General features: G+C 36.6%; 19 protein-coding genes across 20 annotated transcripts in view; 10 read left to right on the plus strand and 9 right to left on the minus strand.

Annotated features, from left to right (window-relative positions):
* The window catches only part of LOC148657812 (olfactory receptor 2G3-like), a 942-nt gene extending 589 nt beyond the window's left edge, over nt 1-353 (minus strand). The window contains exon 1 of the mRNA XM_088638268.1: nt 1-353. This exon is cut by the window's left edge and continues 589 nt beyond it. Within this exon, the coding sequence (XP_088494394.1) occupies nt 1-344 (344 nt within the window). The 5' untranslated portion in view covers nt 345-353.
* A 3,563-nt stretch (nt 354-3,916) lies between these two features.
* Nucleotides 3,917-4,849, minus strand: LOC148657813 (olfactory receptor 13D1-like). The gene has a single exon (XM_088638270.1). It carries the CDS (start codon nt 4,847-4,849, stop codon nt 3,917-3,919), a length of 933 nt encoding a protein of 310 aa, XP_088494396.1.
* Nucleotides 4,850-7,460: 2,611 nt separating this feature from the next.
* Nucleotides 7,461-8,414, minus strand: LOC148657814 (olfactory receptor 52E8-like). The gene has a single exon (XM_088641874.1). The coding sequence runs from the start codon at nt 8,412-8,414 to the stop codon at nt 7,503-7,505; it is 912 nt and encodes a 303-aa protein (XP_088498000.1). The 3' UTR covers nt 7,461-7,502.
* A 3,704-nt stretch (nt 8,415-12,118) lies between these two features.
* On the minus strand, nt 12,119-13,150 carry LOC148657815 (olfactory receptor 52E4-like). The gene has a single exon (XM_088638271.1). The coding sequence runs from the start codon at nt 13,148-13,150 to the stop codon at nt 12,119-12,121; it is 1,032 nt and encodes a 343-aa protein (XP_088494397.1).
* Nucleotides 13,151-17,392: 4,242 nt separating this feature from the next.
* On the minus strand, nt 17,393-18,334 carry LOC148657816 (olfactory receptor 52E4-like). Its single transcript, XM_088641875.1, has one exon. The coding sequence runs from the start codon at nt 18,332-18,334 to the stop codon at nt 17,402-17,404; it is 933 nt and encodes a 310-aa protein (XP_088498001.1). The 3' UTR covers nt 17,393-17,401.
* A 4,278-nt stretch (nt 18,335-22,612) lies between these two features.
* LOC148657817 (olfactory receptor 52D1-like) lies at nt 22,613-23,599 on the minus strand. The gene has a single exon (XM_088638272.1). The coding sequence runs from the start codon at nt 23,588-23,590 to the stop codon at nt 22,613-22,615; it is 978 nt and encodes a 325-aa protein (XP_088494398.1). The 5' UTR covers nt 23,591-23,599.
* A 3,808-nt stretch (nt 23,600-27,407) lies between these two features.
* LOC148657818 (olfactory receptor 6N2-like) lies at nt 27,408-28,346 on the minus strand. Its single transcript, XM_088638273.1, has one exon. It carries the CDS (start codon nt 28,344-28,346, stop codon nt 27,408-27,410), a length of 939 nt encoding a protein of 312 aa, XP_088494399.1.
* Nucleotides 28,347-32,323: 3,977 nt separating this feature from the next.
* Nucleotides 32,324-33,256, minus strand: LOC148657819 (olfactory receptor 10H1-like). Its single transcript, XM_088638274.1, has one exon. It carries the CDS (start codon nt 33,254-33,256, stop codon nt 32,324-32,326), a length of 933 nt encoding a protein of 310 aa, XP_088494400.1.
* Nucleotides 33,257-35,894: 2,638 nt separating this feature from the next.
* On the minus strand, nt 35,895-36,833 carry LOC148657820 (olfactory receptor 6N1-like). The gene has a single exon (XM_088638275.1). It carries the CDS (start codon nt 36,831-36,833, stop codon nt 35,895-35,897), a length of 939 nt encoding a protein of 312 aa, XP_088494401.1.
* Nucleotides 36,834-56,831: 19,998 nt separating this feature from the next.
* On the plus strand, nt 56,832-58,776 carry LOC148657821 (olfactory receptor-like protein OLF3). The gene is made up of 2 exons (XM_088638276.1): nt 56,832-57,722; nt 58,672-58,776. The coding sequence occupies exons 1-2, from the start codon at nt 56,832-56,834 to the stop codon at nt 58,774-58,776; spliced, it is 996 nt and encodes a 331-aa protein (XP_088494402.1).
* A 3,224-nt stretch (nt 58,777-62,000) lies between these two features.
* On the plus strand, nt 62,001-62,981 carry LOC148657822 (olfactory receptor 51E1-like). Its single transcript, XM_088638278.1, has one exon. The coding sequence runs from the start codon at nt 62,004-62,006 to the stop codon at nt 62,979-62,981; it is 978 nt and encodes a 325-aa protein (XP_088494404.1). The 5' UTR covers nt 62,001-62,003.
* A 3,770-nt stretch (nt 62,982-66,751) lies between these two features.
* Nucleotides 66,752-67,693, plus strand: LOC148657823 (olfactory receptor 4B13-like). Its single transcript, XM_088638279.1, has one exon. It carries the CDS (start codon nt 66,755-66,757, stop codon nt 67,691-67,693), a length of 939 nt encoding a protein of 312 aa, XP_088494405.1. The 5' UTR covers nt 66,752-66,754.
* Nucleotides 67,694-70,254: 2,561 nt separating this feature from the next.
* LOC148657824 (olfactory receptor 4B13-like) lies at nt 70,255-71,239 on the plus strand. Its single transcript, XM_088641876.1, has one exon. It carries the CDS (start codon nt 70,261-70,263, stop codon nt 71,215-71,217), a length of 957 nt encoding a protein of 318 aa, XP_088498002.1. The 5' UTR covers nt 70,255-70,260; the 3' UTR covers nt 71,218-71,239.
* Nucleotides 71,240-75,130: 3,891 nt separating this feature from the next.
* On the plus strand, nt 75,131-76,230 carry LOC148657825 (olfactory receptor 52D1-like). Its single transcript, XM_088638488.1, has one exon. The coding sequence runs from the start codon at nt 75,131-75,133 to the stop codon at nt 76,085-76,087; it is 957 nt and encodes a 318-aa protein (XP_088494614.1). The 3' UTR covers nt 76,088-76,230.
* A 1,132-nt stretch (nt 76,231-77,362) lies between these two features.
* On the plus strand, nt 77,363-81,800 carry LOC148657826 (olfactory receptor 52D1-like). Of its 2 annotated transcripts, none has more exons than XM_088638490.1 (3): nt 77,363-77,731; nt 78,306-78,384; nt 80,457-81,800. In XM_088638490.1, exon 3 carries the CDS (start codon nt 80,480-80,482, stop codon nt 81,401-81,403), a length of 924 nt encoding a protein of 307 aa, XP_088494616.1. In that variant the 5' UTR covers nt 77,363-77,731; nt 78,306-78,384; nt 80,457-80,479; the 3' UTR covers nt 81,404-81,800. The 2 variants fall into 2 exon arrangements, with proteins under 2 accessions (XP_088494616.1, XP_088494615.1); XM_088638489.1 differs by having other exon boundaries at nt 78,309-78,384.
* Nucleotides 81,801-85,834: 4,034 nt separating this feature from the next.
* LOC148657827 (olfactory receptor 4B13-like) lies at nt 85,835-87,018 on the plus strand. The gene has a single exon (XM_088641877.1). The coding sequence runs from the start codon at nt 85,932-85,934 to the stop codon at nt 86,877-86,879; it is 948 nt and encodes a 315-aa protein (XP_088498003.1). The 5' UTR covers nt 85,835-85,931; the 3' UTR covers nt 86,880-87,018.
* A 3,813-nt stretch (nt 87,019-90,831) lies between these two features.
* On the plus strand, nt 90,832-91,758 carry LOC148657828 (olfactory receptor 52D1-like). Its single transcript, XM_088641878.1, has one exon. The coding sequence runs from the start codon at nt 90,835-90,837 to the stop codon at nt 91,756-91,758; it is 924 nt and encodes a 307-aa protein (XP_088498004.1). The 5' UTR covers nt 90,832-90,834.
* Nucleotides 91,759-96,652: 4,894 nt separating this feature from the next.
* LOC148657829 (olfactory receptor 4B13-like) lies at nt 96,653-97,612 on the plus strand. The gene has a single exon (XM_088638280.1). It carries the CDS (start codon nt 96,656-96,658, stop codon nt 97,610-97,612), a length of 957 nt encoding a protein of 318 aa, XP_088494406.1. The 5' UTR covers nt 96,653-96,655.
* A 5,440-nt stretch (nt 97,613-103,052) lies between these two features.
* On the plus strand, nt 103,053-104,272 carry LOC148657830 (olfactory receptor 52E8-like). Its single transcript, XM_088641879.1, has one exon. It carries the CDS (start codon nt 103,075-103,077, stop codon nt 104,062-104,064), a length of 990 nt encoding a protein of 329 aa, XP_088498005.1. The 5' UTR covers nt 103,053-103,074; the 3' UTR covers nt 104,065-104,272.
* The last annotated feature ends 1,876 nt before the right edge of the window (nt 104,273-106,148 follow it).

Consider the following 106,148-nt stretch of genomic DNA (forward strand, 5'->3'; position numbering starts at 1 on the left):
ACTGTTAAGTTGGTGAGCTCACAGTAAACGTAAGAGTAAATCACAAAGATTTGAATGATACATGCAGTATAGGAGATCATATGAGTATCAGAAAGAAAGTCAACCAGTAGTTTAGGGTACAATCCAGCAGTTCCATAGAGTGCGTTAACACTCAAGTTACAGATGAAGATGTACATGGGCTCATGGAGGGATTTCTCCAGAAGGACTGCAGCAATCAGTGTCAGATTTAAGAAAGTAATCAACAGGTAAAAGAGAAGAGTAAAGGCAAAAAATATATATTTATTTGATCGTGTCTCATTTAATCCATGGAGTGTAAATATAATAACATCAGATGAGTTCTCCATTGCAGTTGGTGATTTAGATTGGACTTACCAATAGCGATGTGGCAGAAATTGAACCTTGTTCTCCGCTTTAAATAGAGTTGTTAGTAATCTTCCAGAACATAACATGCCAACAGTAATGGGATACTAAAGGAAACCTAGACAACAGACAAAAATCAGACAAAGATCACAATGTTGAAGAAATCAAATAGCGATTTCATCATTTTGTGTGATCTAGATGTATCTTCAAATGTTGTCTGTAGGTGGCGTTGTACTAACTCCAGCTCCCTGAAAGACTTATTAAAAAATAAGATATAAGCTTTACCTAGTGCTTTTCACAATACATTATCTCAAAGTGTTTGTCAGAAAATAACAAAACAACAGATTTACAGTACATGTCAATGTACTGTAACATTTTGTCAACAAAATAATTCAATAAATGAAACAGAGTTTAAGACAGGGTCCAAACATGCTAGCTGGATTGCAAGACCAAATACAGAGTATGCTGGGAAATAATTCCACAGCCTTCCACAGGAAGAATTCTGGAGATCCTTATAATACACCAAGACACTGTTTTAAAGGATTTTTGTTTCTTTCAACCATCTGGCTTTCTGTAATTAGTTTCAGTCTCACTAAACATGTATTATAGTGTGATGAGTCCCCAAGGAGAGTTCTCAGACAGCAATCTTCTAACATGGAAAATAAAATAATAATCAAGCATCTGAAACACGGAAATAGAAAAGAGTACAACTAAAATTCTCAATTGTTTTGCTCTGTTCAACTAATCATTATTTTAAAAACAGTGTGTGTCTTGTCTCTTTATTATTTTTCCACCATTTCAACAAGTATTTATTAAAATTCTATATACTAATTACCTCTCATACTGTATGGTGCTGCAGGAAGAGCACGAAGTGTTGTTTCCTAAGATGAGCTATTTTACTCAGCTTTATACATTATGTCTCCTGCATGAGGGAGGCTTTAGAGAATTGCAGTCTTTGGAGACTCATCACTCTGAAATACTTGTTTAATGAGACTGAGGCTAATTACAGAAAGTCAGAAATTTTAAAGAAGTCATAACCCTTTTAAAAACAAGTCATATTTTTTCATCTATGTAAAAAAAAACGTGGAAATATTCATACAAAGGCAGTGGGAGTCATGAAGATTAGAAGGGACTCTGGAACCATCCATTTCTAACCTCTTTATGCAAGAATTGTTGTGGGTGAGTCCATACCAGCAAGCAACGAGTGTGGGGCAGGGTATACCCTGGATGGAATGCCAGTCTGTTCCAGGGCACACATAGACAAAGACATGCACACAGTCACACCAGGTCTAGTTGTCCTAGAAGCCAGTTAACCTGCCGATATGTTGATGGACTGCAGGAGAAAACCAAAGCACTGACGCGAACACTAGGAGAACAAGCAAAGTCCACACAGATAGCACCCCAGAAATTGAACCGATGAAATATTTTAAAGCAATTTTAAAGATCCTGATTAGCAATACAGCCAGACTTGCTTACCTTGTTTAACACGAGCGAATGCTTGCATTTGTACAGTTTGTAGGTGCATTAAAAAAATAAAAAGTAAAACACTTGTAAGTGTAGTAAAGAAACACTGGTATGTGTAAACTTTCTATCATTGCTTTCTCACTTTCTCAACATTAAAAAAAAATCCGTATCTAAAATTATTTTGGTTTAAAAAACAAAATTAATAATTTATCCCATTGCATTCTTTACAATTTACAGTCAAAAGTAAGGGACACTCAAAACATTTTTACCTTTGGAATGGCCAGCAGGTTAGGGTGTCATGGTCGTCATCCTACTCTAGAGGGCGCTCCAACCCTTTTGTATTTTAGTTTCGTTATTATGTGCACCTGTCACTTGTTACATAGGATACCTGTCAAACATTCCTTCTGTAAGTCTTAAGGAAGCTAAGCTGACTGAGGTACACATATATATGGTAGAATAGGGCCTGCTACATTCAGATACGGCAAAATTAATGTACTGACTGCAAAACCAAGGTGAGAAACATTATAGTTTCTGATGTGGCGATATGAATATTGAAAGCACTCGTGAGAATAAAGTAGACCTGTCACAAATAATAGATACATTAATCTGTTGTTTTAAAACTAAAATTTCTCCTAAGGGGAAAGTTTTTAGAAATTCAGATGCTTTTCGAGATTTACTATTTTGTCATGATTTGTTAATACACCGCAGCTTGTCATTTAATTAGTGCTACGTCCATAATTCATATTGATCATAATCTTCTGAAGCCTTATAAAAGCAATACCATCTTAAATATACGCGTAGCCAATATGAAGCATTGTAGTAGCTAATTTGTCACATTTACCAACCAAATGAATTGGCTCTCAAGCAATTTTATATAAATAAAACAAAACATGTGCCCAGCATTAGACTACTGTTTCTGGTGATAGGACCAGTACAAATGTCACTTTACAGACAAAGAGTAAAGTCAGTATTTAACACCAGTGTGTGGGCTGAGTATCAGACAAGCTTAAGGAATTACAATGGTTTAGCAATTAGACCCCTAATCCAGTGAGCACCATGTGCCAGAAGGCATGAAACAGATCCTTTACAATTTTCAAAATAAGGATTTCTTTAAGGGAGCAACACACATAGAAAAATTCTTCACCATTAAATCATAATTGTTCTTATCCTTTCCAGATGAGGATCATGTACTGTATTATGAAAGCACAGCACATAATTTCCAAATTACATATTTGCCTGGGAATTACGGAGGTTTTTCTTTAATCATTACAGGCATGGCTTCCATTTATCATAATTTAAAGGACAACCACTGTAACTTTTGTTTTTGCTGGGAATAATGGCACCATTTTGCATAATTCTTTGAATGTTACGGTCAGATAAAATAATACTCTAAAACTCATATAAAAGTGGAAACTACATTTCCACTGAATATTTTTATTATGAGTTAATGCCTTTATATCCCTGAAAAATGTAAGAATAATTCTTCACAAATACAGCACTAATATATAAACACAGATGTAAGCAATGCAGAAGAAATCACACCATTAGATACCATGAATATCTTTATAAAACTGGTTGGTACAAGTCTATACCATTTTCCAGTATTAAGTGAAATTTTATGACCACAGCTGCAATGACACATTTAATGTCTCTGAAAAGGAAATCCTTCTTCTCTTTATTTTTTTACAAGGCACTGTACAGTATATATATATATCCCCTCAAAGGAACAGCCCATACAACAGACAGAGGAAGTATTGTACTAAATAAGTCCAAAGAGAAATCAGTCCTTGTACTCTTTTTGTCAACGTACATTCAAAAAGTGAAGAATCCAGTGAAAGTACCTTCAGTTACACAAAAATCTGTAGAAAGAGATTCATTCTTGAAATACATTGTGCACATATTAAAGCTATGGAAAAGCGTATCATCTTGTACATATTAAATCTTCAATTATAACGATATTACTACTAATGGTAATTTGTTATTACTAATAAAATATATATGCAAATTAAAAGTTGTCTTTTCTTGAAGACCAAATGCAGAGAGCAAAAGGATCTGAAACAAGAAAAAAGAAAATAATTATTTTTGTCTTTGTTTAGATTTGAGCAATCTTATGATTACACAGCATTCTCAGCACCTTTTTCCTGATCTGATTCAGCTTTAAACCATATATGATGGGATTGAAAAGAGGGGGAACAATCAGATATTCCACAGACATTAAATTTCTCAAACTCTGGGACATTTCCTGATCCCCAAATCGTGTGTTTAGTGTATCAAAAAGTGTGGCAATTATAAAGTTCAAGAAAGTTATCAAGTGTGGTAAACAAGTATGCATAAATTTACTTCGGTCTTCTTGAGATCGTCTGCATGCAGCAATTAATTTTATGTATGAATAAAAAATAAATAACACAAGAGCTATAAAGCAAGCCATTTGTATAAGCCCAAATACAATGCTCACTGTTGAGAATTTACACAATAGTCTCTCAAGGGACCAGTTGTCACAGTAGAGCTTTTCAATGTGATTTCCACAAAATGGCTGCCCAATAGTCAATAAAATAGTAAATGTCACAGAAAAGCAGGGAAAAATCCAAGAAAAAAGCAATAACTTGCCTACAGTTAGAGGTGTCATGATAGAATTGTAGTGCAAGGGTTTGCATATTGCCACATACCTGTCATAGGCCATCACTGTTAAATTGGTAAATTCACACAAAGAGTAAGAGAAGATAACAAATGTTTGGAGGAGACATCCAGTGTATGAGATGACATGAGTGTCAGAGAGAAAATCAGCCAGGAGTTTAGGGCAGAAGCCAGCAGTTCCATACAGTCCGTTAACACACAGATTACAGAGGAAGATGTACATTGGTTCATGCAGAGTTTTCTCCAGAAGAATTAATGCAATTAATGTCAAATTAACAATAATGATCACAAGGTACCAAAGAAGTGTTAGGGCAAAATAGATATATTTATTTGTGACTGATTCATTCAGTCCTGAAAGAGTGAAAGTGGTAAAATGGGATATGTTGTCCATAAGTATTAGAAATGTTTTCAATTTCCTTGGTGATAAATCCTATAAATAAAAAAGTAGTTTAAATTGATTAGCATATTGAATACAATTATCATGCAAATCAACAATTGCACATGTATTCTAAATATAACATTGTAGAACATCTCTCAGTATTTAATATTAAATATTATATAGTAAATTTATTTTAAGTTACATTAAATTAAAATACATAATGGTTGGAAAAAGTGCCATTCAAGATTAAGTATCTTATGGACACACAAACTTTACAAATCCCTTACTAAAGCCCTTCGGAATAAAAAAAAAAATCTAAACACACAAAATGGGAAGTAAGATATATGAACAAAAATAAAAATGCAAATTTAAGAAGTTAACAGGTAAACAAGTTAAAAATTGACATTTAACAGTTAAAAGTTAAAAGGTAAGAAAAATGCCAGCCTTGATTAAAGTATTTCTATAACTGTAAAGTATTTAAAAAATAAAAATGATTTTTTTTACCGTTTTCTATGCATAAATAATTATTCCTGCTCTCTTTTCTTTGTGGTACAAGCTGAATGCAGACTTGAATTGCTTGATTTAAAGAAAGATGCTCACCTTTATAATCATTCTCTAAGGAGAAGCTACATGGTTTTAATGGTGGTTCATCAGCTGACTAAAATTTCAAGAGACTTTATGGGCATCTGATTCATAACAAGATTATAAAAATAAACCATGATCAATTCTCCATGGAATTATTGAATACATTTCTTACAATCATAAGGCACTAATTACATTTGTTTTTCATTTTATATACCATGCATCAAAAGAGACATATCACTTAATTTATTAATATACTGCATTCTCTTAGGAAAAAAAGTATATTAAGTGTTTGTGTTATTTTGGATATGAAATATTTTTGTTATCATTTTATCATTTGAATGACTCACAGTGATATACTCAAGTAATTATGACTGTTGCTAACACATTAAACCACCTCATTAGTGAAAGCTTTGCTTTGGCACAGGCTAGAAGATTATTTAACTTGTTAAATATGGTGAATCTCCGGTGTTTCATAGCCAAACTTGTCACAACTACTTTGTCCATTTTCCTTCTGGGATCCCGGCTTTTGTGCCAACCACTTCTGGGGCTGACTGAGTGAAAGGCTTCCTTTTTCTAATCTCTCTCTCTCTATTTCTTATCTTTCTCTCACATGCACACATAACTTGGACTCTGTGTTGTGTTGTGCTGTGCTGTGTGTTGTGTAGTCTTCTGTTCTCCTTTCTGTGGTCAGAAGATATGATGTAATCAGACAATGCCCCACTCCTGCAGGTGTTAATACCACCTATCAGTCCGGGTCTAGAAAGCCATTCTTTGCTCTTTGACAGTGTACGGTAATGCTATTGGGCCTGGGAAATAGCCATCCCATCCAATCTGCCTATCAAGATCATCTGATCCAGCTCTCACGGCATGTGCTGCATCTTGTTCAAGTCATACCACCTAGCTGAACCCCACAGGCCTGTTAGCCAGCCCAGCCAACTTGTAGCAGGAATTCCAAACTGAGTTCATTTACCTTCCTGGCTGACGTCTGAGCACAGTCTTCACTTCTTTCTCTCTTGGCTGCGCCTTTAAACCACCCGATCACTCAGATGTGTAACAAATTGGCCGCTTAACTCAGTTGGTTAGCGTGTGGTGCTACTAATAATGCCAAGGTCGTGGGTTCAATCCCCATATGGGCCAGTGTTTCCTCTTTGGGGTGGTCGTCAGACATTTCTACAGCCCTTGCAGACCTTGCAGGAAGCATCAGCACTTTCATTGGCAGGATGACTGTAACTTGCCATCCACATGAAAATGATCAGCCTGCACCATCCAGGGGTAATGTTTATAGCTGACAAATGAAATCCACATTAAATAATGTAATGACGGAGAATGTGGTAGCATTTTGCCCTTCACAGACCTGACAGGAGAACATTTGTGTGGATACATCAGGGGAAATATTATGCTGATTTCTGTATTACTAAAATCAGTGGAAGGAGCCCTGGAAGTATGAAGAAAGAGCCATGTTTAATGTGAAACATAAACTCTGTGTGAACCCAAGCTCTATCGAAAGATGCTCTTTTTGGGATTTCTAAGCTTTTTATATTGTTGAAAATGATTAAGACAATGGATGTGAAATATAAAAAGTCAAAAACTTGACTAATGCCAGCCAAACATATCTCAGCCATATCATAGCCAGTATTTATCACAAAACAACAGATAACAAAGCAGTCAGAAGTCAGTGAGAGAGGATATAGAAATAATAAGGACTTTAATAATGACAAATCAAGAAACTGAGGACTACAATCTGTCTGAGGACTATGAAAGCAAACATCTAAGAAGAGGACTTAGAAAGTCTTTACTTGCCCATGGTTCTGTAATAAATATTAATGGTGAGATGGTTGGGAAATACCAATTCAGGGTTTAAAGAGAAACCTGTTCAATTGTACTTTTTAAAATGAATTGCTTATGGACCTGACATTCTGTAACAGAAGCATTCTATCAAAGAAAGGTTATATTTGTTTTTTATAAAAATGAAAGAATAATTATTAGTATTTCAGTTTCATACATTCATAAAATGATGACATGTCTCATAACGCCCGGAGTTTTTCATCTTTGGTGTGGTCTAGTTGAAAGAAACATCATGTCAGTAAAATATTCTAAAGAGTCTTCTCCTGATCTGGTGTAATTTTAAACCATATATGATGGGATTGAAAAGAGGAGGGATGATTAGGAATTCCAGTGACATTACATTGCGAAGAGCCTGGGACATGGCTTTTGAACCATATCTACTGTACAGTCCATCAAAGAGCATGGCTATGAGGAAGTTGGTAAAGGTTAATAAGTGTGGCAAACAGGTGTTCATAAATTTAACCTGGTCTGTTTGAGATGTTCTGCAGACAGCAATTATCCGGATGTAGGAATAGAAGACATAAAACACAGGGATCAAAAACAAAGCAATAATAATATATCCATACACAAGATTATAAGTGGTTGGTATGCAAGACAGTTTCACAATTGACCAGTGTTCACAGTATAGTTTTTCAACATACAATCCACATAAAGGGAGCCTAACAGTCAATATAATTGTGATAATCATAGAAAAAGAAGGACAAATCCATGTAAAAAGAATTAATTTACCAATTAGAAGAGATGTCATAATCGAATTGTACTGTAAAGGTCTACATATTGCTACATATCTGTCATAAGCCATCACTGTTAAATTAGTAAATTCACACAGAACAGAAGAGTAGATCACAAAGATTTGAAACAAGCATCCACTGTATGAGATGACATGAGAGTCAGAGAGAAAGTCAGCCAGGAGTTTAGGATACAAACCAGCAGTTCCATACAGTCCATTAAAACACAAGTTACAAACAAAGATATACATGGGTTCATGGAGGGATTTCTCCAGAAGGATGGTCACAATCAGTGTCAAATTAACAAAAATGATGGAAATATACCCCAAAAAAGTGAAGCCAAAGTAAATATATTTATTAATCCTTGAATCATTTAGTCCTGAAAGAGTTAATGTTGTGTAAAAGGATAAGTTGTCCATTAATGATGTTTGAAATGTCTTGCTGATAGAGCCTATACAAAAAAGAAATAATGTGCTGTAAATTATTTATTATTATTATTCAGTTAACTCAATATATAGTGTGCATGTAATTTTATAGTTGTTCTATTTTTATATGATTCTGTGCCCCAGTGAAATAGCTTTACCAAGACTGTGTAAAAACAGCCTGTAGAATCTGAAGGACTTAAGCAATGTGAAAGTAAATTGAAACTAGCAACAGGAGTGTTTAATTTTTTTTCGTTATTATTTCTTTTGTTTCCGTGTTAGGATTATTCTTCTTGGTATAGAGAGAAAACACAGACATCAAAATGAATAATGTCAACAATTTTCATACTGCAGTATAAAATGTGTACTGCAGATCACAAAATGTGTCTAACATAAGTTGAAAAGGATAAAACAGTATTACCTTGGTTAACAGTTGTTAACTCCTGTTGCAGCAACACTTTCTGTACAAATATTATTATACCTGGTTATACACTGTGACAACAGCAAATCCAGGCACTGACCTCCTTTTCATCTGATGAACAGCTGTGAAACTTTCACTCTGTCTGTCAGCTTTATCTTTTTTCTTCTCCCTTTCAGATGAGAGGCATTGGCTGTTGGCTGATGATCTTAGGAATGTCCCAAGAGATTTCAGACACTACAGAATGCCCCATAATGATGTAAGACAAGAACAGTTCTCAATTACGTCTCTGAGGTATGCATGAAGGCTCACCCTGAGCACCGACAGCAGCCAGGCAACAGCAGAGAAACTTTTATATTGACTCATGAAATAACTCTAATCCTAATGACGGGAGAAAATTTGTATGCACTCATAAAATATTCTTGCACGTAATTTCTAAAGTCACACATCAGGGGGTCATAGATGGAAATGCAGTCATGATTACTATGGAACTGTATAAAAAATAATATACTGTAGTTCAAACATTTTTTTAAGATCTAACTAAAAATGAACTTACCATTTCTTTGAAAATTGATTAATCGCTTAGTTAGAAATACATAATACATGTTCTATAAAAATGTGCTTGACTGTGATTTTTATTAGTACAGTTGTTTTCTACAACGATTTCAAATATCTATACAATCAAGAGCTCTGCATGAAAATGCATGCCACAATGCCACAAGTTAATCTACTTTTAAAAACCATAACATATCTTAAAAGAACAGGAGGATAATGTATTTAATCTATTTGAACTTGTTATAATACTGGAAGGCATCAAGTAATTTTGCAAAATAAAACACCTTTATATCAACATGGCTAAACTTTTGCAGCCACATTTAGTTTTGATTTTGATTTTCTGCTGTACACTAACTTTTCAGCTTGAAATGAAGTGAGATGAAGGTAACAGAAAATGTGCATAAAGGCATTATTCCTTAGCAGATTAAACAGTGCCCCAATGAAGAAGGTCAAAGGAGCACTAAATGTCTTCTAAGATTGGTTTTTATAGTGAAAGTGGAGATCCATAGTTAGAGGACAAGTTGCTTTCTATAGGTGTGACTTTAGTTCTGATCACAGGGATTATTCAAGTGTTGGCACACAAGTGCAAGTGTTGACAAGTTCGCTGGGGCTGGGAGGTATTGTTATCATTCCTGCCCTGCGGTGCAGTATCTTCCTTCTGTATCTGTGCAGATGCCTATGACCTTGTAGAGCTGCAAATAAGAAAAGCTTCTATTCCAGCTGAAAAAGACAGCACTGTGGACACCGACACATGGTGTCAGAGAGGCCAGGCGCTGCAGGTTTTTGTGTGACAGCATGCAGTGTCCTAATCCCTTTTGTTCTGCTATCAAAGATGACCTTGTAACTTTTGTAACTGCAGATTATAGTCTAGAAATGAATTACAAAATAGCACGTTTGTTATTTCAACTAAAGATATATTTGAGGAATTGTAGTCCGGTTGTCAAAATATTCAGATTTTTGTTAAGGGCCCCTGAGCTTGAATAAATAAACAATTTATTTTGTTGAGATTTGTATTTGTATGATCTTAGATCTTAGAAACATCTCAAATGAATTCAGGCTTTATGGAAATCAAATCCTGTAGTGATGCAAAATAAGAATAATTTTGATAATTTCTCTTCGGTACAAATGAAGGTTCTCCCTGAGCACTAACAGCCCCCAGGCAACAGCAACGGTATCAAGAAAATGCCGTGATACATGTCTGAAGTATTAAATGAAAGAAAAGAGCAGGACTAAATAATATTAGAGTACAAGTGAAAACAAAAAGCACCAACTCTATGTTTCTGAATTCTAAACTTAATCATGATTGTACAAAATGCTTGAACAACTGATTGATGAATAATTTCATAAATAATGTCTTGAATTGTTACAGTATTTTATTCTTATTTTTTTGGATTTCACATACAAAGATAGTATTTGTTATGTTTTAAAATTGTATTGTAATTGGCTGCTGGGGAACATATTGGCAGCTGGGGTAAAGATTTTTAGTAGTCTGCCTTTCAGGGCTCACATTTAAAGGGATCTTATTAATGGTTAATGATATACATTTTCTATTGCAATATCTGAGATGGTTGCAGATTAGTAAAGGACTTTATTCACAGAATACATTTGCTGTGAAAATTCATTTTCAATTTGAACACTGTCAGATAAAGATCTGAGGTTGATATCACAGAGGAAGAGGTTTGGGAGGCTGTTGACTGCCTGCTGAGGAGCAAATCACTAGGGTTAGATGGGTTTCCAATTGATTTTTTTAAAACATTTTTACCTTTGTTGATTGCCCCCCCACAGTGGACATGTATAGTAAGGCAAATTATAATGGTAAATTACTGGAAACATTAGAAGCAGAACTAATTAGTTTTATTAAAACCAGGAAATAACGACAAACCTTATGGACTCTATAGGCCAATATCATTATTAAACTCGGATTATAAAATTTTAACTAAAGTGATTGCTAGAGAGGGACTTTTGCTGCCTTATCTAGTACCTATGGATGAAACTGACTTTGCTGCAAACAATTCCTCTTGTGATAATATTCAGAGATTTTATACAGTAATCTTACATTGCGCCAAGCAGGTCTATGAAGAAGTACTGGCATCATTACATGTTAAGACGGCCTTCGAGTGTGTTGCTCCCAAACAGATAGATGAATTCCCAAACAAATACAACATCACTTATTTATTAATGGAAAATGTTTATACAGTGGTACTAAAACTATTTTCAAAGTACATGTTTATTAATGTCAGTGTTTCAATTTCACATAAAATGTGATGGGAAAATTACATACATTTTGCTTAGCTGGACCAAATGGCTTCCTCTTGTTTATAACCTTTCTAGTCCCAGCTGCAGATTTCACACTGGGAGTGTGTGAAAAAAATATTAATTCAATTAAATTCAACTTTATTTGTCATTATACTTACACAGGTGCATAGTATAGTGAAAAGTGTTTCTCAGTAGTCACTCAGGTGCAGTGTATAAATTGAACAGAAGACAAGACAATAGACAGTAACACAATAACAATAACACTATAATCAGAACTGTGCAAATACACAAACAGAGAAAAGAATACAATAGGACAAAAACAGTGCAAAAGAAATTGGGGAACAGTGCAAAAATAATACAGTGATTAATAAATATTACAACTAAAATCAAGTCCATTTTTTTTAAAAGATAATATTATTAAAACATTCTTACTTTTTATAGAGGTCTCTAATCTCTAAAAAATCATTTAATCTTATCCAGATAATATCATATCAGGATAGATCTTGTTCAGTGTTTTATGATGAAATACTGTTGACTCTTGAAGTTTCTTTTGGCAGCAGTTTACTGTGCACTCGTTTTGAGTAATGTTGTGACAACTAAATATGCTGTAAACTCTTCTCCTGATCTGGTGTAATTTTAAACCATATATGATGGGATTGAAAAGAGGAGGGATGATTAGAAATTCTAGTGACATAATGTTACGAAGAGACTGGGGTATGTCACTTGTCCCATATCTAGTGTACATTCCATCAAAAAACAAGGCAATCATGAAGTTGGTAAAGGTTAGAAGGTGTGGCAGACAAGTGTTCATAAATTTAATTTTGTTATTCTGAGATCTTCTGCAGGCAGCAATTATTTGAACGTAGGAATAGAAGACATAAAATACAGGTATAGAAAGTACAGCAATATTAATATATCCATATATATGATCATAGGTTGTTGGTATGCAGGACAGTTTCACAATCGACCAGTTTTCACAGTAAAGTTTTTCAATGTGATATCCACACAAAGGTAGCCTTATAGTCAATAAAAGTGCTAATATCAAAGAGCAAGAAGGACAAATCCAAGCAAAAGGAATTAATTTACCTATTAAAAGAGGAGTCATAACTGAATTATACTGTAAAGGCCTACATATTGCTACATAACGGTCATAAGCCATTACAGTTAAGTTAGCTATTTCACATAAACGAGAGGAGTAAATCACAAAGACTTGAATCAAGCATCCACTGTATGAGATCACATGAGAGTCCGAGAGAAAGTCAGCCAACAGTTTTGGATAGAAACCAGCAGTTCCATACAGTCCATTAACACATAAATTGCAAACAAAGATATACAATGGTTGATGTAGAGATTTCTCCAGAAGGATGGTCACAATCAGTGTCAAATTAAAAAAAATGATAGAAAAATAGCCCATCAAAGTTAAAGCAAAGTAAATATATTTATGTGTCCTTGAAACATTTAGTCCTGAAAGAGTAAATATGGTATGATGGGATAGGTTGTCCATTAATAGTGTTTTTAAAATTCTTTCTGAAGAGCCTAGAAATAAAAGAGAATATATACAATGCTGTAAATTTCTTTGTTTAATTCATTCATCACTCAACATTAATCATGAACATTATATATAGTCTTATATCAAAATCAGATTTTTATAGTGTTTTAAAGCACGGTATTTAATTTAATTAAAATAAATTGTGTACAATATCCATACTGTATTCATTGCTAGGAAAGCAAAGATGTTATCACTATTTAGTGAAATGTTGTTTTCCAACAGTTGCATTTAAATATTTTTTGTGCTGCTTCAATTGTATTTCTGGGTTTGTCACAAACAAATCATCCAGCAGAAAACGTTTGTACCTAAACAGTTATTTGATATGTAAGACAGTTATTGAGTGTAATAAATTTAAAAGCTCTTTATCATTTTTGGACTAAACATTTGCCCAAACACAGTAAGAAAAACAGTTCACACACAGGAATTGCATGTACAAATGGCTGTGCTAGAGAAAACAAAGTGAACTATTAAAAGTTGTGTATACAAAGTCAACAGTATTTCTAATATAATATAAGGCATCCTTTCTCTTAGTCTTTGATCTCTTCTGTCTGTGTAGTCTAAACACTAAAGCATAGAATATATCATAACATTTACATGAAATAAAAATAATAAATCTCTGCCTTTTTTAATAAATAGAATGTAACTTCTATTTCTGCATCCATAATGCAATATGTTCTGTAAGCATGTGATTTACCTGATTGTAGGCAGTGACTATATTGAATCCAGTATTGATCACCTTTTCATTTGCTGTTGGCTTTCAGAATTGCACAGCATCACAGCTTTATCTTCTCCCTTTGAGGTGAGGGTTTTGGTTGATGATCTTAGAAACATCCCGACTGAATTCAGGCTCTGTGGGAATCCTGTAATGATGCAAAATAAGAATAATTCTTGATTATTTCTCTGAGGCACGAGCACCAATAGCAACTGGGCAACAGCAGTGGGATCATGAAACTGCTGTGATACATGTCTGAAGTATGAAACAAAAGAAAAGAGAAGAGAAAAAAAACATGAAGGTTTGAATAAAAAGAAAAAAAAGATAAAAAACACAAACCCTATGTTTCTAAGACTTAAATTTATTCACAGCAAAATAATGACATTTTATGAATGTACAAAATACCTGAACAAATGATTGATGAATAAATACTATCTTGAATTAAAATATTCTATTTTTGTCTTTCACATACTGTGCAAAAATAGTATTTGTCATATCTTAAAATGTTATTGTACTTGGGAAACCCACTGAGATTAGCAGGATGGTAGGGAATATATTGACAGCTATGGTAAAATATTTTAAGTAGTCTGCCTGATTTGGATCCAAGACCTTTATCCAGTGAGTAGAAACAAAAGTCATGCATCTATAGTATGTACTGTACCTTATCAGGTGGATACTTTTTTCTCTACTGACACAAGAATGTCCAGGATGAGAAAAAAAATCATCCACAGATTGAATGTAATTCACTATCAGCATGAAAAATATGCACACACTGTTCAGGGTTCACATTTAGAGGTCTCTTAATGATAGTAGAGGAAATATGAATTCTCTTTTAAAAACATCTGAGATGGTTGCAGACTAGCAAAGCATTAAATTCATTTATTCACAGAATAAATTCATTTTCAGTTCGAACACTGTCAGATGAAGATCTGGGTGGTCTGAACGTAGATATCGCAGAGGAAGAGGTTTGGAGAGGCTGCTGCTTGCCTGCTGGGAAGCAAATCACCAGGGTTAGATGGGTTTCCAACTGATATTTATGAGAGATTTTTGTCTGGATTGATTGCCCCCCCCAGTGGACATGTATGGTAAGGCAAATTATAATGGTAAATTACTGGAAACATTAGAAGCAGAACTAATTACTGTTTTATTAAAACCAGGAAATAACGACTAACCTTATGGACCCTATAGGCCAATATCATTATTAAACTCGGATGATAAAATTTTAACCAAAGTGATTGCTAGAGAGGGACTTTTGCTGCCCTAATCTAGTACCTCAAACTGACTTTGTTGCAAACAATTCCTCTTGTGATAATATTCAGAGATTTTATACAGTAATCTTACATTGCGCCAAGCATGTCTATGGAGAAGTACTGGCATCATTACATGCTAAGACGGCCTTCGGGTGTGTTGCTCCCAAACAGATAGATGAATTCCCAAACAAATACAACATCACGTATTTATTAATGGAAAATGTTTATACAGTGGTACTAAAACTATTTTTAAAGTACGTGTTTATTAGTCAGTATTTCAATTTCACATAAAATGTGATGGGAAAATTACATACATTTTGCTTAGCTGGACCAAATGGCTTCCTCTTGTTTATAACCTTTCTTAAGTCCCAGCTGCAGATTTCACACTGGGAGTGTGTGAAAAAAATTATGAATTCAATTCAATTCAACTTTATTTGTCATTATACTTACACAGGTGCATAGTATAGTGAAAAGTGTTTCTCATTAGTCACTCAGGTGCAGTATATAAATAGGACAGAAGATAAGACAATAGACAGTAACACAATAACAATAACAGTAACATGTAAAACATAACATAAAAAACATGTAATCAAGTAATCAAAACTGTGCAAAATTCCACAAACAGAGAAAATATAACAGGACAAAAACAGTGCAAGGTAATTCTTGGAACAGTGCAATATGGGGAGATATCAGGTTACAGTGTGAATGGAACAAATGATAGAAATAAAATGTAATTACACCACTTAATATGGCTGTGAAGATTATGCCTCGCATGAATATAGAAACCTATTTGGGGAGTGAATTGATGCTGACCAGTATAAGAGTTACTAAAATGGCATCAATTGCTCTTAATAATGGTACACTGTAGCTGTAAAAGTAGTATATTGCAACCTGTGGTTTAATGTAGTATAATGCATAATGTGGTTGAGAGAAATCACCTTTCAACTGGAAAAAAGGAACTTGACAAAAAAAATCAAATCTAATCATTTAATATCCAGCAGCCATATCACTCTGCAACTGGCAACTGGCAACCCACTGAAGCTAAGCAAGTGTGACCCTGGTCAGTACCTCCTGGGAAAAACTAAGGTTGCTGCTGGGAGAAGTGTTAGTGGGGCCAGCAGGGGGCACTCACCCTGCGGTTTATGTAGGTCCTAATGCCCCAGTATAATGATGGGGACACTATACTGTAAACAGGCATCGTCCTTCAGATGAGATGTAAAACCGAGGTCCTGACTCTCAGGGCATTTCTCAAAAAGAGTAGGGATATAACCCCAGCGTCCTGGCCACATTTCCCATTGGCCCTTACCAGTCATGGCCTCCTAATAATCCCCATCTATGAATTGGATTCATTACTCTGCTCTCCTCCCCACTGAGAACTGATGTGTGGGGAGCGTTCTGGTGCACTATGGCTGCTGTTGCATCATCCAGGTGAATGCTGCACATTGGTGGTGGCAAAGGGGAGTCTCCATTACCTGTAAAGCACTTTAAGTGGAGTGTCCAGGACAATCTGTTACATTTGTGTCAACCTCTACTCCCATGACTAATATGAGTAGCTTAGTTAAACACATGTTGATTTTCTTGGCTATGCTATTTTATGCTAAGATTACAAGCTCAAATACAGTATGCTCAAAATCATTCTATCTCACCTTTTGGCCTTTTAATGTTTCTTTATCTTGTTGTATATTTTATATATACTTGTTTATAATTGTTGTGTATATGTTATAAGTGTAATTCAATAAAGTAATAAAGACAATGTTAACAAATTAAATAAAACAATGCATGTAAATGGGGAAAGGGGTAATTTAATCCAGTTCTGCTCCCAAACAGACAGATGAAGTCCCAAATAAATGCAACAACACATTTTTATTAATGGAAAATGTTTAAGCTACATCTCTGTTAATGTCAATGTTTCAATTTCATATAAAATATGATGGGAAACTTACATACATTGGGTTAAGTGGACCAAATAGCCTCAGTTAATTTGTAACATTTTTTACATTCCAGCAGCAGATTTCACACTGGGGGTGTGTGAAAAAATATCAAGTCCATTTTTTAAAGAAAGTAATGTTATGAAAAACATTCTTATCTTTTGTATTGGTCTCTCACGTCTAATAATTGAAAAATAATTTTATCTTGCCCAGATATATGTTGTTCAAGCAATATTCAGTGTTTTATAATGAAAACATCAATGTCCAATACTCTTGACTCTTGAATTGTCTTTTGGCAGCTACTGTATTTAATAAACTAACTCTGAGCAATTTTGTGACACCTAAATATGTTGTAAACTCTTCTCCTGATCTGGTGTAATTTTAAACCATAAATGATGGGATTGAAAAGAGGAGGGATGATTAGAAATTCTAGTGACATAACGTTACGGAGAGACAGGGGCATGTCACTTGTCCCATATCTACTGTACAGTCCATCAAAGAGCAAGGCAATGATGAAGTTGGTAAAGGTTAGAAGGTGTGGCAGACAGGTGTTCAAAAATTTAATTTGGTTTTTCTGAGATCTTCTGCAGGCAGCAATTATATGCACGTAGGAATAAAAGACATAAATCACAGGTGCAAAAAACATTAAAATATGAATATATCCATACACAAGATTATATGTAGTTGGTATGCAGGACAGTTTCACCACTGACCAATTGTCACAATAAAGTTTTTCAATGTGATATCCACACAAAGGTAACCTGATAGTCAATACAATTGAAATTATCATAGAGCAAAGAGGACAAATCCAAGCAAAAGGAATTAATTTACCAATTAGAAGAGGAGTCATAACTGAATTATACTGTAAAGGCCTACATATTGCTACATAACGGTCATAAGCCATTACAGTTAAGTTAGCTATTTCACATAAACGAGAGGAGTAAATCACAAAGACTTGAATCAAGCATCCACTGTATGAGATCACATGAGAGTCCGAGAGAAAGTCAGCCAACAGTTTCGGATAGAAACCAGCAGTTCCATACAGTCCATTAACACATAAATTGCAAACAAAGATATACAATGGTTGATGTAGAGATTTCTCCAGAAGGATGGTCACAATAAGTGTCAAATTAACAAAAGTGATAGAAAGATAGACCAACAAAGTGAAAGAAAAAAATATATATTTATTTGTTCTTGTAGTGTTCAGTCCTGAGAGTCTTAACATTGGATAATAAGATAGGTTGTCCATTAATGGCAATTGAAATTTCTTCCTGATTAAGCCTAGAAATAAAAAGAACAAATAAAATACCACAAATATCTCATTGCATTTTATTCAAAAGCAACATTAATATTAAATGTAAACATTATATAATATAAACATTTTATAAAAGTTTGATATTGTTGTATGCATAATGTTATAGTTTTCATTAAATTAATTTGTGTTTAGTTCCCCTGTACACCTTCTCCTTATTTAGTGTGAAAGTGGTTTTCAGGTAGTTTTATTTTTATATTTCTCTGTGCCCCAAACACAATAGCTTTTATACATGCCGTACAGTACATATTACTTTAGGATCTGGTTTTTATACAAAACTTTTCCCAAATATATTAAGAAAAATATTTCACACACTGGAATTACATGTAAAATCTGACATACTTGTGAGCAAAATGAACCATCAAAAGTGCTATTCAAAAACTCCACAACATCTTTAATATGACTATTTTCTCATTGTTTTCAATCTTAGTGTCTATAGTTAAAAGCTATATACTGTACATCAAATAATGTTAAAAAGAATAAAACGTTGCTGTATTGATTCGGTTCAGAGCTATTAATGTCTTGCTGTAATATACAGTAAATGCAATACTTTCTGTATATATAATCGTTTTACCTGATTATAGGCAGTGACTACAGTGACTCCTGTCTCGATCACCCTTTCATTTGCTGTCAGCTGTCAGGATGGCACAGCATCTCAGCCTTATCTTCTGCTTTTAAAATGAGGCTTATCGTTCATGATTTTAGAAACATCCCAAAAGATTTCAGGCTCATGCTCTGTTATAATGATGTGAGATAAGAATAATTCTTAAATCATTCCTGATCACCAATAGCAACAAGGCAACAGCAGTGGGATCTGTTGTGAAGCTGTTGTGATACCTGCCTGAAGTAACAAAAGAAAAGAGAAAAAACTCCTGAAGGACTAAATAAATCAAGAAAACAAGAGACAAAAAAAATGTGTCTAAGATATTAACTTATTCGTACCAAAGTAATGAAAACCATTTTATGAATGTACATAACACTTGAATAAATGATTGATGAATAAATGGATAAGTACAACCTTGAATCATTAAAGATTTCTAATTTTTTGTCTTTTACATACACCGTATTTCTCATGTCTTAAAAGAATAATATTGTATTCGGACATCCTCCTGAGATCAGCAGTCTATGGTGAAAGAGTTTTAGTGAACTACCTTTTTTTTCTGGTGACTGGACTTATGGTGTTCTTCAGTCTAATAAGTGTTGAAGGTAATCAGGCCTCTTCTTCTGAGTCACTTCTCTTATTTCTCAGACTTGGCCAAACTTATTCGATTGAAATTCTCTATAGACTGACTCTCTCTTCAAAACAATCTTTATACATGAAAAACATGAAACACACTTGGCAGGTGTGACTGAATTCCACATGCAATAGCTCTGGTTTGCAATCTCACCTGGACCTCTTAGACCTGAGTCTGAACCTGAACCCTTCCTTCTGTCTGTAGAGCTTGTCTGGGATCCTGTTCTTCAGATGGTTTTTATTCCATCTTGTGGCCAAAATGTGGGTTCTTTACGTCAGTGGTGACTTTAAAGCTCTCTAGGATCCTAGAGACTGAAAGATATTATAGATATATAAGGAACTATAGTTTCTTATTCTATTTTTTATTAATAAAAGTGAGCTGAGTGAGTTTATGGTTTTTAGAGAAACCAGCTTTGTAAACTGTTGGCTACATTTTGGAAGGCAAAGGGTAGTGAGACAGGCCCAGGACTATCTTTGTAATTAAACTTAAACTGAGGTGGTTACAGAATGAGGACTTTCAGGTTAATTTTCAGGCAATTTCTTTTAAGCCCTCCACATGAGGTGCACTTTCACCCAACGAGGTCCAGGTGGAACAATGCCTGATCAGGTCACCTTTAAAAAGGCCTTAATTCAAAGCTTAGGTCACTGCAAGAAAAAGGCCACATTCCATTCTATAATGACTCGAATGTCACCTGAAGCAATGGAAAGGGCCATTGGCATGCTTCAGGCAGGCATGTCATGTGCCAGCGTTGCCAGATATTATGGAGTGAGCTGCTTCACAGTGTCCCGACTGCAGAGAAGATTCCAGCAGACCGTCAGGACAGATGACCGTCCAAGATCCGGTCGCCCTCGAGTGACCACACCAGAGCAGGACATACACATCAGACTAGTCCATCTGAGAGATCTATCTGCCACCCATACTGCTGCTGAAACTGCCTGCAGACACAATGCCCGCATCAGCGACAGGACAGTGAGGCTCCATGCTGCTGGCCTTAGAGCAAGGCGACCTGTCAGAGGCCCTCTGCTCACACCTCCTAGACGTCACACCCGACTGGCTTGGGCCAGACAGAGGCTGCGATGGATTCGTCAGCAGTGGCATCAGGCCCTCTTCATGGATGAGTCACTCTTCAGCCTGTTCCACGCAGAAGGGAGGGCCAGAGTGTGGAGGAGGAGGTGTTGCGTTTCTTTTCTCCATCAGTATACTGTATATATGCTTTGAAAATTGGATTGTCTGTGACTTACGATTTTGTAAAGTTTTCACTTATACATAAATAGAGGAGCGCTGTATGAAAACTAATGGAATAGCACAGATGATTGAGATCTATCTAAGAAATGATCAGTTACTGAATTTTCTGCAGATTTATGTGAAATGTGAAAAATAAGCATTCTAAGACTAAAATCTAATCAGATTTCACTGATCATAAAATTCAAATACAGGTACGGTAGATCTTGATTAACATATTCCTGAAATGTTATGTATCTTAAAAACACATACATTAAAAATGAATTTTACCTAAGAATACAGTACATATAAATGGGTTCCCAAATAAAACAATTACACATATTTATTTATGTTTATATTTATATATAATATATATAGTACTGTTTATATTGTTGTGTTAAATGTAATTTTAAATACATGAATGTTCAGATATTTAAATAAAATATCAAATATGACAGGAGAAACACACACACATTGCAGGCAGATTTTGATTACTTTCTACTTTCTTTTGTAGACTAACCTCCAAGGTTTCTGTGAAATTATGATTATAGCTTACGAGGTATAAGAAACAGAGTGGGTCCAATATCTGAACACCAAGGCATTGTTTTTTCAGATTTATCAGATCGTAATAAAGAATGTTTAGGGAGCTCCAAATTGCATAGGTCAGAAGAGGACAAGTTGCTTGCAAAGTGATGCCTTCAGCTGCCAGAGACAGGAATTAGTCAACTATTGGTACACAAAACGATGAGCACCACTGTGTTTGTTTGATATGTATTTTTTTGGATTCATTTTAATGGAGTTTTGTAGGAATACAGAAGCTAGGATATGCCTTACACTTTCAGATAAGCCAGGCAGATATTCAGATAGACACCAGGAGAAGGCTCCACGGCCAAAACGTGGTGTTTTCTTTCTTCTTTTTTTCATCATGGAATAAACCTATTACTTGATACTTTCAGATATATCTATAGTTCACAACCAGTAACAACACCCAGGAATTAAATATATTGATAAAAAAACATCTGAGTGTTTAATTAGTAAACACTCAACCTGACAGGCCAAAGGAGATGGAGGCCTGGACCCACCTGCAAACAGAGGACTGACCAAGGGACAACTGCAAAGGTGGGGCTGGGGGGCAGGGGAGATGCCAGGATGAGCATGAAGGAGAAGAGGGGGTTACATAAAGCATTTATAGTTTAGATAGATAGATAAGACTTTATTGATCCTGAAGGGAAATTGATGTGTTACAGCAGTGCAGCCCAAGACAAACAAAAACAGACATCAGAATAGATGAAAAACTATACAAAATAAATATAAAATAAATACATAAATACATAGGTGTTTGCAAAATATGATGATCATAGTCACTGTAAGAACAATAAAATACGTGCAAAATGTGCATAGGTTTATACAGATTGATTGTCCAAAAAGTACAATGGAGCAACATGCTGTCCATAGACGAGCAGATGAAGGGCTGACAGTCCTAGCCTAGGGCAGCATAATACACCCTGACAGCCGCCGGGAGGAGAGACCTGCGGAAACGTTCCCTTGAACACCGTAGCTGGAGCAGTCTGTTGCCTAAAGTGCTCCGCTGCCCAGTAACTGATCTAACTGACGTCAAGAATGATTGTGATTTATGGCAGCTGAGGCTGATTAATCTTGGCTGCAGTAATGCCTCCTGAAAGTTCATTGTAAACTCCCTAAAAAAGGTAAAAAAATAAAACATAAACTACCTACCCACAGTACCTATTTGAAAGCACATTTATAATCCCGAAAGGGCTATAACATGTTTTCCCCCGCTTCCTTCGTGCACAGCGTCTCTGTGTTTCTTGCACAATGTCCTCATCATCCGTGTGCGGATGTGAGTCAATTTTAAACCGTAAACCAAGGGGTTGAAAAGTGGAGGGATGAGGAGAAATTCCAGGGCCAGGAAATTGCGGAGGCTCTGCGGGAAATCCTTTGATCCGTATCGACTGTACATGGTATCGAACAGTAAAGCAATGGTGAAGTTGATCAGGGTGAACAAATGTGGAACACAAGTTTGCATAAATTTACCTCGGTCTTTGCTGGATGTTCTGCATGTAATAATAAGTTTCATATAAGAATAAAGAATAAAAAACACATGTCCCATAAACACTAATATTACAAAATACCCGTACACGTTATTTAATGTGGTGGGTCCGCAAGAAAGCCTCACAATGGACCAGTTCTCACAGTACAGTTTTTCAATGTGGGATCCACATAAAGGCAGCCTTGCTGACAATGAGATCAAACCCGAAATACAAGACAAAGGAAGAAGCCAGGACAACAAGATCAATTTACCCACATTCTTATTTGTCATGATGGAGTGATAATCTAACGGCCTGCATATGGCTACATACCTGTCATAAGCCATCACTGTCAAAGTCGAAAAATCACAGAGAACTGAAGAGTAGATTACAAACACCTGACTAAAGCACCCAGCATATGAGATCACATGAGTGTCAGAGAGAATGTCAGCCAGGAATTTCGGATAAAAACCAGCTGTGCCGTACAGTCCATTAAAACTCAGATTACAGAGGAAGATATACATTGGTTCATGTAGGGTTCTCTCTAGTAGGATTGTCACCATTAACGTCACATTGACAAAAATAATTGAAAAATAACCTAAAAGTGTCAAGGAAAAGTATACATATTTATTTTCTTTTGTTTCATTTAACCCCGAAAGAGTAAACATTACGATAAGAGATGAATTTTCCATTCTTATTGTGGGTAGAAAATGTAAATAAATAATTTATTCTGTGTACAGTTTCAAAAAACCTTTGTCTTTGGAATCTTTTACAGGACAGACTAAGTCAAAACCCTCCCATTCCTCTTACAGCACAAAGTGCAGGATCTGAGGACACAAACAGAGAAGAAGCAGACATCAACACAGACATGACAATCTTATGCAGCTCTTTATACTGTAGAAGGACCGTGGTACAGGTATCTTGCTAATTCATTTAAAAGCTAAGCTCCAGAACACAAAGTACAGTATATATAACATCTGGAAAATTAAAGAAGCAGCAGAATTAGATTATATTTACGTTTTATGGGTTACAAACTGGATCTGTAGATATCAAAATAAATATGATCATGGTTTTCACACAATGAAATAAAAGTCATATTTTAATCTGTTTGACTGTTCACCTTAGGGAAGAGATGATTACTGTACATTGTTTTGGAATCAAAGAATTTTACAACTCCAGACAACAGGTTTTGAAAAGGGCAAACCCTGATTTGGAACCCTGACCCTGACTTAATACATAAACTCTCTTATCCTGTAATATGGTTACAAAACTCCTCAGTATTTAATTGAAATGTCATTTAATATTTCGGAAATATAATTCTGATTCTCTTTATGCTAAAGAGCTCATGTCATATTTAATCTAACATCATGAATATCAGTCACCTATTTCACAATTTTTCTCACTAAGATGAAAACTATATTAATTGTTTTGCTCACTAAGCACACAGTTTCATACACTACTGTATATATGATGCTTACAAGTAATTGGCATTATTTCAACACAGTCAGAGCCATCTTTAAAAATCTTTCCTGTTGTACTTGTTTTGTCTCCTACTATTAAAATATTAACTGATTGCATGAATTAAGACTGAAACAACACCGATTATACAAAGTGTGAGAGTATTAAAATGCAAAGTCCACCCTCCAGAGAAACACTGAGAAATTATAACCCTTTGTAATTCTGAATATTTTGTGTATGCAAAGTGTGTGCAGTGTATGGCATTAACAAGAATGTTTATATCATATAAAAAATCTAACATACTGTACTGTAGTTTACATTAAACATATTGCATGAGATTATTTGATGTGCACAATATTCAACATGCTGCACATCATTCTTCTACCTTAAAAATGTCCACTATTGTTTTACTGTACATTAAAATAATTGACACTTTTCTAAAGATACAGGACTCCTGATACAGGTTTAACTCATCTACCCTGTAGTAAGCTACAAGATATCATCTCTAGTTTTAAGTTCTCAATGCTGTATTGTCAATAGAACTCATTTAGTTCTCTAGTGTCCTCTAACAAAGCAATTTCTTTCTAAATTACCTTTTTTCCATGTTGCTCAGCAGAAAACTCTTTTGGAATCCCGTACCTCTGTTTGGAAGAAAGTATTCTTATATGTCTCTTCACTGGGGGTGACTTGTTTTTTCTGTAGGAAATATCCAGGGAGATTGCTTTGGTCTCTTAGATCTTAACTCACGAGTTATAAATGGGAAGAGTTATCCATAGGGAACATTCTGATATGATTTTCTGTGCAGTATACAGTGGTGTGAAAAAGTATTTGCCCCTGATTTCTTATTTTTTTTGCATGTTTGTCACACTGAAATGTTTCAGATCATCAAACAAATTGAAATATTAGACAAAGATAACACAAGTAAACACAAAATGCAGTTTTTAAATGAAGGTTTTTTTTATTAAGGGAAAAAAAAATCCAAACCTACATGGCCCTGTGTGAAAAAGTAATTGCTCCCTAAACCTAATAACTGGTCGGGCCACCCTTAGCAGTAACAGCTGCAATCAAGCATTTGCGATAACTGGCAATGAGTCTTTTACAGCGCTGTGGAGGAATTTTGGCCCACTAATCTTTGCAGAATTGTTGTAATTCAGCCACATTGGAGGGTTTTCGAGCCTTAACCGTTTTTTTAAGGTCATAACCCTTTACTGTTGGTATGATGTTCCTTTTCTGAAATGCTGTGTTACTTTTACGCCAGATGTAATGGGACACACACCTTCCAAAAAGTTCAACTTTTGTCTCGTCAGTCCACAGAGTATTTTACCAAAAGGCTTGGGGATCATCAAGATGTTTTCTGGCAAAGCTGAGACGAGCCTTTATGTTCTTTTTGCTCAGCAGTGGTTTTCGTCTTTGAACTCTGCCATACAGGCCATTTTTGCAGTCTCTTTCTTATTGTGGAGTCATGAACACTGACCTTAACTGAGGCAAGTGAAGCCTGCAGTTCTTTGGATGTTGTTGTGGGTTTTTTTGTGACCTCTTGGATGAGTCGTCGCTGCGCTCTTGGGGTAATTTTGGTAGGCCGGCCACTCCTGGGAAGGTTCACCACTGTTCCATGTTTTCGCCATTTGTGGATAATGGCTCTCACTGTGGTTTGCTGGAGTCCCAAAGCTTTAAAAATGGCTGTATAATCTTTTCCAGACTGATAAATCTCAATTACTCTGTTTCTCATTTGTTCCTGAATTTCTTTGGATCGCAGCATGATGTCTAGCTTTTGAGGATCTTTTGGTCTACTTCACTTTGTCAGGCAGGTCCTATTTAAGTGATTTCTTGATTGAGAACAGGTGTGGCAGTAATCAGGCCTGGGTGTGGCTAGAGAAACTGAACTCAGCTTTCCAAAGATGTGATAAACCACAATTGATTTATGTTTTAAGGGGGAGGCAATCACTTTTTCACAGAGGGCCATGTAGGTTTGGATTTTTTTTCCCTTAATAATAAAAACCTTAATTTAAAAACTGCATTTTGTGTTTACTTGTGTTATCTTTGTCTCATATTTCAATTTGTTTGATGATCTGAAACATTTCAGTGTGACAAACATGCAAAAAAAAAAGAAATCATTTCAAAATCACACTTTTTCACACCACTGTATGTGTACAGTAAATACACACTATATCCCAAGACATGACATAGGTCAATTAAAACAAAAGAATTAAATTGTGAGACCTTGCATCTTAGATTTTTTTTCATAACTAAATAGCTTCTCCTGCAACTAAGCCCAATGTATATCTTTTGAACGTAGCAATTAATGTTGGATTTTCTATTGTGAAAACGCTAGAAGATCCATTTGGACTTTTATTTTCTACTCTCAATAACAGGACCATTTCCCTTAAAATGGGCCAAATCCCTTCAAATCAATTCCTCTGGCTGTGAGGTTCTCACCCTTTCACTTACTCGCCCATGTCTACAAGAAGTGTTTAAACTCTTGGTGATGACTCTGATGACATTTGTCTGCACATGTTTCGGGATCTGAAGAAGACTTAATTTCTCCCTTGGCTTACATATTTAATGGATTCTATATTCTCACCCCAATCCCATACCCAGCACTAGAATTACCAAGATCAGTAATTCTTTCTTAGATCTTCAGACTTTCTGCATTCATTCATCTTTATCGCTGAATGGCAATCAAGGTGACATCTAAAAGCATCTATAAAAGTTTTAAGGAATTGTGAAATTACCAGATCACTGAAAACATTACTGGAATAAAATTAGAGAATTTATTTTCAACATGTTAACAGGGCATTAATATATTTGAACACTGGATTGTATAATTAAAATTACAGTCTGAAGAGAATTTACAGTTAAGCTGTTAATGCACAAAGTATTTCTTTAAAAAAATCAGCAAATTCTCTTTCACAATGAAAATCAGATGGACATTTGCTGGAGCAATTTCAATAAAGTACCTTACTCAAGTGTACAACTGTCATTCCTGTGTGGATCACTTTAGGCAGTGATTTTCAAGTTGCAAATTTTTGCCGAACATATACTGTAAGTTTGCTATTGAATAAAGATTTTTTTATTTCCAAGCAAATGCATGATTCTTTTTCGAATCTCTGGCAAGTTAAGGCCATAAATGAGGGGATTTAGAAATGGGGGAATTATGATAAACTCCAGTGACAACATGACAGCCACTGTCGTGAGCATATCTTTAGTCTCAAATCGATTTAAAGTTACCTCAGATAAGATGGTTATTGAATAGTTCACCAGTGTTACTAAATGTGGGAGGCAAGTTTGCCAAGATTTCTTTTTGAATTCCTTGGAGCTTTTTTGACAAACAATAAGAATTTTCGTGTACGAATACAAAATGAAACACAGGGTTAGAAATAAACCTGTGGATGAAATGAAAAAACCTACAGCATTGTTTAGAGTTGTGTTGACACAGGACAGCTTCACTATAGACCAGTTAGAGCAATATAATCTTTCTATCTGATTTCCACACAAAGGCAGCCTGGCTGACAACATAATAAGCAGACCCATGCAAAACACTGAACAGAGCCAGGCAACGGCCATCAGAACAGAAATGTGCCTGGGGGTCATTATGATGTTGTACTGCAGAGGTTCTGTTATTGCAACATACCTGTCATAGGCCATCACTGTTAAAAAGGATAATTCTGAAATTGCATAGCTGTAGATGATGAATGCCTGAGTGAAGCAGGCAGCACGAGTGATGGTGTGAGTGTCTGACAGAAGATCTGCTAAGAATCTTGGGAAGAAGCCAGCAGTTCCGTACAGTGAATTAACAGATAGTCCACACAAAAATATGTACATGGGCTCATGCAGGTGCTTCTCTAGGAATATTATGAGCACAAGAATTAAATTCAATAATATTATGATGCAGTACCCTAAAAGTGCCAAGAAAAAAAAGAAATATCTAGAATGACCCATGTCTCCAAAAAAGGAAAGACAGAAGGCTGTTGCGACAGTTTCATTTCCCATTCTTCCTCTGGGTAGTGGCTTTGCAACGTTTTAGTATACCTGAAAGTGAAGAAAAGTTATTTTGTGCAAACGTAACAATCTAACTTGACAATGACTCTATACACATGTTCAACAAAAGGCATTGCAGCTTTACACAATGCGATCAATTTTATTCAATGTCATTGCATTACAATTCTGTATTTTTGTTATACTGTATACAGTATATTAACAATCCTTATATCAGTTATCCAAGTGCTTATTATGAAGTGCTTGACAAAAAATCTTTAACTCTATTTACTCCTTTACATAACAATAAGATACAGACTAACCAACGTATTTAGTGAAGAGCAAAATAAAAATAGCACTAGATATTGTTCAATGGTTGATACAGTAGGTGTTTTTTGACCACGTGGGTCAAAACTATAAATCTGAGGTCTTGCTGTCACTAGGGTTCTCCTGACTGGAGCCCAGAAGAGTGTCTGTGGAATCAACTCACCAAACTCATCAATGTGATCAGCAGCAGAGATGGAGCAGGAACAGCCTCTATCCAGAGGCTGATTAGATCTCTGTGTCAACTCTGCCAGGATTGTGTTAACAGTTAGGGAGGTCAACCTCTAAGATACCCATGTTTTCATTTTGAATGTGTGTTTTCAGTGTTTCTGCATATTGTTCACTTTCTGTGATTTTGATATCTAGATTTTAAAAGACTTGATTAAAGCTACAACAACTGAGGTTCCATCATGCCTTGGTATAATCATGCCCAAGGATATCAGAGAGTCACCTTCTCTAAACTCCTTCAAATCCAGACTCAAAACCATCTTCTTTAGAAAAGCCTTTACTTAACTGGTTCCATTCTTCATCCCTCTGCTTTTCTTAGTACCACCATCCATGGTCTCCTCTGTATATTGTAATTGTGTTTTATCTTGTGTATTCTTTTTATTTATTGTTGTTGTCATTCTGTAAAGCATTTTAAGAAGCCACCTTTAAAAGTGCTATATAAAATAAAGTTTATTATTATTATAATTGCTATCCTGAGTCAGAACACCAAAGCTGTGCTGACTTCAAATTTGGATTCCTGCAGTAGGTTCAGATGCTACAATTCTCTCTCTTTCCAGACCAGCCCGGTGTGGCAGAGTCTTTATGGCTCAATAACATGACTGTCTTCATGAAAAGAAACCTGCAGCACTGCAGCGTTCCGTGTTTCATGAATGAATGGGTAAATTCATACATATCGTTGGAAGAAATAAACTTTCCCCAAATACCTCTGGTACAAGGTTTAAACATACAAATCTTCCAAGGTCTTTAAAAAAATGTGCATTAGCAACATCAACTGAGTTGACAGAAAGTAAATATGCATGCACAATTACAGTATTTGTTTTACAACAGGCACATTAGAAACCATATATCTTTTCTTATTAATAAAATACCGTTTTATCATTTTACAGTAGAATTTGTTTTAATTTGTGCTGTAAACTGCTAATAATGTGTAAGTTACAAAAAACAAAAAAATCTATAGTTAAGGCAGGTTTTCTTTTAATTCTCCAGGCACAGACACAATTCAAATTAAAATGACCTGTTCTTCAGTGACTTTCGTTAGTACGTACCTTCACGACACTTGCTGTAGGGTCACAAAGAATGTTTATTCCTCTGTATAATGACAGGTTATTTTATAGATACAGAATGGTCTCAGGTGAGATTTCTATTCAAGGGATAATCTACCTTTACTAATTAATCATTGAAAAACACAACAGTGTCTGAATGTCACAAGATGGTGTTGTTTTAAACAGACTGCAATAATACAATTATTTCTGAAAAGGATTAGCCAGCAGAGCAGAGCTGACTTGCCTCTCCAAATTAATCAATAGTAATTAATATGATACAATACCCCAAAAGTGTAAAGGAAAAAATGGCCTTTGTGGATTTATATTTTAGACCAGGTTATAGGTTTGCATTTTGTTCACAGTGTGAAAGGGAAGGGAAGCTTTTGTTTTACATAAATACAGTATGAAACAATTTAAAGGAAAGTTTGCTAAAATTGTTATGAAAGTTTCATTTTACTCAAGGTAGTATATATTTTTTGTTTTGTAATTAGCTGTGTTTATTTTATAATATTTAACAAAATACACAAGAAACTAGTGTTGAAAAACATTTCTTTACTCTACCAAGTGTGAAGTGGAAATTCATTTTTACAGACACTGTACCTATGGATACCACACATTTATAATGAAATTGATTGCAGTACAAGACCTCAGCTGATGGTGCCTATATCAATAGCTGTATTGTTAATTAGGGAATCTGTTCCATTTACCCTGAAACTGGATCAATACTAATGCAATCAGTTGTTGTTTTATATTCATAATTCATTTAGGAGAATCCATAGCGTTTTGTTTTCAATATTAAATATAATATTAAAGAGTGTTTGTGTCAATCAATTGCAAAAAATAGGAGTGAAATACTGAAAATTATCATTCAATATTACAGTATAACATTTCAAAAACATTTCAAGGAGGGGGGGTGTATACTTTTCATTACCACTGTAACCTTTCTTGGAGTCTTATGTATCTCATCTGATTCTGAAACCAAACATGAAAATAATAATGTACAAGTTGAGCAATTTTCATATTTGTTTATTCTGAATTCATCTGAAGCACACTTGCATATCAAAGTAACACAATTTACTAAACCGTCTTAAGATGTCTCTGCGAGGAGGAAAAGAGTAAAGAATAGTAACACAAAACCCAAAGAAAGACACAGCAGAACAGGATGAAGATGTCTGTCTGCAATGAGCATGGAATGGAACTCCTCATCCTGATCCATTGTGTCTCATGTTTTCATTTCAGTTCCGTTCCTAATGACCTCATCCAGTTTGTGATTGACTTCATTGGACGAATTGAAGAATTTTTCCAAACGTGTCAAATGCTGCTGCTTTGAAGAGACTATCCTTGCCTATCCCTAGTGTGTGGAGAACACATTTTTTTATTTATTGTTTTTCTTGATTGATGGCAAAAACGTAAAGTCTATATGATGTGTGTACAGTACATACAGTATAGCAAGGAAAACTCATTAAGAACAAGCGGTCAAATTTCTATGAGCTTTCACTGCAAGGAAAAAAGGTTTTTAATATTTCCTCTTGAAAATAATTACCTCCTTTCATCCTGCCACACAAATTGTATAGAATCAAACCTACAGTTTTATGTGGCATTTAATACTTAATGGAGTACAGTATGTAAAAATATTATTTTAACGTTTATTTGTGTTTCATGGAGATAAATTCAAGATAATATTGATTTTAGTATTACAAATGTACAGTTTTGCGTTCTCTTTCAAGGGATCCAATTTTTAATGAGGAAAAATCATGTTACATTGACCCAAAGAAAATATTTATAAAAGGTAAATGTGCTTCTAGTCCCAAATTTTGTTTTCAGATAATGTTCATGAGGGGTCATGTACTGATTAAATATTGCTTCAAGCAAATCAGCTTTAGTCAGCAGTTATATCACCCTGCAACCCAAATAACCTGGCAGCCCACTGAAGCTCAGTAGGTGGGAGCCTGGTCAGTACTGTACCTGGATGCGAGACCTCCTGGGAAAAACTAAGGTTGCTGCTGGAAGAGGTGTTAGTGGGACCAGTAGGGGGTGCTCACCCTGTGGTCTGTGGGGCCCTATACCCCAGTATAGTGACGGGGACACTATACTGTAAAAAAGGCACCATCTTTCAGATAAGACTTTAAATCGAGGTCCTCTCTGTCAGTGGTCATTAAAAGTCATTTATTGGCTAAACGTTTTGCAATATACTAATATTTTAAAGATATTTTATACAAGAGTTCCTGTTATAGAGTAACATCTTAGTCCGTGTTATACTACAAATGGATGCCAAGAGTATACAGTATTTTGACACTGATATTGTAAGTAGCACAAAAAGTTAGCTTGTTTATACCACTTATAATGAATGCATAAAGTTGTTTACTTACTCTGCATCTCACAGGAATGCCACACTAACTAATACCTTACAGAGTATGGTAAAGTCACATTCATCCTCATTTTACTTTTTCTAATAAAGATTATTCTTCTCCTTATCTCTGGAAGATTCAGTCCATACATGAGGGGATTCAAGATAGGTGGTATGATTAAAAACTCTAAAGACAAGATAACAGCCACGGCACGAGGCACAGAGTCTAAGCGGATCAGAATTATCTCAGAAATGATAGTTATTGAATAGTTGACAAATGTAAGTAAGTGAGGGAGGCAAGTCTTCAGAGCTTTGCTCTTAAATTCGCTAGAACGTTTTTGACAGATCAGGAGTATTCTTATGTAGGAATACAGAATAAAACAGCAGGGCAGAAACACTGTGAAGGCTGTGAAGCAAATCCCAAACACATCCTTCAGGGCATTTGCATCACAGGACAGCCGTATGAGTGACCAGTTAGCACAATACAGTCTGTTGATTTCATGCCCACAAAAAGCCTTCCTGGCAGAGCAGGAGACAGCTACAACCATGTAGCTGAGGGGATAAAGCAACGCAGCTATTACAAGGATCAATACAGTCCGAGGCCCCATGATGCTGTTGTACTGCAAAGGTTTGCATATAGCTACATACCTGTCGTAAGCCATTACGGTTATAAAGGTAAATTCGGCGCCTGCATAGCTGTAGATGATGAATGCTTGAGTGAAGCATGCAGCTCGGGTGATGGTGTGAGTGTCTGACAGGAGATCAGCCAAAAATCTTGGGAAGAAGCCAGCAGTTCCGTACAGGGAATTAACAGATAGTCCACACAGAAACACGTACATGGGCTCGTGCAAGTTTCTTTCCAGCAATATAACTAAAATAAGTGTTAAATTAATAGAAATTATGGACAGGTAGATAAGGAGTACCAAGACAAAATAAGCATATTTAACATTTTCCATTTCTCCAAACAAAGTAAGTAGAAACATTTCTGTGAAAGCTGGGTCTCCCATTGATTTTATGCTGTATTTCTGAAAGATATGAACAAAAAATAACATTATTAGTTCAACATGATACTGTATATTGGTATGGTCCTGTATATTTAATTTCACATACCTAAAAAATAAAGAAATCAGTAAAAGAAATACATCTGTGAATTGTTTTAAGATTTCATGTTTTTAGAAATAATTTCACATTTCTAACATACAGCAACTAAAGAAGCACTAGCTGTACGTAAGAATTTATAGCAAAATTTAAAGAAAAGAAAAAAGTAACAAAGCAGTGGTTATACCTTTGTTTTTCCTCTGTGTTATTCTTTTTCCTGTAGTCCTTTATAAAGAATCACCTGATTTTAAATAAACGTCAGAAAGCACCTGCAAAGAAGTCTTTGAAGATGCACAATCTTGTGTGATACTGTTTTATCTAGGTTTATATTCTACCTGCTCTGGGCTGCTCTGTTCTCAGCTGGGAGCTTGGCACTGACTAGGGAGTTTTCAAGTTACCTATGATTAAATGTAAACATTTCAGGAATTACAGTATACAGAGTTTAATTTATGTCAATCTGCCTGCTTAATCAACATATATATAAAAAAAAATATACTTGAGTGAAGTATCTTTTGCAAGTAAGACTTAAAACAGATTTAAAACACTCCTCCACTTAAGTCTGTAAATGTTTACATAACTTTGTCATCTGTTAAATATTAAGTAATAATTGTCAATATTGCTTAATATATAACTATAAATAATGAGGAAAATGTAGTAAGATAGCATAAGATTTTACAGTACACTAACATTCATTTTACACTAATTCTGTCAAGATGTTTATACACTAATAAAATGAATGTCATATTGTACAGTAAATGTTTTGGGAGTGGGGGTGCTTAAATAAACGAAGGTACAGTAAAATGTGCGATAGCCACTTTTCTTGGGAAACAAAGTATTAAATAATAATATTGCTGTTTAAGGAAAAATGTAGTGTTCTTTGTTTAAGAACAAAAAAACAAAAAAAATAGGAGTTAGTTAAAAGACATATTGCTAATTACAGCAATAGTTTAAAAACCAATTAACTATAATTTACAAATCTGTACAACAGGTGTAAGAACTTGGGCCCAGCCTTGTACAGGACCACACCATTACAGTACAAGACACTCTGGTTTGACAGTGACTTACAGGAAACTTCCTAATTCCTCAGGCTTTTCTTTTCTTTCTCTAGATCCCTGACCTCACAATCTTGCCTTCTTACAGTATATAAGCATGCCAGAGGTCAACAGCAGATGGTGATAAGGACTCCAGCAAATATCAAGCAAATACCAAGGATAGAGAAAGACAGGCAAGATAATACCAGCAGAGAGGGGTAAACGCTGACCTCAACATTACACCATGAAGTCTTGTGAGATTAATAGCCCAATAATCTTACTTCTCCACTAACTGAACAAATAGGTAGGAAGTTGTCAGGATACTGGTCTCCCCATTACCCCAGAAGGTTTCTAGATGTCACGAACAGTTCTTTCCGGGCCCTATGCAGACAACACGATCCGGAATTGTGAAGAAACACTGGGGAAAAAGTCATGCAGGAGAGGGTATGGAGACAGGGGGCGTGTCCAAGGGGTGTAGGTGTCCAGGGGGAGTGAATCCGGGGCGAACAATCCATGAGAAAATCCAAGCGGGTATCCAAGACAGAAGGTAGAGTCCAAGGCCAGGGGATCCATCCAGGGAATAAAACCATGAACCGGGTCGGGACCAGCCGGGCGGGGAATCAGGAACAGAAGGTTAAAACCATAATGGAGCCAGACGCAGCAGGACCCCGGGCTCTCACGATGCGGAATTCAATGAGGAACCTCGAGTGACGTCTGCGTCTGGCTTTTAAGGGGGAACGGAAATGGAGAACAGGTGCAGGTAATGGGAGAAAACGAGGAAGGGCTGGAGCGCCCTTAAGAGGAGGGGTTTGCGATCGTGACACTAGAGACCTGGAACAGGTTCAGATGATTTCACAAAATGTCTGGTCCCTTCACTGTCAATCAATGTCTTACAATGATTCCCCGTGCTGTTATTTTTATTTCTCCCTTTCCTCATCATAAACTCGACCACATGCTGCACAGTAAAGGAATTGATTTTAATAGGTTTAGAATCAATATGGAACTACCAGATGACTATAAACATTAATAGATTTAATATGCAGCACTTATTATCAACTGTTACATAGCATTTATAAATATAAATATTGTGCTTTTAGAAATATAGAATATTCTGTAATATATACTGTTGATGTACTCAGAACTTCTATTAAAAAAACTGTATGACATTTGATTCCTTTATTTTACTAGCTAAAACAACTGAGAACAAATCCATAGTGAAAACCTGGAGACCAATTTCAACAGCTGGGTGTTTACAGGAACAATAGAAGTGAAGTATCGTCCTTAAGTGAAAAACTCCAGCATCCCATCTGAGACTTGTACACCTGCATTCTCTGTTCTTACTCATCTTACAATTCAAGTAGTGAATAAATTAATTTACAGTAGATGTTGTTGTGTTATATTAGTGCATGTTAACCTGCTTACTGCATTACAATGTAGATTCTACTTAGTGATACTTAAATCTGTTGCACAAATTCCAAAACAAATAAGTTTGCTATTGAATCAAGATTTTTTTATTTCTAAACAAAAGTATAATTCTTTTTCGAATCTCTGGCAATTTAAGACCATAAATGAGGGGATTTAGAAGTGGGGGTATTATGAGAAACTCCAGTGATAAGATGACAGGCACTATTTTGAGCATTTCTTTAGTCTCAAATCGATTTAGAATCACCTCAGATAAGACGGTTATTGAGTAGTTCACCAGTGATATTAAATGTGGGAGGCAAGTTTGCAAAGCTTTGTTTTTGAATTCCTTGGAGCTTTTTTGACAAACAATAAGAATTTTTATGTACGAATACAAAATAAAACACAGGGGTAGAACGGAACTGATACATGAAATGACAAAACCTACAGCATTGTTAAGAGTTGTGTTGACGCAGGACAGCTTCACTAGAGACCAGTTGGAGCAATATAATCTTTCTATCTGATTTCCACACAAAGGCAACCTGGCTGACAACATAATAATCAATCCCATGCAAAACACTGGATAGAGCCAGGCAACGGCCATCAGAACAGAAATGTGCCTGGGGGTCATTATGATGTTGTACTGCAGAGGTTCTGTTATTGCAACGTACCTGTCATAGGCCATCACTGTTAACATTGAAAATTCCGAAATTGCATAGCTGTAGATGATGAATGCCTGAGTGAAGCAGGCAGCACGAGTGATAGTTTGAGTGTCTGATAGAAGATCAGCTAAGAATCTTGGGAAGAAGCCAGCAGTTCCGTACAGTGAATTAACAGATAGTCCACACAAAAATATGTACATGGGCTCATGCAGGTGCTTCTCTAGGAATATTAATAAAGTAAGTGTTAAATTAATGACAATTATTGACAAGTAAACAAAGAGTGCCAAGGCGAAATATGCAAATCTAACATTTTCAATTTCTCCAAACAAAGTGAGTAGAAACGTTCCTGTGAGAGACGAATCCTCCATTGATTTTTCTGTTGCATTTCTGAAAGATATATATTTAAAAAAAACACTTGATTAATTCAACATTTTTTTTTCCATAGCAAAAGCAAATAGAAAAATACAAAGAAGAGAGAAAGTAAATAAAATAATCCCTGGGTTTCGGTGAATGGTCAGATAGGTGTCTGTTATAATAATTATTATCATTATGTCATTATTTTAGCAGTTGTTCTTTTGTAAAAGTTTAAATAATTACCTCATTTTAAGAAGACAGCAGTAAGCTCCTTGTAAAAGGTCTTTGAAGACGCTCAATTATGTGACATACTGTTTTATCCAAGTTTATATCCAAACTGCTCTGGACTGCTGTTCGCACCAGGGAGCTTGGCACTGACTAGGGAAAGCCTTCAAGTATCATAATATTCCTCCATTTACTTTATATCAATCTGCCTGTTGAATCAAGTGAAAACCCCATGCCTGAGGGAATCATCTTTCTCAGGAAAGACTAGCATCGTTAAAAACACTCCTGCCATTAAGTCTGTGAACTTTTGCAAAATGTTGTCATTAATGAAAAATAAACATTTAAATAAAAATATTTCTCCCCTCGCTTTAACAATTTTAAAGCAGCACAAACAATTTGTGGTAGCACAAACTTAATGTATATTTAAACATGTAATCAGCAGCCATATCACCCTGCAAGTCACAACTGACAAACCATTGAAACTAAACAGGTGTGAGCCTGGTCAGTACCTGGATGGGAGACCTCCTGGAAAAAAGTAAGGTATCTGCTGGAAGTGGTGCTAGTGAGGCCAGTAGGGGGTGCTCACCCTGCAGTCTGTGAGGGTCCTAATGACCCAGTATAGTGACGGGGTAACTACACAGTAAAAAGGTGCCGTTTTTTAAACTGAAATGTAAAACCAAGGTCCTGACTTTCTGTGGTCATAAAAAAAGCCCTTTGGCATACACCAATCATGGCCTCCTAATAACCCCATCTATGAATCGGCTTCATCACTCTGTTCTCCTCCCCACTGATGTGTGGTGAGCATACTAATGCACTATGGCTGCTGTCACATCACTGATAGCTGGTGTGTGGTGGGTGTACTAGTGCACTATGGCTGCTGTCACATCATCCACTGATGGTGGTGGAGGGGAGTCCCCATTACCTGTAAAGCAGTTTGTGGGGTGTCCAGAAAAGCACTATATAAGTGTAAGGAGTTATTAATCATTATTATTAACCTTCTTTTCATGCAAAACAAAATTGGGGTCATTTCAATGATGTCTTCTAGTGGTCATTCCATAGGTACTACAGTCACCCCAAGCCTGTCAATCACAGAGCCTGTGCTTTATTCACTTGACAGTTGTTTTGGGACAAGTGGATTCTATTCTAAACTCTAGATTGATTTTATGTGAGAGATTGAAGTGATCTTTCAATATGGGTTAGTTATTCAAGATTTTTTTGCCTCTGCATTTCCACTTTTGCTTTTATTGACTGTTACATCAGGCTTAAAGATTCAGATGTATTCAGTAACAAGTTTGTGATCTGTGTAGTCTGCTGAGTTTTTTAGAACAATTAAAGTGGAACCATTAATCACTTCCCTCCATCCATTTCCGGGTCACAAAACATCTGGAGCCAGCAATGTGGCCATCGAAGGGCGCACACAAACACAGACACACACGTACTGATACAAGGCAAATGTTCCCATAAGCCAATTACCCCACCAGTATGTCTTTGGACTGTTGGGGGAAACTGGAGCACCCCGAGGAAACCCAGAAGAGCAGCGGGGGAACATGCTGGGATGAAACTGCAAGGGTCATACATCCATGGAAAAATAATAATTCCAACAACAGAACAATTCAAACCTCCAACACACAAGACTAATCATAGATAGATAGATAATACTTTATTAACCCTGTAGGGAAATTGATGATTAGGATTATCATCAATTACAATCATAATATTGATTATTATGATTATCAACATAACTGATCATTATGTTGTGGCACTCAAAAGTATTCTGGGTTTACCAGACATGGACATTTTGCTCAGTAGAAATGACACCACTCAGGAGGTGGGGTAAATGCCCCCTGCTTTAATAGATCAGGAACAAATGCCCCATCCCCAGCTTTCCTAATCACATATCTACTAACCGCCACATAGACCTCTGCAGTAGAATCTATGGAAAGGCAGTTGCTCCACTGTTGACCAGTTTACAAACAGCAACCAGATGAGCAGTCTAAATAGGGAGATCTACTGTAGGGAACAGATAACCACAAAAAGGCAACATATGTGCATACAGCAATACATAATTGTTCCCAGAAGCTCATCTTGGGGACAGGCTGCTAAATTATTGTCCTATCAATACCTGCAATAGCACCAGTGGTTGTCTTGATATGATATAACAGTGAATTGATACAGTAGCTATCGATCCATAAAAACATTTTCATTTCTTTAGCCTTTATAGAGAAATAGAGATGTAGTTTGCCACAAGGAAATGACAAAAGTATTATTATTATTAAAATGTATTAATAAAATCAGAAACATTTCTTATTCAGGTTATTCTCTTAACTCGCAATATCTCTGCACCATCACATCATGATGTTTGACATTTGTCATTCATGTGACACTATTGAAAATAGAAAATATATTTATAGAAAATATATAAAAAAGAACTCAGGTTATAAATAGAAAGTGGCAAAATGTAATAATTAATTAATAACTGCTTACACTTATATAGCACTTTTCTGGACACTCCACTCAAAGCGCTTTACAAGTACTGGGGACTCCCCTCCACCACCACCAATGAGCAACAAATCTACTGTACTTCCTGCACTTTTGATTTGTGACATGTTTAATATCAACCAACTTTATAATGGAACAAGCAAAGGTTTATTCCATGCAGAAAATAAAATAAAAGAAACAACGTTTCAGCGGTGGAGCCTTCTCTGGGTGTGACATATTACCTTCCATGCTACATTCCATCACGGTTTTATTTTATTGTTCTCTCAAGTAATCTCATACACAGGCCGTTTAGTTCATTTTCTGCAATCTTTGATTGGTGCATTTGAATTTACAGCACTAAAAACATAAGATGAGAAAATTCGACTGTAGAACTCACATACTGTAGGACAAACTGACTCATCATTTTAAAAACAAACAGTTATTTTTATCACTGAGAATTACTTTTCTATCAAATTTCTATCAAATGAAGCATTTCAATGAAACTCACTCTATATTTATACATAATGTTTTCCTTGCCTATTCAATGTGACTTTCCAGTTATACAATGTTTTTTGGTGCAGGATCAAATGCATTAATAAAAAATGCAAAAGAAAACTTCAATTGATGTTCAGTTCAGTGGATATTGCATTTTTTTTTCTATGTTATCAAGCACTGCTTGTGTTAACCTTTCATCGAATTACTTAATTGCTGCCATATGAGTCATGAAAGATGACTGCAGGTACTGTATTTAACTCTCTGTAACCAACAGCTGAAGGGCTACTTTACTAGAAAAACATGTTTTCAAAGCCTGTCCAGGATAAATCCCCACTGCTTTCTTCTTACCAGCAGCATGGTACAGTAGGTCAGACAGGTACTGTATATAATTGGTCTTTAGGGAGTGATGCATTTGAGTGTTTAATTGGCATTTGACAGCTTCTGCACAAATGCTCAATTAACAACTATAATGGATCTCTCAGATATAGCTGTTAAATGCGACTTGCCTGCCATAATATCCAATTTATTCATTTGATTCTGCACTGCCAATGACAAGTTCATGTGGAATAATGACACCCCAGAATTAGATGTTTATTGAGTATTTAAGTATAGTGAACATTGACTTAACCCTCTGCTTAAATATAGTAGTTTCTGTGGTTCAGTCAAAATCTAAATTTGAAACAAGCTGTCAAATATAAAAGGATAGCATGCTTAATACTTTGGCCTTCGCTTGTCTGGCTGAGGAAATGACAACAGTGGTCAGAGGGTCAGGGCTGTCACACCCTCCCAGAAGGAAGTCCAAGGTACCAAACAGTGAGCTAAAAGAGAACTGGTTCAGAGGCAGTTCCGTAGGAACTGAGTGGACTGTCTGCTCAACATAGAATTAATGAGAAGGGCAAATGATGAAGGGCTGTTGGAATACCCAGTGAATGATCAAGCTTGAGCTTACTTAAATGAGTAGATGTGGATGTGCCATGAGGAATGCTGATGAGAAGTGAATGAGAAGCACATATAATGTGGGTGACTGGACATGAGTTAGCAAACTAGTGGCAGCACTACCACTTTCTGTAACTGCTAGATGGAAATACGGCTGGCGTACAGTATGTGGGAGGAGGAAGAGTTGAGGGCCAACACTACACCAGGTGGACACCAACCAAGGGAGGGGGTATGGGGGGCCCATTGCTGTACCAATCTGGGCTGCCAGTTCCAGGGACAATGTGGGATGTGAACCAGAAGGCCAAGATCTGGAGCAGACTAATGCTATGCGTTTGCACCCATCTCTTGCTTACTCTGTGAAAAATACAGCCCATGACATATAATACCATGGAGGACCTTTAATACAATATGTAGGCCAGTTTGTTGCTGTACTTTATTTGATATAACACTTCTTCTAGATTTTATTTTTCTTTAATTACTTTCATTTGTTTTTATCCATTGCTTTGTCACATATTGTGTTGCTTTTTAATTGCACTGTACTGTATATCGGACTGGTTATTTACATACGGCATACAATTTTAATATACTATACAGTACCTTCCTCCCTGTGCCTGATATGGTAAAGCATTACACAAATCCCATTATTTTTTTTAAATAAGCAAGCCGGCAAAAAATTTAAGTTGTTTGTGTCAAGTATTAGCCTCCGTTGGGTCGGGGTCGACCATGGGTGTTGCACCCTAGTTATAGGTCACTCTGCAACTGGAACACATCAGGAGTGGCTGATGAGGCCAATGTGGGAGTGACAGTCTCTGCTGCAGTGGCTGATTCTGTGGGCAGTGTCTGTGTACCTGGTGGTACGGCGCTCCTTTTGATAACCTCTTCTTTCTTCAGCCTGCCTTAGGATCTCATTTTCTCCTATCTTGAGCTGATGCTTAAGAACGCCACACGGTCACCTGCAATGTCCTTGAAGCGCAGTTGTGGGCGCCCAACAGTCCTCTTACTGGATGCAATTTCACCATAAAGGATAATTTTGGGCATTTGCCCATCCTCCATCCGGTGTACATGGCCGATCCAGTGTAGTTTGTCTTTGTCTTAGCAGTGTGTACATTGTGAGGAGGTCAGAATGCGAAAGTACCTCACTGTTCAGAACTTTGTCCCTCCAAGAGATCCTGAGGATGTGACGAAGGCAATGCAGGTGGAAGCTCTTCAGTTTCTTCTCTTGCATGGCGTATGTTGTCCACGTCTTGCTGCCATAGAGAAGTGTGTTGATGACGCACGCATTGTACACTGCTGTCTTGGTCTTGACAGTCAAGTACTAACACACTAAACACAATAACATAGTGATTAAATGTTGACTCATACAAAACAACAAAAAACCTGCTTTTCAAAGCCTATTTCTAATTTGTGGTTTTCATTGAGTTCTGTGTGCCAACCTACTGCATTTAAAGGAGGGGGACTGTGCTTTTTATTCCTTTTTTATGCTGCACCTTACTTTTTCCCCAAACAGCTGATCTTTCCATGTAGTATTTCTGATCATGGAATAGATTAAAGGTAAATAGGGGCATAGTGCTCTGTTTTTTTTTACATTTAAGGAAGGATTTGTTTCCATGCATACAGGCTGAGTATGTATCTGTTTTTGTATGTAGTTTGTTTTTTAAGGTCTTCAACAATGTAATTCACAAGCTCATTCATCTGCTCATTTTCTTAACAAATATGATGCTTTGTTATTTTAAAACAAATTACAATTGGTGTTAATGGAAAATGAAACTACTCTAAAGACATCATTTAAATTGAATGTTTAAATTTGGGGGAACAGGTGTGTATAAGATTTGACATAGACGTTATCTGACATTATCACAATATTATGATACTGTATTATCTGGGAATATCATAAGAAAAGGTGATTAGAATAAAGCAAGCACAGAGCCCAAATGATATATAAACTGACACCGATTTGAAAGCAAGAGGAGGAGATTGGAATATGTACTGTAGTCTAACACAGATATACTTGTTTTTTCATTATGGTATAATGGCTTATCAACATGGTTATAATGATGATGATGCGCACAGCATATCTTAATAAGATTTGTCTGCCTTGCAGAATCAGAATGCCTTAGTAGGCCAGGGCCCTCTGACTGCAGGCCTATCACATTCACTACACTAGCGTCTCATGGCTTGATTACACTTGACACCGGCTTTAATTCGGGGCTGTGACTGGGGTCGCATTTTCATAGCAATGCTATCTTTCACAACACAGATGGCTCTCAGCAGGTCTAGGTGGATGAGATTCACATATGAAGACTTTCTGCAGTTTAGCCCTCTGATTAACTTCACACTTAAGAGTCGTACTACTAATGAAATATATTCTACTCAATTTCTTTTGATGATATCAATACTCACATCAATGATTAAAAGCAAAATTTTCACAATTAACTTCCAACTCTTTTGTTAGCCCCATACACACCAATAATCAAGAATTATTGGAGTAGTGTGGAAAATCTGGGCATTTGGAATTTTGAATGGCTCAGCCTACCTCCCTGTTTCCTTCTCTACAGCTGTTTCTGTCAGACTGCAGCTACAAGGGCTGTAATTAGGAGCCCAGGGCTTTGTGTGCAGGTGTACATGTTAGATTGTGAAAAAAAACTAAACCATTTGCAGAAAACACCAAAAAAAATAGACTTTCAGAATATTAAGATAGAGGTGATAAGGTGAATTGTAAATACATTAATGAAGCTTTAGTTAACCTGAAACTAACACAGTCTACACTTACATTAATTACTTACAGGTATCCTAAATATATACATTAATATTTACAGGTATCCTTATACAGGTATTTATATATACAGGTATTTACAGGAGTCTGTTCCCTTCACAGGGGAGGAAAAAGGCCTAAAGTAAACATTCTTGAAACCCTTTGAAGTAAAAATACTTTGAAAACCTAATATCAAACTGAAATACAGTACATAATGATTATAAATAACAATACTGTTAGAACATCACAATTACATTATTACTATTTATTATTGTTTATATTGGTATATCACCACTCATCTGCTTTGAATATGCACTTTTAAATGTTCTAAAAGAACAAACATCTCACAGTCAAATAACTATAAAACCTGTAAGCAAAACAAACTGTGGGAGTAGTTATAATGAAGGGAATGCTTATACTTTTCAGGTATTGATGAAAGACAATTCTGTTGATCACACAGAAAGAAGTTAATATCATATACTGTGACAATTTATCATTCTGAACTAAAAAATACAATTTCTATGCTTGAAAACAGTGGGGTTTTTCTTGAACATGTGAGAAAGAGGAAAAAAAAAGAGATGCGAGCCTTCTGCTACTGCATTGTATCTTGAGACTTCAACGAGCAGGTCCTTTACAGGCCATGCTGATTTTTTCCTAGGCTCCTCTAATTGTCCGATGTAGGTCTTTTGAGAGGTTTACTTCATTGCTTGCAATCCAAATGGGTTTGCCTTAGCCAGGTGTTTTAATTTTGTCCCCAGGCTAGGTCATTTTGAAGTGATAAACATGTTTATCACAGGTCATTAGTCCACTGTATATTACAAATCCCAGGCTATTTCTCAATACCAGCTCATAACAACACCCTGGAGAGATGAAGCAGAAGTGACTCAATCAAGGAAAAGCTCCAGGGGGGGTGGAGAGATCATTAGGACTTAACTAATATGAGATGAGTTAAGCAAAGTAATTATGTCCCTTTTGCCAGTGGTCAGGTATTACCTATGTGGTTTGGCTGAAACAAGGGTGATGGCATTGTCTTTTGTCATGGTGCTTGTTTTAAATTTTCTGTTTCTCTGTCCCATTTCGATGAAAATTCACAATCAGGAACATGGATTTCAATTTTTCTAGGTCAAAAGCATCAAGGCCATGAATAAATGACATGTACTGTAGCTGGAATTGAGATTCCATGAGATGATTGTCATTTTATGGATTACAGATGTGAATTGTCACCATGTTCAGAGAAAGTTAGTAGAATTAAATGGACCACAATGCTGTAAATAACACCCATTTGTCACGCAACAATACATAGTAGCACCGGTAAATTATACTATGGCCTATATTCAGTGGTTCCATAGCTGGATTTATTAAATAGCTAAATAGAAGAAAGTGATATGCCTGCCTCAGTTATAGTTTTGTTGTTTCTTTTTGCCTACATACTGTATGAATGGCTTTGATGACTAATTATTGGAAGGTGGAATTATTAGTGAATGGTGGTCTGCTTTTTTTCTCTTCTGTGGAAAAAAAATTCAAGGTATTGCATTTAAAATTCTTATTCTATACAAGTTTGAATGCTCTAAAACTCAGGTGGTTGTTTTTTTAAAAGAAAAGTGAATTGTGTGTTCATTTAAAATACAAGGCTGTTTGTTCATGTTGTGTGATAAATGCACCTGTTTTGGGCCTTACAATCTAAACATTACTACTGCCAGTATTAGCCAACTGTGATTCAAATTCACAGTCAGCAGAGAAAACCTCGCTGAGTATGGCCACCTTTAAGAAAACAACTTGGCAATATAATTTTTTTAAAGAGCAAAATGTATAAAGTCAATCCATATAAAGTAATATTGTTTTAAGATTATCCCTGGTAGGAAATAAAATCTCTGGTGGCACAGCAATACTTTGACAAAACAGATGGATTTCTTTTGTCACTTTTTTGGGGGGCTTGACAAATAATGCACATGGCTGGTTCTCAATATGGCATTACAAATCATTTGATTCAGCATTTACTGTATGTGGAGTTCTTTGATCATATTCTAGTTTTAATTTTTGTGAAAAAAATGGTGCTTCTCTCTGTGCCTTTGTGCACACACTCATGCAGGCATTGTTATTTTCAGTGCTTACAAGAGTACAGGGAGAGAGATGATACTGTAACTGCACCAGGCCCCCGAATCAGGAAAAAAAAGGCCTGATCTTGAGCTGTTGTGATAAGACTCTCTGTCTGACCTTTTAGCCCAGAGCTTTGTAGCCATTTAAAGCTCGGTTTCCTATCAACATAATTGTTAAAAGTCTTATTGCTGATTTTCTCTACGATGAGGGAAGCCTTAATCCTACTCTACAACTTCAAGTCGTCCATGTAAAGCAGGTGGCTGGACGAAGCACCCTGTTCTCTTTATACATGATGTATCTTAGTTTGTCGCTTTTAAGCATATTAGTCAGTGGAATCAGCGGCATACAAAATAGCAGTGGTGACAAGGAGTCGCCTTGGAATATTCCCTGTTTGATGGCAATTCTACCAGTCTTGATGCAACCTCCTGCAACTGTAAAGTTGCATCTCTGTTTTCCACTCTCTCATTGCAGCCACGAGGAACCTTACAATTGTTGAACTGGCTCTGTAGATCTTAGATAGAAGGCCTTCTTATAATCAATCCAGGCCATACTAAGTTTGTTATTACCTTTTGTAGCGTCCTCTATTACCGCTTATTATTATTATTATTATTATTATTATTATTATTATTATTATTATTATTAGTTTGCTGCCTCATAGAGTTGGGGCCTGGGGTTCAGTTCTGGACCTGGGGTACTGTCTGCATGGAGTTTGTGGAGTTTGCATGTGTCCCCTGCATTTGCCTGGGTTTTCTCTGCTTGGGAGTTTGTGTTTGTGTCTGTGTGTCCCATTAAGGGTGTATCCTGCCTGCTTGTCGGAGGGGCTCCTGCTTCTCCATGACCCAGAATTGGATGAAGCACTTAGAATATGGACGAATATAATATTATATTGATGTTGATGTATATGTACTATTATTCATAATAATTATGAACAGAACATGTTAGAAAAAGAATAGTGATATTAAAACAACTTGCCAAGGCTTCACATCTGACACACTTTTCCTTTTCATTATTTTTTCTTCTGCTTGTTCCATTACATGCTGAGCAGCTCCTTGCTCTTACTTGTGGTGATGCTATGGCAATGATGTAGTGACAAGCACATAGAACTGAGTTCTGATAGAATATTTCCACAGCCTAGCTGATACAAACATGCTGTAAACTTCTCCAGATAGGCCTAACATATTTTCAAACACTGAAAGAGGAAAATCTTCACAGCACTAAAGATTTCAGCTACAGTACTGTATGTAATTCTGCTCAAACTATGAAATAATACAAATATACAGTGATAAACTGTAAAATAATAAAAAGAAAAAGAAAACAAAACAGTACAAAAATCATGGTTTTCTCTGGGATCCCAATTCATGATGAATTAACAATGAATGAATTAAACTGCATGTCACAGGGCTCCAAAGTCTAGTAACTGCTATCTGCCAGCTATTAAAAATGCACTCATGTAACTCTTAGGAATGTATGGATGCAAAGGATTCAGGACACATTGTAGGACTGACTTAAGGATGGGAAAATGTATTGAAAGATGACGGAAAAGAGAAGCAGCAAAAGAGGCACAGGAAACCAAACACATACTGTATGAGGAGATACAAAGGGCTGACTCTGAACCAAGACAGAATGACAGTATCTTATTTACTTGGACACAGAGGCCACATCTATACTTCTAGTGCAAACTTCACTGTTTTCCTGATACAAATATATACAGTGTAGTCTGTCTTGCTTTTATGCCATTATGAACACCCTGTGTACAATTATATGGATGTGCACCCTGTGTACAATAAAATATGAACACAGTCTGTAGTAAAGATATTCAGATAAAGATAGCTGTAGACATACTGTAAAAATACTGTATAGACATCCTTTGGTTAAAAAAAAAAGGCCACAAGGATGAAACATTTGAGAAAAGAATATAACCTGCTTTGGCATTCTAAGTTAAGCAAAACTGAACAAAAATATTCTGTAACGACGTCTCCTCTGTGCTGTAGGTGCAACAGGTGGTCACTTGATTCTCTGGGAGTGTGTTGACAATGACAATTCCCTGCTGGGTCTGCTGTCAAACAGCTTTACAACAACACTGAGTCAATAGCTGGCTTTCTTGTTTAGCAGTGTCTGGGCAATCCACTTCATATTTTGCAATACAGCTAGTGACCTGGAAAGCATGTATGTCAATAACAACCACTAAACAGAAACAAGACTGTCAAGTGCCATATCACCAGTTATATGTGTACCATGAAATCATGGTACGAACAAAAAGGCTCTTATCTGATTACTTTAAATATGTAGATTTTTTTCGGTCTTAATCAGGAATGTGGTCTTTACATAAATCATTTAAAAACAATCTTGAAATGGAAATATAAGGAATACTATATTAAGGAATATAAGGAATATAAGATTAATTATTAATTATAACAGGGGAAAAAGTGTACTAACATACAAACCAAATAAAAGTAGATACCAAATAAAATAAGACCTGCATTATTAGATGGAGGAAAAGTGCAATTAGTACAGCAATTGATAGACTGAATGATACCATCTGAAAAATAATCTTTAAAACCTGACAAAAAGCTTACACAAGCACTCTGCAATACTTCTGCAGAGCCTCTGAGAAATGTCCTTAGCTCAATTCCCAGATTGCTGACAATCCCCACTAGTGTGCTGTTCTTAATTAGGTCACTCTGAGCTGATAAACATGTTTATGACAGGTCATTAGTCCACTGTAGCTTTTCATCTAAGCTATATTCCCTCAGCAATAATTTAAATGCCACATGTTGCAGTGGGATAAATCAACAAAGGCACAACTCTGAGGACAGAGGCTATCACCAGGTGATACAACGGATCTACAATAATTAGCCCCACATGGACAGTGCTGCCAATGTATTTCAAATGTAATCAAAAAAGAGCCAAAACATACAATTGCTGTGTAAAACTATGGAAATCTAAATGACAAAACTGGGAGAGATCTTATTTTCTTAAAAAGGCATGTCGTATTACTGTTTAAGTCAATGCAGAAATCTCAGAAATCGTAAAAGACATCAATGTAGGTTTGTCCATCCATCCATTTCTGACCACTTTATCCAATACAGGGTCTCAGAGGAGCCCAAGCCTGCCCAGCAAGCAACAGGTGCAAGTCAGGGCACACCCTGGACAGGACCCCAGTCCATCGCAGGACACACACAGTGACAAGCATGCACACACTCACACCAAGCCAGATAATCACACATAACATGTCTTTGCACCGTGTGCAGAAACTGGAGGAAACCCAAATAAACACAGAGAGAACTGCATCACTGTTTCACTATCGCTAGAACTTCACACAGATACAGGTGCTGTTGCCCCCCAGGTTGAAAACTGAACCCTGGGCCCTGGCAGCAAAGCTAACCACTGCGCCACTGTGCTGCCCACTGTAGTTTTGTTAAAAAAGGCAAAACCCAAACTTCTTTTGAATCTAAAATTAAGAGCTAGAAATGACTAGAATTCCTTTGCACAATGCATTTACAATACAAACACTACTGCAATAATCCAATTATATTCACTAGCTGTATTATTCTTAGGGGGTCATAGTGAGGTACAGTACAGGGCAGACGGTGGGATCACACTTAAACAGAAGCCTAGTCTATTGCTGGACTCCTACATACTGTACATGTGGGGGAGGGAGAAGGGGGCATCTAACTCTGGATCGTACCAGCAAGGCTATTCTTCACAGTAGTATTTTTTTGGAGTTGTGTTTTTAAAAAACAATTTTGTCAATAGTTGTATGTATGAGCATTGACAGAAAAAGTGAGGTTAGAGTCCTTGTTCTGATAAAACCCCGGAGCTCTGAGATAAGACAGGGTAATATTCATATAAGCAAAGAAAGTCTAGGATATCCTGGAAGTACTTTGAGTTTCATTGGAGGTATGACTGAGAGGCTCATCACACCTGCCTTTCTTCAACCTCCTTACAGTAATCCACAAGACAGCAGCTCTGCTTTTGTCTATATACTGTATGCTGAATTGTTAACATATGTTACTGTATGTTGCAAGGCATAACTGCAATATGTTCCTGACAGAGTTGCAAAAACAATGAGGAACTTGCTTGACTGCTCTTCACGTGCACAGCCAATGTCAAATCCCTTTAATGGACAGGTTTTACAGATCTTACTGTATAAAAAGACCACTCTTTGTAATACTTCTTTGAGTCTGGCCTGCAAGAGCTAGGCTCCCGTATGCATATGTAATAAAGAAGACTTCTGCTACACAGACACCTGAATTGCTGTCATTTCTTTGACATAAAAACAGTAAAATATAATATAAAATATAATCTTATTAGAACTGCTGTTCTGTCTCCTTGAATTTCAGTCCAAACGTATGTAATACTTGAAGCCAATGTAGATGTTATCATTTGTAACGTAGAGGTACTGTACTGTACTCTCACGGTGTAGTTGTAGGATTAAACAACACTCTTGAAACTGGAGAGATGAGCAGAAAACATTAATCTTGCCACTGTGAGCTAAAGAGAAATTCCCAAAACTGTCAGTTTGAAGGCTAAACCAACCCAAGTTATCCTTTATCTCAGTGATTCAGACTCAGTGGAAAGTTCCCCTCCAAATGCAGAACACATTAATTTTTTAAACATTATTTCAATACAAGAATAAAAGAATATGGATGAGAAGTAAACCCAGTGCAAGGAGTTAGGAAGGGATAAAACATGCCAGATTATGGCTAGTTATGCTGATAACAATTGCAGGTGTCTGCAGGTCCCTGGTCTCATGATTCTAATATACAAGATTTGACTGCAGTAAGACATACTGTAGAAAGAAAGATGTTACAGTTCAAACAAACTAAAAAAAAACACTAAAAAAAGTCTTTTTTCTTGCCAAGTACTTTACAATGTCATATGCATCTTTGCGTGTTCCACACACATGAAAACAAGAGAAACGATCAGCAACAGAATTAAAAAATAAATAACAGTCATAGAGGTTTGTGAGAAAGAAAAGAAAACCACTTTTAGTGGTTTACTGGAAGTGAAATACCTATCTGGACAACTGTTTGTCACAGCAGACTAACGCAAGTCTAAGTGGTAGCACGTGGACACTTAATCAATACTGTACTTACCGGAAAGAGTTTGCAGTGCTTGCAGTTTGCGACTACTGCTACTACTAGACATTGTGTCCTAAAATGAAAGCAGCTTATTCTCGTTCCTTATTTTTCAAAAACCCTGAAGCCCTTTGTGCCTTTAAATAGTAAAATACAAAGAGGATATGTTGTGTAACCTAAAGCAAATAAATTGTATTAAGGACTATTTTTATACCACTTCACCTGAAGACAATGGTGACCTATACAGTATGACAAAAAACCCATAAGATTCTCTTGACTCCGGGTGCTAACCTTGCCACAATGGCTAAATTCTGATCATGGAAGGTGAGAGAGAAGTGGGAGAGGAAATGGCTTTGGAGGTGCAGTTGCACCAGAGGGCAAAAATGACAACATCAGAAGGAGCAGGAGGAGAAGAGTAGGCATCAGGGCCACTGAGGGGATTTGACTGTGGAGGAATAGAAGTCGAAGGATCTGCATGTTTTGAACATCCCTCTCCTGGCTTGTGGCAGGCCTACAGTGGGTGGATGTGCAAACAGCTGCTCTGGAGGCTACGCATTCACACTCAGGAAAGCAGAGATGGTCGAGATTAGAATTTGACCTTCTCCTGAACTCCTGTTAATGTTTATTAACTTAAAAAATGAACAGATAAAAAAGGTGATATTAACACCAACAATAATAACAGCAAGAAAGTGTGTTCTCATTATTCATGCAACAGAAGTAAAAACAAAGGAAATAAGAGTGCAGTATATTAATCAAGTAAAACCAACAGTAAAGCTGTTTTATATTTAATTCTATACATAAACATACAGCAGCAGGGTGACGCATTAGTACAAGGGTTTGCATTGGTGACTTGCAGTGCTGGGGCTCTGGGTTCACTTCCAGACCTGGGCTGCTGTCGGTGTGGGGTTTGTATGCTCTCTCCATGCTTGGTTTTCTGGTGTGCTCCCACAGTCTAAAAACATGCCAGTTGTTTAATTGTATGCTGGATGTTTAATTGTTAATTGAGCCTGAGTGTGTAACGAACAGTTCTTTCCGGACCCTATGCGGACGACACAGTCCGACGGAGTGGGGAAACACTAGGGAAACGTCATGCAGGAATACGGGGCAGAAGACAGGGGGGCGTGTCCAAGGTGCGCTGGTGCACGGGGGAGGTGTGGCCGAGGCAAACAATCCGAGAGTAGTCCTTAGGGAATATCCAAAACACCAGGGTAAGTCCAAAACCAGAAGATCCATCAGAGCAAGAATTAAAAAACCACGAAGGCCGGGTCGAAACCGGCGGACGGGGAACAGGAACGGGAACAGAGATTAAAACCTTAACGGGACCAGGCGCTTCCAGGTCCCGGACTCGCACGATACGGAAATCAGATGCAGAGCCCGGATGAGCGTCAGCGCCTGGCTTTTAAGGTGGGCTGGGAATGGGAAACAGGTGCACAGAATAAAGTCTTAAGTGAAAGGGCTGGAGCACCCTTAAGGAGGGGGAACTAATATCGTAACAGAGTGTAAGCGTGTGCGTGTCTGTGGCTGGTGTACCCTGTCTCGGGCCTCTTGCTTGCTGAGATCTTGCTGAGCTTCAGGCCCTCCCGTGACTCTGAATTGAAAGAAATGGCTAGAAAACGGATAGGTGTAAATATCAGCTAATGTGGTTCTTAAATAGGAGCATTCCAATTACAGAGTACATCTCCCATCATCAGGGAGTCAAGCCAAGAAGTCTTATTTTCATTACTCCCCTCCCGATTACTGCACTCAGTCCTTCTATGACCAGAATAACTAGCTTAATAATCCTTTTGCATTCACGTGTTCCTTAACTATTTCACCTCCAGACTAAACAAAATAAATGGCTGCATGATGGTGATTGCTTTCCAAGATTAATTTTCACTACATTTTCCCGTTATATTCCAAGGGGATTTTTTTCCAACTTGGTTACAAGGAAGTGAAATCAGTTTTGTACATTTTTAACAGTACAGGATATTAAACTTTCTCCTGTTCTCATTTTCCTTTAGATCTGATGAGCACAGACAACCAAGTGATGAACCACATGAGAGAGAATAATAATAATAATAATTGCTTACACTTATATAGCGCTTTTCTGGACACTCCACTCAAAGCGCTTTACAGGTAATGGGGACTCCCCTTCACCACCACCAATGTGCAGCATCCACCTGGATGATGCGACGGCAGCCATAGTGCGCCAGAACGCTCACCACACATCAGCTATCAGTGGGGAGGAGAGCAGAGTAATGTAGCCAATTCATAGAAGGGGATTATTAGGAGGCCATGATTGGTAAGGGCCAATTGGAAATTTGGCCAGGACACCGGGGTTACACCCCTACTCTTTTCGAGAAGCACCCTGGGATTTTTAATGACCACAGAGAGTCAGGACCTCGGTTTTACGTCTCATCCGAAGGACGGCGCCTGTTTACAGTATAGTGTCCCCATCACTATACTGGGGCATTAGGACCCACATGGACCACAGGGTGAGCGCCCCCTGCTGGCCCCACTAACACCTCTTCCAGCAGCAACCTTGGTTTTTCCCAGGAGGTCTCCCATCCAGGTACTGACCAGGCTCACACCTGCTTAGCTTCAGTGGGTTGCCAGTTGTGAGTTGCAGGGTGATATGGCTGCTGATGAGAAGCTTAGCAAAAACAATGAAAGTTACTTTTTTCTTGTGGGAAAACTGAAAGCAATGTTTCCTGTCCAAACTAAAAGCTCTTAAAATATTTGGTTGCTTCTAGGTTCTGTAATTGATCCAAGGTTTTCATTCTGTTGCTTTAAAAGAATTCAGTGAATCGACTGTACCAAACCAACAAGGTAGTATATTTCAGACTCCCAAGACCCATTGTGCAAAGAAGCACATCCTGTTCTCGGTCATAAATTCACCTCCATTCGGTAACCAAATACAGCACGTCATCTGGTTTGTGTTTTTCCATTGATTCTCAATATGTCCGTGCAGTTACTTTAACTTCAGTTACATTTCTTAATATTTGAATCAAGGGATTTTCTTATCAGTATAAGACATTCCTCTAATCATGGAAACAGACCCAAAGATATCACATCACATTATACATGCACAGAAGATATTATGTTCTTTGTTTTCCTATTGAAGAAAAAATACTTTAAATGATTTTTGAGGCCATTAAAACATTTGCTTGAAAATCTTAATTGGTTAAGAGCAAATCCAGTTCACAAATGTGTCCATCACATGCAAGGCTATGTACCTCTAAATGATTATACCTCTAGTAATAAAATGGGGCATCATCTAATTTATACTGAAACGATATCTTAGGGAATATTAAAGTTTGTTAGGTCTTGCATAACTAACATGAACAAGCATCAGGAACTTAATCAAAGGCCTTCTGAACATCTAAATACCCAGTATGGTATGTTCTACTGTTTATGTGTCAATTATATCTATTATTTCTTAAATAATTATTTCTCAAATAAAAGGGTGCAGGTATTAAGGGAGATGATTAAATAGAAGACAGAATCTATGGGATAGGAGTGAAAACTCAAGTCTGGGTGATGTAATAAGTGGAGTACTGCAGGGATCTGTACTTGGATCAATGAAGGGTTTGCAAAATGGGAAATACAGAGCTAGAAAATGCTCCTTTTGAAAAAAGGAGACTTAGGTGTTTATGTTATGTTTATCATTTACATCTTCTAGACAATATGAGGAATTAAAAAGGTAAATAACATTTTGGAATATATCGTTAAAAGTAGAATTTAGATCAATGTTGTATAATTGTATAATACACTAGTAAGGCCTCATTTAAAATACTGTGTATAATTTTGTTGTATAATAGAAAATATATTGCTGTTAAGGAATCAGTCCAGAGAAGAACAGCCATATACATTTCAGGGTTTAAGAGAATGTCTTATATTTGCAACTATCCCACCATCTTGTTTATATCTGATAATCTGGCTTTTTAAAGAAATGGCTAGATGAAATCCTTGGATCAATTAACTACTAACTACCAGATGGGCTAGAACGGTCTGAATGCCTGTTCTTATTTGTACACTTTCTTATTTTCTTACTATTTCATCTAGTCATTTTAGATATTCTTGAATAATGACCTTCACAATTGATTGCAGAATAGGACTTATGCGAACAGAAAGTTGATTAACAGTGCTGTGTCCCTAAGAGCAAAAAATGAATTGACATCATTAACATACATGAAAGGTAATGGCTTTTTAAAGTCACTTGGGACCACACTTTCTTGGGGAATTTAAAGCACCAAAATTAATAAATGGGTCTGTGTCTTCCTATTTTGACTTAATAGATACTCTACTTCTTGCAAGAAGATTAGACAGTTGCAGCATAGTGAAATGGCAGTTCAAGTAAGGCTTGTGTTTTAATGACCATTGCAGGGACATGTCTTTGGAACCAAACACAATTTCCTAGAGCATTCTGGATATCCTCAATGAGGCTGAGGAAATCACGGGTCTGACAGTTTTAGTGATTCTTTAGTTCAAAGGAAGCCATCCCTAGTTTAGAAAGGTGAGTGTAATATTTCTTCTATTGTCACAAAGCTGCTTGTCCAGATAAGAGTTTCAGTAACTCAAAGCCCATTGCAGAAACCTAGTGTGCAAGGCAGGACTGAGAGATCATGGCTTCTCCTTTCCTGGACTGGATAATAGTGTATTGGAGAGCAATGTCATATTTCATTACACCAGAATATTAAACTCCTCAGCTATTTTTTTTTCTATTTATCGGAAATGTTATCACTGTTTCAATTTTGCTTCTGTTTTGTACTGTAAGTATGCAGTGGTCTGTTGTAACAGCGACATCTTGGTGCTTCCCATGAGGAGATACTACACATACAAAAACAGAATCCTTGACCACATGTGTGGTTCCCTACTGTACTAAAATCTAATCTGCAAAATCATATCTAAGTTTCTTTTAAAATAAAATAAAATAAAATAATAATAATAATAATAATAATAATAATAATAATAATAATAGCTTACACTTATATAGCGCTTTTCTGGACACTCCACTCAAAGCGCTTTACAGGTAATGGGGACTCCCCTCCGCCACCACCAATGTGCAGCATAAAAATATAAATATATATTTTTAAAAGATACATTGTGATACCTTGTAAGCATAAATGTTATTAAGTTAAGCGTTACAGACGTTCCTGCATGACTCAATAAATTAAAGCTTTACACTTGTCATTATTATGAGGAATACATGCTGCAATAATCAATTGATTATTGATTCACAGCAAATTTCCTTATGAATACTTTTCAGTTTATTGTTGGTAATATGACAGGTGATGTGGAGGCAATTCAAGAGTCCTGTGCATAACGACAACCACACCCTGGCACATTTCTCTGCCTTGTCTTTAGTTTTTCAACTGAGAACAAAGACAGGAACTTTAAATGACAGTTCTAATAATTATTGATATAATCCATAGGTTCCTCTACAATATTTTAAACAATTCTGATACTGTAATGGGATACTGTTAGATTTTGTTATTAATAATTATAGTGATGAATAACTCTTCTAGAAAGAATAACTGCCAGGTGTTTTTCACCCCACACTCTGTGATGGTACAACATTCTGGACATTAGTTCAAATCCACTTGTTCATTGTGATCAGGAGCACCAAGGGAATAGTGTATGACGGATGAAGAACCACTATGATTGGCTGGGAGGTATCCAGGTGGGGATACTCCAGGTGCTCCCATAACAGCTGATGTACAGTATGTAATACTCCTTCATACAGATTTGTGAACAAATCCATGGCTTTTAATTAGCAAATGACTGATTTATGTTTAGGGAGGAAAAGACATTGCAATTCCAAAGTAAATTTGATTAAATCTATTTAATCATTGTGATAAGCAACAAAGTGTTAACGTAATAAAACACTTTTGTGTTTACAAAATAAATGTAATAAAACAATGTTGTTTTGTTCCCTACAGTATACTCCGCAACATTCAGAGATGATCATGGAAAACTCATCCCAAGTGACGTCATTCATATTGGCTGCTTATACAGAAATGGAAGATCTTAAATACTTCTATGTTGCCGTTTTTCTTTTATCCTATGTCATAATTGTTTTTGGCAACTTAGTTCTTATAGCAGTGATCTTTGTGGAGAGAAGCTTGCACGAGCCCATGTTTTTTTTTCTTTGCACCTTAGTGTTAAATGGATTGTATGGCAGCACTGCTCTCTTGCCCTCGCTCATGGGTAACGTGTTGTCGCAGGTTCGAGAGGTGTCCCGTGCTTGTTGCCTAGCACAGGTCTTCTGTTTACACACATACGGAAATGCTGAATTTACCATTTTGGCACTGATGGCCTATGACAGGTATGTCGCTATCTGTCGCCCATTACACTACAACAACATCATGTCCCCTTCAAGGGTTTATAAACTTATTATTTTTTCATGTGTTTATCCAATTCTGTCTTTTAGCATCTTTTTCATTGGAACCCTACAGCTGCCCCTATGTGGCAGGGTCATAGAGAGGTTGTACTGCTTGAACTATTCATTAGTTAAACTCTCTTGTGTAGATACAACCCTCTATAATATTGCTGGGCAAATATCAATAATTATTTTTACTCTCCCTCAACTCTTAATGATCCTTTATTCATACACACAAATTCTAAGAATCTGCCTACATTCTTCAAGGGAGTCAAAAATTAAAGCACTGAAAACCTGCTCTCCTCACTTGCTAGCATTGCTGAACTATTCTGTTGGTGCTTTATTTGAGCTGTATCAGACCAGATTCAGCATGAGCCATGTACCTCATGGAGTGCGTATATTACTGTCTCTCTACTTCTTGATAATTCCTCCCATGCTAAACCCTGTTATTTACGGGATAAGTATTCAGGCTATAAGGGTCAAGGTTAGAAAAATATTACATCCAAACAAGATTACAATTTTTTTACTAGAAAAGAAGATGGAGAAAAGAAATGTTATAGACACTTAAAACTAATTCTGGAGGATGAATGACCAGGCAGGGGTGAGTACCAGAATACAAGAAGGATTGCAGAAGGAGCAATGTTTCCCTCTGCCACCACCACCTTTAACCCAAACCACCCCTTGCTAGCTCAGTTTCTTTGCAGATTAGCAATACTTCATTTTATCTTTTGATCTTTTTTAAGATCTGCTTTTTCTGCACAGAATGCTTCCATTATTATTTTTAAAGAAGTACCAATTTGAGACTGATTCTTGCCTAAGAAAATACATTGAACAGTCTGATCATTCAGAGTATGGTAAATTACAAGGTTTCAATAATGTTACATGTGGGTTGAAAGTATAATATGAAAATTACTTATTCTTATCAAAAGGCAGTAGATAAATGCGATGTTTGGGTATGATGGTTTACATCTAAGGAATACTATTTTTAATTTTGAAAGATATACAAAATTGATTGTTGATTCTAAATTAAAATGTCACATGTATTTCCTAATAAAATGATTAACAATCTTTTTGCTTCATTATGTACTGTCTTCCAAGATGAAGGCCTAGAAACTTTGTCTGCATGTCTGGCATTATGTGGCAGTTGTCCATGGTGGTTTTGAGGCCTGGCACCTTCTCTAGCAACAAAGGATTATTCCAACTAGACTTATTCTTAAATTAAAAAACTGACGACTCTTCAGAAAAAACCTCCTGAACCCTGAGCTCATATTGTAAATAATCATACTGAACCATTTTAAACTACTAATGCATCAGCAACAATCACCCAGATGAACATCTTATGCCAAAAGCCATATCACCCTGCAGCTCACAACTGGCAGTCCACTGAAGCTCAGCAGGTGTGAACCTGGTCAATACCTGGACGGTAGACCTCCTGGGAAAAACTAAGGTTGCTGCTGGAAGACATATTAGTGGGGCCAGTAGGGTGTGCTCACACTGTGGTCTGTGTGGGTCCTAAAGCCCCAGTATGGTGATGGGTACACTCTGTGACTCTGTGGTCATTAAAAATCCCAGGGCTCTTCTCAGAAAGAGTAGGTGTTACCCTGGTGTCCTGCCCCCCTTGGTCTTTACCAATCATGGCCTCTTATTGATCCCCATCTAAGAATTGGCTTCATCACTCTGTTCTCCTCTCCATTGATGTGAGGTGAGCATACTAATGCACTATGGCTGCTGTCACCAGCATCATCCAGGTAGAGCTGCACACTGCCCTAAGAGTGGAGTGCAAGGATTTATCTTCTTCCTCATATAGTACAGAATCCTCCTTAGCAGGCAGAATTTCAAACACAGCTAAAATCAATTCATTTTGAAACACAGAAATAGAAAATAAATTAAACATTATATTAGAAAGCAAAAAACAAATTTAAACAAAAAAAAAAACTATCAACAAGTTCAAATTAAACATCAGAAACTGAACTTAAAACTTTTCAAACATAAAACAAAACGGGTCATTTTCTCTTACTAAGGGCCAACAGCTACACACTCATCTCCAATGAAATATTTACACTGCAGCTGAGATTGCAATTCTGCTTTTGTACAAAACTTATATATATATATTTAATAATGCTTACTCTAATTGTAACCTTTCAGTATTCGCACGTGACACAGACCTCTAGAAGCCATTTCTACTTGAAATAATGCCCTCTTAAACACTCTGTAATGGTTTTGTAAGTATAGACAGTAAAGTCCTGGTTCAGGGCCTAAATCGTAACTAAAGCAATATTGGACTGTAATTATTGGTGATAAAGTTTTCTACATGGAATCAAATTCCTTTTCTAAGTGATTTCAAAATGTAATATTGAAGAAGCTTTGAGAGGTCAAAAAGAACAAGTCAGTGAAACTGAAGAACATTAATTTTCATTAATTGAATAATAATAATAATAATAATAATAATAATAATAATAATAATAATAATAATAATAATAATAATCCATTTTAGGTTTTCAATGGAAAACGTCATTATACTGTTGCTTGCCAGAAGACTTTTCAACATTGACAGATTAAAGAAAAATGATGTTTTTGATACATATTGTTTGCAATGGAAGCAAGTCTGAGTATGCCTCCCAAATTACTGAAAAATTTGACCCAGTAGTAAAAAAATAGGAGCCTGTTTTAGAAAGGAGCTGTGCAGGATGTCAGATGTGGAGGAAGAACGATGATTGATTTGAATTATGATTTGAACAACGTAATTTCAGTTATTAGACATTAGTGAATCATTAGTAGACCTAAGAAGACCTGTTTCTGTGCTACACATACAGATCAAAACTGTAGATGTAAACTGTAGATCAAAAATCAAACTGAAATGGTTTATGTGGATTATTTGCAGAGAAATCATCTTGTCACAGAACAGTGAAGACCCATTCTAGTATCTTTGCCAAAAATGATTTCTTAAATAATGACAACTATTCAGGAGGCTCCATTGTAATAGAGAGCTAACAATGAATAGCAAAATGGGTAATTCCATATCTGAATCTGAAGATCTGATATCATTAACTATATACAGGTGCATCAAACTCTGAAAGATAACAAGCACTAAATTTGAAAATATATACAGTGTACAGTAGGTGGAATTTCCAACATCCCACACACAGGTATTTTAGTAACTTCAGTTGGAAGCATATCTACAGCGCAGCATATCTGTTAAGGTAACATTCAAGGGAGTATTTTTTGGAATAGGCTCCACAGAGCAGAAAAGCTCAAGTGATTTGCACAGGTGTTGGTAATTAGCAGCACACCCAGCAATTACCTTCATGTTTTCATGTGCATTTGATTTGACATCATAGGACACAATCCCCCCTACAAATGTACAGTTTAAAAGAGCTGAAGATCATAAATGTTCTGCATGAACTTGTACAAAAGCTGCTTCACTTTACCTTGCCTAAAAAACTTAAAGGACAACAAAAATTAAGACAAAAACATTCTACCCATGTAAGCTGCTTACCTTCTGATGGAGACATTTCTATTATCGAACCATTAATGAGGATGGAGTAGTTCCAGTATATTTACTGTGTGCACTAAAGAGGATCTTCGAAGATCTTTTATTATATGATTACTGTATAATTAGTTAATTATGCAGACAAAAAAGTCCTTGTGTTCTTGGTCTTGATGACAATGTCTTACATTTTAATTTCTCAGAACTGGGAACTGGGAAATTGTCTGAATGCATGTTCTCCCTTTAGTCATTAAGGTTCCTGTCTGGTGTTTTGTCTCTCTACTACTTCTCAAAGACATGCTTGCTGGATTTGATTGCAACACCAAAGGGTTCCTTTCTCTGTGGCCTTACAATGGATCAACATTGCATCCTGGGGATAGGTACTGTCTGCTATCCATATTGTAAGTGTCAGTAGTAGCAGAGCCTCTGATGTGGTCAGTGGTGCTACAGACATGCCAATCTCTTCTGTGGTACAGCTCTTTGGTAGACTGAGAAGGCTCTGTCACTTAGTGTAGAGCCAGGATTTTGGAACAGTGGGAAGACTCAGTTGCCTGGTGTGAGCTTTTGGTTTTTGGAAGAGTGAAAAGGGCTCTGTGTAATGCCTTTTTTTCTGCTAATCCTTTCATGTCTAATTCAAGTTTAATATGAATCAATATGACCTTGCAATGTTTTCTTTGTTTCAGGTTTTACATCAGTCTGAACTGGGATGAAAGCTTTAATATTGTAATCTTGTAAGGTATTCATTTCTGATTTGTAAATTAATTCTTAAAACAACAAATATGCATTTTAGTGAAGAAACAATGGTCATTAATTATTTCTCTCAGGAAATAAACAAGTTAGAATTTCCCATTTATGAACTAAATACGAATTTTTCTTTGCCTGTTTGGAATTTTGCCACATTGCTAAGCACCAATATAACTACTGACATACAGTAGTACTGTAATTCACAGCATGTGAAGCATGGCTGTAAGGGCAATAGACTATTTTTATTGCATGTAAAATATTTAATTTGCAAAATAAGCATAACACTAAAACAATAACTTTAATAATTTTAAATACAGCCATATGGCAACATGGTATATTTCACTGTAATCAGATTAGCTAATTGTTTTATGAACATGTGTAAATTATCATCTTAACATTAATTATTTCATGATTAAAAATGTTGCATTACAGGCACCAGTATCAAAAATCTTTCATGCATTTAGTCATTGTAAAGAGATATTTTTTAACGTTTGCAATAATTCCTGTTCTCACAGGTGACTTCGAGCCATGGCAAATACATCAGATGGGACATCATTCATATTGGCTGCATATAGTGACATGGGAGACCTGAGATATTTAGCTTTTACAGTTCTACTACTGTTGTATCTTGTAATCATCTGTGTTAATATATTGCTGGTATATGTGATCTATGCAAACAGGAGTCTGCATGAGCCCCAGTACTTTTTACTCTGCAGTTTGGCAGTCAATGGACTGTATGGAAGCACTGGCTTGTTTCCATCTTTGTTGTTCAACATTGCATCAGGAAACTATACAATTTCTAGAGTTCATTGTCTGATGCAGATCTTCTGTTTGTACACATATGGGATTGTGGAGCTGACAAGTTTAGCAGTGATGGGTTACGATAGATACCTGTCTATTTGTTATCCTTTACAATACAATATGATCATGTCACCATCAAAAGTTCATAAGCTTATTTTGTTGATCTGGCTGTTTCCATTGGCTATTTTTAGTGTTTTCTTCTTGTACTGTATTCAGCTACCCTTGTGTAACTGGGTCATCAACAAGGTGTACTGCGACAATTATTCATTGATCAAACTCGCCTGTGTTGACACTACCATAAATAATATATTTGGAATAATGTTGATAATTGTTTGCATTGTTTTTCAAAGCCTCATTATCCTTTATTCATATGTAAAGATTCTTTCGATTTGCCTGAAATCCTCTAGAGATTCGAGCATTAAGGCGCTGAACACCTGTATTCCCCATCTAGTGACACTGCTAAACTTTGCAGCTGGTTGTGCATTTGAACTAATCCAAAGCAGATTTAACATGAGTCACATGCCTTACATGGCTCGTGTAATATTATCAGTCTACTTTTTAATATTTCCTCCTCTTCTGAACCCTATTATCTATGGAGTAAAGACTCAAGCCATAAAGAGCAGATTAAAAATAATGCTATGTGAAAAGATATTGATCCCTGTGACTGAAACACAGAAGGGGATCAAATGTAATCCCCTAAATTAATTTTTCTGGTACACTGTGTTTTTTTTCTAAACAGGTTTTAGCTTGCCTAACATGAAACATGCATTACTAGTACTACTAGTATCCAAATTAGTGCTATAAACTTTGACTTGTTACAGACTGAAGATAAATTGCACATTAAAGGTCTGCTGGTTATATACTTACTCTACAGTATGTCACTTGTTTCATTGTTTCTTCTAAACTGATGTCACTTGTCTCTCAGTCTGTAGTATGTCACATAATAAACCTTATTTTTGAATAATTACTACATGCATAGAAATGACCCTCTATCTAGGTGTGAACCCAAGTGCTGCTTAGCTAGTATCTTAAAATAGTTTCAACAGACACATGCAAATCACTTTAATGGCATTATATGTAATGACACTGAGTTTGTACAGGTGTTGTTCAAGAGGGGCAAGATGAGTGAGAGAATTGCTGAGCACTGTTTTATTATTGTTTTTATTCTCAGACAGTGTCAGTCCATCTGGTCCATTTGAGCAAAGAATTGCTCCCTGTTCTCAAGTTTAAATGAAGTTCCACAACATTTTCTCTCATGCTCCCTAGTTTGTGCTTCAAAATACAGGAATTTGTTTCTACTTTTTTTTCTATAACATTTTTGCATGTCCCATTGACTGAACATGTAAAGTCTTATTCCATGCTGAAAAGAAAAGAAAAGAAAAGAAAAGAAAAGCAAAGCAACATTTTGGGTGTGATTCCTTCTTCAGGTGTCTGAAACACTAGTGCCTGTGTTTCTTTTTCTTTCAGCATGGAATAAACCTTTACCTGTTCCTTTGCAGCCAACATTTGACAGCATGCTACCTCCTTGAACATTTACAAGAGGTTTAATAAAGAATATTGCATATTTTATAAAAGATGTGTTTTTTTTCTAAACAAAACGCCTTTGCCAAAGCCTAGCCACACCTATGTGTAAGAGTCAGATCTTGACTGTTCTAGGCTGTCTTGAGGTTCTAGACCACTCTCCCACATCAAAGATAGCTGTGTTTCCCTCTGTACTTTACCTATTTATGGAAAAACACAATCCACATGAAAATGTTCATAGATTAACCATTTTTAACAAGTCTCCAAGGCCTTCCCCTGTGGTCTCAGAGACTTGGTGATAAAAAGAGACTCTCTCAGTTGGGTTGCAATTGCAGGCTTTGCCTGTAATATCAGGAAATGTGGTCAGTAGATTTTTCCAACCCCGTTTGATTCAGTACCATGATTCAGTTCTGAAGAAAGACTGCATTGTGATAAAGAGTGAAGAAGCTTCTGACACACCCCTAATGGATCTTCTACAGCACATAGCTTTCCATGTGTTTACCACAGAAATACACACCACTACAGAAAAATAATTGTCTGCTTTCCACACTGTTAATTCAGAACTAAAGATCTCTTACTTGAAATGAGGAACACATCTTACTGTACATCAAATCATATCACTCATACAGAGTACTTATGAAAAACATTGGCCATATTTCGACTACATTGTTTTACTTGTATTGTACTGTAGATTATATAGTTAGAGTAAAGACATATACAGCAGATTGTTGCTAGTCTTATAGGCTCTGTGGTTGTTGCAATATTGTTTATATGATTCCAGTTTCTGGCACTGATCATTGAAAAGAATAGCTCAGGAAATAAACAGCAATGAAAGCTTTTATCCTTCACAACTTATTTAACATACTGTATGATTTGCTTTTTGAATTAGATTTGTAACTATAATGTACTGTATAAAACTGCTTCATAAGGAGTACATAAATATTACATATGTTAGCATAAAGAAAACATATTTGTAAATTATAACTGTAAAATTTTGAATCCAGGTCTAGTTTTGTGGATTAATCATGCTGATAAAATGTGTCCTTATATACAAACTGCACCTGAACAATTAGTAATAGCAAACAAATATTTGGCCTTCTATATTTCTCCAAAATTCCTTCATGAATACTCTTTACGCAACTGGGTATAACAATTCCCCATCAGTGACATTGTGCACCGTAGTCATCATTACGTCACCTGTCATAACGGGTTTCCCTGGACATTTTCATTTCAACAAACCAATTATAAGTGTGGTTTGTTGTTCAGGAATGGAGTATATAAGCACAACACATGGAATACTTCTTAATGCAGATTCTGTACACAAAAGCTCCTTGGTCAAAAGGCTTAAAGGTAAATGGTGTTTTCTTGTTTCTTTAACCCATGTACTACCTTGGTCTCTTCATCTGACTCAGTCTGTGTACTTTTTACAGTTAGACCAGATATTCTGTGACCGTATACAGGACTAAGCAATGCAGTGTGGAAAACGTCCAGTAGATTAATAAAAGTACCTTTATTTATTTATGGAAGACAGAGAGTTATCTTTGCAAATCCATCATTTTTAATTATGATGTTCTTTCATAATTAATTTCTTGGAAATTATGGATCAGTGCCTTCTTTTGTTTTGTGTTTCTGTCATGTGAAATATTTCTTAATGTAGTAGAACATTAAACAGCTCTTTAAAAGAGCCTTTAAAAGATGTAGTATTTCACTTCTTATTAAAGATAGTATAGAATACAAGCACTCAACTGCAACACTACTGTTACGTCCCAGTGTGTGGTCCATGTGTGTTTTGTTGCTATGTTCCACACTTCCTGATCTTGATTGTTCTCCCTCCCCCATTGGTCCATTATTTCACCATTGTTTCCGTATGACGTCATCATCAATCAGTTTTTCGACCAATCAGAACTCAGCTCATTTAATATAGAAGTTGGAGGTTTTCAGAAGGAAGGGGCCTTTCGTTTGACTTCGGTCCAGCTTGGCTCAGCTTCATTTTGCTTTTGTTTTTGCTTTGGCTTCCTTTCGCTTCGTGCGTGTGTTTTCGTATAGCTTTGGCTTTGTTGGTTTGTTGGTTTATGTTTGTCTCCTCCTACTTTTGTTTATTTGTTTATCCTTCTTTCGCCATTACCTTCCCCTAACGTGTTATATCAACCTCTGTGTTCTTTTGTACCCTGTTCTTTGTGTCTATTCTTGTTTTCCCTTATTGGTATTCATAGTTCACTTGTGTATTTGTGTGAACTTTTGTGTATAGGGTTAGTTTAGGTTGTTGGGTACATTCTGCACACGTGGTTGATCTCTGTATTAGTAACACTAGTTTAGTATGGGTGATTGCCGTTTGTTTTGTATGGTTTTGGGTAGTAAGTGAACATTAGCTAGGGCGTTTAAAGATGCTGAAGACCGTGTGTTTCGGGTTTACTTTTGTAGTTAGGTCAGCTTTCCCTCCCTTTCTTAGCCAGCTCCATTTTGTTTATTTTCTTTTCTTTGGCACCGCTCTAGTTCCCTCTCCCAGTGTGTTAGTGTGTCCTGTTACGTACCAGCCACTTAAAATAATTACCTTAAAATAACCACTTTTGGCACCAACCCTTGTTGTCAGGCTTCTTAGTCCCTCACCAGAACCCACCCGCATCCAAAAATTATCCTAAATGTTACACCTCTTTACCCCTAGACACTTGGGATTATAACAACTACATAGAGAATAACAACGGCGTCTACAGTAGTTAATAGTAATAATAGTTTGCAAGTACAGTATGTTTAATAAGCAAATACCATCTCAGTGAACCTCATAAACACCATGCAGTTTACTTAAATTTGCTCCATTGTAATAAATCTTTCTGTTCCTCCCAAGGCAAAGGGAAGGCGGCAGCGTATGATTTTTGAACACCCATGCAGCTTAATGAACATGTTCCATTGAACTCAACTTTTCTGCTTCTCTCACAGCAGTGGACTCAAGTCTGAAGACCATGGAGAACTCATCTCACATCACATCATTCATACTGGCTGCGTTTGGAGAAATTGGATATATTAGATACTTCTACTTCACCATAACTCTAGTAGTGTATGTTGCCATCATTGTTGCCAACTCACTTCTTATAGCAGTCATCGCTGTGGAAAGGACCCTGCATGAGCCCATGTATTTCTTTTTGTGTGCTCTGTCTGCAAATGAATTGTATGGAAGCACAGCTCTCTTCCCTTCACTTTTAGTCAATATTTTGACAGGGTTCAAAGAAATTTCTAAAGTTAAATGTATTGCGCAGATCTTTTGCTTGCACACATATGGATTAATAGAGTTTTTAGACTTAGCCGCGATGTCTTATGACAGGTATGTGTCCATCTGTTACCCGTTGCACTACAACAGAATCATGACTCCTATAAAAGCATGTGTGTTTCTTACATTTATCTGGCTCTTCTCTATGGTTAGATTTGGTATCACTCTCATCCTAAGTGTGCGCTTACCATTATGTGGTAACATCATAGAGAAGGTTTATTGTGATAACTATTCACTAGTCAAGCTTGCCTGTACTGATACTACTCTTAATAATATTTATGGGCTGTTTGGTACATTTTTGTCTATAGGTCTGCCTTTGCTGATCATTTTTTATTCTTATGCAAAAATTCTTAAAATCTGCTTAACTTCACCCAGACAATCCCAGATTAAAGCTTTCAATACCTGCAGCACCCATTTAGTATCTCTTGTAAACTTTTCAGTGGGATGTCTCCTTGAGGTCATTCAAAGTAGACTTAATATGAGTCACATTCCCTATGAGGTTCGTATACCTTTATCTCTGTACTTCTTGATATTTCCACCTCTCCTCAATCCAATTATTTATGGAGTACGAATAACAAAAATAAGAATGTCATTTAAAAAATTGATATCTATGAGAAAATTAGCTCCTCATTGAGGCAGCACAACTAATATAAAGATAAATTAATTTAGCAAAACATAATATTGTTTTTCTTCCTCTTTCAAAAGAGATGAGAAAATGTAAAACCACATTTTTATTTATTTCATTTGCTCTGGCATGTTCCTATGGCATGTTGAATCTCTCAGCTGACAAGGCCCAGAGCCAACTCTGTCAAATTAATCCCGAATTCTGCTGCTCAGCTTCAACTTTCTGTTCCTCACTTTTCTCTTTCTACTCTGTTGCTCCAGTCCTATAACTTGTTCCCAATTGCTGCCTACACCTTATTCAGAATTCCAAAACTTCCTATCGCTTTCATAATCCCTCTTCTGCCCAGCTTCAATCTCTTATCTCTCCTTATATGCTTCTTTCTCCTCCTGTTTCTACAGACTTTCTGTACCCCCTCTCCTTATTCACACTTCCAGATCCCTTTCATTCTTCACCTTCCCTCCTCCTTGATGAAATGAGCTACTCACAGAAATCAGAATTGTTAAGATTCTGAGCACATTTCATTACATGCTTGAAGCTCATGTGTTGTGCCGCACCTGTGATCACTCAGCTCTCTATTACTGTACATACAGTATATAATTTTGGTATAAAATACCTTGGGAAACCCAGAATAAGTATTACAAGTGCAAAAGGGCAGCAGGTGAATCTTGTTCTTACTACTGTATATAACCTGTCACCATCCATCACATGACCAGCCAAGGATAATAATTAATTGGTTCGCTGATATAAACACCAAGAAGTGGAGGTTTCTAGAAAGCTGAGAGCAGATGAGGAGACAAGAAGCAATCAAAAGAGCATATGAGTTATAGTAAAGAATTTAGAAAGCATCATTTGAAGTCTGCATGTTGTTTGTAGGCAGTATGCAGCTTCTCTGACTGACTGATCTGACAGAAGAATGTAGGATTCTCGCCTTGATGTCCTAGTTTAACCCCTGACCAAAGATGATCACTGGACTCACTGGTTTGGTGAAGGTAAACAACAGATCATGACCCTAAGGTTTCTGGAACAGATGATAATGTAATAGGTACAATGTCCTCATTCTTTTCTCCTGCTGCTCTTTTACACCATTTTACACTTTATTGCACTGATATTTTAATTTCTCAGTCTGGTTATGTAACTTGCCAACTGCACTTATTCATTATAAGCAAGATATTCTTGCTTACACAATACCTGGGTAATACCTCAGTTTACATGCCAGTTAAATTGCTTAAAGATATTCCAGAGGCATGCGTTTTATTATACTATTTACAGTTAAAACATCTTAAGGAAACATTTTAACAGTAGTTGCTTAAAATCTTATCTTTTATTAGTATGTCATAAAACATAATTATATATAGCATTTCAAGTAACAGAAATGTTAATTGATACACTTGGTATAAAATTTAATGACCTCATAATCCATTATACAGCATGATCTTTTGTGTGTGTTCTAAGTGAATCCAAAAGTGACAGATGAGGCAAGTACTGGATGAAATAAAATGTTCATGGAGTCTCTTTCAATATTCTACAAAGTACATGAGAAATATAATTTTCTAAATATCTAATTGTTTTGGATTTTTATACATCCATGGCTAAATAAGTTCTGAAATGTAAGTGAATCACATTTTTATTAAACAAAGAGCAAATATGTCTGTGCAAAATGATGTAAAGATGGTCATATTTGTCTCATATGGAGATTTGTTGAAAAACAAATCAGCTTTGTGATTTAAGAATCACAGTAGTCACGTTTGTTGTTTTCTGATTTTCTGTAATGAATGATTAGTGGTTTAGTAATGTAATATTCTGGGGATCTCTAAGTAAAACAGTTTTCCTCCTGTGATGTTGTATTAATTGTTCATCATTTTGTCACCTGGCAATAAATTTCCCCGGACATTTTCAAGTACCAAACTAAATACTGTCTGTGTTTTCTTGTCCAGAAATGAATTATATAAAGCACAACACACACAGATATTTTTCAGAGTGCACGCTAGATATGAAACCTTCTCCTCCAACAGCCTCACAGGTAATGTTCTCTTATCAGGCTTCTCTTTTAAAGTCCTGCTCTCTGTTTCTGCCTCTCTCTCTGTCTGTGTACTTTTTACAATTAGTACAGAAAATCTGTGACTATAAAAATATGAAGCTTGATGACTATAATGCCTTATATACACTCACATAGTGTTGAAGATCATCAAACATATAAAGGTTGTTATTTGACCATTATGTGAGTAGCAGTGATACATGATCTTTGTAGGGGTTAAGGTATATATTTTAAATGCATTATTTAATGATAGTTCAACTAAATCATTTTGTTAAATTTAACAGTACTAATGGGAGACTTAAGAAAGACAGTTGTCTTAAATGTTTCTTATTATGTCCATTTTTCAGACGATGTTTACCTGTATATTTATTACTTTGAAATTATGGAACACCTCTTTGTGTTGTATTTTTTAAATGAGCCATTGTCCAGTAAAATACATCTTTAATTGCTTTAATATATATCTTTAATTAATCTTTAGTGGTCATAGAATATCTATTTCTTTTCTGCTTCTCTCACAGCAGCGGACTCAAGTCTGAAGATCATGGAGAACTCATCTCACAACACATCATTCATACTGTCTGCATATGGAGAAATTGGGCAGATTAGATACTTCTGCTTCACCATGACACTAGTATTGTATGTTGGCATTATTATTGCAAACTCACTTCTTATAGCAGTGATCTCAGTGGAGAGGACCCTGCATGAGCCCATGTATTTCTTTTTGTGTGCTCTGTCTGCAAATGAATTGTATGGAAGCACAGCTCTCTTCCCTTCACTTTTAGTCAACATTTTGTCTGATTTCCATGACATTTCTAAACTTAACTGTTTTATTCAAATTTTTTGCTTGCACTCATATGGATCTATAGAGTTTTCAGATTTAGCTTTGATGTCTTATGACAGATATGTGTCCATCTGCTACCCGTTGCACTACAACAGAATCATGACTCTTAACAAAGCATGTGTGTTTCTTATATTTATCTGGTTCTTCTCTATGGTTAGATTTGCGATCAATCTCACCCTTACTGTGCACCTACCATTATGTGGTAACATCATAGAGAAGGTTTATTGTGATAATTATTCAATAGTCAAGCTCGCCTGTACTGACACTACTGTTAATAATACTTATGGCCTGTTTGGAACCATTTTGGGTATAGGTCTGCCTTTGCTCATAATTTTCTATTCCTATGCAAAAATTCTTAAGATCTGCTTAAATTCACCCAGACAATCCCAGATTAAAGCTTTCAATACCTGCAGCACCCATTTAGTATCTCTTGTAAACTTTTCAATTGGATGTCTCTTTGAAACAATTCAAAACAGATTTAATATGAGTCACATTCCCAATGAGGTTCGTGTAGCACTATCACTGTACTTCTTAGTATGTCCACCTTTCCTCAATCCTGTTATTTATGGGGTAAGAATAACAAAAATAAGAGCAACGTTTAAAAAGTTCTTATGCATGAGAAAATTTGCTCCTCAGTCAGACAGTACAACTATCTAAATGTAAAATAAATTTAGCAAAATACTGATTTTTTTATTCCTTTCTCCAAAGGTGAGAAAAAAGTGAGGCAACTTGAGTGTTATTTCTTCTCTAGTACACACCCGATATCGGTTTTAAATGAAGTTAGTGATGAATAATCACTTTTCAAGAAACGCCCTGGGATTTTTAAGGACCACAGAGAGCCAAGAGATCGGTTTTCCATTTAAATCTGAAGGTCACCACCTCTTTTACAGAACAACCCATATATTGGGACATTAGGACCCACACACACACACACACACCACAGGATGAGCGCCCCCTACTGGTCTTACCAACACCTCTTGCAGCCACATCCTTGGCTTTCCCAGGAGATACTGGCCATGTCACACCTGCTTGGCTTCAGTGGATTATCATATGTGAGCTGCAGGGTGATATACAGTAGCTACTAGCTAATGCTGATAATGCAAACAGGTAGGGGGATTCTCTCCATCTCTTGTTTCTGTAATGCATGGTGCCATGGGGGCCAACTACATTGGGCATGGTCAGGCTCCCATCCTCCTGTCACACCCCTTTATAAGCTCTTTTGGGTTCCTTTTCTTTATCTTACATGATTTATCAGTGGTGATCACACTGACCCCCTCCTCAGGGTAACAGGATACATGACTCCACATTACTTCTGGAGCCCTTTGACTTCAGAATCTCAAGTTCACCCTGTTGTCCTCACTGCTAGGAACCTCCTGCTCCCAGACACCAACGCAGAGCCTCCTGCTCCTACTCCACTAGGTCACCATTTCACACTCAACCAGTACCTCAGACTCCCAGGTCTGCCTCCGCCCTTGACGCTCTCCTCTCAGCGCCACCAGGTTGGCTTGCACAAAACACACACTACCTACATCACCGAGTCTCTTCGGCACTACACACCGTGCCAAGACCCAACACACTGTCCCTCTCTAACACACACACACTCACAACCCCTCTGGCGTTTCACTCGTTGTGAACTCACAGCTGCTAACGCACCTTACATCATGCCCAGCCACCACTGCACTACCTCCCAGTGGGTGTAGCTAGACCCTACTCCCTTCCCGGATACCAATGTATTGCTAGGGGGAGGGTCCCCCTACCACACAACCCACTCTGGTCCACACACACTAACTTGGTCATAAAGCGGACACGCCAGCCCCGTTTTCACACCCCACAGGATGCTGTCCCCTTTAAATCTTTTGATGATCTCATAAAGCTCCATTTCTTCCGTCAGTCCCCTCGCAGACGGACGCTTTCACGCTTTTCCTTGCAGGCTATTCCCCTCACAATCCCTTCTCCAGCCCCTCACAACCCCTTCTCCAGCGGCTAATCAAGTCTCTGCTCACTCGTTCTTTACATCGCCCCGACTAGTAGCGTCTCACACCCGCTACTGTCCTGCTCCAGCCCGGCTCTCTCATAGGAGAGCCTCCACATCTCTCCTCTAATCACTACGGCCACAGCAAGACTGAAGTCCTGCGGCATCCTCCGCTCTTTTCCAGGAAGTATTTAGGCTACTTTTAAACCACTTCTACACCTGCCGTTCATTCACTCATTCAAGTCAGGTGTGGTTTCCACGGCAACGCGTTTCCATTAATCCGGGGCTCCGCCCCCCACACCAGACACTCCCTGCATTGTACCCCAAATGGAAAACAAATGGCCAAAAAGACCTTGGTAATTTTCTTTCTTGCTACATTATAACTTTGACATTACTGTCATTAATAAACTGTATTTGTCTGATAAACTGTGATTCGTTGAGATACAGTGCAATATGCTTATTGTGTTTATCTGATACAGTGGAGTATTAAAGTTCACTAATTCCTGTGCACTGTAGGTGTGAAGTAATCAACATTTTTTCATCTTAATAATAATCACAATAAACTTTCTGAGATCCATATTTTTGCATTCCAACTTTGTTTTATCAACTAAATACATTATTTAAGATGATACAGCACTGTCTCCTTTAGTTTTTTTTTGCATTTCGTTTTGTTCAAATTAAATGTTTGCGTCATGTACTAGAACTTTAAATGAACAAATGTTTCAAATCTTACATTTCAAGACAGACATACAGTAGCTTAGATTATACTAAACAGTGGATTAAATCAAAACAGGGAAGGTAGATGTTGATTTTGTAAAGCTTTGAAATGAGTATAATAAGCAATCTTATCTTAATGACCCTCAATTCAAACAGTTACATCTTACTGAAGCACTGATCCATTGTAATAAGTGTATCTGTTTCTGACACAGCAGCAGCTGAAAGCCATGTCTGACACCTCAAGGCAGAGGAAGCTGGTCTCCACAGCTAGTTTTGGCAGTCCTCCCCTGGTTAGTGGTGCACACTCAGGGATTCGGCCTTCTGTTCCCTCCAACAGCGGTCATCCTGGACTGACCGACAGAGGAAGCTTTCTCTCCCTGTCTTTTTTTAAAGAATCAGTCGATGAATTGGCTTCATGAAGTGGGTCAGGTGATGGGGCAGCAGCTCATTCCCTCTTACACTTGTTATCTGTTGAAGCTGTGTGGAGATGTAGTTTCTGCACATGTAACTGAAGAGTTTAGGCTCTAATTTTCTGTTGTAGCCTCTATTGCAAGGTTCTTTACTCAATAAGCATCAGTAAAAAACTGTTCAAATCTAAGTGAATCCAAAAGTGACAGATGAGGCTAATACTGGATTAAATAAAATGTTCATGGAGCCTCTTTCAATATTCTACAAAGTGCATTAGAAACATTACTTTCTATACATATAATTTCTTTTGGATTTTTTTTATACATCCGTGGCTAATTAAGCTCTGATATGATTTTTTTTATTAATAATATAGCAAATATGACTGTGCAAAATGATGTAAAGATGATCATATTTGTCTCATATGGAGATTTGTTGAAAAACAAATCAGCTTTGTGATTTAAGAATCACAGTAGTCATGTTTGTTGTTTTCTGATTTTCTGTAATGAATGATTAGTGGTTTAGTAATGTAATATTCTGGGGATCTCTAAGTAAAACAGTTTTCCTTCTGTGATGTTGTATTAATTGTTCATCATTTTGTCACCTGGCAATACATTTCCCTGGACATTTTCAAGTACCAAACCAAATATAGTCTGTGTTTTCTTGTCCAGAAATGAAGTATATAAAGCACAACACACACAGATATTTTTCAGAGTGCACGCTAGATATGAAACCTTCTCCAACAGCCTCACAGGTAATGTTCTCTTATCAGGCTACTCTTTTAAAGTCCTGCTCTCTGTTTCTGCCTCTCTCTCTGTCTATGTACTTTTTACAATTAATACAAAAAATCTGTGACTATAAAAATATGAAGCTTAATGACTATGATGCCTTATATACACTCACATAGTGTTGAAGTTCATCAAACATATAAAGGTTGTTATTTGACCATTATGTGAGTAGCAGTGATACATGATCTTTGTAGGGGTTAAGGTATATATTTTAAATGCATTATTTAATGATAGTTCAACTAAATAATTTTGTTAAATTTAACAGTATTAATGGGAGACTTAAGAAAGACAGAGTTGTCTTAAATGTTTCTTATTCTGTTCGTTTTTCAGACGATATGTTTACCTGTATATTTATTACTTTGAAATTATGGAACACCTCTTTGTGTTGTATTTTTTAAATGAGCCATTGTCCAGTAAAATACATCTTTAATTGCTTTAATATATATCTTTAATTAATCTTTAGTTGTCATAGAATATCTATAATTTCTTAATTAAATAATTATTTAATAGTCATTATTACATATTGTAGACATGTTGTAGGATTGTACAAAACAGCTACATTCAATTGAATCAAAACAGGGAAGGCGGCAGCGTATGATTTTTAAACACCCAAGCAGCTTAATGAACATGTTCCATTACACTCAACTTTTCTGCTTCTCTCACAGCAGCGGACTCAAGTCTGAAGATCATGGAGAACTCATCTCACAACACATCATTCATACTGTCTGCATATGGAGAAATTGGGCGGATTAGATACTTCTGCTTCACCATGACACTAGTATTGTATGTTGGCATTATTGTTGCAAACTCACTTCTTATAGCAGTGATCTCAGTGGAGAGGACCCTGCATGAGCCCATGTATTTCTTTTTGTGTGCTCTGTCTGCAAATGAATTATATGGAAGCACAGCTCTCTTCCCTTCACTTTTAGTCAACATTTTGTCAGATTTCCATGACATTTCTAAACTTAACTGTTTTGTTCAAATTTTTTGCTTGCACTCATATGTATCTATAGAGTTTTCAGATTTAGCTTTGATGTCTTATGATAGGTATGTGTCCATCTGCTACCCATTGCACTACAACAGAATCATGACTCTTAACAAAGCATGTGGGTTTCTTATATTTATCTGGCTCTTCTCTATGGTTAGATTTGGTATCACTCTCAGCCTTACTGTGCGCCTACCACTATGTGGTAACATCATAGAGAAGGTTTATTGTGATAACTATTCACTAGTCAAGCTTGCCTGTACTGACACTACTGTTAATAATATTTATGGCCTGTTTAGTACCTTTTTTTCTATAGGTCTGCCTTTGCTCCTAATTTTCTATTCCTATGCAAAAATTCTTAAGATCTGCTTAAATTCACCCAGACAATCCCAGATTAAAGCTTTCAATACCTGCAGCACCCATTTAGTATCTCTTGTAAACTTTTCAATTGGATGTCTCTTTGAAACAATTCAAAACAGATTTAATATGAGTCACATTCCCAATGAGGTTCGTGTAGCACTATCACTGTACTTCTTAATATGTCCACCTTTTCTCAATCCTGTTATTTATGGGGTAAGAATAACAAAAATAAGAGCAACATTTAAAAAGTTCTTATGCATGAGAAAATGTGCTCCTCAGTCAGACAGTACAACTATCTAAATGTAAAATAAATTTAGCAAAATACTGATTTTTTTTATTCCTTTCGCCAAAGGTGAGAAAAAAAAAAAGTGAGGCAACTTGAGTGTTATTTCTTCTCTAGTACACACCCGATATCGGTTTTAAATAAAGTTAGTGAAGAATAATCACTTTTCAAGAAACGCCCTGGGATTTTTAAGGACCACAGAGAGCCAAGAGATCGGTTTTCCATTTAAATCTGAAGGTCACCACCTCTTTTACAGAACAACCCATATATTGGGACATTAGGACCCACACACACCACAGGATGAGCGCCCCCTACTGGTCTTACCAACACCTCCTGCAGCCACATCCTTGGCTTTCCCAGGAGATACTGGCCATGTCACACCTGCTTGGCTTCAGTGGATTATCATTTGTGAGCTGCAGGGTGATATACAGTAGCTACTAGCTAATGCTGATAATGCAAACGGGTAGGGGGATTCTCTCCATCTCTTGTTTCTGTAATGCATGGTGCCATGGGGGCCAACTACATTGGGCATGGTCAGGCTCCCATTCTCCTGTCACACCCCTTTATAAGCTCTTCTGGGTTCCTTTTCTTTATCTTACATGATTTAGAAGTGGTGATCACACTGACCCCCTCCTCAGGGTAACAGGATACATGACTCCACATTACTTCTGGAGCCCTTTGACTTCAGAATCTCAAGTTCACCCTGTTGTCCTCACTGCTAGGAGCCTCCTGCTCCTACTCCACTAGGTCACCGTTTCACACTCAACCAGTACCTCAGACTCCCAGGTCTGCCTCCGCCCTTGACGCTCTCCTCTCAGCGCCACCAGGTTGGCTTGCACAAAACACACACTACCTACATCACCGAGTCTCTTCAGCACTACACACCGTGCCAAGACCCAACACACTGTCCCTCTCTAACACACACACACTCACAACCCCTCTGGCGTTTCACTCGTTGTGAACTCACAGCTGCTAGCGCACCTTACATCATGCCCAGCCACCACTGCACTACCTCCCAGTGGGTGTAGCTAGACCCTACTCCCTTCCCCGATACCAATGTATTGCTAGGGGGAGGGTCCCCCTACCACACAACCCACTCTGGTCCACACACACTAACTTGCTCATAAAGCGGACACGCCAGCCCTGTTTTCACACCCCACAGGATGCTGTCCCCTTTAAATCTTTTGATGAGCTCATAAAGCTCCGTTTCTTCCGTCAGTCCCCTCGCAGACGGACGCTTTCACGCTTTTCCTTGCAGGCTATTCCCCTCACAATCCCTTCTCCAGCCCCTCACAACCCCTTCTCCAGCGGCTAATCAAGTCTCTGCTCACTCGTTCTTTACATCGCCCCGACTAGTAGCGTCTCACACCCGCTACTGTCCTGCTCCAGCCCGGCTCTCTCATAGGAGAGCCTCCACATTTCTCCTCTAATCACTGCAGCCACAGCAAGACTGAAGTCCTGCGACATCCTCCACTCTTATCCAGGAAGTACTGTATTTAGGCTACTTTTAAACCACTTCTACACCTGCTGTTCATTCACTCATTCAAGTCAGGTGTGGTTTCCACGGCAACGCGTTTCCCTTAATCCGGGGCTCCGCCCCCCACACCAGACACTCCCTGCGTTGTACCCCAAATGGAAAACAAATGGCCAAAAAGACCTTGGTAATTTTCTTTCTTGCTACATTATAACTTTGACATTACTGTCATTAATAAACTGTATTTGTCTGATAAACTGTGATTCGTTGAAATACAGTGCAATATGCTTATTGTGTTTATCTGATACAGTGGAGTATTAAAGTTCACTAATTCCTGTGCACTGTAGGTGTGAAGTAATCAACATTTTTTCATCTTAATAATAATCACAATAAACTTTCTGAGATCCATATTTTTGCATTCCAACTTTGTTTTATCAACTAAATAAATTATTTAAGATGATACAGCACTGTCTCCTTTAGTTTTTGTTTTGCATTTCGTTTTGTTCAAATTAAATGTTTGCGTCATGTACTAGAACTTTAAATGAACACATGTTTCAAATCTTACATTTCAAGACAGACATACAGTAGTTTAGATTATACTAAACAGTGGATTAAATCAAAACAGGGAAGGTAGATGTTGATTTTGTAAAGCTTTGAAATGAGTATAATAAGCAATCTTATCTTAATGACCCTCAATTCAAACAGTTACATCTTAGTGAAGCACTGATCCATTGTAATAAGTGTATCTGTTTCTGACACAGCAGCAGCTGAAAGCCATGTCTGACACCTCAAGGCAGAGGAAGCTGGTCTCCACAGCTAGTTTTGGCTAGTCCTCCCCTGGTTAGTGGTGCACACTCAGGGATTCGGCCTTCTGTTCCTTCCAACAGCGGTCATCCTGGACTGACCGACAGAGGAAGCTTTCTCTTCCTGTCTTTTTTTAAAGAATCAGTTGATGAATTGGCTTCATGAAGTGGGTCAGGTGATGGGGCAGCAGCTCATTCCCTCTTACACTTGTTATCTGTTGAAGCTGTGCGGAGATGCAGTTTCTGCACATGTAACTGAAGTGTTTAGGCTCTAATTTTCTGTTGTAGCCTTGCGCAAGGTTCTTTATTCAAGAAGCATCAGTAAAAAAATGTTCAAATCTAAGTGAATCCAAAAGTGACAGATGAGGCTACTACTGGATTAAATAAAATGTTCATGGAGCCTCTTTCAATATTCTACAAAGTGCATTAGAAACATGACTTTCTATACATATCATTTCTTTTGGATTTTTTTTATACATCCGTGGCTAATTAAGCTCTGATATGATTTTTTTTTATTAATAATATAGCAAATATGACTGTGCAAAATGATGTAAAGATGATCATATTTGTCTCATATGGAGATTTGTTGAAAAACAAATCAGCTTTGTGATTTAAGAATCACAGTAGTCTCGTTTGTTGTTTTCTGATTTTCTTAAATAAATTATGAGTAGTTTCCTAATGCAATATTCTTGGCAGCTCTAGGTAAGACAGTTTTCCTTCTGTGATGTTGTGTTTAATGTTCATCATTATGTCACCTGGCAATACATTTCCCTGGACATTTTCAAGTACCGAACTAATTACAGTCTGTGTTTTTTAGCCCAGAAATGAAGTATATAAAGCACAACACACACAAATATTGTTCAGAGTACATACTACAGTAGATACAAAACCTTCTCCTCCAACAGCCTCACAGGTAATGTTCTCTTATCAGGCTACTATTTTAAACTCCTTCCCTCTGTTTCTGACTAAAGGTATAGTAAATGTAGAATAAAATTACCTTGTACTGTAGGACAAAGGATTTTTCATATTTATTCTATATCACTATTACATAACTTTTTAAATCAAAGTTAGTAGAAAACCCAATAAAAAAGACTAAAACATCACAGTAGAAGTATAAAACATACAATTTAAGAAGTATTTGAGTCTTCAATCTGGAGTTCTTTGTACATTTGTTTCACCTGCTTAATAGCTTCATCATCGGCAAGGGAAAGGATGTGAATTTAAGATGACTTATACTGTATACACTCTCAGTGTTGAAGTTCATTAAACATGTTGACATTGTTATTTGATCATTATGTGAGTATCAGTGACACAAGATCTTTGTAGGAGCTAAGGTATATATTAAATGAATTCTTTAATGATAGTTCAACTAAATCATTTTGTTACATTTACAGTAACTTTGCCTTGTCTGTACATTAACGGGAGATAACTGTCTTTGTTAAATGTTTCTTTTTATTTCTATGTTTCTCAGAAGATATGTTTAGATTTCTTACTTTGAAATGATGGAACACCTCTTTATATTGTATTTTTTAAATGAGTCATTGTCCAGCAAGATACATGTCTTTAATTGTTTTAATATATCTTTAATATTTAGTTGTCATAGATTATCTATGCTTTTTATTTAAATTAAATAATATGATTCTGAGTCATTATTACATACAGTACTGTAGACATGTTGTAGGATTGCACAAAACAGCTACATTCTGTCACACCCAGTACACCTAGAGGGCGCTGTACTTCTCTCCTGTTTCTAGTGTCTTTCTGGTGTGTCTTGTTGTGTAGCCTATTTACTTCTTGCTTCTGCTCTGCTCCTCGCTCAGCATCGAGGTTCAGATGTCCTGAGACCCGCCTAGCACCAGGTCGCTCCTGTCCATGGCTTGAGGGCATAGGTTTCTATACGGCATTTCCTGAACAGCTGATCCCGGGCTAACCCCCATCTCGCCACTACACATATTTTGCTCTCCTGCCATTCCACGGTTCGTCCCTTCCGACATCCGTGGTACATTCAATTGAATCAAAATAAGGAAGGCGGCAGCATATGATTTTTGAACACCCATGCAGCTTAATGAACATGTTCCATTGAAATAAACTTTTCTGTTTCTCTCACAGCAGCGGACTCAAGTCTGAAGATCATGGAGAACTCATCTCACAACACATCATTCATACTGTCTGCATATGGAGGAACTGGGCGGATTAGATACTTCTGCTTCACTATTACACTAATATTGTATGTTGGCATTATTGTTGCAAACTCATTTCTTATAGCCGTGATCTCAGTGGAGAGGACCCTGCATGAGCCCATGTATTTATTTCTGTGTGCTCTGTCTGCAAATGAATTGTATGGAAGCACAGCTCTCTTCCCTTCACTTTTAGTCAACATTTTGTCAGACGTACAGGAAATTTCAAAAGTGAACTGTTTTATTCAAATTTTCTGCTTGCACACATATGGATCTATAGAGTTTTCAAATTTAGCTGTGATGTCTTATGACAGGTATGTGTCCATCTGTTACCCATTGGACTACAACAGAATCATGACTCTTGACAAAGCATGTGTGTTTCTTATATTTATTTGGTTCTTCTCTATGGTTAGATTTGCCATCACTCTCACCCTGAGTGTACGCCTACCACTATGTGGTAACATCATAGAGAAGGTTTATTGTGATAACTATTCAATAGTCAAGCTTGCCTGTACTGACACTACTGTTAATAATATTTATGGGTTATTCACTTTGTTTCTGTCTGTAGGTCTGCATTTGTTATTAATTTTTTATTCTTATACAGAAATTCTGAGGATCTGCTTAAATTCACCCAGACAATCCCAGATTAAAGCTTTTAATACCTGCATCACCCATATAGTATCCCTGGTAAACTTTTCAGTGGGATGTCTCCTTGAAGTAATTCAAAGTAGACTTAATATGAGTCACATTCCCAGTGAAGTTCGTGTAGCACTATCACTGTACTTCTTGATATTTCCACCTCTGCTGAATCCAATTATTTACGGACTAAGAATTACAACAATAAGAACAACATTTAAAAAATTGAGATTTAAGCTTTAGAATATTAGCCCGTCATTGAGACTGTACAATACAACTAAATGATTGTGCTAAACACAATATTGTTATTTCACACTGATACAATATCCAACACCGTTTTCTTCCTCTCTTGTATGCACCTGTTGAAACTTCAGCAACATTTGAAAAATCTGCCTTTTGCAGGTAGTATCACCCACGTGACTAGGCCCCCTGCAAATGCTACTGTATCTAAATCTCAAACCCATCCCAAATTCTGCTGCTCAGCCTCCCCCTCCTGTTCCTCCCTTTCCTTGTTCTGCTCCGTTGCTCCAGTCCTTCCACGTGTTCGCAATTGCTGCCTGGATCTCATTCTAATTCCTTCCTGTTACCATCCCAATCACTCCTTCCCTGCCCATCTTCAGTCTCTTAACTCTCCCTTTATGACTGCTCCTTGCTGTTCTCTCTTCTCCTCTGTTTTCCACTCTCGTTGTTCACATTTACAGCACCTGTGATCTCTCTGCTCTCTGGTTATGAAGCACAACCGTATATACTGAAGGTACAGTAGCATACATGTTATTTGACACAGTATAAAAATTCAGGACCACATAAACCTCTTTATAATTGTTTTTATGCTTATTTGTGAACTTTGGAGATCTAAATAGTGGTTGATTAAAACACAAAGATGCATTAAAAGAAATCTGTCTGTTGTACTTTTATTACAACTAAAATTTTTAAATGGTAGGTCAATAGGTGTATCATTAGAAACTGCTGGGCATACATACTACAGGCTTTCTACGTTAATGCCTATTGCATTGGGTGTGTCTTTTTCAATTATTACCTTGTCTGTTATCAAACCTGGATTGAAACCTTACCTTACTGCAATGAGCTGAAGGCTAGATAAAAATGATAAAAGTTAGGAAAATTGAGTCCACTTTTGCTTGTTGTTGTGCTTAGTCTCTCAAATGAGCATCAAATTAATTACAACTTTTTTCTTAACCAAATAAAGGACATCATTATTTTATATACTGCATCAAAACATTTTATTAATCACTACTGGCATCATTCTCAGAATGTAATTTACTTTTGGGAGTATCATCATTTTAATTAATTTGATCATATTTAATTGATTAAAATGATGGTATGGGGCCCCGTAAGGTGATACGTATAGGCAGATACCTCCATCTAGCTGCATAAGATTTAATGCAATTTAATATTTCCTTAAGGATAAAATCTCTAGTTCCAGTAATAATAGATTTTATTTGCAACCTAAGGTGGAGTATCTCCTTTTTAAGTTGCACTGGATATACAAAACTACTATTGAAATGTGAAAAATTGAAAGGAAGAAATTCTGACTTATCCCAGGTAACCTTATATGCAGATAATTTACCAAAACTGTTAATGATATTCACTACAACTGAAAAGGACTTTGCAGAACTGAAAGATATAATATTACGTCTTCCACTTTAAATGATGCAAGTTTTCTGATATACTGTACCTCTGTACCTTTAATCTGCACTTTTGAAAGCTACAATAAGTGCTTTATGGCTAAATTGAAAAGCAAAAGTGAGGAATTTCTGTTTAGTACGACTATGCAAATTAAAATAACTTTAGATGCATTGGTTAATCATCATTGATGGTTGTAGCCTACCATATACTGTACAGTGAAATTTAAAACCATTTAGTAAAATTAGGAACAGATCCATACAATTCCAGTACATTCAGTTTTATGGAAAGCTTTTTCTGCATCAAATGTTCAAATAGCAGGTAGTGGGTTAGTACAATTACCATGGTGAAACTTTCAGATTAAGGAGTTTTCTTGTATTGTCTAAAGACTATTTTTCATAGATCTTGTTTGATCTTGGATGTACAGTATTAGCTTTGGCAGAGGTTTACATACTGTAGTTGGATTGCCATTGCCTTTGCCAGAATCTTATTATCCACGTTCATTAAACTCATTGGACGATAGCTACAGTCCCAAATAAAAGTAATCTTTCCCCCTTTTATTTATTAATGTCATTAAAGATTCGCTGAATGATAGATAGATTATTAATTGCCTGTTACAGATGAGGACTAAGCTGTAAAACTGAACAGATAAGAAATATTGATATATAATAAACTCATACGTCCCATGCTGATAAAACCCGGCAGTGAAGCCATCTGCATTTTTTAGGCAACATATTACATCTATTAAAGAAATAGCTGCTTAAAGAATAATCCTTTCTTGTGCAAATTAAAATGGTGACCCACCTCTCTTTTATGAATTACCATAAGCCTGAACTACCTAATGTTGGCAGATATAGTTTAGTGACAGCCTATCGATTTTAAATGGGTTTCTTGCATCTTTGGCACCTTGCACATTCCCTGTCACAATGACAATCATCCACCTCAACACTAAATATGAATGGAAGAGACTAGTCATTGCATAGTAACCATTATAACAATAGCTATTAGCCCTATGACCCAGAGTGTGTCATCCTGCAAATTCCTCATCCCCTCCCCCCACCTGAATTACCTCTCAGAATTTTCAATGTGGCTCTTTACCATTTACTTTATCCCACTCTCATTAAACCAAAGGAAAGTGATAAAAATATATATGGACATGAGGGCGGAGAAAAAAATTAACTAGTCATCTCAACATGGGCATGCTTTTTAGCAAACTTGGTAGCAGCAAAATGATATCCTAAGGTGAATTACTTTTTCCTCACAGCCAAGTTGTAATTTGGAGTCACGGAAGAGCTCGGCATTGAGGTATGATTTAAACATTTCAGATGTAGAAGTCACCTTTTCAAACAGAAACACTGCAGACATGGCTTGGCCCCTCATCAGACTCACTTGAACCTGTGTCAGTATGTCCCAATGCAAGCATTTAGCTTCACGTTCGTGTTCACTCACAACTCTGTAGAAATTGTCAATGTAATCCTCAAGGTCTTCAGGATTTTTAGAACATTCACTCCTATTAGTATCCATTTTAATTTAGTAAAGGAGCATATTTTAATGGCATATGTATTTGGGTGAGATCAAGAGTAGGAGCTCTGCAATTCTTCTGTATATTATAAGTATATTATAAGCATTTCCGTCTCTATATCTCATTTCTTTTGGACTGAATGCATTCATGGACAAATTAGCCCTAATATGCCCTCATACTGTATGTCAGTGAATCAATTTTTTTGTTAAGCATGTAGTTAATACTTCTGTATGCAATAATGTTGTGAAAAGGTATACATTTTCTTCATATGGAAATATGCAGACAAGTGATCAGTTTGGTAAATTCAGATTCACGGTTGTCTTGTTTACTTTTTCTATTCTGAAATGATTACTGGTTTACTAATGGGATAGGCTTGACAGCTATGGGTGAAACAGTTTCCCCTCAGTGGTGCTGTGTTTAATGCACATCATTATGTCACCTAGTAATAAGTTTCCCTGGACATTTTCAAGATCCAAACAAGCTGGTGTTTTTTTTTTTACATAAATGAAATATATAAGTACAACACATGAAAATATGTATATTCTAGACACAAAACCTGCTCCTCCAACAGGCTCTCAGGTAATTGAAATGGTGCTGTTCAGTTCTTTGTCTACACTCATATCTGTCTCCCTTTGTTTCTGCCTCTCTCTCAGTCTGTGTACTTTTACAATTAGCAAAGAAAATCTATGACTATGAATCTGTTAAGCGTGACTAGACTAGATTAGGCACTGCACTGTACTGGTACTGTAGGACATAGGAGTTTTCACATTTATTATATGTTATAAATTATTATATCATATAAAGTTACTTGACTTTTGTTTTCGCATAGTTAATAAAAAACTCAATAAAAAGATGGACTTAGTAATCATCACAGCAGAAGAATAAAAATGTCAATTAAAAAACTATTTCTCTCTTGTTTCTAGAGTTTAGAAACATCTTTGTATTGTGCATCTGTTTAACCTGTTTAATAGCTAGAAAAAGAATGCAAAGTTGTAAGATCACTTGTATATAGTCATAGTACTGCAATTAATTAATGCAGTACTTAATCGAAATGTGAATTAATTAATCGAAATATGAATTGCAGTGGCACAAAATCTCTATAGAAGAAAGGGTCAATAAATTAACTGATTTCTTCAATGATACTTTAGCTAAACAATTGAGTTAAATTTAGCTTGGTCTTGTCTATATATTAATGGGAGACTTACTGTAAGACAACTGACATTGTCAGATGTAAATGTTTCTTTTCAGTGCTGTATGATTTTTAAAAAACTACATTTAAATATGTTTCTTTGAAATGATGAAGCACCGTTTCATTTCTTTTTCTTTGTGAAATGAATCATTGGCCACTAAAATGTATATCTTTAATTTCATTTATCATCTTCGTAATCTTCTAAGAGAATTTTGAGTCATACTGAGTTATACTGTACATAGACATGGTTTAAGCTTTTATGAAACAGTAACATTCAGTTTAATCAAATATTTGAGCTTACATATGGCTTTAATAAATGATATCTTAGTGGTTACTTATAACATGCAGCTTGCTAAAATTTAATCCATTCTAACCAACTTTTCTGTTCCACATACAGCAGCGGACTCAAAGCTGAAGGAATGGAGAACTCATCTCACATCACTTCGTTCATACTGGCTGCATTTGGAGAGATTGGACAGATTAGATACTTCTACTTCACCATTACTCTAGTAGTATATGGTGCCATCATTGTTGCAAACTCACTTCTTATAGCAGTGATCTCAGTGGAGAGGACCCTGCATGAGCCCATGTATTTCTTTTTGTGTGCTCTGTCTGCAAATGAATTGTATGGAAGCACAGCTCTCTTCCCTTCACTTTTAGTCAACATTTTGAAAGACATACAGGAAATTTCTAAACTGAACTGCTTCCTTCAGATTTTTTGCTTGCACACGTATGGATCTATCGAGTTTTCAGACTTAGCTGTAATGGCTTATGACAGGTATGTGTCCATCTGTTACCCATTGCACTACAGCAGAATCATGACTCCTACAAAAGCATGTGCATTTCTTATGCTTATCTGGGTTTTTATTCTGGCTAGATTTGCCGTCACTGTATTACTAATAGCACGTCTGCCTTTGTGTGGCAACATTGTAGAGAAGGTTTATTGCGACAGCTATTCCCTTTTCAAACTTGCCTGTACAGATACTACTGTTAATAGCGTTTTAGGGCTCCTCACTATGTTTCTGTCTGTAGGTCTGCCTTTATTTCTCATTTTTTATTCATATGCAAAGATTCTTAGGATTTGCTTAAAATCTTCCAGAGAATCCCAGGTGAAGGCTCTGAACACCTGCAGCTCTCATTTAGTATGCCTGGTAAATTTTTCAGTTGGATGTCTCTTTGAAATAATTCAAAGCAGATTTAATATGAGTAAAATTCCCTATGAGGCTCGTATCCTGCTATCAGTGTATTTCTTGATTCTTCCTCCACTGCTCAATCCAATCGTTTATGGAGTAAGAATATCAAAAATAAGAACAACATTTACAAAAATTATTATACACAAGAAAATTAGGTCCTCGCTCTTACAATAGCAAAACATGAAATATGAACAGAATTGTAAAAAGATGACAGAAAAACGTTATCATCACCATGTTGTAATTTCTTATTTGAGTAGAAACTGGGCTGATCTGAGGTTCTTTTAACTTACTTACATTAAAAGAAATATCCATATATGAATGTAAACAATTTGAAAACAACAATACTGATCAAATACAATACTGTTCTGTGCATGGAAGCTTCCACACTGTAATTTAAATGATAATTATCCAATAATGATCCAACATGCTGTAAATAATCCAATCAATTATTAACATTTCAAAATAAATCCAAGATATGAACGAGGCTTAGTCAGGAGTGAGAGAAAGCACTGAACAGGATTCTTGTTCAGTGGAAGAAGTTGGTCTGTCCAGTAAAGGTGAAGGGTCATAGGTGCCGTCTGAATACATTAGGTGAGTCTTGAGGAGATGCTAGGCAGACCTTAGGGGTGAGGACTAGAGTCACACATGCAAATGAGGATCTAAAAGAATAAAAGATGCGGATTGCGTTGATGTTTCCAAATGTAGGTGTTGGAGATCAAATGAGATAGAAGAGACATTACAACATGAAAAATGTTTTTGCCTACAGTGAGAAACGCATTATTACAAGAATGGAATTTAATACCTGAATAGTTCAATTGTTTCCTCTTTTTAAAGACAATGTCTAGTGTACTACAGCACTTATGACAAGTAGTGCCTCTCCCTTTAGCCTGCACGTTTCTTTCTTGTCAACTAATCACAATACTATGAGGACAGTATGTTGTACGAGTTGCTATTGAAAATGTACAAGAAAAACATATATCAGAATGTGAACAGTTCCCCAGGCAGTCATGTCCAAATGCTTCTTTGTGAATAGGCTATGTCGCCTAATTTGTACAGAGGTGATGTCACATGATGTAAGATGTATGATGCCACTGATAGCTGTCAATAAAATTATCGCTGCTGTAAAAACAATAATTTCCACTGTGTTACTGTATATACTGTACCTGTATTTACATTTATTCTCTGCATCCCGCACAATAGTGCCCCATGCTTGCTGCTAAATGTGGTTTGTTCACATTAATTCTATTCTTAACTCAACTTAATTCAAACTTTATTATCCCCTAGGGGAAATGTTCTTCTTACCATTCCTATGAATATTGCATTATTTGCTTAAAGTTTCAAAGGATCTCCATTTTAACATTTTGAATTCCTGTAGTACCAATTGAGCAGCACTTTTAAACATTTCTGTGAATTTGCAGCTGTTTTCTCAAAATATTTGAAAATAGATATTTGAAAACAGATCTAACATGTCTTGCCTCATTTTCAAGTGAGAAATGAACAATATATAAAAAAAGACTGACGTTCGACAATATTATCCTCTCAATGAAAAATGACAAGTGGAAAAATAATCCAAAACTCTCTAAATACAGAAATTGTACAGTAGGATGGCAATTACAAATGACATACTGATTTAAGATCAGTATAAGCCATCTGACATATCAACTAAAACATATGATTCACTAATCACAGCACAACATTGAAGATGTTGCTTCGTCTGTGTACCATTCAGACCTCTTTGCAATGCCTGAACAAGGCCTGTCTGTTCTGACAGGGAAAAAATGAATGACTAAATCATTAAGATTAACCAAAAGAGCAACAGAAGGGAGTGTTACAGTATTTCAAGTATTAAACTCTTCATATCCAAATAAAACTATGTATAGTACGTTGATGGCTCTGTCACACAAGCTTCCATTTTGCTACTTCAAACAACAAAGGAGAGAAAACTAAACCAGAAAGAGGTTTATTCTGTTCAAAGAATAGGTTGTGCAATGAGAAAAAGTACTGTACATTGTTCCTACACAGAAATATACTGTACAGTAGGTACATATGCAGCCACTCAGAATGCACATCAATCCTGATTATTGTATTAGCAGTACCGCACAGAACAAGGTTCAAATCCTAGTCAAACCAAAGCTTTAACTTTTTTTTACTCAGCCAGATGTATAAACTACAGTACACTCACAATTCTTATAATCATATACAGTATAGCACAGTATGTCAAAAATTCCTTACATTTACAGTATATAGCACTTCTGTGGACACTGTAGTCAAAGCACTTTACAGGTAATTAGGACTTTCCTCCACCACCAATGTAGCCCCATCTTGATGATGAAATGTCAGCCAAAGTACGCCAGTACGCTCCCCACACACCAGCTACCAGCTGGGGAGGAGAACAGTGGGATGAAGCCAGTTCATAGATAGGGATTATCAGGAGTCAATAAGCGATAAGGCCAGGGGTAAATCTGGCCAGAACACCGGGGTTACACCCCTAATCTTTTCCAAAAATTCCCTGGGAAATTTTAAGTCCACAGAGAGTCAGGATTTACATCTCATCATTTTTTACAGTATAGTGTCCCATCACAATACTTGGGCAGAACCCACTGGCTGCTGGGTGTATACACACCTACAGTACTAGTCCCACTAACACCTCTTCCACCAGCAATCTTAGCTTTCCCGGGAGATCTCCCATCCAGTTGCTGGCCAGCACACCTCCTTAGCTTCAGTGGGTTAACAGTTGGGATTTGCAGTGTAATAAAGTGTAGCTGGTGTATACTGTAACATGGTGAATCCAAATAATCCTGTTTGGTGCTTGGCCTTTCAATCAGGTTTACAATGAAAAATGTTCCCCAGCTGCTGCTTTTTTTCAGACAGTCCCATCAAGACATGTGGTCTGAAGATGGACATTTTTTTTTCAATTAGTTCAGTTTTTTAAATTGAAACTAAACTGCATCATCAACACATTTCCAATCAATCTGATAAAGAAAACACATATTGTTAATTTTTTTATATAATTAAATATAACATATATCTATTAATAATATTTCATTTTGAATTTTTATTTCTAATATGAAATGTTATATCCTGTTTCCCATGATAAATAGATAAAATATATACCATTTATTCATTAGATAACCCTCAAGATCATGGGCGATCGTCTCTCATTAACTCAAAAGACACAGATGAGGCAAATACCGGATTAGATAAAATGTGCATGGAGTTCCTTTCAATACCCTTCGATGTGGATCATAAACATTTTTGACTATACACCTCATTTAAAAAATAAATAATCTATAACTAAATGACCCCTAATATGACAGTCCAATATAACATCGTTTTTTCTAAAAGTACCTTCAGTGTACAATAATGTGGTACATGATTGGTCTTTGGAGAATCTACCTTTGCAGACAAGCCAGTTAGCTTGGTGATTTCATTATTGCAGCAGTCTTGTTTTTTTTTCTGAAATGATTGATCACTCATTTCCTGATGGAATATCCGGATGGCTGCTTTGGGCAAAACAGTTTTCCTTCATCTACAGTATGTATTTTGTTTGTTTAGTGTCTCTCTTGACATTTACAAGATCCAAACCAATTACTTTGGTGTTTGCTGTCCAGACAATACTGTATGTACAGTATATAAAATCTATACATGGAAATTTTTTCCAAAGTGCATTCTGGACACAAAATCTTCACATCCAACAGGCTCACAGGTAAATGGTGCTCTTTCCTTCTCTATCTATTCTCATACCTTCCTTCTTCAGTCTCCATCCTAGTCTATGTATTTTACAGTTAGTACTGATAGGAATCATCACTCCTTATAGCTTCTTTTCAAGTTTGTGACCTGCATGCTAAATAATGTGAGACTGTGTGATAGAACCATTTATCTGATACAGGCATAATGTCACAGTGCATCAAAAGCTACTGTGTACTGGTGAATTTTGCAATATGGAAATAACTGAAAGAAAATTGACAGAATAACAGCTGAAAGAGTTGCACAGGACTGAAGCTGAATAAACATCCAGCTGCATCAGGATTGCCCTTACTGTATGCAGCATGAAGCTATTTGAAATTTCTCCATTGCAAAAATAAACTTTTCTCTTCCTCAGACAGCAGTACACTCAAAGCTGAAGACCATGGAGAACTCGTCTCACATCAAATCATTCATACTGGCTGCATATGGAGAGATTGGACAGATTAGATACTTCTACTTCACCATTACACTAGTATTGTATGTTGCCATCATTGTGGCCAACTCATTTCTTATAGCTGTGATCTCAGTGGAGAGGACCCTGCATGAGCCCATGTATTTCTTTTTTTGTGCTCTGTCTGCAAATGAATTGTATGGAAGCACAGCTCTCTTCCCTTCACTTTTAGTCAACATTTTGTCAGATTTCCACGAAGTTTCTAAATTTCAATGCATTATGCAGATTTTTTGCTTGAACACATATGGATCTATTGAGTTTTCAGACTTAGCCGTGATGTCATATGACAGGTATGTGTCCATCTGCTACCCGTTGCACTACAACAGAATCATGACTCTTAACAAAGCATGTGTGTTTCTTATATTTATCTGGTTCTTCTCTATGGTTAGATTTGCTATCACTCTCAGCCTTACTGTGCGCCTACCATTATGTGGTAACATCATAGAGAAGGTTTATTGTGATAATTATTCAATAGTCAAGCTTGCCTGTACTGACACTACTGTTAATAATATTTATGGCCTGTTTGGTACCTTTTTTTCTATAGGTCTGCCTTTGCTCCTAATTTTCTATTCCTATGCAAAAATTCTTAAGATCTGCTTAAATTCACCCAGACAATCCCAGATTAAAGCTTTCAATACCTGCAGCACCCATTTAGTATCTCTTGTAAACTTTTCAATTGGATGTCTCTTCGAAATAATTAAAAACAGATTTAATATGAGTCACATTTCCAATGAGGTTCATGTAGCACTATCACTGTACTTCTTGATATTTCCACCTCTGCTGAATCCAATTATTTACGGACTAAGAATAACAACAATAAGAACAACATTTAAAAAATTGAGATTTAAGCTTTAGAATATTAGCCCGTCATTGAGACTGTACTTCTTAATATGCCCACCTTTCCTCAATCCTGTTATTTATGGGGTGAGAATAACAAAAATAAGAGCAACGTTTAAAAAGGTCTTATGCATGAGAACATTTGCCCCTCAGTCAGACAGTACAACTATCTAAATGTAAAATAAATTGAGCGAAATACTGTTTTTTTATTCCTTTCTCCAAGTGTGAGAAAAAATGAGGCAACTTGAGCGTTATTTCTTCTCCGGTACACAGCTGATATCTGTTTTAAATAAAGTTAGTGATGACTTATCTGCTTTTTCCATACCCACTGCTCTTATACTGTACCTCTTACAATGCTAGGGTTCTGGAGACTCAGAGCACCATATTTTTACCATACTTTCCAAGAAATGCCCTGGGATTTTTAAGGACCACTGAGGGCCAGGAGATCGGTTTTACATTTATTCTGAAGTTCGCCACCTTTTTTTACAGAAAAGCGTCCATATCCATATACTGGGACATTAGGACCCACACACACCACAGGATGAGCGCCCCCTACTGGTTTTACTAACACCTCTTGCAGCCACAGCCTTGGCTTTCCCAGGAGATACTGGCCATGTCACACCTCCTTGGCTTCAGTCTGTATGCTTTTTACTTTCAGCACAGAAATGCTGAGATTGAAGATTGAGACGTGACTACAAGATTTAATATTGTTTTATATTTCAGTCACCACCAGGTGATCCAATGCTTTTAAATTAGTTTATGATTGACCTATGACTTTTTAACAATTGTTCTACAGTACATTATTGTGAATGTATTTAGTTTAGAATACAGAGACATCAAGCACTGTGCTGAATCCATGGTACAACCATGAAAACAGAGAGTGGGATTCTCTCAGTCTCTTGTTTCTGTAATGGAAAACCTCCCAGGGCCAAAAAGACCTTGGTAATTTGTTACTGCACACTATTACTTTGACATTACTGTCATAAATATACTGTATTTTCTTCAGATAATGTGTGATTGACTGAGATACAGTGCAATATGCTTATTGTGTTTATCTGATACAGTGGAGTATAAAAGTTCACTAGTTCCTGTGCAATGTAGGTGTGAAGTAATCAACAGTTTTTCATCTTAATAATAATCATAATTAACTTTCTCAGATCCATATTCTGGATTCCATCTTTGTTTTCTCAACGAAATAAATTATTTAGGATTATACAGCACTGTCTCCTTTAATTTTTTTGCATTTCATTTTGTTAAAATGATGTACTAGAGTGTGTGTGAAGATCACAGAAAAGGTTTATTGTGATAACTATCAGTTATCAAACCTGCCTGCACTGATACTACTGTTAATCACATTTATGGGATGTTTGGCATGTCTCTGTAGCTCTGCCTTTTCTCTGCATTTTTTATTCTCATACAAAAAGGATTAAGATCTGCTTAGTCCCGATATAGTACCTGCATCACCCATATAATGTCCCTGGTAAACTTTTCAGTGGGATGTCTCCTTGAAGTAATTCAAAGTAGACTTAATATGAGTCACATTGATTCATACAGTGAAGTTCATGTAGCACTATCACTGTATTTCTTGATATTTCCACCTCTCCTCAATCCAATTATTTATGGAATAAGAACAACAAAAATAAGAACAACATTACAAAATTATTATATATTAAAAAATATGTAAATTTACAAATATTTGCAAGGAAAATAAATTCAGAAAAACATTTTATTAATGTTTATTAATGTTAATTTTTCTATTTTTTCTTGCATTTTCTTCAAGAACATTTTCATTGTTAAGTTGTTTTCATCTTTTTAATAACACAAACTCTTGTAACCAGCCTCATTTTTGTCAAGGACTTCAGTCTGCACTTCTTGACAAGAATGGTGAGTGAAAAATTGTTAAATGGACAGAATGTTGTTGGGTTCCACTGATGACAATGTACAGGAAAGATAATAATATTAATATTGTGAAGAGGTGATGTTACATGTAAAATTACACTAATGTCTATCAATAAAATTTTCACTGGTGTAAAAACAGCTTGCATCCCTTTGTTTTTATCATTATTCAGATTTCTTAGATACCCAGTTTCTGGTGATATTACAGTATGAATGAAAGCTGAACATTGACACCTAATTAAACCTCAGCAGCTGCTGAACTGAATTCCACTCTACAATTTTATATTAACAGAATCAACAAAGATGGATTTCAGCACTATTGTGTGAAGAATTACATTTTGATAACCTTTGCCAAGATGTATAAACCATGATAAAAAAAAGGGTCTTCAGTAACATTGCAAACAAGATCCAGATATTTCCTGGACTGTGGCATTCAGATTGTGATAGATATTATTAAAATGGAACCACAAAACTCTGGGATAGTATGGGAATGTTAACGGATATGTCATGGGAGCCGGGAGAGACTCCCATGAAGTGCATTGTTAAAGACCCTATGCAGATGTTATAATCCGGCAGAATCTGGAGAAGGACATCAGGAGAAGATACAGCAGAGTTAGGATGGGTTGACAGACAGGGGGGAGACGACCAAGTCCAAACACGTCCAAAAAGAGTAATCAGGGCACAGTCCGTAATCCAAAGGCCGGATGATCTATCCAAGACGAAGACACTTAAAATCCCCAGGAAGAGGAACCGAGACCGGGAGCACAGAGAACTAAAACAATAACGGGACCACGCACTCAGAGCCCCGGACTCAGATGGTCAGGACACCGGGGTGAAGCCTATGCCGTCGGGTCTCTTCTGGACCCGCTGGCAGGCGGGCTTCCGGGCGTCCATCTCACAATGCTGAGCCAGGAACTGCAGAGACGCTAGGCTTTTAAACCAAAATACAAATGAAACACACCGGGAAATAACTTAACCTAATCATAACAGAAAAGGGTTGTAGCACCCTCTAGAGGAGGATATCCTCAGCTTATAAGCCCTTTTTGAGTGAGAAAGTACAATATAATGAAATACATCCACCCATTTTTTTTTACCACTATTTCCAATATAGGTTCACATGGGAGCCAGATCCTATTCTGGAAAGCAACGGGAACAAGGCAGGATACTTCCTGGATGGGGCATCTGTTCATTTCAGGGCCCACATGATGCAAACACAAGCATGCACACACACACCAGGGCCATTTTTTCCAGCAGGCAATGAACCGGCCAGTATTTATTTGGACAGTGGGAGAATCCCAAGTGAACACAGGGAGAACATACAAACTTCACATAGATCATACTCTAAGAATTGAACGCAGAGCCACAGAGCTGTGAGGCAGCAATGCTAGTCACTACACTAAAATTACACATTGTAATGAAATACAAACACTTTTTTTAAAAAAGGATATTTGATAGTCAGAGACAGAGAAGAAAAAAATAAGTCTTGAAAACAATAAATGTATATTGTTAGAGCAGATAAATTAATATTTCTCCCAATTGTGAAAAAATGAACAACATACAGTATAATACCTCAAGCTGAGGAAAAATAAAGTTCTAAACTAAGCAAAAGAAGTACAGAAAAGGCAGGATTTTGGTTTTTGGAGTTACAAATTTGGGGGTTTAGGTTAACATACAGTAGCAAGTGATCTTTAGATTATTTATTAAAAGCTGAAACATTGTGTCTTTTCTTTCAGTGTTGGATGACTCTTCACTTGTTCCTAGGCAGCTAGAATACACTGACTCAGGTCTCTACTCAAACTTTGTTATGTTATACTGTATATACATACTTTGTGTATGTTTACGTTATACAAACTTTGTATGTGCTTCGTAATTACAATAATATTGTTTTTTTCCCTGTTATAAAAAATGATTTCCTCATGGAATATCCTTTGTAGCTCTTGGTATAACAATTCTACATCAGTGATGTTGTGTTTGGTGGTCAGAATTATATCACCTGGCAATACTTTTCCCTGGGCATTTTCATGATCTGATCCAGTTACAGGTGGTATTTGGATGTTTTGCTGAAATGATGTACTGTATATAAGAACAACACATGCAATTATTTTTCAACGCGTATTCTGGACTCAAAACCATCTGAAACAAGCTCACAGGTAATACAAAAATGTATTTTCTTCTCTGTGGACCCCCTTAGCTCTCTACCTCTGTCTGCTTCTCTCTCAATGTACTTAAAAATTTAACCAGAAAGTCTGTAAGTGGAGACGGGTGTGCAATGACAATCAGTGTAGTTAATGTAGATTAAAGATACATTGAATGACCTGGTAGCACTGGGCATAAGCATTTTAACATTTATTCTATATTAAAGCTTCTTTAATACTTTGTACTTCCAAAGGTCCTAGAAAACATTAAAATATTTTATAAACACTGACGTATAAATATAAAGGCTGGAGATGAAAAGCTTTCAGGGACAAAAGGTTTTTTGTACAATTGTTGCATTATCTTTACAACTTTGTCAATGTGCACAGTGAAAGATGTGAATATCTGTTTTGCCTCATAGAAACAGCACAGTGTGATGGAAATTTTAAACTGCTACAGCAACAATGTGATAGTTCACCAACAGCTTCAGTTACTGAATTAATCAATATGTGATGGATCAGTTGCTCTAGAGTTGCTCAATGGATGAAATTTGTTTTATGATTGAACCATTTCTAGGTCTTGTTATATATTCATGGGAGGCTTCAGTGGAAATCATTCAACAATACATTATTTTGCATAGTGTTTGTTTTTGCACACCTCTGTGTATGAGCACGTTCTCCTTTCATTTTGTGTTTGTGTATCTCTCATACAAGATGCATATAATTAGCTGTTAGTTAATAGATGTATTTTATAAGCAATGCAATGTAACTGGTCCATACTTTCAACAATGCACAGATTACAGAAGATTGTTCCATTGCTATAAATATATGTAATAAATATAATATTTTCTGTTCCCTCTCATGTAGTTGATTCAGAGCTGAGGACCATGGGGAACTCATCTCACAACACTTCATTCATATTGTCTGCATATGGAGAAACTGGGCGGATTAGATACTTCTACTTCACCATTACTCTAGTAGTTTATGTTGCCATCATTGTTGCAAACTCACTTCTTATAGCAGTGATCTCAGTGGAGAGGACCCTGCATGAGCCCATGTATTTCTTTTTGTGTGCTCTGTCTGCAAATGAATTGTATGGAAGCACAGCTCTCTTCCCTTCGCTTTTGGTCAACATTTTGTCAGACATACAAGAAATTGCAAAGGTCGCATGTCTTGTGCAAGTTTTCTGCTTGCACACCTATGCAAGTACTGAGTTTTCAACTTTAGCTGTGATGGCATATGACAGGTATGTCTCCATCTGTTACCCACTACAATACAACAGCATCATGACTCCTAAGAAAGTGTGCACGTTTATTGTATCAACTTGGCTGCATTCGACAATTGGAATTGCCATCACTATAACCTTAACTATGTGCCTGCCATTGTGTGGCAACATTATAGAGAAAGTATATTGCGACAACTATTCATTAGTCAAGCTTTCTTGTATAGATAACACTGTTAATAACATTTATGGGCTTATCAGTACATTTCTGTACACAGGTATCCTGTTGACCTTAATTTTATATTCATACACAAAAATACTTAGTATTTGTGTGAAATCTTCTAGGGAATCCAGGGTTAAAGCTGTGAATACCTGTGCTCCACATCTCATTTGTCTTGTAAATTACTCAGTTGGATGTCTCTTTGAAATTGTTCAAAATAGATTCAATATGAGACATGTCCCATTTATAGTGAGAATAATATTATCAATATATTTTATCATATTTCCTCCTCTCCTCAATCCAGTTATTTACGGCATCAGAATTGCAAAAATCAGAACAACAGTTAAAAAGGTTTTAGTCCCATGCATAATAGCTCCATGCCTTAAAGACACAACTGAATGAGGGCTAAATAAATAAATCCGTTTTATAACCACACACTGAACCTTTTGAAAGATTGAACATTGATAATCAGTGAAAAATGCAAATGCTTGTAAACTGCTTTTCTACATTTGCCCCCACTGTGTTCTCTCAAGTGGTACGCAGTAGTGTGTGTGGTAATGGGCCATACAAATGATTTCCTGGTCTGCTTGTTTGTCAGTAGGTTAGAGATTTAAAAAGTTGAACTACACTTACTATATTATATTAGCACTCTAAGATGAAACATTGAATTATTTTTGTCCTTTGCCCTTTGACCTCTTATTTGTTCTCTAATTTAGGGAAGACAGCTCTTTTTTATCTTCTATGTCCCTCTCCTAAGCAATGAAAAACTATATTTATTTCTTGTTCCGTGATAAAAAACTGAGAAAGTCCCAGTGAGACTCCACTCCTGTTGATAAAATAGAATATTCTGCCTATTGTTTAAAAAAGGTTTGGACAGTATAATGGATTTTTCACTTGTACAGAGAATAGTTGTCTTATAAATCCATTAGATATATTAAATAACACAGACCCATGCTTTGTAAGAAATTATTGAATAACTGAAAGCAGTGCAGTGCTGCCATGCCCATAGTTTCACAACAACCTGGGTCACTTTGAAAAGTTAAACAATTTATTTTGTTTATTATTTCATTTTGAATACTTGTACAGACATCAAACTTTTACATATATTTGTATGTGGACCAAACACATACAATAAAAACAAAGATGGATATCACCTGATGCACTGATAATTCTGAGCACTTACAGTAAGTCATAATGCAAATTTGACATGAGTTCACATTCACAGTCAGCAGGGTGAATCGGCCAATTGTGTGAAATGTATAATAATTACAGAGAGCAATGGGACTGCTGTTCACTGGTGACAATCAGGAGATTATCAAATTGCATCTGCTGCTCTAGTTACTAAAAATCTAATTTGGGTTAATTATATGAATGCCATGGCATTGCAGGACAGCCTGTTAGGATGTGGAGTAACTATGAAAGGAAGTATTTTCAATTGTGAGAAAAAATAACTCAAACATTTAACAGCATCATCCCATTTGGGATTCGAACCTACAACATTCACAAGTGAATCAGAAGCTATTACACTGAGTAAAATGGCACTGATAGCTGTCATATAAAAAAAAACAAAAACAAAAAACCTTTTTTCAGTACTATTACTGCCAAAGGAATAATCCACTGTTTTTCTGTGTCTGTATTCTTACGTAATATCTACCAGAGTTCTTAGGATATGACAACTGACAAAAAGTAAGTGTAAAACTAATCAGCCATCAGTTGCTGAAAAATAAGGTTCCACATTAAACTGCTCCATATCATCAAAAGCTGTAAAGTTGTCTTTGAGAGAGTTGTGTGGTGCGGCGCTGCACCTTGATAACCTTTGTTAAGATAAACCATGAAAAATGAATGGGTCTCCAGTAATGTACGACATCTGGAATGCATGGTGAGAATTTTAACACGGATAAAGTGGTATCTGAAGTAACTGGAGTAGTGAGGGAATACTACACTGTCCCTGTTGTCCTCCACCACAGCGCCCCCTGTCTCATGCTGGCACCTACAAGCTTGCTGCATAACCTGGCCTGCTCACACTACAGTATTCACTCACTTCTCCCTTTGCTCCTAATTGGTACATCCTGGGGAAATTACAGTTTTCCACAACAGATTTAACTAAAGTTTTCTCTCAAATATTATGACTATAAGCTGTCATACAGTATATTCCCCTCTATACACTACTCAGTCTATTTACATATGAGGTAAGGATACAAAAATATTATCAAAAAGGGATTTTATTGTCTGAACCAGCCAAAACCCAGTACTCTCAAGGAGTTGCATAAGTTACCTTTGATAAAAAGCAGATAAATATTCATTAAAACTCACAGCACCCAATAATGTTCTGATTGGTGAATGTGAATCATGTGACACGTGACCTCTTTCAATTTAGGATACCAATCCCCAGAAACCATGCTGGGAGCAAATTCAGAAAATAAAAGACTGCAGAGAGAGGCAGATATCTAAACAAGCACAGAAGGACATTGATACTTCACCTGGACTGAAGCATCTTAAAGGAAACTTAATCTGCTCTACAGTCTTCCAGGTTCATTTCTGTAAGAACTTGTAAGTGCTAATTCTATGCTTATTATATTATCTGTAATATTATTTATTTTCCTTAATCTTTATTAGTAAATATAAATTATATTTGACCTTTTGAGACTTGAACACACATCAGAGAAAATGAATTGAAAAAGGTAATTCAACCTAAAATCTATCTACAACTGTATAAAAATCATGACAAAACTGCTAAAATACATATACAAACAGCAAAAATATTGCAAAGTTATCTATTTTGTCATATGTGAACTGATATTTCATTAAGCACACAAGACATGAAAGGCGCAGCTTCATTAAGCTAAATTAACTCTTAACTCATCAACAGTATAGTCACAGGTTAGTAGGATGTGTGATATTACAGATGTCATCTTATGGGATTCTGTCTCATTCCTGTCAGAAAGCTTGTATAAGTATTTGCCTGCTTAGTGATCTCAGAGCCCTGGATGTCCAGGCTCTTCCCACAGATGATTATCAGGGCTCAGGTCAGGTACTGGCCAGGGTCACATCCACCGTAGCCAAGCAGGTGTGAGCATGGCCAGTACCTGGATGGGAGACCTCCTAGGAAAAACTAAGTTTGCTGCTGGAAGAAGCGTTAGTGGGGCCAGGAGAATGCTTTAATCCTGCGTGATGGGGATACGACACTGTAAAAAGTTGAGATCCTTAGGATATGACTTAAAACCAAGGTCCAGACTCTCTGTGGTTATTAAAAATCCTGGGGTGTTTTTTTTTAAATTGCAGGGGTGTTACCCCCCTGTCCTGGCCAAATTTCCCATTGGCCTCCTAAAAATACCCATCTATGAACTGGATTCATCACTCTCCTCCCCACTGATAGCTAATGTGTGGTGAGCATACTGGAACACTTTGGCTGCCATCGCATCATCCAGCTTAGCTGTAAAGTGTGTTGAGTGGAGTTTCCAGGAAGGAGCCGAATACAAATCAGGAATTATTATCTCAGTATGGTTGTTGTTACGTGAGAAACATGAGGGCCCACTTTGTCTTGCCCGAATATTGATGTGGAAGATCCCAGTGAAAAGGTACCTATAAAGGTCCCGGCACTTGATTAGACTTGCACTGTGTAGTGGGATAATCATTAATCACTACACGAGGAGTTATATAGGAACTCCTGCTCAGATGGTCACACTTGAACATCCCTATCAATAGGTAGTGTGTCATTCTACAGGTCTGTGTCACTATCCCTGGTGTCCACCAGGATGGTCTGCACAACCCTGCCAGTGTCTGTAGTTGAGGTGCTTGTTCCGCAACCACATTCTGGTGCATCAAGGAACATTGATCCATTCTTATCTAATGAAAAAACAAAAGGGCAGAGTGGTGGCTCTGTGGCTAAGGATCTGTGCCTGTGGCTGAAGGTTGCTGGCTCAAATCCCGCGGCTGGTAGAGGAATCCTACTCCGTTGGGCCCCTGAGCAAGGCCCTTAACCCCAGCTGGTCCAGGGGTGCCGTATAAATAGCTGACCCTGCGCTCTGACCCCAAAGCTTCTCTCCCTGTCTGTGTGGCTCATGGAGAGCAAGCTGGGGTATGTGAAAAGACAAATTCCTAATCCAAGAAATTGTATATGGCCAATAAAGTGATCTTATCTTATTGGTGTTGGTAAGCACTGGGCCTTTGTGTGGCAGACCGATGTGCAATTGACGGCTCTACTGTTGCTTTCTCAGGAATGAATTGTTGATGCATGGGTTGTTGTCACCTGGAGTTTATACGGTTTATGCCGTGACATTGTATCTGATATTCTGCTGTCTCAGTCCATCCTCCTAAATGCTGCTGTTAGGTAGGCTCTGTTTTCTTGATAGGTGGGGGTATTTTCTTTTTTTCTTTTTTCTTTTGGTTCTTTATGCTCATCAGGCTTGACGTTCAAACCGTTAAATCACTTCAGCACCTGTGTGCAATTAGTTCACAGTCAGTGTCACTCAAGAGTATTACGCTAAGTCAGTAATAACTGAATGATTAAAATAACACCACAGTTCATCCATATTTGAAATCTTCACACTTTGTTTTTGCTAAAAACATATACATTCATAGTGGTAAGTTTGTTCTGATGTTCAGAATATTTGCCACCATACATTTTCACAAGCATTGAGACCTCACATCTTAATTGCCTGTGGCGATACAGTATCAGTAATACTACTATTAATGGCTGTTGTAGTAATAAAAGTACAAGCTAGGTCATCTGAAGCTAAGCTGTTGAACTTTTTTGTTTTAAAGTCTATGCATTGTAAAACTGAAATTAAATCAAGCTGTTTCATTCAGTCCTGAAATTATTTTTATGGAATGAAATCTAGCTGACATCTTGTTTGTTTTAAAAGTATGGCTGTGTGAGCAGATGTATTTGATTATATTCAGTCCTTATTTTTTAAAAAATATTTCATTAATTCCCTTTTGAAAGATGTTCAGTCTTTTTTTGTTTATGTCCCTTTTTTTTAATGAAGTCTGAATCTGAGCCAGAGTCCAATTAACATCCTCCCATTTGGGAATCATTACAAACAGAAGACACTCCAGTATTCCCCAGGCTAGGGGAAGGTGGTGTTTCCTGTAGTGAAGACCCATCCAGAACCACTGTTCATGACAAGAATTTAAGGTACAGTATGTGCACAAAGCAGCAGTGATAAGAGATAATATTGATTGATCAATATGGAGAGGTCTGTATACTGTACATACTGTACAGCTGGAACGTTACTGAGCTGGACCCTAAGGATTTCCATCCAGTAAATTAGTACAGAACATCAATTCAGATTCTACACATTCTGCTTTTTTTTTAAAAGGCCACTCTTTTTTAAATGTTTTAATACACACAGTATGTGGATAACAGTTCAGCCCCAGATAGATCATCTACAAAAAAACACACTAGGGCTTGAACTACAGAATGAACATACTGTAAAAGTCATTGATTCACAGACAAATGTTACATACTGCATATTTCCAACGTTCTCTGGTTCCTTATTTGTGAATAAGTGATGTACATTCACAAAGTATTTGTAAAATATGCAAGGTAGAAAGAAGACTATTTATTAATGAACAAAGAAAAACATACAGATTAAAAATAAATTATTAAGCTTATTTCGTGTGTGCATTTACATTTCTTTAAGATGCTGTAAATATTTTGATCAAGGATCTAGAGGACTTAAGTAAGATATTTAACCTCATAAATCATGAAAAGACATCTTAAATTATAAAAGATATTTTATGCTGGCAGTTAAAAATATTTCTAATAAGAAATTCCAATATGTATTATGGGGAAAAAAAATCTTTAACACGTTTTTTTATTTATTTCTAGGTGCCTTCAGAAAAATCAAGGGACAATAACAATGCAGAACACAACTCCTGTGACAACATTGCATTTTACTGATTATGAGATAACCGGCAATATCAAGTATTTGTACTTTATGTCCACTCTGTTAGTTTTTCTCTTGATTGTCTTTGTGAACATAGTTCTTATAACTGTAATTACTACACAAAGAAGCCTTCATGACCCAATGTATATATTCATTTGTAACCTTGCTTTTAATGGACTATATGGTAGCTCCGCATTCTATCCTGTATGTATGGTTAACATCTTGTCAAAAATGCCATCTATATCTAGAACTGGCTGCTTGATTCAGGTGTTTTGCATTCATACATATGGATCATTTGAATATTCAATATTGGCTCTGATGGCGTATGACCGATATCTGTCCATATGTCATCCATTAAGGTATAACAGCATCATGACACCATCAAAAGTGACTAAGCTGTTAGTATTTGTGTATATGTACCCCATTTGTATTTTGTCTGTACATATTTATTTAACTATCCGGTTACCTTTATGTGGCTTTATAATAGATAAACTATACTGCAACAACTGGTCTGTTGTCAGGCTTTCATGCATTGATGTGTCTGTTAATAGTGCTTTTGGTCTGTTTGTTACAACTATTCTCATGGTTCCCCCATTTCTAGTGATTTTCTACTCCTACATCAGGATCCTGGCAGTGTGCCTGAAAGCTTCAAAGGAAGCTCGATCTAAAGCTCTAGAAACTTGCACCCCTCATTTACTGACTTTCATGAACTACAGTGTCGCCACTTTTTTCGAAGTTGTGCACTACCGTTTCGATCTAAGCAATATGCCCCATGTCCTGAGAATTATTATGTCAATAGATTTTCTGTTGCTTCCCCCTCTTTTAAATCCCATCATCTATGGAGTTAAAATGCAGGAGATAAAGAAAAGGACTATAAGAATGTTTGTTGGAAGGAAACCGAATTCCTTTGAAGCACCTAGAGAAAACAAGCAGAAAATAACATGTCTTTCACATATGAAATGAGAATGTTTGGTTATGTTAGGGTGGGGGCACTTGGACATTTCACAGATCAGGTGAGCTGGGGCACCCTCTACCATGAAAACGCTGTTACATTTGGACGGAAGATTTTTCAAACAAGTCTGTCTGTCAGAAGTCACAGTTCCTTAACACTGTTTATGACTGCAATATTTCACACTCCCCTCCTAGTCACAGACAGACAGAGACTGTGGTAAAGCGGATAAGGGAATGAGATTGCTTTGTTAGCAACTGCAGAGTTTGAACTCCTGTTATAGATGTTATTAAACTTTGTATAGCTTTACTGCTCTAATGCACGTATTTACTTCTTAATTTGTTTTTGTATAGCCCTTCTGACACACTATGTCTGTCTATCCTTACTGTACTGTTATTTTAATTTTACCATTATTTTACCATTCTTTCTCTTAATTGTAATTCGACCTTCTGTCCCCTTGTGTACTTGTACTTAATGTTTAACTTTAAAAACAAAAATAGCTTTTTTAAGCAAAGAAATACATACACACTATTATTAAAATATTAAATATTATACCAGGTTTGGCACAGTGTTACACAGCAATGTGATACCCCACACCTGGATTTTATGGTGTGCTGTAAGCATTACAAAGGAGATTTAAAAACAGATTCTTTCACAGCCAAATTTCTGGTTTTGTGAATAATAAATAAAAACTTACATCCTCAAATTCCTGTGCTAAAGTGATATAAATATAAATTATTTTCTACATCTACATGTTACAGTTTTGCAAGGTTATGAAATGTATTAAACCAACTTGTAGTTTCTCAGTGGCATTATGACAGCACTGTTTAATAGTGTGAAGCCTTTGCTTCTGTACAATAAAAAAATCCTGCCAATAAACACAAGTGATTATTTAGCTTAAAGGCATTTGCACTTGCACTTGCAAGTTTTTATAACATTAAAGCCTTGTGTTTCACCATGTTCTGGAGGAAACACAGGTTGAAAGAAGACACCTTCTACGTATGATATATTTTCTTAATAGGACATGAATTTAAAACCATCATTAAAAAGGTTTCTTAAGGAGAGTCAAAAGGGTATTTTTCCCACCATGCCTTCCAGATAAACTACCAAGGGATTTCACTGTACTTGCTTTTCCCAAATGTGAAGCAGAAATTTACAAATGATCATTATTGCAAGCACTGGTCACAACTACATTAAAAAAACATTTTGAAAGTAAGGTGGGCTTCATTTTTTAAATGTCTGATGAAATATATATTGTATAATTGTTTCCAAGAAGAAGAAGATAAAAGGACTATGGATGCCTTTGGTGCATTCTTTAATGTTGTGCACTGCAGTTTCTAGCACTGAAAAACAAAGAACTGTATAGAGTTAATAGTATGCTTGTAATTTTTATAAAGCTTGTACAGTAAATAAATATAAGTAAGGCAATAATTGTAGAGAAAAGGATTTATTGAATTGAAATGAAAGTCACTACATTGCACATGTCTATGAAATGGCCATAAATGTTGAATTTCCTATAAACGTTTATAATTCATCCATGTATTTTCTAAAAGATTCAATTCAGGGTCACAGGGGAGCTGGAGTCTGTCTTGGCAAGCAAAGGGTGCAAGCCGGGATACACCCTGGATGGGACGCCAATCCATCTCATCGTACACACAGAAACAAAAACACACACTCACTCCAGGGCCAGTTTTCCTAGAAGCCAATTAAACTACAGGTACCAGCTTGTCTTTGTATTGTCGGAAGAAACTAGGTGACCATGGTGAGAACATAAAACTCCATATACTGTAAGTAGCACTGTAGGTCCAAAACTGAACCCAGGGCCCCAGCATGCCAGGCAGCAATGTTAACAACTGTGCCACACTAAACAATAATATATTTTGTAATTCTGGCATCCCTGAAAAATGAACTATAGCATTGCCATGAACTAAAATAATGTGTGTTTTAATGATGGTCGTATTCATTTTAATTTAAGCAAATTCATATTGATATTCTCATTGTTCATCCAATGGGTTTGTTTTCCGAAAACCACCTCCATTCCTCTAATGTAACTAACAGCATACCTAGCTGGTTTATCTAGTTAATTGCCACTTCCCAC

Source organism: Lepisosteus platostomus, chromosome 7 (assembly GCF_059453375.1).
Source record: "Lepisosteus platostomus isolate fLepPlt1 chromosome 7, fLepPlt1.hap1, whole genome shotgun sequence".
NCBI lineage: Eukaryota > Metazoa > Chordata > Actinopteri > Semionotiformes > Lepisosteidae > Lepisosteus > Lepisosteus platostomus.

What these genes read in the sequence shown, in the direction of transcription:
- LOC148657819 (XM_088638274.1), bottom strand. Translation starts at nt 33,256, where the DNA reads ATGTTTCTACTTACTTTGTTTGGAGAAATGGAAAATGTTAAATATGCT.
- LOC148657822 (XM_088638278.1), top strand. Translation starts at nt 62,004, where the DNA reads ATGGCAAATACATCAGATGGGACATCATTCATATTGGCTGCATATAGT.
- LOC148657816 (XM_088641875.1), bottom strand. Translation starts at nt 18,334, where the DNA reads ATGGACAACCTATCTTATTATCCAATGTTAAGACTCTCAGGACTGAAC.
- LOC148657828 (XM_088641878.1), top strand. Translation starts at nt 90,835, where the DNA reads ATGGAGAACTCGTCTCACATCAAATCATTCATACTGGCTGCATATGGA.
- LOC148657829 (XM_088638280.1), top strand. Translation starts at nt 96,656, where the DNA reads ATGGGGAACTCATCTCACAACACTTCATTCATATTGTCTGCATATGGA.
- LOC148657823 (XM_088638279.1), top strand. Translation starts at nt 66,755, where the DNA reads ATGGAGAACTCATCTCACATCACATCATTCATACTGGCTGCGTTTGGA.
- LOC148657815 (XM_088638271.1), bottom strand. Translation starts at nt 13,150, where the DNA reads ATGGACAACCTATCCCATCATACCATATTTACTCTTTCAGGACTAAAT.
- LOC148657818 (XM_088638273.1), bottom strand. Translation starts at nt 28,346, where the DNA reads ATGGGAAATGAAACTGTCGCAACAGCCTTCTGTCTTTCCTTTTTTGGA.
- LOC148657824 (XM_088641876.1), top strand. Translation starts at nt 70,261, where the DNA reads ATGGAGAACTCATCTCACAACACATCATTCATACTGTCTGCATATGGA.
- LOC148657830 (XM_088641879.1), top strand. Translation starts at nt 103,075, where the DNA reads ATGCAGAACACAACTCCTGTGACAACATTGCATTTTACTGATTATGAG.
- LOC148657820 (XM_088638275.1), bottom strand. Translation starts at nt 36,833, where the DNA reads ATGGAGGATTCGTCTCTCACAGGAACGTTTCTACTCACTTTGTTTGGA.
- LOC148657826 (XM_088638490.1), top strand. Translation starts at nt 80,480, where the DNA reads ATGGAGAACTCATCTCACAACACATCATTCATACTGTCTGCATATGGA.
- LOC148657827 (XM_088641877.1), top strand. Translation starts at nt 85,932, where the DNA reads ATGGAGAACTCATCTCACATCACTTCGTTCATACTGGCTGCATTTGGA.
- LOC148657817 (XM_088638272.1), bottom strand. Translation starts at nt 23,590, where the DNA reads ATGGAAAATTCATCTCTTATCGTAATGTTTACTCTTTCGGGGTTAAAT.
- LOC148657825 (XM_088638488.1), top strand. Translation starts at nt 75,131, where the DNA reads ATGGAGAACTCATCTCACAACACATCATTCATACTGTCTGCATATGGA.
- LOC148657821 (XM_088638276.1), top strand. Translation starts at nt 56,832, where the DNA reads ATGGAAAACTCATCCCAAGTGACGTCATTCATATTGGCTGCTTATACA. An exon ending in TAAGTATTCAGGCTATAAGG is followed by an intron (nt 57,723 to 58,671) that starts GTCAAGGTTAGA and finishes CCTGGACGGTAG; the next exon opens with ACCTCCTGGGAAAAACTAAG.
- LOC148657813 (XM_088638270.1), bottom strand. Translation starts at nt 4,849, where the DNA reads ATGGACAACATATCCCATTTTACCACTTTCACTCTTTCAGGACTGAAT.
- LOC148657814 (XM_088641874.1), bottom strand. Translation starts at nt 8,414, where the DNA reads ATGGACAACTTATCCTTTTACACAACATTAACTCTTTCAGGACTAAAT.